Here is a 141,577-nt window from a genome sequence, read left to right on the forward strand (position 1 = left end):
GCAATCGATTTCTCGGGTCAATATCTAACCTCAGTCGAAGGTTCCAGACCTGTGCCTCCTATCCTTCATCCCTTAATCGTCCCTTAAAGGACGGGGCGCGTCAAAAGTGCCCCAAGGCTTCGTCTGATCGCCAAAATAATGGTCGCAATCGATTCCTCGGGTCAACGTCTAACCTCAGTCGAAGGTTCCAGACCTGTGCCTCCTATCCTTCATCCCTTAATCGTCCCTTAAAGGACGGGGCGCGTCAAAAGTGCCCCAAGGCTTCGTCTGATCGCTAAAATAATGGTCGCAATCGATTCCTCGGGTCAATATCCAACCTCAATCGAAGGTTCCAGACCTGTGCCTCCTATCCTTCATCCCTTAATCGTCCCTTAAAAGACGTGGCGCGTCAAAAGTGCCTCAAGGCTTCGTCTGATCGCCAAAATAATGGTCGCAATCGATTCCTCGGGTCAATATCTAACCTCAGTCGAAGGTTCCAGACCTGTGCCTCCTATCCTTCATCCCTTAATCGTCCCTTAAAGGAGGGGGCGCGTCAGAAGTGCCCCAAGGCTTCGTCTGATCGCCAAAATAATGGTCGCAATCGATTCCTCGGGTCAATATCTAACCTCAGTCGAAGGTTCCAGACCTGTGCCTCCTATCCTTCATCCCTTAATCGTCCCTTAAAGGACGGGGCGCGTCAAAAGTGCCCCAAGGCTTCGTCTGATCGCCAAAATAATGGTCGCAATCGATTCCTGGGGTCAATATCTAACCTCAGTCGAAGGTTCCAGACCTGTGCCTCCTATCCTTCATCCCTTAATCGTCCCTTAAAGGACGGGGCGCGTCAAAAGTGCCCCAATGCTTCGTCTGATCGCCAAAATAATGGTCGCAATCGATTCCTCGGGTCAATATCTAACCTCAGTCGAAGGTTCAAGACCTGTGCCTCCTATCCTTCATCCCCTAATCGTCCCTTAAAGGACGGGGCGCGTCAAAAGTGCCCCAAGGCTTCGTCTGATCGCCAAAATAATGGTCGCAATCGATTCCTCGGGTCAATATCTAACCTCAGTCGAAGGTTCCAGACCTGTGCCTCCTATCCTTCATCCCTTAATCGTCCCTTAAAGGACGGGGCGCGTCAAAAGTGCCCCAAGGCTTCGTCTGATCGCCAAAATAATGGTCGCAATCGATTCATCGGGTCAATATCTAACCTCAGTCGAAGGTTCCAGGCCTGTGCCTCCTATCCTTCATCCCTTAATCGTCCCTTAAAGGACGGGGCGCGTCAAAAGTGCCCCAAGGCTTCGTCTGATCGCCAAAATAATGGTCGCACTCGATTCCTCGGGTCAATATCTAACCTCAGTCGAAGGTTCCAGACCTGTGCCTCCTATCCTTCATCCCTTAATCGTCCCTTAAAGGACGGGGCGCTTCAAAAAAGCCTCAAGGCTTCGTCTGATCGCCAAAATAATGGTCGCAATCGACTCCTCGGGTCAATATCTAACCTCAGTCGAAGGTTCCAGACCTGTGCCTCCTATCCTTCATCCCTTAATCGTCCCTTAAAGGACGGGGCGCGTCAAAAGTGCCCCAAGGCTTCGTCTGATCGCCAAAATAATAATCGCAATCGATTCCTCGGGTCAATATCTAACCTCAGTCGAAGGTTCCAGACCTGTGCCTCCTATCCTTCATCCCTTAATCGTCCCTTAAAGGACCGGGCGCGTCAAAAGTGCCCCAAGGCTTCGTCTGATCGCCAAAATCAGACGTCCGCGACCAATATTTTGGCGATCAGACGAAGTCTTGGGGCACTTTTGACGCGCACCGTCCTTTAAGGGACGTTTAAGGGATGAAGGATAGGAGGCACAGGTCTGGAACCTTCGACTGAGGTTAGATATTGACCCGCGGAATCGATTGCGACCATTATTTTGGCGATCAGACGAAGCCTTGGGGCACTTTTGACGCGCCCCGTCCTTTAAGGGACGATTAAGGGATGAAGGATAGGAGGCACAGGTCTGGAACCTTCGACTGAGGTTAGATATTGACCCGAGGAATCGATTGCGACCATTATTTTGGCGATCAGACGAAGCCTTGGGGCACTTTTGACGCGCCCCGTCCTTTAAGGGACGATTAAGGGATGAAGGATAGGAGGCACAGGTCTGCAACCTTCGACTGAGGTTAGATATTGACCCGAGGAATCGATTGCGACCATTATTTTGGCGATCAGACGAAGCCTTGGGGCACTTTTGACGCGCCCCGTCCTTTAAGGGACGATTAAGGGATGAAGGATAGGAGGCACAGGTCTGGAACCTTCGACTGAGGTTAGATATTGACCCGAGGAATCGATTGCGACCATTATTTTGGCGATCAGACGAAGCCTTGGGGCACTTTTGACGCGCCCCGTCCTTTAAGGGACGATTAAGGGATGAAGGATAGGAGGCACAGGTCTGGAACCTTCGACTGAGGTTAGATATTGACCCGAGGAATCGATTGCGACCATTATTTTGGCGATCAGACGAAGCCTTAGGGCACTTTTGACGCGCCCCGTCCTTTAAGGGACGATTAAGGGATGAAGGATAGGAGGCACAGGTCTGGAACCTTCGACTGAGGTTAGATATTGACCCGAGGAATCGATTGCGAACGTTATTTTGGCGATCAGACGAAGCCTTGGGGCACTTTTGACGCGCCCCGTCCTTTAAGGGACGATTAAGGGATGAAGGATAGGAGGCACAGGTCTGGAACCTTCGGCTGAGGTTAGATATTGACCCGAGGAATCGATTGCGACCATTATTTTGGCGATCAGACGAAGCCTTGAGGCACTTTTGACGCGCCCCGTCCTTTAAGGGTTGATTAAGGGATGAAGGATAGGAGGCACAGGTCTGGAACCTTCGACTGAGGTTAGATATTGACCCGAGGAATCGATTGCGACCATTATTTTGGCGATCAGACGAAGCCTTGGGGCACTTTTGACGCGCCCCGTCCTTTAAGGGACGATTAAGGGATGAAAGATAGGAGGCACAGGTCTGCAACCTTCGACTGAGGTTAGATATTGACCCGAAGAATCGATTGCGATTATTATTTTGGCGATCAGACGAAGCCTTCTGGCACTTTTGACACGCCCCGTCCTTTAAGGGACGATTAAGGGATGAAGGATAGGAGGCACAGGTCTGCAACCTTCGACTGAGGTTAGATATTGACCCGAGGAATCGATTGCGACCATTATTTTGGCGATCAGACGAAGCCTTGGGGCACTTTTGACGCGCCCCGTCCTTTAAGGGACGATTAAGGGATGAAGGATAGGAGGCACAGGTCTGCAACCTTCGACGGAGGTTAGATATTGACCTGAGGAATCGATTGCGAACGTTTTTTTTGGCGATCAGACGAAGCCTTGGGGCACTTTTGACGCGCCCCGTCCTTTAAGGGACGATTAAGGGATGAAGGATAGGAAACACAGGTCTGGAACCTTCGACTGAGGTTAGATATTGACCCGAGGAATCGATTGCGACCATTATTTTGGCGATCAGACGAAGCCTTGGGGCACTTTTGACGCGCCCCGTCCTTTAAGGGACGATTAAGGGATGAAGGATAGGAGGCACTGGTCTGGAACCTTCGACTGAGGTTAGATATTGACCCGAGGAATCGATTGCGACCATTATTTTGGCGATCAGATGAAGCCTTGAGGCACTTTTGACGCGCCCCGTCCTTTAAGGGACGATTAAGGGATGAAGGATAGGAGGCACAGGTCTGGAACCTTCGGCTGAGGTTAGATCTTGACCCGAGAAATCGATTGCGACCATTATTTTGGCGATCAGACGAAGCCTTGGGGCACTTTTGACGCGCCCCGTCCTTTAAGGGACGATTAAGGGATGAAGGATAGGAGGCACAGATCTGGAGCCTTCGACTGAGGTTAGATATTGACCCGATGAATCGATTGCGACCATTATTTTGGCGATCAGACGAAGCCTTGTGGCACTTTTGACGCGCCTCGTCCTTTTTAGGGACAATTAAGGGATGAAGGATAGGAGGCACAGGTCTGGAATCTTCGACTGAGGTTAGATATTGACCCGAAGAATCTATTGCGACCATTATTTTGGCGATCAGACGATGCCTTGGGGCGCTTTTGACGCGCCCAATCATTTAAGGGACGATTAAGGGATGAAGGATAGGAGGCACAGGTCTGGAACCTTCGACTGAGGTTAGATATTGACCCGAGGAATCGATTGCGAACGTTATTTTGGCGATCAGACGAAGCCTTGGGGCACTTTTGACGCGCCCCGTCCTTTAAGGGACGATTAAGGGATGAAGGATAGGAGGCACAGGTCTGGAACCTTCGACTGAGGTTAGATATTGACCGGAGGAATCGATTGCGACCATTATTTTGGCGATCAGACGAAGCCTTGGGGCAATTTTGACGCGCCCCGTCCTTTAAGAGACGATTAAGGGATGAAGGATAGGAGGCACAGGTCTGGAACCGTCGACTGAGGTTAGATATTGACCCGAAGAATCGATTGCGACCATTATTTTGCCGATCAGACGAAGCCTTGGGGCACTTTTGATGCGCCCCGTCCTTTAAGGGACGATTAAGGGATGAAGGATAGGAGGCACAGGTCTGGAACCTTCGACTGAGGTTAGATATTGACCCGAGGAATCGATTGCGACCATTATTTTGGCGATCAGACGAAGCCTTGGGGCACTTTTGACGCGCCCCGTCCTTTAAGGGACGATTAAGGGATGAAGGATAGGAGGCACAGGTCTGCAACCTTCGACTGAGGTTAGATATTGACCCGAGGAATCGATTGCGACCATTATTGTGGCGATCAGACGAAGCCTTGGGGCACTTTTGACGCGCCCCGTCCTTTAAGGGACGATTAAGGGATGAAGGATAGGAGGCACAGGTCTGGAACCTTCGACTGAGGTTAGATATTGACCCGAGGAATCGATTGCGACCATTATTTTGGCGATCAGACGAAGCCTTGGGGCACTTTTGACGCGCCCCGTCCTTTAAGGGACGTTTAAGGGATGAAGGATAGGAGGCACAGGTCTGGAATCTTCGACTGAGGTTAGATATTGACCCGAAGAATCTATTGCGACCATTATTTTGGCGATCAGACGATGCCTTGGGGCACTTTTGACGCGCCCCGTCCTTTAAGGGACGATTAAGGGATGAAGGATAGGAGGCACAGGTCTGGAACCTTCGACTGAGGTTAGATATTGACCCGAAGAATCGATTGCGATTATTATTTTGGCGATCAGACGAAGCCTTCTGGCACTTTTGACACGCCCCGTCCTTTAAGGGACGATTAAGGGATGAAGGAAGATTAGGCACAGGTCTGCAACCTTCGACTGAGGTTAGATATTGACCCGAGGAATCGATTGCGACCATTATTTTGGCGATCAGACGAAGCCTTGGGGCACTTTTGACGCGCCCCGTCCTTTAAGGGACGATTAAGGGATGAAGGATAGGAGGCACAGGTCTGCAACCTTCGACGGAGGTTAGATATTGACCTGAGGAATCGATTGCGAACGTTATTTTGGCGATCAGACGAAGCCTTGGGGCACTTTTGACGCGCCCCGTCCTTTAAGGGACGATTAAGGGATGAAGGATAGGAAACACAGGTCTGGAACCTTCGACTGAGGTTAGATATTGACCCGAGGAATCGATTGCGACCATTATTTTGGCGATCAGACGAAGCCTTGGGGCACTTTTGACGCGCCCCGTCCTTTAAGGGACGATTAAGGGATGAAGGATAGGAGGCACAGGTCTGGAACCTTCGACTGAGGTTAGATATTGACCCGAGGAATCGATTGCGACCATTATTTTGGCGATCAGATGAAGCCTTGAGGCTTTTTTGACGCGCCCCGTCCTTTAAGGGACGATTAAGGGATGAAGGATAGGAGGCACAGGTCTGGAACCTTCGGCTGAGGTTAGATCTTGACCCGAGAAATCGATTGCGACCATTATTTTGGCGATCAGACGAAGCCTTGGGGCACTTTTGACGCGCCCCGTCCTTTAAGGGACGATTAAGGGATGAAGGATAGGAGGCACAGATCTGGAGCCTTCGACTGAGGTTAGATATTGACCCGATGAATCGATTGCGACCATTATTTTGGCGATCAGACGAAGCCTTGTGGCACTTTTGACGCGCCTCGTCCTTTTTAGGGACAATTAAGGGATGAAGGATAGGAGGCACAGGTCTGGAATCTTCGACTGAGGTTAGATATTGACCCGAAGAATCTATTGCGACCATTATTTTGGCGATCAGACGATGCCTTGGGGCGCTTTTGACGCGCCCCGTCCTTTAAGGGACGATTAAGGGATGAAGGATAGGAGGCACAGGTCTGGAACCTTCGACTGAGGTTAGATATTGACCCGAAGAATCGATTGCGATTATTATTTTGGCGATCAGACGAAGCCTTCTGGCACTTTTGACACGCCCCGTCCTTTAAGGGACGATTAAGGGATGAAGGATAGGAGGCACAGGTCTGGAACCTTCGACTAAGGTTAGATATTGACCCGCGGAATCGATTGCGACCATTATTTTGGCGATCAGACGAAGCCTTGGGGCACTTTTGACGCGCCCCGTCCTTTAAGGGACGATTAAGGGATGAAGGATAGGAGGCACAGGTCTGGAACCTTCGACTGAGGTTAGATATTGACCCGAGGAATCGATTGCGACCATTATTTTGGCGATCAGACGAAGCCTTGGGGCACTTTTGACGCGCCCAATCATTTAAGGGACGATTAAGGGATGAAAGATAGGAGGGACAGGTCTGGAACCTTCGACTGAGGTTAGATATTGACCCGAGGAATCGATTGCAACCATTATTTTGGCGATCAGACGAAGCCTTGAGGCACTTTTGACGCGCCCCGTCCTTTAAGGGACGATTAAGGGATGAAGGATAGGAGGCACAGGTCTGGAACCTTCGACTGAGGTTAGATATTGACCCGAGGAATCGATTGCGACCATTATTTTGGCGATCAGACGAAGCCTTGGGGCACTTTTGACGCGCCCCGTCCTTTAAGGGACGATTAAGGGATGAAGGATAGGAGGCACAGGTCTGCAACCTTCGACTGAGGTTAGATATTGACCCGAGGAATCGATTGCGACCATTATTTTGGCGATCAGACGAAGCCTTGGGGCACTTTTGACGCGCCCCGTCCTTTAAGGGACGATTAAGGGATGAAGGATAGGAGGCACAGGTCTGGAACCTTCGACTGAGGTTAGATATTGACCCGAGGAATCGATTGCGACCATTATTTTGGCGATCAGACGAAGCCTTGGGGCACTTTTGACGCGCCCCGTCCTTTAAGGGACGATTAAGGGATGAAGGATAGGAGGCACAGGTCTGGAACCTTCGACTGAGGTTAGATATTGACCCGAGGAATCGATTGCGACCATTATTTTGGCGATCAGACGAAGCCTTAGGGCACTTTTGACGCGCCCCGTCCTTTAAGGGACGATTAAGGGATGAAGGATAGGAGGCACAGGTCTGGAACCTTCGACTGAGGTTAGATATTGACCCGAGGAATCGATTGCGAACGTTATTTTGGCGATCAGACGAAGCCTTGGGGCACTTTTGACGCGCCCCGTCCTTTAAGGGACGATTAAGGGATGAAGGATAGGAGGCACAGGTCTGGAACCTTCGGCTGAGGTTAGATATTGACCCGAGGAATCGATTGCGACCATTATTTTGGCGATCAGACGAAGCCTTGAGGCACTTTTGACGCGCCCCGTCCTTTAAGGGTTGATTAAGGGATGAAGGATAGGAGGCACAGGTCTGGAACCTTCGACTGAGGTTAGATATTGACCCGAGGAATCGATTGCGACCATTATTTTGGCGATCAGACGAAGCCTTGGGGCACTTTTGACGCGCCCCGTCCTTTAAGGGACGATTAAGGGATGAAAGATAGGAGGCACAGGTCTGCAACCTTCGACTGAGGTTAGATATTGACCCGAAGAATCGATTGCGATTATTATTTTGGCGATCAGACGAAGCCTTCTGGCACTTTTGACACGCCCCGTCCTTTAAGGGACGATTAAGGGATGAAGGATAGGAGGCACAGGTCTGCAACCTTCGACTGAGGTTAGATATTGACCCGAGGAATCGATTGCGACCATTATTTTGGCGATCAGACGAAGCCTTGGGGCACTTTTGACGCGCCCCGTCCTTTAAGGGACGATTAAGGGATGAAGGATAGGAGGCACAGGTCTGCAACCTTCGACGGAGGTTAGATATTGACCTGAGGAATCGATTGCGAACGTTTTTTTTGGCGATCAGACGAAGCCTTGGGGCACTTTTGACGCGCCCCGTCCTTTAAGGGACGATTAAGGGATGAAGGATAGGAAACACAGGTCTGGAACCTTCGACTGAGGTTAGATATTGACCCGAGGAATCGATTGCGACCATTATTTTGGCGATCAGACGAAGCCTTGGGGCACTTTTGACGCGCCCCGTCCTTTAAGGGACGATTAAGGGATGAAGGATAGGAGGCACTGGTCTGGAACCTTCGACTGAGGTTAGATATTGACCCGAGGAATCGATTGCGACCATTATTTTGGCGATCAGATGAAGCCTTGAGGCACTTTTGACGCGCCCCGTCCTTTAAGGGACGATTAAGGGATGAAGGATAGGAGGCACAGGTCTGGAACCTTCGGCTGAGGTTAGATCTTGACCCGAGAAATCGATTGCGACCATTATTTTGGCGATCAGACAAAGCCTTGGGGCACTTTTGACGCGCCCCGTCCTTTAAGGGACGATTAAGGGATGAAGGATAGGAGGCACAGATCTGGAGCCTTCGACTGAGGTTAGATATTGACCCGATGAATCGATTGCGACCATTATTTTGGCGATCAGACGAAGCCTTGTGGCACTTTTGACGCGCCTCGTCCTTTTTAGGGACAATTAAGGGATGAAGGATAGGAGGCACAGGTCTGGAATCTTCGACTGAGGTTAGATATTGACCCGAAGAATCTATTGCGACCATTATTTTGGCGATCAGACGATGCCTTGGGGCGCTTTTGACGCGCCCAATCATTTAAGGGACGATTAAGGGATGAAGGATAGGAGGCACAGGTCTGGAACCTTCGACTGAGGTTAGATATTGACCCGAAGAATCGATTGTGATTATTATTTTGGCGATCAGACGAAGCCTTCTGGCACTTTTGACACGCCCCGTCCTTTAAGGGACGATTAAGGGATGAAGGATAGGAGGCACAGGTCTGGAACCTTCGACTGAGGTTAGATATTGACCCGCGGAATCGATTGCGACCATTATTTTGGCGATCAGACGAAGCCTTGGGGCACTTTTGACGCGCCCCGTCCTTTAAGGGACGATTAAGGGATGAAGGATAGGAGGCACAGGTCTGGAACCTTCGACTGAGGTTAGATATTGACCCGAGGAATCGATTGCGACCATTATTTTGGCGATCAGACGAAGCCTTGGGGCACTTTTGACGCGCCCAATCATTTAAGGGACGATTAAGGGATGAAAGATAGGAGGCACAGGTCTGGAACCTTCGACTGAGGTTAGATATTGACCCGAGGAATCGATTGCGACCATTATTTTGGCGATCAGACGAAGCCTTGAGGCACTTTTGACGCGCCCCGTCCTTTAAGGGTTGATTAAGGGATGAAGGATAGGAGGCACAGGTCTGGAACCTTCGACTGAGGTTAGATATTCACCCGAGGAATCGATTGCGACCATTATTTTGGCGATCAGACGAAGCCTTGGGGCACTTTTGACGCGCCCCGTCCTTTAAGGGACGATTAAGGGATGAAAGATAGGAGGCACAGGTCTGCAACCTTCGACTGAGGTTAGATATTGACCCGAGGAATCGATTGCGACCATTTTTTTGGCGATCAGACGAAGCCTTGGGGCACTTTTGACGCGCCCCGTCCTTTAAGGGACGATTAAGGGATGAAGGATAGGAGGCACAGGTCTGCAACCTTCGACTGAGGTTAGATATTGACCCGAGGAATCGATTGCGACCATTATTTTGGCGATCAGACGAAGCCTTGGGGCACTTTTGACGCGCCCCGTCCTTTAAGGGACGATTAAGGGATGAAGGATAGGAGGCACAGGTCTGGAACCTTCGACTGAGGTTAGATATTGACCCGAGGAATCGATTGCGAACATTATTTTGGCGATCAGACGAAGCCTTAGGGCACTTTTGACGCGCCCCGTCCTTTAAGGAACGATTAAGGGATGAAGGATAGGAGGCACAGGTCTGGAAGCTTCGACTGAGGTTAGATATTGACCCGAGGAATCGATTGCGACCATTATTTTGGCGATCAGACGAAGCCTTGGGGCACTTTTGACGCGCCCCGTCCTTTAAGGGACGATTAAGGGATGAAGGAAGGGAGCTAGGGCAAAATAAATGTCATATTCGTGTTCCCCGTCCCCAAATTGACCTGATGGCGGTTTTTGAAGCGATTCTGAATCCGACGCTGTATTCGTTGCTGTTGCTGACGCTAACTTCACGGACATGCGAGACCTGTACATTTGCTGACGTATATTTGCGATACGAACATTGGCGGTACGTAGGTACTTTTGTCCGCAACCCCCTCGACCCTCCGCAACCCATGCAAGACCGATCGGTCTCGAGATTGACATAATGATTTGTTGTAAAAGATCGTACGAGTTACGACAAAAGATCGTAAGCAAAATGTAATGCTCGTATGAAAGAAGATCGTAGGAAAATGATCGAAAGATGAAAATCGTATGTCGCAAATAATCGAACGACTGAAAATCGTAAGCAAGGTATCGTAAAGCAAAAGATAGTATGGAAAATATCGTAGGAAAATGATCGTAAGATAAATGTCGTATGTTGTAAAAGAACGCACCTCTACGACAAAAGATAGTACCTAACGCAAAGTTCGTTAAGTAAATAATCGTATTAAATGACATTGGAGGTAACTATGATTGTAGGATAAAGCTGGGATAAAGAGCGTTAGTCGCAAAATATTTTACGAAAAACTGCCACGTGCGTGTGCTGATGTGGCCTGTGGGGTGCCCCTCACATTTCACATGTTACCTACCTACCAATAATATCCTACTTTTTTAGTGAGTTATTCATAATACCTAAGACTTTTCAAGGTAGCACTCAATTTTTATTCTCATAGCTTCTGGAAGCACTGTAACTTTCAAGTGTGAAATGTCATCACTGCGAACAGTTACGAGACAATACTGCTACACAGTACATATATTTATTTTCATTATCGCTAATGCATGACGTCCCTTCCGATTGGAACGTGGGTTTAATTGTGTACGTTTCAAATACATGGAAACGGCTGCACATACATTTATTTATTCGGCACAATACCTACACCGCGTTGCTTTTAAAGGAAAAGGGCCACCTTTAACATGGGGATTGAAACTGAGATAGCCATCTTGTAGCCCGTGTCCGAAAACCAGTCTGTCTACCTCCTTACGGCCGATTTCGGCCTCCATTCGTAGTTATCGGCAATTTTAAAAGAAAATACGCCAGGAATGCGTCCTTATCCCAGGAATGCGTTCTTATCCGACAATACAGCCACCCGCGGCGAGGCTTTGGTTTTTTACCAATCAGCTCCAACCAGCTCAGCTTTAACCAATCAGCTTATTTGACACAATCCGACGAGTCTGTCTTCTGAACGCTGATTGGCTTGAGTGTGACGTCATCGCTATGCCATCATACAGTAGGTGCCGTAGAGAGTATCAACATAGTACCAATATGTTAAATAGTTTTAAATACTTTTTAGCGAATTGTGCAATTCTGGCACCAGTTTTAAAAAGAAAATGAAAAATAATAATGTCAAAATGAAAAACAACGATATCTTCATATTTCACGAAGGTGGCCCTTTTCCTTTAAGTGCCTATTGACTGCCATCTAAGCTCTGACACAACATCAATGTATGGTCGAGCTTACGACGGTCACTTACCACACGAACACAGAAATTGATAAGCTTTGTATGCGCTGGAGTTGGGTTGCACCATGTGAATACCCCATTTTAACTGTAGGTACGATCTTTAACTCATACGATCATTTGGTGTACGATCATTTACCTTGACTTTGCGAATACGATCTTTTGTCCATACGAACATTATTCTGTACGATCTTTATCCCATACTATCTTTTGACTTGCTATCGTTTTCGCTGACGATCTTTTCGTCTTACGAAAAGATTTCGTCTTACGTGCCTACGAGCTTTTGTCCATACGATCATTATGCCGTACGATCTTTATCCCATACGACTTTTTGGCATACGATCAATTTCCTTGACGATCTTTAGCGAATACGATCTTTTGTCCATACGAGCATTATGTCATACGATCTTCATCCATTACGATGTTTTGCATACGATCACCTTCCTACGATCTTCTGCTTTACGGTATTTTGTCCGGTTACCGACATAATTGAGTATGGGCGCTAGGTGGCGCTAGGCATCTCACCCAGCTGCGTAGGTGGCGCCAGATCCGCAACGCCTCTCGGTATTTGCGACGGGAGCCATCTTTTGCGCAATTATCCCAAGGTGACAGACAACGTTCGTGACAGATGGTGGTTATGCATGTGCTGGTGCCTTCTGTTGTTCTATCAATTCCGTGGAGACATGCAGACTGCAGAGTATAGCAGCTGCCAGCTGGCCACCAGCTACATGATCGGGAAATCGGCTGGTGACCGCGCAGACAGTCCGATTTTCGCTGGTGACGGGGGCGGGTCAACTCCAGCGTAACTCGCATTGGACACCCAGTGTCACAGACCGGCCTCCTCAGGTATCACCAGGACATAGTCGGTGGTGGCCGGATTCCTCAGACGGGTGGCACCAGGCCAGCCAGTTAGAGCGAGCACCAAACGACCTCACAAAGTCCGGCCTGGGCGCTGGCTAGAGCGCCAACACACGGAGAGGGTGGATGACTGTTTATTGCTGTATTGTCCTTGCATAGTGGTTGGAAGACCGGTGGCACGGGCCGGCCGCCGGGTGGAAGACAAACACTTCCTAGGCCCAGGCGGCCGGGCCGGGACGGTCTGCGGTACGGGGCTGTAGGAGACGGACCTGCCCCGGCCGCTCCGCCCCGCCGGCCTGGCGGGCCGACAGCCGACGGTCGGGAGATCGGCACCGCAGCGCGGTACACGCCGCACAGTGCGGTACACGGTGTACACGCGGTACACGCCGCACATCGCGGTACACGCCGCACAGTGCGGTACACGGCGTACACGCGGTACACGGCATACATGCGGTACAAGCCGCACAGTGCGGTACCCGCTACACAGCGCGGTACACACCGCACAAACACTGGGCAATGTGCTATAGACAGACAACAGTGCCGACACGGCGCCGCTAATCTGTACGGTTATCTGGACGAGTCGTTTGCCGTTCGACGAGCATCACCTGGTCGTAATACACAGACACTGCGCGCAGTAAGAGGGATGCCACACTGGCGCTGATAACGTCCGAGACTGGTGCGGCACCGGTAGCACTGGGGCTACCCTCGGCCCCGGCAGTCCCGGCCTAAAGGCAGTGAGAGGTGCGGCTGCCCCAGGCAGCGCAGAGCATAGGCGGCGCCCCAACAAACCACATATGGACCCGGGTGAGCTGGCCCGCACAGTTGAGCAATTAAACCTGACTCATTGCATTGAATGGTAGTTAAACGGTGGTTGACACTAGTGGTCGCTCGACGCGACCTCGCACGGGAATGGGATAAATCACGGGAAATCTATCGTCACCTGATCTAGAAAAACGCAGTTGAACTGTTATTGCTTATGGACGCCATGCTTTATACTGACTTCATGCTTCATAATAATATTCTTACATTAAACTACCGATATCACGTCCCGTCAGTGCAACCAATCTACCATAAAATCTGAAGCACGGTTGATATCAATCACCATGTAAATAATGACTAAAACGGAACGAATAAACGATTTCATCCTGCCCACTACACGCACAGTAACACGAGCAGCTGAGGTGCAGGGACACAGCGGTCTCCTGGACCTAACATGGTGCGACGGGCGGCCGGCCGGCAGCGCTAGCGGTGCTTCTTGGCTCGCCGCTGGTCGGCAGTGGCCGCGTCCGCCTTCTGCTTCCCTGTAACACGGAACGGAACTGGTGAGGAGACCGAGCGGCAGGGTCCCGGACAGGCAACACACCGGTGGAAACTGCTGCAGCAACTAGTACAGCAGCACTGAGCTCAACCGACTCAAATAGCACGCGAAAATAATACCATCAGTGTTCACTAAATGTTCCGTTAAAATCAAAACTCAAAGAAATCATCACACCAGCAATTGGAATGCTCTATGCTAGCCGCACCACCGCGCCCGCTGGTGCGGCTAACATGCAATCTTGTACAATATAATAACTGGAGGACAATGCTCTACCCCGGCCCTTAGCCGACGATGAATGGTGACCCACCAACTGATAGGAACTCCCTTAAACACCGCACCACTAACAGAGTGCCTCTAATTCTAACATATCCGGCGGCGGTATTACAGCGCTCGTCGCTCAGTCTCTCACCCCACGGTTCGTCGGAAGGTCATCTCGGGCTCAAAAGAAACGATATATACCATTCGAAAGCTGACGGTGAGCTGAATCCAAAAATGTAATTTTTATCAAAAGAGATCGATGGCCTTTTTGGAAAATTGCGTTTTTGTAAAAACTTTATAATCTTTTATTCAACGGGCTGTCCCGGACATTCTTAAAAACATAAACAGGTATTTTTGAGTTCCAGTGAAAGCTGAACGCCAAAAGAACAATATTTAGCGAAGCAATATTTTCAAACATTAATATGCGTCTCCCACAGCCGACAATAAGGCGCAATCACACAGCTAAGTGTCACGATGGACCAAAGTCAGCCACACAGAAGCGTGAAATGACCCTTATCGACTCGCAGACCCGGCGCTATCGGCCCGCCTGACCGGCCACGGAAAGAACGTCCGGCTCTCGTTCTACTAAACAAATGTCACATTTGTCAGTTTAACTGTCCACATCGCTATTAAAGTTATTCAGGATACCTGTGAAGAAAATTCATTGTTCTGTCATCTTTACATCATGCATTAATTTGCATTTGTTCATGTCTACTTTGCTCAAATGAGCTTGGTATCATGCCCATATAAGGAAAATGGGCCGCGCTGAAATGTCAGAGGTTGCACCGGCCTCAGCTCGGGTGGAGTGGGGGTAGCGCCCGGTGGGGCAGGGTAACCTTTGACCGGTCGCACGGCCGAGCAGCTGTCACCAGTACAGCCTCTGACAGTGAAACCCGCTCACTTCCCCTGCGCGGGCACTGAGCGCAGCTGGATGGAACAAAATATGTATAAGAAAAATGTAAATTAAAGCATGTTGTAAATCAAACAGAACAATGAATTTTCTTCACAGGTATCCTGAATAACTTTGATAGCGATGTGGACAGTTAAAGTGACAAATACGACATTTGTTTAGTAGAACGAGAGCCGAACGTTCTTTCCATGGCCGGTCAGGCGGGCCGAGAGCGCCGGGTCTGTGAGTCGATAAGGGTCATTTCACGCTTGTGTGTGGCTGACTTTGGTCCATCGTGACACTTAGCTGTGTGATTGCGCCTTATTGTCGGCTGTGGGAGACGCATATTAATGGTTGGAAATATTGCTTCGCTAAATATTGTTCTTTTGGCGTTCATCTTTCACTGGAACTCAAAAATACATGTTTATGTTTTCAAGAATGTCCGGGACAGCCCGTTGAATAAAAGATTATAAAGTTTTTACAAAAAACGCAATTTTCAAAAAAGGCCATCGATCGATTTTGATAAAAATTACATTTTAGGATTCAGCTCACCGTCAGCTTTCGAATGGTATATATCGTTTCTTTTGAGCCTGAGATGACCTTCCGACGAACCGTGACCCCAGACGAGAGGCTCTAATAACTATAGCTATACCCACGCGGTATTACAGCACACGTCGCGCAGTCTCTCACCCCAGATGAGGGGGTCTAATAACTATAGCTATACCCACGCGTCTGCGGTGGTACAGCGCTCGTCGCGCAGTCTCTCACCCCAGACGAGGTGGTCCAGCTTCTTGCCGAGGAGGTAGAGGCCGATGGCGAAGGCGAGGTTGGCAGCCATGAAGGCGATCCTCAGAGGCCACGAGAGCACCTTCATCACCCCGTACACCCAGAGCTCGGCCACCAGAGCCAGGTACATGGTCCTGTAACAGACCACAGTCACACCCCATCAATTCGCACACCCATGACCCAGAGCTCGGCCACCAGAGCCAGGTACATGGTCCTGTAACAGACCACACCCCATCAATTCGCACACCCATGACCCAGAGCTCGGCCACCAGAGCCAGGTACATGGTCCTGTAACAGACCACACCCCATCAATTCGCACACCCATGACCCAGAGCTCGGCCACCAGAGCCAGGTACATGGTCCTGCAACAGACCACACCCCATCAATTCGCACACCCATGACCCAGAGCTCGGCCACCAGAGCCAGGTACATGGTCCTGCAACAGACCACACCCCATCAATTCGCACACCCATGACCCAGAGCTCGGCCACCAGAGCCAGGTACATGGTCCTGTAACAGACCACACCCCATCAATTCGCACACCCATGACCCAGAGCTCGGCCACCAGAGCCAGGTACATGGTCCTGTAACAGACCACACCCCATCAATTCGCACACCCATGACCCAGAGCTCGGCCACCAGAGCCAGGTACATGGTCCTGTAACAGACCACACCCCATCAATTCGCACACCCATGACCCAGAGCTCGGCCACCAGAGCCAGGTACATGGTCCTGTAACAGACCACACCCCATCAATTCGCACACCCATGACCCAGAGCTCGGCCACCAGAGCCAGGTACATGGTCCTGTAACAGACCACACCCCATCAATTCGCACACCCATGACCCAGAGCTCGGCCACCAGAGCCAGGTACATGGTCCTGTAACAGACCACACCCCATCAATTCGCACACCCATGACCCAGAGCTCGGCCACCAGAGCCAGGTACATGGTCCTGTAACAGACCACACCCCATCAATTCGCACACCCATGACCCAGAGCTCGGCCACCAGAGCCAGGTACATGGTCCTGTAACAGACCACACCCCATCAATTCGCACACCCATGACCCAGAGCTCGGCCACCAGAGCCAGGTACATGGTCCTGTAACAGACCACACCCCATCAATTCGCACACCCATGACCCAGAGCTCGGCCACCAGAGCCAGGTACATGGTCCTGTAACAGACCACACCCCATCAATTCGCACACCCATGACCCAGAGCTCGGCCACCAGAGCCAGGTACATGGTCCTGTAACAGACCACACCCCATCAATTCGCACACCCATGACCCAGAGCTCGGCCACCAGAGCCAGGTACATGGTCCTGTAACAGACCACACCCCATCAATTCGCACACCCATGACCCAGAGCTCGGCCACCAGAGCCAGGTACATGGTCCTGCAACAGACCACACCCCATCAATTCGCACACCCATGACCCAGAGCTCGGCCACCAGAGCCAGGTACATGGTCCTGTAACAGACCACACCCCATCAATTCGCACACCCATGACCCAGAGCTCGGCCACCAGAGCCAGGTACATGGTCCTGTAACAGACCACACCCCATCAATTCGCACACCCATGACCCAGAGCTCGGCCACCAGAGCCAGGTACATGGTCCTGTAACAGACCACACCCCATCAATTCGCACACCCATGACCCAGAGCTCGGCCACCAGAGCCAGGTACATGGTCCTGTAACAGACCACACCCCATCAATTCGCACACCCATGACCCAGAGCTCGGCCACCAGAGCCAGGTACATGGTCCTGTAACAGACCACACCCCATCAATTCGCACACCCATGACCCAGAGCTCGGCCACCAGAGCCAGGTACATGGTCCTGTAACAGACCACACCCCATCAATTCGCACACCCATGACCCAGAGCTCGGCCACCAGAGCCAGGTACATGGTCCTGTAACAGACCACACCCCATCAATTCGCACACCCATGACCCAGAGCTCGGCCACCAGAGCCAGGTACATGGTCCTGTAACAGACCACACCCCATCAATTCGCACACCCATGACCCAGAGCTCGGCCACCAGAGCCAGGTACATGGTCCTGTAACAGACCACACCCCATCAATTCGCACACCCATGACCCAGAGCTCGGCCACCAGAGCCAGGTACATGGTCCTGTAACAGACCACACCCCATCAATTCGCACACCCATGACCCAGAGCTCGGCCACCAGAGCCAGGTACATGGTCCTGTAACAAACCACGGAGCCACAGATCTAGCGCGTCGAACACAAACACCGCACAGGTCCCGACCAGGCACCGCGCCGGTGGACAGCAACAAATGCAAATCATCAATGTACAACGTTACCTACCACAACAATATCTGAGCCCATTGGATGCCTAAAGTCAGGGCGGATTTGTTTCACATGAACTAGGCTACATGTGCATGAAAGGAGTGACACAAGAGACAGACCTGTGCTAATAATCAGCCAAAAGCCAGGCGTATCCTGCTCGGTCAAATCGCAACGACTTCACAACGAAATGATGAGCTGAATAACACATTTCATCAGTACTGTTAGTTGTTACTTTGCTTTATCATATGACACCAAGCTTGGCTATCAACAATGGAAAGTCGGAGACGCATACCTATCGAGATGAGGCATCATGTCAAGAGGCAAAAACACAAAACAAAAACAAAAACAGACAAACAGAACCGTGAGTGAGATGCCCTAAATCGGAACCGAAATACGCGAGGCGGCGACGGTTTTATCAAGCGCACCCTTTTTTGTTGTTGAGATAGGCTTTCGATAGCCGCTCCACCGAACCCCCTTCCCGGGACTGAGGACAGTGGCACGCTACAAAGGTCGCGAACAAGTTTAATGTTTATCGATTGACAAGACCTTGAACAGTCGATCCTCCATCGGGGACGTGAACATCAACACAAGGCGCGTCAACTTATGATCGAGGCAGAAACACCACACGTGGCATATCGTTGGCGATCATCTTTGCCCCTACTGACCATAACACTGAACGCGACTGCAGTTCGGGTGATCGGCACATTTGGCGGAGTTTTTCCCGCCAACCGCCCTGCCTAGTGACACGCGGCGACCGGAGAGTCATCTCCCGCAGCCGGGCGATCGACCCCTGTCACTGGGCGACCTTCGGCCCCACCTTCGCTCCCACAGGCGCCAGTCAGCAGACAGAGTCATAAAAAGCGCTGCTGAGGAGGCGTATCTACAGAGGCCACATCAGTGCTACTTTCCTGAGCGAGAGTCAGCGATCCGAGAAGCCTTAGCTAATCCAAGCCGAAGTACATGCTCCGACAACTATCCCTGAACAGATTCGGGACTCAAGGAAAATACTGTTTATATTGAGTGAGCCAAACGTATCATTCGATAGATATTCTTTTTTTTTTGCTTAATAATCTTAATAAGACAAAACATTAGTTTTCGATCGGAGCTTTCGAATCGGGTTCACTTTAAATAATCAGTGTAAACCAAAAGCGAGGATTAAAGGACAACAATTATTTCAAAGTGTCACCTATCGACAGTAAACTAGGGTTCGTACCTAAGGGCAATTTAGCTCCACAAACATCAGACGCCAGGAGTTTCGCTTCGAAACCGGGCAGGTGCCAGCAGTCTGTCAGGATCAACCGCGAGACTAAGTTACATACAGTGGCCTGCCTGTGGCCGAGTAGGGCTTTTCCCAGCAGAAAGGCAGAAAGACAGACTCACCAGACTGTGGTAGTCTCTCTGTGACCAGGGGGGGGGACGGAGAGCGAGTCTGTAGACACTCAGCAGACTGCAGTAGTCTGTCTGTGACCGGGCGGGAGACGGGGAGGGAGTCTGTAGACACTCAGCAGACTACAGTAGTCTGTCTGTGACCGGGCGGGAGACTGGGAGGGAGTCTGTGGACACTCAGCAGACTGCAGTAGTCTGTCTGTGACCGGGCGGGAGACGGGGGCAGGGACTGCAGACGGACACTCACCAGGCCAGGTAGGCACCCAGGAAGAGCACCAGAAGCGCGAGCGACACGTGGTGACTGCTGAAGTGGTGCGGCACCAGCACCAGCTCGAGCAGCGCCAGCAGCACGGGCGCCGTGTGCACGCCGTGGTTCAGCGCCGACGGGTAGAAGAGGTCCATCACCTCCGGGAACACCAGCTCCCGGCTGATGGCGTACATGCCCCAGAACAGGATACACACCACCTGCCGGCGCCGGCGGCGGCCCCGCTCAGTGCCGCTCAGGGAGGGAAACTCATACACAGGAAGTCATTGTCAGCTGCATTGAAATCTTTGTCTCCGCAAATCTTAGGCCGCATTTCCTCGAAACCAGAACTATGTTTGAGCGTAAATCAATCCAATTACTTATTCGACAGAGACATTCGTCCGCCAATCACAGCAATTTAAAAGCGGCATCACCTGGGCTATTTCCCTACCCACGAAAGCCGGGATGGGGGGGGGGGGAGGGTCTGCCGAGGGCTAGTCCAATGGACCAGCGGGCTAGTCCAATGGACCAGCCCCCAACACCTCACAGTGGGAAGTATATGAGTCCAGTGGGATAAGAGTACAGGCCTGGGATAGGACCATGTGAGGGAGTCTCAGAATCTCCCAGTGACATTCACACCATATGGGACAAGTGTGGCAGTATGTTGGAAGATTCAGAGACAAAAGCGTGCATCTCGATGGAGATTTGCTTCTGAGAAATATACATAGGAGTGGACTCAACAAAAATTTGTAGACAAAGAAATGTCGATAAGCATAAATGTGCGAAAATCATCATTACGAATAAATGCAATGAGTTAGCATAATGTAAAGAAATGTGGGACACAAACAAATTGTCAATGAGCAAAAACAAAGGATTAATATTTGCTGGCAAAAATGATGGGTCTGGCTACAAAACAGATGGATGATGGATATTACCAGTGCTTTACGCGATACCTAATTTTCGGACCTGCGATAACGATAAAACAATAAGAAAGGTTTGCGATAACGATAAACGATAAACGATAAAAATATTAAATTTAACAGCGATAGCAAAAAACGATAACGATTATTGTTTTTAACATCGATAACGAAACGATAAACGATAAAACGATAACGATAATTGTTTTTTAACAGCGATAACAAAAGCGATAGGAAATACAGCTTAAATAAGTGTACTTTAAGTGTACAAAGACGGAAACCTGAGCCAAGTTGGCGTAGTTTTTTATGCCGAGTTTGACTTTCTGGAGCAAGTTCATTTATATAATTGTTCACTTCCCCAGATATGCGGGAGTGGACCCCCCCCCCGTGACTGACCTCAGCCTGGTCCGCCGCGCAAATTTATACCACCCGTCGGCCGTCTGACAGATCTGTTCACTTAGCAGATAGCAACAGGTTGCAAACACATGTCACATACTGTCGCGCGGCGTACACTGTCGATCGTCTTCCATTTTTCCATCATCCCGTTTTACATTTTATCGTTTATCGCTCATAATTTTTGTAACTTACGATAAGTGGATGAGCGATAATTTTGAAAATTTAGCGATAAAAGATGACGATACCGATTTACTTAACAGCGATATTCGATAATTATCGTTTACCGTTTATCGCTCATCCTATCGCATGCGGAAACCACTGGATATTACATAATTAAGTTACTATCAATTATACAAATAATGAGACTAAAGAGAACCTTAACCCGCGCCCTGGTGGGGTCTGTTTATAACGCGACCTGGTGGGGTGGGGGTGGGGGGCTATTTTTTGCCCCCCCCCCCTCGTATCTCCGAAACTACTGGACGGATCCGCTAAATTCAAACGGCGTTCGAAAGGCCTGTCAAATTTGTCGAAGGAAACCAAATTTCATTGACCTCGGAGTCACCGATGACGTCACAGGTCATGTCAAAGATGAAATGTTTCACCGTTCACGGGTCTGGGAATGCGCTATAACACCGAGGAAAACGCATTTTGTCGAGAAGCAGCGATAGGGCGTCAGTCAGTTGCCTAGTACATATGTTGCTATTAGAGGTCACTGACAATACCAGGTCAGGTCACAGGCCAGGTCACCAAGGGTCACAGGTCAGGTCACATGAACCCAACTTTAGGTACTAAGGTTGTGCGATGCATGTTTTATGGCCAATTTTTTATTTCCAACTCAATGGTGTTGGTTATAAGACTATCAGGTACGTCTTAGGTCACTTTCTGGTGAAGGTCAGGTCAAGGTCAGGTCAAAAAAGGTCAAATTTTGAAGTTGATAGTTTTGCATAAAAGGGGTATTGATTCGATGCAGCTCGTCACGGGGAGTCTAATGGTGGTCTGTGTTTTGCGCTAGGGGTGTAGAATTGCTAAAAATTGAGTTTGAAAATTTGACGCCATCAATTTTGAACAGTTTTTCCGCTATAACTTCGCCAAAAAAGAGGTATCAATCTCAAATTTGGTATGTGGATAGAAGGCGGTAAGGACTATCACATATATTCCGGTTTTTGCGAAATTCAAAAAACTTTTTGGATTTTTAGGCTATTATATTCAAAAAATCTATTTTTTGATTTTTGGGGGTCAAAATCCGAAAAATTCAAAAATCCGAGATAGCAGTTTTGTAGCCCTGTCAATTCTACAGCTTTTATGTCTTTATCATTTTTCTGTATTTGCAAAGCCATAGGCCTGACAGCTCTTCCCGCGAAACCCTTTTTTGGGTCGAAAACGGCAGAACATGACGTCACTCGACACTCTGACGTCATTTCCGGCCAACCTATCATAGCCTTTGGAAAATTTTTAGTCACAATGTGTAAAATTGATGTCCGGGAGGGTACTGAAAGTTTGGTGACGATCGGCACAGCGGTTCTGGAGATAACTATGTCGAAAAGTCTGGAGGGGGGGAATAGCCCCCCCCCCCCCACCAGGGCGCGGGTTAAGAAGCATTAAACATTCTCTGACTGTTCATAACTCCACTAAAGAGGTACTGGTAGCCACCTATCACTGACCATGGCAATAGGCAGGGAGAGCGCAGTGAAGAACACATCCCTGAGCCTCTGCAGCCGAGAGGTGGCGCTATACACCACAGTGCTGGTACCAAACACATCATTGATGGCCGCAAGGATGTTGTACACCAGCTGCACTGTCTGAAACAAAAACACATTTATATGCCACAAAACACTGCTCATCACATGATTGATGATTTATCACATGATTTATCAGTCTCTCATGGCCCCTGGGTACTGAGAATCTGCAGTATGCAGCTTATTTGCATTTAATAAAGATTTAAAGAAAGGACAGCTAAAAGACAGCAAAATAACGAAAAACAGCATATTAAAGTAACATAATTGCAAACAAATAAATTATTCCAACAACAGTTTCTTTATAAGTCATACTAAGTCCTAAGATACTAGATACTCTGTTTGATCATATGTCAACATTAACAACAGGCTCATTCAATAGGTACATTCTAATTTCATCCAGCCCCACTTCTTACCAGTCCCCAAACAGTGAGGAATTTCCATCGTCCTCCCCATTGCGGCCGCACACTGAAAAGCTCCTTTACGACTGGATGATCTTGCACCAGTTTGGCATTCTCCAGCAGGTGATATGTTTCATAATAGGTGCAGCCTCCAAATACGGCAATGCCGACCAAGTGAAGCAGGAGGCCCATAATTATCTGTTTTATCTTGAAAGTGGCTGTGAAATATGCGCGTATAGTTGCATCATATTCACATTCAGATTCACATTCAGATTCGTTCCAAATATCCATCATTTTCGACATTCAGATTCGTCCCGAATATCGATCATTTTCATCGATATTCGCGGCGCGCATGCGCACTGCGAATATCGATGACCTTGAATGCACATGCAGATTCGCTCCGAATGTTGATCAGTTTCATCGACATTCAGATTCAGGGGGGGGGGGGTATCAATTCCCGCGGCATAGGCGGCGGAACGGGGAGGGCACTGGGAGTTGCATTCAAGTTCATCGATATTCGCAGTGCGCATGCGCGCCGCGAATATCGATGAAAATTATCGACATTTGGGGCGAATCTGAATGTGCATTCAAGGTCATCGATATTCGCAGTGCGCATGCGTGCCGCCAATCTGAATGTCGATGAAACTGATCGATATTCGGAACGAATGTGAATGTGCATTCAAGGTCATCGATATTCGCAGTGCGCATGCGCGCCGCGAATATCGATGAAAATGATCGATATTCGGGACGAATCTGAATGTCGATGAAAATGATCGATATTCAGAACGAATCTGAACGTGAATCTGAATGTGAATATGATGCAACTATACGCGCATCTGTGAAATGGAAGTCTGGGAGGGTCATACTGAGATCTTTTTGAGGATGGAGATGCTAGTACTGAGCATTGTGTTACATATGATGATGAAGATGATTAGCCAGATGCTCATTATTTAGGATCAAACTGAGATCCACAAATATATTGTAAGGTGTTTGAAAACAAAACATCTGCAGGGCAGTGGAGTCAGAGTGGAAACACAGCCCCACCTCACCATCTAACCCCAATTCAAATTCCTAAACTGAAACTGAAACTGAAACGCAAATAAAATAGGGTACACCTCACATGCTAGGCATAGAGCAAGACAAACATATTTCCTTGCCTCTATTTCAGTTACGACCTAAATAACGATCTATTCACTGCCTGTGGATAGAAATGTCTCATATGGTTACCAGCTACGACCGCCGGGGATCAACCATTTGATGTGAGCTCACGTGAATGCAAGGCCTTATCCTGTGTGAATCTTGGTGTGAATGGTCAAAATTGGACGCCGGTGAAAACAGGGCGCCGGAGGGCATATTAGTCACGTGACATTTGGAACTTCTCCCGCTCCAAGGGCCTTCTATATGCCAAACGTCACGTGTAAATTTCACGAACCTTGATCAAATCGCCCCAGGCGCCCTGTTTTCACCGTCGTCCTCAAAATTTTCGTCAAAATGTTGGGGGAATGTGGTTTTGGTTGTTATTATGGGAAAACAATATGGTAGTAATTCTTATTCTAGGATGACCATACCGGTTAGCGTTGCCTAGCAACTCGATTAGTATCAAGTCTAGCAGCCTGTAAAAAGCTCTCAATTGATTTGCTCTGGGATTGCGATCAGTGAGATTGTTTGTCAGTAGAGCGCCAAAGAACGGGCTACACTTCGTGAGGGAAAAGTAAGGCATTTCCTTCATAAGGTGAAAAAGGTATTTATTATTTCTAACTCTTTTTTCATAAATAAAGTCATTTTATAGGGGATTAATCTCTTCAGACAAGACTGCTGAGTCCTTTTGTTTGAACTTAAAATACCTTATATCATAAAAATGCTCCAACATATTTTATTCTCGCCAAATTTTGCTCTTCTTTGAAGAATTACCTTTTTTGCAGAGGCAAAATCCTGCCTTTCTGCTCCCTGTTTACGACTTTGACTGTCACGGCCAGGGGGCTGTCATCCCGAGCTTTCCTATGTGCCGGGCGCCCGACTGTTTAACATTTTTCGTGACGTCACCGGGGCGTACACTTGTCAGCTGGCCTTCCCCGCAAGTTTGGCCCTGAATACGATTTTGAGGGTCACGGTTGTAAACAAGTTCCTTTCCGGAAACGTTCCGGAAACGCTGGAAACGTTGTGATCCTTTTACTTTCCGGAAATTGCTTCATTACTACTTTGCGTCTAAAATCACTTAAACCCTCGCCGGCACAGGGAGTTGAGTTGATGCAATCCCCCTAAGGTTTTTCGCGAATAACTCGCGTAAAAAGCGGCTGATCGTGACGAAACTTTCAGTACCTTCGCATTGATCAATTGTACACCTACCCTGAAAATTTCATGACCCTGACCCAAATGACCTTTGACCTGTGACCTACTTTCCGAGACCATGTTTGGCCGGAATCGCGATTCGGCGTATGTCGGCTCGCATTAGCCGCGCGTTTGCAAGCTTTTCGTGGTTTCAAATGTTCAAACATGTGATTTGATGTTGCTCTTATGCATTAGGGTGGATGTCAAGGTCACCAAGGTCAGGTCAGGTCATTGACCTTTGGTGACCTCGGTTCACTTTTTCAAGTTTTACATGTTTCTAGGCTAATTTTTGGAGCTGATTTCGAATTTAGTAACCATTTGAACATTTACGAAGTAGTTTTGGTGCCTTCGTAACATGTTACGAAGCTGTCAGAGGCGCGAGGGGGGGGGGGGGTCGTACCAGCCCCCCTGCCGTCGAATGACGCAAAATGGCCTGTGCCGGCGAGGGTTAAGCAAAGGCTACTTAACGCTTTCCTAATTGTAAAGTGTTGCATTGTCTGCATGGTGAGGAGAACGCTTACCGCTCAGAAGGGCGGTGTGTTGTGAGGAGGGCGCCGACAGGTCAGGAGGGCGATGTACGATGAACGGCGACGCTGACTGGTCGGCAGGGCGATGCATGGTGATGAGGGCGCTATGCGTTGCAAAAGGCGCAGGCTGGTCAGGAGGGCGCTGAACGCGAAGATGTCGCCGACAGGCGTGAGGCGAGGGCGCTGACAGGTCAGGATGGCACTGCACGGTGATAAGAGCTGCGACAGATCTGGAGAACGCTGTCCGTGAAGAGGGCGCCGACAAGGCAGCAGGGCGCTGTATGGTGGGGAGAGCGCCGACAGGTCAGGAGGGCGCCCATGGTGAGGAGGATGCTGTACGATGAGAAGGGCACTATACGAGTGAAGAGGGCGCTGACAGGTCAGGAGGACACTGTATAAAGAGGAGGGCGCGGACAAGGTGAGGAAGGCAATGTACGGTCAGGAGGGCGCCGACAGGTCAGAAGGGCCGTCTACGGTGAAAAGGACACCGACTTGTCAGGAGGGCGCTGAACGTAGCAGGAGCCGGTCTGGAGGGCTTTGTATGGTTAGGAGGCCGCTATACAGTGAGGACTGCGACAGGTCAGGAGGGCACTGTACGGTGAAGAGGGCGCTATAATACGATAGGCGCTGCCAGGTCAGGAGGGCGCTGACAAGTGTGGAGGGCGAGACAGATCAGGAGGATGCTGTGTGATAATGTCCATGAGGGCGCTAACTGGTCTGCCCGGAGGGCGCCGAATGTGAAGAGGGTGCCGACAGGCCAGGAGAGCGCTGAAGGGCGAGAAGGGTGCCGACAGATCAGAAGCGCGCCGAGCAGACAGAAGGGCGCTGAAGGTGAGCCGAGGGCGCTAGATGGTCAGGTGATTGGGAGTGGATATCCGGCATTTCAGGATTGTGGGTGCATCTTCACCCACAAAGAGATATAAAATTGTAAATCTGGGCGCCAGTACCGCATGATGACGTCGCAATGGCTTACCGTCGAGGGCGACTAGAGTGCTGGACACTGAAAAGGCGCCATCGGCGCACAGAATGATCGTGGAAGGCGCTGCATCCAGGGCGCCTTCGGCGCCTGGATGGCGTCTTTCCAGAGGGCGCCTGCTAGATTTGGGAGGGGCTAAAGCCCTAGTGTGCCCCTCCCCCTTGGCTGCGCCCCTGAGTCCTTTGTCTAGCGATTTTCGAAGCATGTATCGCGTCCGTAGGGGCCTTGGGAGCTGCCGGTGACCACAGGGGCCTTATAAGGACCCTGATGACTCGGGAGGGTACCCGTAGGCCGTATACGGCTTACGGGTCCCGAGTCATGTGGGCCATATCACCACAGGGCACCGCATCTTTTTCGAGATAAATGACCGTTCTTAAGCGTGTCGCATTTTCCTGAGCATGATCTGGCGTTTACAGCCTGACGGCCCCTCTCCTGTCCGGCTGACAGCTTACTGACAAGCCACCTGGCGATCGCCAACTCAACCCTAATTACGACGTTGTCCGATAGGTGGCGGGTCATACAATCCCAGTCAGGACAAGGGATTCTCATTATTATTTTGCTATCATATTTTCCCCCCTTTTAAAGTCATTTAAAAGCGCTATTGCACAAGTAATTTTTCGATTAGCAGCGATTCCAGCGGCCGCATCAGGGTCCGGATGGAGCCAGGGAGCGTATGCTCCGGTGACGTCACCGTAGTGTTGCAGATTTGTAACATTAGCGAGCCCGGACGATCTTACCTAACTTATACGGCCTTGGTCACGGCCAAGTCACGGCCTTGGTGTGTTGCAGTTGTGGCACAATATACAGTCATAATAAAAATATGGACGCCGGTGAAAACAGGGCGCCGGAGGGCATATTAGTCACGTGACATTTGGAACTTCTCCCGCTCTATAGGCCTTCTATATGCCAAACGTCACGTGTAAATTTAACGAACCTTGATCAAATCGCCCCAGGCGCCCTGTTTTCACCGTCGTCCAAAAATATTGTATCCTATTGTGAGTTGTAAGGACTGCTGTGTGCCACACAAAGTATATTGTATATAGTTAAAACCAGGGCTGCGGAGTCGATGGATTTTCGGCGACTCCGACTCCGACTCCGACTCCGGCTTTCAAAAACCAGCTCCGACTCCGACTCCGGGCAGAATTGTCGACTCCGACCGACTCCAACTCCCGACTCCGACTCCGCAGACCTAGCAGGGCTGCGGAGTCGACAGATTTTCGGTGACTCCGACTCCGACTCCGGCTCGGGTTTCTAAAATCGACTCCGACTCCGACTCCGACTCCGGTCACAACTGTCGACTCCGACCGACTCCGACTCCGACTCCGACTCCGCAGCCCTGGTTAAAACCTCATATTAGTATACGCTCCTGCCATAAGCGAATTCAGCTCAGAGAAAAATTCTTCCAAGGTCAAACTAGAATTTAAATTGAAACAATGATGCTGATGCAAAAACTAGGTAAGTTAATTATTTCACTACTTGTCTTGTAGTCTAGTATGTGTTGTTGAGTGTCAGGTAATTGATTTGTTATTATTACAATGGGGTTCCGATTATGTTTTGTGGCCTGTGGGAAGTTGGGACCAGTAAATGCCAAGATAAAGTCTTAATTCAAGGATAATTTTTCACAATATTACATTATTTGGCATCCTGAATCTAAAAATGCTACTTACATGTCTCGAAAATAAAAATAACATAATTAAACCTGACCTAACCTTATCGGTATTAGTATATATTAGGTCCGAATGGACAATTGTGACGCTGTTGATACAAATATGTAACAGCAAAAAATTTAGGTTTTAGGTTAGGTTAGGTTGTAGGTTTGTAGGTTTTAGGTTTTAGGTTGTAGGTTTGTAGGTTAGGTTAGGTTAGGTTGTAGGTTTGTAGGTTGTAGGTTGGTAGGTTGTAGGTAAATAGGTAAGGTTAGGTCAGGTTTGATTATGTTTTTTCTTTTATTTCCAAGACACATAAGTATCATTTTTGGATTCAGAGTGCTGTTCACGGGCACCTGCGGTAGCTGCGGTAGCTGCGGCTCGGCGGTCAGCCGGGTAATGACGTCACAGAAAGTGGGGATGGGGCAGGTGGTGTGACGTCATACGGCTGCGGTCGGCTTCGGTCGCCTGCGTCTCCTGCGGTCGAAACGATCCGACCGCAGCGGCCGCAGGAACCATTTGTCATACAAAGTGGCGCGGCAGTTGCGCATTCGTGTTACTTGGGCGCAAAATTGACACAGCCGCCGCAGACGAACGCGTGATGACGTATACACAAGTGGGCGGGACTTTCAGCCTGCGATCTACCGCAGCTACCGCAGTCACCGCAGGTGCCCGTGAACAGCACTCAGGATGTCAAATAATGTAAGAATATGAAAACTTTATCTTTTAACAGTCACTCGGACTCAATGTATACTTTTACCACCTTATCTACCTACTTACCTACAACCTACCAACCTACAACCTGCAAACCTACAACCTAACAACCGTCAACCTACCAACCTAAAACCTACTAACCTACAAACTAACCTAATTACAACCTAAAATTTCCGCTGTTTCGTGTTCATATCAACAGCGCCTCAATTGTAGATCGGACCTTATCTTGACAAATACCGTTGGGACCTGTCTGCTGTTGTCTCTGGTTGACTTGGTATGGACCTGGTCATGGTGTCTCTGATACATATTTTTAATTTAAAGGGACCCTCCCACCTTAACATTAGTTTTGAGTTGAGATAGCCAAGTTTGCGGCCAGGCTCAGAAACCACCATTTATCCTGGTCGCAACCCCCGCAGCTTTATGGTGTTCAAGAAATTTCTTCCCTTTACTTGCAGGGTGGGACCAGCGTGGTCCCTATCTCTTAACCATTACGGGAATCTGATGACATCATCAGGCTTTCGAACGTCCGTTAAATGTTTGACTAAAACGTTTTGTAGCACGCGGTGGTATATGCTGCGTTGCGCGCAACAAATGCCGCACTTTTAAATAAAGTCGCTAGGAACAGCGGAGATCCCAAAAAGTAAACAAAAGTAAAAGTCTAATATCTTGAAAACCGGTGAATATTTTTCGGTGAAATTTGGTAGATATTCGTTTTCGCTCTTTCTGAACCGAGCGACATCACTTTCATGCCAATTCATAAACTTTTTTGAAGGTGGGAGGGTCCCTTTAATGCTATTGCTATGGGTATTTGCTTATTTTTCAAGATACTCTTATTTTTCAAGATACTCAGCTGCATTGTTTTAACCTGCATCTGGTAGGGCTATTGGTGGACACTGCCACCTGTTGCCAGACTGGAAAAAATACACGTTATGCTGAATATGTCTGGCGTAGCGACGGGATTGCACCAAAAATTTCAGCCCACTTCCGGCGTAACTTCGCATGCGCCGAATTCAGCGCATGGTGTGGGACAAATTTTTCGGCGCAGGGCGGTCACATATTTTTTTGGCGAAAGACGGTCAGCGAATATATCCGGTACGCTGGTCAATCTAGCAGCAGATTCGCCCCGCGGGCGGCTCTGGAGAGGTTTCGGGACAAGACGTACCCACCCCGGTCGTCACGTGCTCGAACTGGTGAGCCGCCCTGAGTCTACTCAGTGGAGGAGCGGCCAGTGCCACCCAGGTAAGGCCTCAACCCTCGGCGTGGAGATAGGTATGGAAGACCTTGTTGAACATCGCCAAGCGTCGTTAAGCAATACTGCAGTGGGTTCCTGCCCACTGCGGTATCAAGGGGGAATGAGAGCGCGGACGACCTGGCGAAACTGGCGGCCGGCCTGCCCTCAAACCCTTGTTGAACATCGCCGAGCGTCGTTAAGCAATACTGCAGTGGGTTCCTGCCCACTGCGGTATCAAGGGGGAATGAGAGCGCGGACGACCTGGCGAAACTGGCGGCCGGCCTGCCCTCAAACGCCCGCTCGCTGATCAGGGCGGTGTTTCACGGGACGCTGCTACCACGCTGCTATTAAGTTGCGCGAGCTGACGTCACACTTGTGGTAGTGTTGGAGCATTGGGCCTGTTGATGTTTCCATGGAAACCCAATTTGACACGTGTAAAAGCAGCGTGCTGCTATCACCGGTGAAACAGGGCCCAGGGCGGTTCATTGTCTCGCATCAATGGCACAACAACTGGTCCATGTCACTATTCAAGCCACTCCTTGGGAGCACGCGGCCGCTCCCTATCCCTGGAGAGGACCGATAGGCCGGCGTTTCGGTGCACCAAATGAGGGCGGGCCACTGGGGTCCCTCGCTCCAGTACGTGCACCGAATCGGCTGTCTCCACTCATCAGTGTACCTGAGCAGTGAGCAGTGCCCAGACAAGCGGTGCCCAGCGGCGCTCTACACCGTGAGCGGAGAAGAGGCGGACGTGCCGGAGCACGTGCTGCTCCGCTGCCCGGCCCTCGCTGGCTCCCGCCAGCCTGGAACACACTGCTTTGCCGATTTTTGTGGCCCCGGAACTTACGGCTTCGGCTTTGTTTCACGGCATGAAGCTAGGGTGCGCTAAGAGTATTGAGGTATTGGGTTTCCAAATAAAAAACTTATTCAGCTGCATCGAATCAATACCTATTTTATGCAAAACTATCAACTTTGAAATTTGACCTTTTTTGACCTTTTTTGACCTGACCTCCACCAGAAAGTGACCCAAACCGTACCTCATGGTCTTATAACCAACACCATCGAGTTGGAAATGAAAAATTGGCCATAAAACATGCATCGCACAACCCAAGTAAAGTTGGGTTCATGTGCTGACCCTTGGTGACCTGACCTGTGACCTGGCCTGGTATTATCAGTGACCTTTAATAGCAACATATGTACTAGGCAACTGACGCCCTATCGCTGATTCTCGACAAAATGCGTTTTACTCGGTGATAGCGCATTCCCTAAAAGACCTGTGAACGGTGAAACATTTTATCTTTGACCTGACCTGTGACGTCATCGGTGACCCCGAGGTCAATAAAATTTGGTGTCACTTGACAAATTTGACAGGGCTATCGAACGCCGTTTGAATTTTACGGATCCGTCCAATAGTTTCGGAGATACGGGGGGCAAAAGATGCCCCCCCCCACCGCGTGGAAGATGGCCGAGAGGCCCACCGCCTGCCGGGTTAATTCAATGAATCATTTACTAAGCAGTGCTTATGGCACAAACCATGACATACAATTCAATCAGCAAAGAAGTACAATTCAAACTGGCTGTGGTAGATTCCCAAGTGACCTGACTTGGTGATGTAAGAGGCCTGAACCTTGTGTTTGTTGCTATTTTGCTAAAATTTTAATGAAATCTTAGGTTGCATTTCTAGCAAAATAACTGGTACCACGTTAATCTAAAACCTCAGTTCTTTGAATGGTTCGGAATTTTTAGCAAGAGGATCAATGCTAGGGCATAATATTACAATGCTTGAGGTAAACTGTCATGACAATGCTATGATTGCTGACCAATAGAATGCTTGAGGTACTGTCATGACATTGCTATGATTGCTGACCAATGCTGTTCTTTTGTTGCAGCTCAACCTGCGCTAAGGCAGACAGTGAGAATGTCCAGTTCACTGGCTGACTATGCCCAGTACAAGACCCTGAATGTAACTCAGCCATCAGAGTATGTTGTTCACGTGGAAATGAATCGTCCAGAAAAGCTCAATGCCCTCAACAAGGAAATGTGGAAGTAAGTGTTCAGTATGGTGATGCAATCAAAATGAAGATAATTAATTAACTTTGTGAATGATGATGAGACCTTTTCAGCCTTGCAATGAAACGACTTGAAAATGACTTGAAGAACTTTTAATTACTTTACTCAGATGCTAGTTAAGTTGACAAATGTAAGCATTCTCAGCTAAGCCTGCATTCACTGGGTCTATCAGACTGATCCACCACATGCTACATAGTTATAAGCATACCCACCACAGCAGGGCTGCAGTGCAGGGCGATGCTAAAAAGCCATGCTGTGTTCAGTAGTCAGTACCATTTTCTGGCATACGATACCCGCTCACGAGTGTTCTCTCGCGGCACCCCAGCACCCAGTCCCGGTGACAGATGTGGCCCCCAGCTGACGGCTGTGCCGCGCCGCCCTGTCGCAGGGACCTGGGCGTGTGCTTCCAGCAGCTGCACGAGGACCCGGCGTGCCGCGCCGTGGTGCTCAGCGGCGCCGGCCGCCTCTTCTGCGCCGGTATCGACCTGGCCGACCTGGCAGCGCTCGGCGGCCTGGCCATGGGCGACGGCGACGCCGCCAGGAAGGCGTTCCAGATGCACCCCATCATCAAACGCTTCCAGGACTGGATCACCGACCTGGAACGGGTGGGTGGTGGGCGCGGGCAGCGGGACGTCTCCCGGCAGCTCACCGGAGGGTGGCTGCTTTGTGACGACAATTATTGTTGATGCGATAACCGAGTCCGTTGGTAATGTCGCAAGAGTCCAGATGCTCATGAAATATAACTAATTATATACCACAACCATGCAGAACGCATTTTCTTTAAAAAGCATTTGTTTATTGCCATTTTGCTGTTTTTTAGTCGTTTTCGACGATGTTGAAAGGTGCCGTTCTCCTTCATATCCACTGCGTGCATTACGCTGTCTGTACCCACCGTCGTGTCCCCACTCTCGCTGTACCTCCCGCTGTACCTCCTGCTGTACCCCACGCTTTACCTCCTGGTGTACCTCCCGCTGTATGTACCTCCCGCTGTACCTCCCGCTGTACCTCCCGCGGTACCTCCCGCTGTACCTCCCGCGGTACCTCCCGCTGTACCTCCCGCGGTACCTCCCGCGGTACCTCACGCTTTACCTCCCGCTGTACTTCACCGTACCTTTCGCTATACTTACCGCTGTATGCACCTCCCGCTGTACCTCCCGCATTACCCTGCTGTACCTCCCGCTGTACCTTACCTCATCCCCGCTGTACCACACCGTACCTCCTGCTGTTCGTCACCGTACCTGCAGCTGTACCTCCCGCTGTACCTCCCGCGGTATCTCCCGCTGTACCTCACTGTACCTCCCGCTGTACCTCCCGCTGTACCTCACCGTACCTTCCACCGTACCTCCCGCTGTACCTTACCGCACCTCCCGCTGCACCTGACCGTACCTCCCGCTGTACCTCCCGCTGTACCTCCCGCTATACTTCCCGCTGTATGCACCTCCCGCTATACCTCCCGCTGTACCTGACCGCTCGTCCCGCCGGTCAGTGCCGTAAGCCGGTGGTGGCCGCCATCCACGGCGGCTGCGTGGGCGGCGGCGTGGACCTGGTGACGGCCGCCGACATCCGACTCTGCTCCCAGGACGCCTTCTTCCAGGTCAAGGAGGTCGACATCGGTGAGTGGGGGCCAGAGCGGCGGCTGAGGGCCGCAGAGGGTTGTACACTGTACATACAGTGCGAGTGAAGGGCTGCTGGATGCTGAGTGCGACCGATCCGGCGGCTGGCAGTGTACTGGTAAAGTCGCATGTGGGTTACTGGGCTGTTGCTAACTGTATTTTACGATGTTATGCATTTTGTTTTTCATGTTTTTCATTGGACTCGACGCCAAAAATAGCCATTATTTGTATATGGAATGGTTTGTCATGAAGTCAATACATACATACATGTGTAACAATGTCTTGGCTGTCTTATCTCACCTGCGACATCCAGTCTGACTGGAGCCCAGGTGATCAGTATCCCCCACTATTCTATTCCAAGCATTGTCTAGCCGGCAACCCTTTGATCTGTCTCACCTGTAGCCTCCTGGTCTGTTTCATTTGTGACCTTTTGGTCCGTCAATGGATGAGATAACACTGGATTGGTGTCTCGTGAAAATTAACACAGGAATCTGCGAAATTAGGATCAGGCCTGCCATCTAGCGAGAGAGTTATCGTTAGTTAGTGGTAAGCTAGATAGACATTGGGATCAGGTCTGCCATCTAGCGAGAGAATTATCGTTAGGTAGTGGTAACCTAGATGGCAAGCCTGAGCTCAATGTCGCCAACAACTGCTAAGACACCAATCCAGTATTATCTCATCCATGGTCCGTCTGAGCTACGACCGTTTGCACACATTATGCAGATTGGTCTGGCTTATGACCTTTCGTTCTATCCGACCAATAGACCCCTGGTTTGCCTTAGCTTTGTCTTGGTCTGACCTCTAATCCTGTATTCCCAGGTCTGACCTCTGCCTCCCGCGCTCCCAGGTCTGACCTCTGCCTCCCCGTGCTCCCAGGTCTGTCTGACCTCTGCCTCCCCGCGCTCCCAGGTCTGACCTCTGCCTCCCCGTGCTCCCAGGTCTGTCTGACCTCTGCCTCCCCGCGCTCCCAGGTCTGTCTGACCTCTGCCTCCCCGCGCTCCCAGGTCTGACCTCTGCCTCCCCGTGCTCCCAGGTCTGTCTGACCTCTGCCTCCCCGCGCTCCCAGGTCTGACCTCTGCCTCCCCGTGCTCCCAGGTCTGACCTCTGCTTCCCCGCGCTCCCAGGTCTGTCTGACCTCTGCCTCCCCGCGCTCCCAGGTCTGGCGGCCGACGTGGGCACCCTGCAGCGACTACCGAAGGTGATCGGCAGCCGCAGTCTGGTGAACGAGCTGTGTCTGACGGCGCGCCGGCTCGGCTCCCAAGAGGCGCTGCAGTGCGGCCTGGTTAGCCGGGTGCTCAGCGACCGGCACAGGTCAGTACAGGGTGCTCCCAGCGACCGACACAGATCAGTACAGGGTGCTCCCAGCGACCGGCACAGGTCAGTGCTCAGTGACCGGCACAGGTCAGTACAGGGTGCTCCCAGCGACCGGCACAGGTCAGTACAGGGTGCTCAGCGACCGGCACAGGTCAGTACAGGGTGCTCCCAGCGACCGGCACAGGTCAGTACAGGGTGCTCCCAGCGACCGACACAGGTCAGTACAGGGTGCTCAGCGACCGGCACAGGTCAGTACAGGGTGCTCCCAGCGACCGGCACAGGTCAGTACAGGGTGCTCCCAGCGACCGACACAGGTCAGAACAGGGTGCTCAGCGACCGGCACAAGTCAGTTATACAGTGCTCAGTGGCAGTTCAGGTCAGTTCAGGTCTCAGCGACCGGCACAGGTCTGTGCAGGGTGACCAGCGACTGGCACAGGTCAGTGCTCAGCGACCGGCACAGGTCAGTATTCAGCGCGCCCCGCTCCGCCTCTGGCGACACGGGTCTCTCGGACCCAGTCCAAAGACCAGCGGATTCTGCACGATACAACCAGTGATGTTCGTGACCCAAAGAACTTATCCCAATCTGGTACCATACAATAATCGGTAGTCAGGTTTGTCGTTACAAAATGCATTTTTTTTCGTAAAGGCTATCAACCTCGGACGGGGAATGGGTTTTGGAGGGTGATAACCGTGCTGTTCGTTACCACCGAGCGGTTGGAGTGGTTTCTGCGCAGGCCGGCTGAAGCCCAGGCCGAAGACGAGTGGTCTTGCGCCCAATGGCATAGGGCATTTGTCTACTGTTTGCTCATAATTCACGGAGTTGGTTTTCGCTTTTTGCTGATGGACACTTGGGTCTGTTGAGCGTAGTTTTGCATTAGCTGTTCCCGGCGTGGCAGCTGGTGAGGGCGTATTCGGTATCAGGACCTGACGCTCGCGGATCTTTCACTTATGGCGATGTGTTTTATTGGTACGTTAAATTCCATTTTGAAGGCTTTGTGGGGACGTCTTTCGCTGACTGAAGGGTAGCACCGTAGATTAGAGAGAGAGAGAGAGAGAAAAATGAATAAAAACACCCATTTTTGACGGGTGTGCTGACATGGCGTGTCCAAGCGCCCGGCCTGCCATCTAGCGTTCGGTAAGTAATACCGAAACAACACTCTCCTTATCATAACGGGTAGTGGGGCGTGATGCAAGCGCAGTGATTTTTTTTTTTACAGGTTTGATTGGAAAGATGGACTGATATAAGTGTATGTTACATACAATGATCAGCTGCTGTCTACCCGTATAAAAACTGCATTTAGCATTTGTAGTGATTTATCAGGGAGCAAGAAGGAATGCGACGAAGTTATAAATGTTATTGAGCTGATCGGTAATGTTGCAATCTTGCCGATAATCTTGTGTCTGACATACCGCAGTCTGACACCGACTGCCCTCCCCCAGTCTGACACCGACTGCCCTCTCTCAGTCTGACGCTGACTGCCCTCCCTCAGTCTGACACCGACTGCCCTCCCCCAGTCTGACACCGACTGCCCTCTCTCAGTCTGACGCTGACTGCCCTCCCTTACGAGTGACCATCAGTTCGGTTTTAAGGATGGACACTCCACTGATATGGCTGTTTTTGCTTTCAAAGAAATTGTTGATCATTATCTTCGAAACAGTAGTCCTGTTTTTGTTTGTTTTCTTGATGCTCGAAAGGCTTTTGACCGGGTTAACCATTGGACCTTGTTTGATAAACTCTTGCGTCGAGGTGTTGATGCCACTATTGTGCAACTATTAGCTTCGTGGTATGGTTCGCAAACATTCCGTGTGATGTGGGGCACCTGTTTGTCGGAAGGCTTTCATGTGTCCAATGGCGTCAGGCAAGGTGGTATCTTGTCCCCATATCTTTTCAACGTGTACATTGATGAGCTGTCTAAAAAATTAGACAGTAGTGGTGCTGGTTGTCATTATTTGGGCAGTGTTAATCACCTTTGTTATGCAGATGACATGGTACTGCTATCGCCAACGCCTCAAGGACTGCAAAAATTGCTTGACATTTGTGCTAGATATGCCGATGCACATGATATTGTTTTCAATGTAAAAAAGACGGTATGCATGGCTATTCTGCCCAATTTGTTTAAAAATATGTCTTTACCAGATATAGTCTTGAATGGTACTGTGCTCACTTATGTGAATAGGTATAAATATCTTGGCTTTGAAGTGAGCAATGTCCCAACAAAATCTGATGATCTGGAGGTGCAGCACCAGTATCGTCTTCTGTGTTGTCGAGCCAATTCGCTGATCAGAAAGTTCTCTCTCTGTACTTATCAAGTGAAGAAGTATTTGTATTCCATGTATTGCTCGAATGTTTCTGGTGTTCATCTTTGGCATTCTCATCGTGCTGCTGTTCTGCGTAAATTCGTAGTTTGTTTCAATAACGCTGCTAGAATGTTCTTTGGTTATGACCGCTTTAGTAGTGCCTCATCTATGTATGTGAATGAGCGCATTGATAACTTCTGGGCTATGTACCGGAAAGCTGTTTTCGGCTTCATGACTCGTATCGGACAATCTCGCAATGGCATCATCGCATCCCTATTTCATGGGGATCTTCGCGTTTTGTCGTCAATTCGACAGACCTGGTCCACTGCACTGTTTGCATATAGCTGATTGTATTTAGCATATAGCCGATCACTGATCAGTGATCTTTTACTTACATGTGCCTGTTTTTTTTTTTTTTTTATTGGACCTCGAGTCTGCAAATATAGAAATCTCTCTCTCTCTCTCTCTCTCAGTCTGACACCGACTGCCCTCCCCCAGTCTGACACCGACTGCCCTCTCTCAGTCTGACGCTGACTGCCCTCCCTCAGTCTGACAGTGTCTACCCTCCCTCAGTCTGACACTGACTGCTCTCCCTCAGTCTGACACTGACAGTGACTGCCATCCCTCAGTCTGACACTGTCTGCCCTCGCTCTGTCTGACACTGACTGCCCTCCCTCAGTCTGACAGTGTCTGCCCTCCCTCAGTCTGACACCACTAACACTGACTGCCCTCCCTCAGTCTGACACCACTGACACTGACTGCGATCCCTCAGTCTGACGGCGGCGGCGCTCAGTCTGGCCGCCACCATCGCCTCCAAGTCGCCGGTGGCGGTGCAGTCGACCAAGCTGAACCTGACCTACTCGCGCGACCACTCTGTCCAGGAGGGATTGGACCACATGGTGGCCTGGAACGGCGTCATGCTCCAGTCGGAGGACATTATGAAGGCCGCCACCGCCGCCATGGACCGCAAGGCGCCGCCGCCCGACTTCGCCAAACTGTAGACCGGCCGGTGGGGTGTCAGTCGGGTTGTTAGGGTTTATAATGAGAGATTTATGTCCATTGGGCGTTGAACCGCTTTTGGCGATGAAAGCCAGATTTAGGGGCCTTTTGCGGCAGGGCTATTTTTCTGTCTGGACTTGATTTACATCGCACGCTGCTGAGGTGATCAACTAGCTTCCGGCTTCCTAGACAAAAAAAAAGATTTATACCTCAGCACTGCCTAGTTGGGAAGTGCATTTACGATGCAATAGTAGAACGGGGAGATCCGTGCTGGGAATGGCCATTATGTCGAGACCGCTGAACTCATCAATGCAATGCTGGTGCTGTGTGGAGTAGCTCGCGCCGGGCTGCCCGTCCCGCCGTCTCCGCTGGACGGGCCGACCAACCCCGGCTGTTTTCGGGGCGTCCGGGGCCGTCTGTCTCTGCCGTGTAGTGACCGCCGCCTCCGCCGAGGTGCTCCAACTGACCTGTAACCCTGCGCTGGAGCGCGCGCCATGTGTTAACCGGTGCGTTCTGGCCAGAGGGGCTGTCTGGGATAGCCTCAGGGGCTTCTGCGCGATCGTCAGTCAACTACCTATGAGTAGCTGGATGAATACAAAGGAATTGTTCAACTAGCGTATTTCAAAGTGAAAACGTGAAACGGCAAGCGGTACGCTATCATAGCCAGGGGTGAATGCGCCGACGTCGAGGCGATTTGTTTCAGCGCCGCCATATTTCGTGCATTACTGGTTTTTCCCGGGCCGGAAATCTGGAGCCCCGGCTTTCGCATTGAGCCGCCCTTGTCTGGGGGCATGTGTCAAGTCCTTGATCGGCTCGCTGCAATTAAAAGTAGCAATGAAGCTATCGCCATGGTGCTGAGTGAGACCTATTCATGCATCGCTTCGCTGCATCGTTGCATCATCACTGCCATCGTGCCTTGTTGACCATAGTCGGCGCCTTAATGCAGTGAACGTTCCCAAAATCTCTGCTGACAGGGGAGGCGCAGTTACGACACGTTCCGGCCGAAAATGGGATGTAGTGGTGTGGCGTTGCAAAATAAATAAATGAAAACTTAAGACTGTCTTTTAGACCAGGAGAAAATTACATCTGATTAAGAATTATACAGTCAGTCTTGAAACTACCGCACATGTGCGGTAGATCCATCAAGCCCGACCGAGGAAGGGTTGTTGAATTTGAGAGTCACTGAACCAACTGACATCATCATCCATCCCCAGGTCAATTTGTTCGGTAACTCGAATTTAGCAGCCTTTTTCAGATGTTGATCAAGACAGCCCATATTCAGCCCAGATTCAGCCCAGATTCGGGACACATCCGATCAAGCTGAAACTCGCACACAATGTAGGTCCTGACATGCCCAATCCACAGTCCGAGACATTCGGCGGCACTCCGAGCCGTTTGACCTACAGAGGTCAGCAAAGGTCACGTGGCCCAAATTTACACAGCAGATTGTGGCCCACCCAGTAGAGCTAGAGCGCTAAAAATGGCACCAATCGACTCGCCAGCATCAAATCTTACTTTCCCAACACCCATTTGACTTCTCAAGGTCATGCGATGACCTAAGGTCATTTGTGGGCTATGTCGAAAATACAGTTGCACAGCAGTTTTCGAGTAGAGGAATTGACCGAATTCCAAATCAAAGCAGATCATCGGGTAGGCCATAGGCCGTAGTAACTTTCCTTGAAAACCGCTTCTCGATATGTGACCCTGCTTGACCTCGGCAGGGCAAAATGTACAAATAAACGACACTCCATATGTCGCAGCCCGGATTCAGCCCAGATTCGGGACACCTCCGATCAAGCTGAAACTCGCACACAATGTAGGCCATGACATGCCCAATCCACAGTCCGAGTCATTCAGCGGCACTCCCAGCCGTTTGACCTACAGAGGTCAGCAAAGGTCACGTGGCCCAAATTTGCACAGCAGATTGTGGCCCACCCAGTAGAGCTAGAGCGCTAAAAATGGCACCAATCGACTCGCCAGCATCTAATCTTACTTTCCCAACACCCATTTGACCTCTCAAGGTCATGCGATGACCTAAGGTCATTTGTGGGCTATGTCGAAAATACACTTGCACAGCAGTTTTCGAGTAGAGGAATTGACCGAATTCGTAATCAAAGCACATCATGTCGATTGGTGCCATGTCATGGCCCATAGGCCGTAGTAACTTTCCTTAAAAACCGCGTCTCGATATGTGACCCCGTTTGACCTCGGCAGGGCAAAATGTACAAATAAACGACACTCCATACGTCGCAGCCCGGATTCAGCCCAGATTCGGGACACCTCCGATCAAGCTGAAACTCGCACACAATGTAGGTCCTGACATGCCCAATCCACAGTTCGAGTCATTCGGCGGCACTCCCAGCCGTTTGACCTACAGAGGTCAGCAAAGGTCACGTGGCCCAAATTTGCACACCAGATTGTGGCCCACCCAGTAGAGCTAGAGCGCTAAAAATGGCACTAATCAACTCGCCAGCATCTAATCTTACTTTCCCTAAACCCATTTGACCTCTCAAGGTCATGCGAGGTCATATTTTCGACATGCCCACAAATGACCTTAGGTCATCACATGACCTTGAGAGGTCAAATGGGTGTTGGGAAAGTAAGATTAGATGCTGGCGAGTCGATTGGTGCCATTTTTAGCGCTCTAACTCTACTGGGTGGGCCACAATCTGCTGTGCAAATTTGGGCCACGTGACCTTTGCTGACCTCTGCAGGTTAAACGGCTCGGAGTGCCGCCGAATGAATCAGACTGTGGATTGGGCATGTCAGGACCTACATTGTGTGCGAGTTTCAGCTTGATCGGAGGTGTCCCGAATCTGGGCTGAATCCGGGCTGCGACGTATGGAGTGTCGTTTATTTGTACATTTTGCCCTGCCGAGGTCAAACGGGGTCACATATCGAGAAGCGGTTTTCAAGGAAAGTTACTATGGCCTATGGGCTACCCGATGATGTGCTTTGATTTGGAATTCGGTCAATCTCTCTACTCGAAAACTGCTGTGTAAGTGTATTTTCGACATAGCCCACAAATGACCTTAGGTCATCGCATGACCTTGAGAGGTCAAATGGGTGTTGGGAAAGTAAGATTAGATGCTGGCGAGTCGATTGGTGCCTTTTTTAGCGCTCTAGCTCTACTGGGTGGGCCACAATCTGCTGTGCAAATTTGGGCCACGTGACCTTTGCTGACCTCTGTAGGTCAAACGACTTGGAGTACCGCCAAATGACTCGGACTGTGGATTGGACATGTCAGGACCTACATTGTGTGCGAGTTTCAGCTTGATCAGAGGTGTCCCGAATCTGGGCTGAATCCGGGCTGCGACGTATGGAGTGTCGTTTATTTGTACATTTTGCCCTGCCGAGGTCAAACGGGGTCACATATCGAGAAGCGGTTTTTAAGGAAAGTTACTGCGGCCTATGGGCTACCCGATGATCTGCTTTGATTTGGAATTCGGTCAATTCCTCTACTCGAAAACTGCTGTGTAACTGTATTTTCGACATAGCCCACAAATGACCTTAGGTCATCGCATGACCTCGAGAGGTCAAATGGGTGTTGGGAAAGTAAGATTAGATGCTGGCGAGTCGATTGGTGCCATTTTTAGCGCTCTAGCTCTACTGGGTGGGCCACAATCTGCTGTGCAAATTTGGGCCACGTGACCTTTGCTGACCTCTGTAGGTCAAACGGCTGGGAGTGCCGACGAATGACTCGGACTGTGGATTGGGTATGTCAGGACCTACATTGTGTGCGAGTTTCAGCTTGATCGGAGGTGTCCCGAATCTGGGCTGAATCCGGGCTGAATCCGGGCTGAATATGGGCTGTCTTGACGGACATTTTTTTTTTCAGTTGGGCTTTATGGATTCATCGCACCGATGCACTTCTCTTTCAAGACTGACTATACAAGCTACCTATATAAAATTTTAGGGTGGTCGTTGGATTGTTTTCATAATTGTAATTGAATTGAAAAGTCTCATCAACAAAAATTTACGAGAAAGGCACTTTATCTCTTATGGATCAGGTCACCGGACCTATATCAGGCCAAAGGTAAAATTTGCCCGGCTTTGACAATTGTGAGACGATACAACGGTAGGCGGTAGGGGTAGTTGACACAACTGTAGACATCTCATATCCATAGAGAAGACTATCTGGGCTCTGGCCTCTGTGAAACAACGCAGTTACAACATGCGCAGCCGTAAATGCATATTTCAAACGGATTTTAAATTTAGAATCTGAATATGGCACAGATCTGCTGGTATATGGTAATGCATGGGCGCGAAATGACCCTAGTAGTCGGCGCGCCCTAAAGCTCCAATAAACAAACAACTGCTGGTGATGCTCAGCAGCTCAACTCATCTACTTTCCTCATGTATTTCGCGTTGTGTCGCATTGCCGTTCCGCCGTCAGTGGACTGAACGGCTGAGACTGGGATCACTGACAGGTAGGCTGTGCCGCACTACTCCGGAGCCCGGCGGAACAGCCTACCTACCCAGAGCGGGTTCATCATGCGCTGGAGACGGGCGGACGGCTCAGCGCCGGGCGGCGTGCGCCTTCGTTGGGGACTTGGGGAGGCGGGAGACATTGCCGCACTGCTGTCGGTGCCCATGATGCGCGCTGGAGACACTGCCAAGTCGCGGCAGAGTTCCGTGTCCCGCCGAGGTCTAACCCAGACAATTGTGGTGCAATGTGGGCAAGGGCGGATCTAGGGGGTCGTTTTGGGGGGGGTCACCAGTCGGCCGACATACCAGGTCTGGTGAATGAATTCTGACGACCGGGGGGGGGGGGGGGGTAGGGAGCGAGTATGTCGAGATCAAAAAATGACATTTGATCTTCGTCGTTTATAAGATGAAGTTTTATCGTAAGTCACTCGGCTCAGTAGTTTTAGTTAGTGAAACCCACCTATATAGGAGCGTCGCCACGGATTTTTTACTGGGGGGGGGGGGGGAGGCGGGTCGACCGACTTAAAAACCCAGAAGTAGATATAGTTACCTCACTTTTAGCCTAATGCATTAGTAAATAGTAGCATACAGTCACGATCTCTCTTATTGACCTGTGTATGAATCGGCGGCGCGAAGCGCCGCAAAAATTTGCAAAAAAAAGTTGTCAAAACACAGCTCTAAAACACAAATATTACAACCTTTTTAGCATGCTAGTACAAGCCGGAGTTCCTTCACAGTACACATATGAATTCCGATTCAATTTGACACGGTTGGTGTTATTACAGTCACTGTTATTTCTCTCTTATTGATTGGTGTATAAATCGGCGGCGCGAAGCGCCGAGAAAATTTGCAAAAGAATGTGTCGAAACACAGCTCCAAAACACAAATTTTACCACCCTTTTAGCATTGCAGTACAAGCCGGAGTTCCTTTACAGCACACATATGAATTCTGATTCAATTTGACACGGTTGGTTTATGTAATTACAGTCAAGATTTCGTATTGACCTGTACGTATGTACATAAATCGGCGGCGCGAAGCGCCGCGAAAAATTTGCAAAAACATTTGTCAAAACACAGAGGGGGCCTCCTCTCTACAGAGGACCACCGATCTCTACTGCGGGCCTCCTCTTTTCACAGGGCCTCTTAACTACAGAAGCTACAGGGCCTCCTCTCTACAGAGGGCTTCCTCTCTACTGAGGGTCTCTCCCTTTAAGAGGGCCTCCTTTACAGAGGGCCTCCTCTCTTCAAAGAGCCAGAGGACCTCATCTCTGCAAAGGGCCTCCTCTCTTCAGAGGGCCTCTTCTCTACAGAGGGCCTCCTTTCTTCAGAGGGCCTCTTCTCTACAGCGGGTCTCCACTCTTCAGAGGGCCTTCTGCATTCAGGCGGTCTCCTTTCCACAGAGGGCCTCCTCTCTACACAGGGCCTCCTCTCTACATAGAGCCTTCTCTCTACAGCAGGTCTCCTCTCTACAGAGGGCCTCCTCTTTAAAGGGGTCTCCTCTCTACAGGGGGCCTCCTCTCTACTGAGGGCCTCCTTTCTACAGAGGACCTCCTCTACAGAGGGCCTCCTACCTACTGAGGAGTCAGAGGGGCCCTAGCGGTCAGACACAGACACTAGCGGTTATTCACTGGAGGCCCCAGGAAGTAAGAAGGGCCCTAGCTGTCAGGCTGGTCAGAGGGCCCTGAATGTCCTGACGTGATTTTTGGGATTCCCGTGAATTTCTTTCGCCTCAGACGTGATTTTGACCTGCCAGGGCCCAGGGGCACTAAAAATAAAACAAACAAAATAAAAAATGAAAATAGGACATCACCAAAATTAAGTGACCGAAATCCGTTGAGTTTTTAATTTTGCGTATAGGTAGGGGCACCACGAATTAAATTCATGACCATCCCCTTGGAGTTTTCCTGGATCATCCCCTGGTGCTCGCACGGTTGAGACAAAAACGAGTAAGATTCTGGTCTTCAATACGCCTTTTCACGCAACACGATCCAGAAAAACAAAGGTATTAGCTCAGAAGTGTTTGACAGGTGATTTTGAGCATGCAAGACGGCGTCTATAGCGCATTTAGGTCTTCGGCTTTTGGGGGGGGTCAAATGACCCTCTCAGACCTTTTGGGGGGGGTCATGACCCCGTGGACCCCCCCCAGGATCCGCCAGTGAATGTGGGCGAGACTTCCTGGAAAGGAATCCAGGTAAATGATTGAGGAATGCCCCTACTGGTAGAACGCTTGAAAAATACAAAAATGAATTTTATCAATGTTCAATAAAGTATGTTCATATCTGATGCTATGTATGATATATATGAAATATGTATGATCATAGATAACTTGAATGCTGTTATCATCTTTCTTATCTTAATGCTGATTCATGTTATCTATGGTATGATATGTGATGTATGTGTGATACCGTCTTATCCCGCACCGTAGACAGTGTTTACAATTGCTTCACGTGCAAAGAGAGAAAATTATTAGCTGTCGTTTAAGCCCTGTTCATGAACCCCGGCGGTCGCTGCGGTCGCTGCGGCCAGCCGGGTTGTTACGTCACAAAAAGGGGCGGGGCTCATGTAGTATGACGAATGTATGACGTCACCTTGCTGCGGCCGCTGCGATCTCTGCGGCCGCAATCCAGCGACCGCCGAGCCGCAAGAAAGTAATTGCACTGAACTTGACGCCCTGTTCATGAACCCTGCGGCCGCTGCGGCCGGCCGCAGGCTCTAAGCTCCGCCCATTTTTGAAACGTCATCACCCACTCGACCGCAATCAGCGTTCCATGAACACGTCTACTGCCGAAATAGTTTCCGATAATTGCGCGCTTGAGACGATTACTAATCAATAGTTTTCACGCGCTTCTTTTCTGTGTATTCCATTCCTGTGATGAAAAGGGCGTTTCTCAAGTTTGTGTTTCTGTATTTTTGTAAGTGGGTCACATAAATGATTTGGTATTGTTTTCATTAAATCGTAGCACAAATAACTTAAGTCTAAAATTAAATCTCATATTAAAGCATTAATCTAAATTTTAGGTATCATGGCATGCAACACCGGACGGAATGAATTTGTTTATAACATCGTCTCCATGGCAACACAGCCTACACTTTGACTTTAGTGCGCCAAGTTCAGTGCAATTACTTTCTTGCGGCTCGGCGGTCGCTGGATTGCGGTCGCAGAGATCGCAGCGGCCGCAGCAAGGTGACGTCATACATTCGTCATACTACATGAGCCCCGCCCCTTTTTGTGACGTAACAACCCGGCTGGCCGCAGCGACCGCAGCGGCCGCAGCGACCGCCGGGGTTCATGAACAGGGCCAGAAGTCGAAGTGTAGGCTGTGTTGCCATGGAGACGATGTTGTAAACAAATTCATTCCGTCCGGTGTTGCACGCCATGATACCTAAAAATAAGATTAATGCTTTAATATGAGATTTAATTTTAGACTTAAGTTATTTGTGCTACGATTTAATGAAAAGAATACCAAATCATTTATGTGACCCACTTACAAAAATACAGAAACACCAGACGGCCTTGAGAAGCGCCCTTTTCATCACAGGAATGGAATACACAGATAGGTAAAAGAAGCGCGTGGAAACTATTGATTAGTAATCGTCTCAAGTGCGCAATTATCGGAAACTATTTCGGCAGCAGACGTGTTCATGGAACGCTGATTGCGGCCGAGTGAGTGATGACGTTTCAAAAATGGGCGGAGCTTAGAGCCTGCGGCCGGCCGCAGCGGCCGCAGGGTTCATGAACAGGGCCCTGATTTGTTAAAACGTCTAGACCAAGGTCTAGACCATTAACAATCTGAAACGGGGCCCTGTTCATGAACCCCGGCGGTCGCTGCGGCCGCTGCGGTCGCTGCGGCCAGCCGGGTTGTTACGTCACAAAAAGGGGCGGGGTTCATGTAGTATGACGAATGTATGACGTCACCTTGCTGCGGCCGCTGCGATCTCTGCGGCCGCAATCCAGCGACCGCCAAGCCGCAAGAAAGTTATTGCACTGAACTTGGCGCACTGAAGTCAAAGTGTAGGCTGTGTTGCCATGGAGACGATGTTGTAAACAAATTCATTCCGTCCGGTGTTGCATGCCATGATACCTAAAAATTAGATTAATGCTTTAATATGAGATTTAATTTTAGACTTAAGTTATTTGTGCTACGATTTAAAGGAAAAGTGCCACCTTCTTGAAATATGAAGATATCGTTGGTTTTTATTTTGACATTATTATTTTCCATTTTCTTTTCAAAACCGGTGCCAGAAGTGCATAATTCGCTAAAAAGTATTTCAAACTATTTAACATATTGGTACTATGTTTATACTCTCTACCGCAGCTACTGTATGATGTCATAGCAATGACGTCACACTCAAGCCAATCAGCCTTGAGGAGGATAGACTCGTCGGACTGTAGCGGTTGTAAACAACTTGTCGCCCCGTGTGTCTGCCCGTGGCGCTAGTTATCTGTCGAAGGTAAGGGTGAAAGATGGATATAATGGCCATGGAACGCTATTTTAGGATTATTGGTGAATAGCAAGAATATAGTTTTGGTGGTTTGAAATTGTTTGTCCTCAGTGATTCGCTTGATTCTCATTATGCGGCATAAGCGGCTGTTTGGTTACATTGCATTTTTTATGATTGTGTAATTATTATGATTATGTTCCTCCAAAGTAGGCATCACATATCAATCTCAAAGGCAGATCATCTTCTTTTCATGCCTATAATTTTCTTCAAGAATATTAATAAAAAATATTCCATTTACCCCTGCCTATCATATATCCCATGGAGCTGCCGGTGGAAGTAGGCATGCAATGTGACCTAGCATTGGCGATGTGGTTAATTAGCTTTAAAGTACTATGGAATGCTAAAGGTCATCATTTAGAATGGTTTTCAAAACATTCCACTAGGAAATATTCATTGAAACCTGAAAATTACTTACAAAATGTAAATGTATAGCCACGTCTCAAGAGCATTCAGCCGTCTTCTCAGTAAATATATAATGAAACATAATCTTACCTGACCTAGCCTTACCTACAACCTACAACGTACGGCATTGGTAAAGCTGGCATCACTGTCAGCGTATATTAGTTTGGTAGGTTGTGGGTAGGTAGGTTGCAGGTCAGTAGGTAAGGTTAGGTTACAGTTAGGTTAGATTGTTTTTAAGATTCCTTTTATCTACACATTTACCGGTTAGCGCTGACGGTGACACCAGCTTTACCGATACCCAACCTACCACCTACAACCTACAACCTAAAACCTACATTCAATGGTGGCGGGTGGTGATAATTGTTATACCTATATGATAATACTGGAGATAAATACCATACAGATTAGCTGGTATCCATGACACACTTTCTTAAGAAGAAGGTCTTCTATTAAATCATGTCTATTTTATAGGAATGAAATGATTTTTGTTGTAGTCACATTCCCTACTCTGACCATCATGTCTGATTATTTCCAGTTACCACTGACAATGCCCAAAACAAGAACAACAAAGGCCCAAAGGTGGCTGTTTGGTAGTGCGCAAAGCTCCTGGTAAGTGGCATCAAAGGATAGGATGTTGTTGTTGTTATGGGTTAGGGCGCGTAGCAACTTGGCTCTTGCGTCCAACATCAAAGGATAGGATGTGCTTTGTTATTTCCAGGCACGTAGCCAGGATTTTGCTCAGGGGGGGGGGGTCACAGGTTGTGGCCTAGTGTTGTACCCCCTCCAAAAAAGGAAAATTTCTCTGATTAGGCCCACTATTTTGGGGGTGTGTCACAGCTGTTTTTATTTTTAAAAAAAATCGCCATCACCGAGGGGGGAAGGGGCACGAGGGCATGGCTCCCGTGCCCCTCCCCCCTCCTTGGTTACGTCCTTGGTTATTTCTGAGAGTTTGGATATCACAAAGCTTTAGATATAAATTAGAATGTAATAAGAAGCTTACAGCATTGCACCTTTCCAGACACTGATAATTCATTTGCCTTTATTGTTTCAAAAGTCAATTTTCAACACAAAAAAGTTGAAATTATTAACTCAAATAATTGCAAATATATACTTTGGTAATTTGCCTTTCGCATCACTATCAACAAAATAATCAAGGGTGACTAAATATGAAATGTTCCTGCATGATCTTCATCGTGAACAATTGTCAAGGTATGATGTTTGCGTGTTGAAATGTTATTAAGAACTTATGTCATAAAAACACAACTTGTAAAATTGTGTCTTTCCATATTATTCTGCAAGTAAGCCTTGGAAGGAAGAGACACTATTCCGTCCTACAGAAGCCATTTAGAAATGTGTGACATGTTCAGCACTTTGAGTCAGTCGGTGCCCGGACCTCAGTCGGCTGTATGACCGTCTCCTCGTCCTCTTTTGTCGGCTCCGCCCCGTGCTGTTCTATAAGGGTGTCTGACCCGCTGCCGCTATCCCCACTGTGAGGTCTGACCCGCCGCGCGCTGTCACCACTGTCGGCCCTCTGTGTGCGCGGCAGGTGGTGGTGGACGTCTCTGCCCTGACGCGCGGCGTGCGTCTGCTCAGTGTGGAGGTGCCGCTGACAGCGGTGCCGGCCGGACCGGCTGCCTCTCCGGCGGCCGACATTGAGCGCGGCACGTGTCCGCCGCCGTTCGGGCCGCTGCAGCTGCTGCAGTCGGCGGCGCAGCTGTCCGTCTCCGTGTCGCTGGCCGTGCCGCTGGACCTGCTGCCGCGGCCGGCGCCGGCGCGCTGCGCCTACGGCCGCCTGCTGGCCGTCGTCTCGCAGCGCGGCCTGCAGCGCAGCGGCGTGCTGCAGCTCATCCAGCAGCTCAACGAGCCGCCCAGCCCGGCGGCGGCCGAGGGCGCCGCGCCGCGCCGGCCCGGCGACGTCAGCACACCTGGCATCAGCGGCTTCTGCCTGGCCGACCGTCAGCTGCACCTGCTGTTCGCCGAGGGGCGCGCCGACGCCGAGCTGGAACAGACGGCGGCCGGGCCGCGCGCTCTGCCGCGCCGCGACGCTCGACTCTGCCACCACTCGGGCCGATTGCTCTTGATCGTCAATACATACATACATACATACATACTGTTTAGGGAGCGCCTGTACCCGCGCCAGCCGGCCGCGTTCCGCGTGCTCGAGGACCGCCCGCTACGCGCCCAGCTGCTCGACACCCGCCTCTACACGTTACAGAAACAGGAGCCGGCGCGCGCCGTCCGCGCCATCAGAGAGTGCTTCCGCACGCAGTGGCTGTCGGAAAATGAACCTGCTTCCGAACGAGGCCGGCCTGCAACAACTGCTGGCCGGCTGTTGGCCGAAAAAAAAACGCCTTCAACCGGATGTCAGTTGTCAAATCAACGCGTATTAATGCATTCACTAGGATGGGCTTACGTAAAGCTGTAGAATTGCAAATATATAATGGCACTGTTTTTGATCCGTTCGGTATGCATTGGTATCATATGATCTCTCATTCACAGACGATCAGCTGCGAAGACCCAGATCCGTAGTAGAGGGCTCATCGAGTCCGGGTCCAGCTCCCCGTACTTCCTCCACTTTGGAAACACCGCAGCGAAGATCACAGTTATACATAATATTTAGTTTTCATTCACTTCATAACCGAAGGTTGTTTGATAGGTGATATGCTGCTTGAGTTGCACCCCGGTATATCAATACGAAGCTTCCGTCCCTGCCACATACCAGTGAAGGAGGCGGCGGCGGCGGCGGCCGGGGCCGGGCTGCCCTGCTCACCGACACAGTCTGTGAAATGCCCCAACAACCTTTAAAATTCAACAGGCTTCATAAATGTTTTTTTGCACCATATTTTCTCGCGTATATGAAAGCTCTAAAATGTACAATATTCCTTTCAGCCACAAGCGATATAAAAGCTCTACAAAACGTCATGTCTCTGTGTGCAAGAAAGACACATATATTGTGTATAATCGAGCGTACATGATCTGCAGCGCTGCGGAGGGCTGCTCGGTTGCCGCTTTTTACCAGTCGGCTCTAGGTCGGACATATGGGTAAACAAAATGGAATAGTAATATTAAACAATGCTACCTGCTGATGCTACTGGGCCTCTCATTGGTGAAGAACTGGCAGCCAGCCAGCGTGTTTTTGTGAGAACTGTTTTAACAGCAGCAACCGAACGGCTCTCGGGCCAGCGACCAGTGAGCGTAGACAGCACAGCGCTCCGTTAGGCATCGGCGGGCAAGCACGCATTAGCTGTGGACGGACCGGCCGCCCGAACATATTTGTCGGTATCGAAAGTATCGTGAACCAAATGACTGCTAGCGAAAAAAGGACTGCCTCTCGTATCCATGAAAACATGTGTTCTACAAAAGTACATAATTGCTTAGTTGTCGCCAGTCACTCATTGCACCATGGCGTCAGTGTGGGGCCGCGCCCCGAATCATCTCAATCGCCAGGCAAAGCATCTCAATCGACAGGCACATGGTAGTCCAGCTACGAATCCGAGCCGCGGCATCCCGTCTATGTATCTACATTACACCACAATCGAACACTGTCGGGCCACCCGAGACAGCAGTCTCCAATGTAACATCAAAACCCGCCACTCGTCTAATATCAGAAAAATGAGCATTGAGTACCTACCGAATATCGACTACAGAAGATTACAATGGGGTGCAGATCTAGCAAGAGTGTCGCGGTTCGTCTCGGCACGGCTTACAGGCCGCCGAGCCCGCGCAGGTGACCGCCAGCTCCACCTGTTCCACCTCCGGCGCGGAAGCTCGATCACAAGACTGACCTCAGTCGGCGCTCTGTGCTCGGCACAGGGCGACCGGGTCAGGAGCGGGCCGCTGCCGCCAGGGCCGCGGCCACCAGCCACGCGGCAGCGCCCGCGCACCGGCCGCCACCACCCGCTCAGCCCAGATGCGCGCCACGGCGTCATTGGGGCTTCCCTGAGCAGGATCGAACCAGAGCTGCATGCACGGCTCCGTATCCGCCGTGAACTTCCACGAGTGATCCCACACCTGAAAAAGGCGCACGGTTTGCGTCACAGCTCGGCTCACTTTCACAGTCCACGCACCGGCAGCAATTAAGGGCTACTTAGATAGTGTGCTAATAGAGCGCAATCACTTAGCTTAATCCATATAGTCAACCATGAATTGTTAATTACGAGCGAGCGAGCGAAGCGAAGTCTTTTCAATATCACGGAAAAAGCTCAGTATGAGCGGCCCGACCCGGCCCGGCCTGTAACGCTTTTGAGAGGCTTATATCTCAGCAACCGCTGGACCGATTGGCCTGCGGTCTTTTTTTTGTTGGCTAGCCCTATTCCCTCTACCCCGTAATTGACTACTCTTGATACATTACAGGGACCGTCGTGGCACGTGCCACGTGAAAAGTCAAGGGTGTTATTTGTCAAAAGTTGCAAAAGAAGTGATTTTGAGAGGCTCATCTCAGCAGCCGCTTGGGCGGTCTTGCGGTAAATTTTGTAGGGTAGCTGCACCCCTTCAACCAAAGGTCGGATGCTCTTGATCTATGTGAGTGACCCCCACTGCACGTGCAAAATGCAAAAAGAAGAGGTGCCGAATTTGTTCCCATTTCAATAACTCTGTAATTACTGGGGCGATTTAGCTGAAACTTGGCATACAGGTAGGCAGTAGGCACCCACCAGGCAATGCATTCCCATATGTTGCGGTTAGGGTGCTACTGCTTAGTGTATTATGTGTAAAATAAAGGACGCTTGAATCTTACCTGAGTGATGTCCATTTCTTGATCACTTTCATCTGTGGGTGACCGAGCAGCGACAGCAACCCAAGGCGTATACGGAATCTGTAAAAAATCAGCACACCGTTACCACATGTTTTAATAAAACTTACCTATAGGGAGGTAGCATAAAATACAGATCAAAACAATAACATACAAACATACAGATATTCGGTTAGGTTGAAATGGCTAAAAAATATAAAAAATAAGGGCAAGGTACTAGGGCTGTAAAGCTGTAAGGGCTCGGTACTAGTAATAATTTTTGGCTAAAAATATCACAAATAAAGACTCTGCACTAAAGCTGTAATGTCTGGTACTAGGAATAACTTTAGAGTGAAGTGTTACAAAAACAATATTCAAAGTCTTTTGATAACTTTGCAGGCATTTTCATCACTTTTAAAAAATAACTTACATTCTGATCCGGCACAGCACTGTTCTTTAGACGCAAACGTTTTTGACTGTGCTTATCATGGTGCGCACTTCTTGTTAAGTTTAAGTGGTCATGTGGTCTTGGCTCATTGGTCATGCCACACACCCTCATCCACTTTTCTCTGTACTTCTTTTTTAAGCGGGAACCTAAAAGTAAAAAAGGGTCAACACATGCTTAGTCCATGCAACACATACTCTGTGTATTAAGCTGAATAGCTCCACTGAGCCCAGTTTCACCAAGTGCGGTAAACTTAATTTTGGGGTAGTTTTTGTAGTTAAGTAGTGGGGTAGTTTGGTAGTTTACCCCAAATTGAGTTTACCGCACTTGGTGAAACTGGGCTCTGGTGAGTTTCCTTTTCTTGTCAGCACATAAGTGAAAGAAAACTGTGTAGACAAGAGATGAACCAAACCCCCATGGAAAGGTAGGTGTTACCACAACCAGGAAATGGGATTTGAAGGGCTGGATAAATGTGTCTGAGTTCTGCCTTTCAGCCAGACTGGAAAACATCCATACACTACGCCGGATGCCCGTGAGCCCCTCATGCGCCAAAATTTGAAGCAAGCAATTTTGAGCTGAAATTCCAGTGCATGATTTCCACTGAAAGTTGGGTGCCTGTTTGCACCAAAATTAAGCCACTTTTACATAAAGCACATGTGCATATCTACCGACCAAGGCTATATCAACCAGACAGATCGTTCCGGGGCCTCGGAGTCAGACGCTCTTCCCTTTCTGAGCGTCTGAATTAGTTAATGTTCCCATGAAAACCCAATACCACAATTTGTGTGGCACACTGTAGAATCTTAAGGTGAAACAAGGCCCAGGCCGGAAGTTCCGACTCTCTTCAGACCTGCCAGCGCCCGCAGGGCAAGTCTGCTGCTAGATTGACCACAGCGTGTCAAAAAATTCGGTGACAGCCATTTGCATAAACATTATGCGCCATGCGGTCACCCTGCGCCTAAAAATTCAGCTGCCACCATGCGCTGAATTTGACGCATGCAAAATTATGCTGGATGTGCGATGAAATTTTCGGGGCAACGCCGCAATCACGCCACTTCGCATGACATATTCGGCATAACTTGCGTTTTTTTATCCAGTCTGGCATTTCAGTTGTGAAAGCCTGAACAGTTCAAAAGGGTTTGCTAATCCAGGGGAGAGTTCTGTGAAAACAAAAGTAATAGAAGAGCCATTGCAATAAATAAGAATTTAGGTACCTACCTAGGTACCTAGGTACTTACTTGTGCACAGTCACACGCATATCAGTCCCGACCCGACGTAGGTCGTTTGCTCCGCGGATCACGCACTTCTTCATCGTTATTATAGGTATTTGTTCGAACAAAAATGCCCTGATTTCGGATCAGAGCCACGGTATAAAATATGGTATACTGCCTTGCGTAAGATAAAAATGCATTTTAGCAATTGGCTACCAAACGAGATGTCATCTGTTCAGGGCATAGCATAGGTTTACTTTCATAGACCTCATGAAAGTAGCTCATGAAACTCATCACCAATCAGCGCGACGGATTTCAAGATTCGATTGCGGATGTTCATCCGCCGGCCGATTGCCAGAACAGACAACGAAAAATAACGCAACTGCTCGTGGTCTGCTCGCTAGTACAGGGATCCGTGCCTGATCAGTACTGCTGCAAGCTGATTGGTTAAAAACCAAAGCCTCGCCGCGGGTGGCTGTATTGTCGGATAAGAACGCATTCCTGGGATAAGAACGCATTCCTGGCATATTTTCTTTTAAAATTGCCGATAACTACGAATGGAGGCCGAAATCGGCCGTAAGGAGGTAGACGGAGAGGTTTTCGGACACGGGCTACAAGATGGCTATCTCAGTTTCAATCCCCATGTTAAAGGTGGCCCTTTTCCTTTAATGAAAAGAATACCAAATCATTTATGTGACCCACTTACAAAAATACAGAAACACCAGACGGCCTTGAGAAACGCCCTTTTCATCACAGGAATGGAATACACAGATAAAAGAAGCGCGTGGAAACTATTGATTAGTAATCGTCTCAAACGCGCAATTATCGGAAACTATTTCGGCAGCAGACGTGTTCATGGAACGCTGATTGTGGTCAAGTGGGTGATGACGTTTCAAAAATGGGCGGAGCTTAGAGCCTTCGGCCGGCCGCAGCGGCCGCAGGGTTCATGAACAGGGCCCGTCTAGTAGACATTTCGTCTAGTCTGAATTATGTCATATTTTTTATATAAAATGTATTTTTTTTACCTTTAAGCTCCCGAAAGATATCGGCGGTACGGGATAAAATTATTAAACCGTTCGTAGGTAGAAAAATCTTTTAAACGTCTCGCCTATCGGCTCGCCGTTTAAAAGATTTGTTCTACCTACTCGCGGTTTAATATATAATATCGATTACCTACCTATACCGCTATTATGGCCGTCTCGGGAGTTATGTGAAGGTAAACAAACTAGCATATTTTGCCGGGGAGGACCACACCAGCCAAAGAATCAGCCTCATTTGGTAAACTGGACATATTCATGCCAACAGTAGGTACATATTTTGTGTGTCACGTCGTTCGGTCCTTCAATGTGCATATATTAAGCTCACTTTGATATGATTGTCATGTTTTAAGTCCGTTAATCGTTTTGGACGATTGAAGGCGATAATCGAATAAGTTGTGTTAAAGACCAGCGTGTTATCCTTTGTGTGTTATGGTAGCCTACACAAATTTTGGACCGGTGAATGTGCACTTGAGGTATTCGGCAGGCACGAGCGGTGATTCGGCATTTTGTTGGTTCGTGGTTCAGCGATTGAGCGGTTCAGTAGTTCAGTGGTTCGGTGATTCGATGTTTCGTTGGTTTGGTTCGTAGTTCAGCAATTCAGCGGTTCAGTAATTCAGTGGTTCGCTGGTTTAGTGGTTTGGTATTTCGGCTGTTCAGTGGCTCGGTGATTGGTAGTTCGGTTGGTTCAGTGGTTTGGTATTTCGGCTGTTCAGTGGCTCGGTGATTCAGAGGTTCGGTGGTTCGTTGCTCGCCGAGCCGATACCGCCGTGTTGGATCTGGGAGCGGCCCGTCCAGCGCGACGCTCGCGGCCGGCCCCGGCGCGGCGCTGGCGCGCTATTTCTGGCGCGCCTCTGGCACGGGGCGGGCCGCCGTCGACCCTGAGGGCCCGGAGCAGCGGCCGGAGTCCGGAGGGGGCTGGCAGCCGGCCGGGTGCTGTCCCACACGGCCCGGCCGGCCGCGCCAACCCCCCCCCCCCCCCCGGCTGCCAGACGAAATGGGGCTGGCCGGAGTATACGTGATGGATTGAAATGAATTTCACCTCATCGAGTGGGACCGACGACATGGACTTCGTCGGACGCCCCAGCCCGTTCCGCGCCATTATGCTAAATAATTGATTGTGTAAAATGCTTGCAAACAGCAAAAGTACCTTCCTATAAGTAGTTAATCACGACCTGGAATATGCACATCGTTACTTTGCACTCTCGGGTATTACCACCAGTAAAACGCCTTTTGGGCGAAGAACGAGCGAGCGAGATAGTGAGCCCTGCACGTGCAGAAGGGCGAGAGGGTACTTTCAACGGGCTTGTGCAAAGCACCCTTCTAACCGGTCGCTAGCGGTGTACCAAATTTGAACGCAATCGGCCCAGCCGTTCCTGAGATCTGGAAGCGGCATTCTGCACGTGCGCACGTGCAAACGGGGTCCAAAATGACTTTTGCACGGCACCCTACTAACCGGTCCCCAACCGTGTACCAAATTTGAGCGCAATCGGCCCAGCCGTTCTCAAGATCTGGAAACGCCCCCTGCACGTGGGCACGTGCAGTAGCACCCTAACCGCAACACATGGGAATGCATTGCCTGGTGGGTGCCTACTTGTATGCCAAGTTTCAGCGAAATCGCCCCAGTAATTACCGAGTTACTGAAATGGGAACAAATTTGGCACCTCTTATTGTTGTATTTTGCACGTGCAGTGGGGGTCACTCACATAGATGAAGAGTATCCGACCTTTCGTAGAAGGGATGCAGCTACCCTATAAAAATGACCGCAAGACAATCGCTCAAGCCGCTGCTGAGATATGGGCCTCTCAAAATCATTACTTTTGCAAAACTGCTTGAACACCCTTGACTTTTCACGTGGCACGTGCCACAGCGGTCACTGAGATGTATCAAAAGTAGCCAATTACGCGGTAGAAGGGATGGGGCTACCCAGCAAAAAAGACCGCAGGCCATTCAGTCCAGCGGTTGCTGAGATATAAGCCTCTCAAAAGCGTTACAGGCCGGGCCGGGCCGGGCCGGGCCGGGCCGCTCATACTGAGATTTTTCCGTTATATTGAAAAGACTTCGCTTCGCTCGCTGCGCTCGCTCGCTCGCAACAACCTATCGCCTAGTAATGTCCAATCTACGTTTGGCAAGAGTCGTTGTAGGCGTTGTTGTTTTTGTTACTTTCATTTTAGCCCTATAATAATATTGCATTTAAATTTGAATGCATTTTTAGGATTCCGGACTGTATGTGTACCACTGAACTCTAATATATACTGGAAGGAGCATTGGTGACTTGTTTTTGTCTATCGATTTCCGCCATGTTGTGTATACCAGAAATATAAATTGCATGTACGGTAGCAGAGGTGCAGTTAAGTGAGAGGTACACTACTCAAAAGTGCTGCTGCTTCATGCTTGCAGTTTAATTGCAGTGATCAACTTTTCAAGACTTTGGTATACACAACATGGCGGAAATCGTTAGACATTCTGGCCCATATACGGCCAAGGCGAGTGCCTCCCCCTGATGTGTACCTAATGTGTATCCATGGTGTGCCTATATTTCGGGATGATGCAAAATGCCATAACTCGTGCCAACAATCAAAACGTCCGAAATATGAGTGTTATTTATTCCTAAGACTAAAGACGCGTTGCATTTTGCTTTAAAGTTATTTATATTTTTATTTTCTTGATTAAATTCAATATTTTTTTTTCCGCAACATCATAAACATTTTTTAAATGTATCCAATAGGAATGATAAAATGACTTAAATTAAAGCAGCGTCAACCAAAATCAGAAAACCTAACAATGGTAGAAAACGTGTAGTGTGTAACGTTTAATTCCTTTTTATTGATTCGCTGGCCCCTCCGCCTTCCCGCGCTGTTCGTTCTGTCTGGATTGCCCGCTTGGTCTAGTAGAGCCCCAGCCTGCGCCGCCGCCCGTCTAGCAGAGCCCCAGTCTGCGCCGCTGCCCGTCAGCCTGCGCCGCTGCCCGTCTAGTAGAGCCCCAGCCTGCGCCGCTGCTCGGCAGCCTGCGCCGCTGCTCGTCTAGTAGAGCCCCAGCCTGCGCCGCTGCTCGTCGATGTCCTGCTGCCGGCGGCGCCGGTTGGCCCGCGCGATGATGTCTCTGATGTCGTCGAGCTCGGCGCTGTGACCGACGCCGCTGCCGTCGGCGGCGAGCGGGAAGCGCGGGTCGAGCAGGTCTCGGCCGGTGGCCGGCTGCGCCCAGTGCGGGTGCGCGCCGGAGCCGGCGGGGGTCACGCCCGGCACCGGGCGACTGTCGTGGTCACCTGCCGACCAGCGGCACACAGAGTGGTCACACGGGCGGGCGGCGGTTACACGGACGAGCGGCGAGTACTCGAGGACGCTTTGGGGGCTAAACTAACTAGTGGCAGCGCCACCTGTATGTCTCCACTGCACTACTGACGAGGTACAGAGATATTCTAAACATATAGCTATAGACTAGACAGTACGTTAAGTTCTATCGACATTAATAACGTGCATCTGTGCATGTGTAACAAACACTGTCCTCTACCACATAAACAAGGTCACTGTCCCGGGCGTGCCTTGGTTTTGGAGCACGTTTATTGTTCAAGCCGTTTTGTATGCCTACATAGTACCTATGCACATTGCACACAATGGTAAACCACAACAATATTTTCTGAGTTTTCACACTGCCTAACCTGCATCTATAGTCAGCCGGTAACAGTTTAAAGTTAAAGTTAGGGTACATTATCACTAAAATGACATTAGGCATATTTTCAACGTTTGTATTCTGCATAAAAGATGTTGGGCATGCCAAGACTGAATCAGAGATTAATGCATTGCATGCGTATCAAGTGGCAGGTTCCATGCTTAGAATAAAGGGTAGTCACTTCTTATTTCCCTGGTTTCCCGCTTGCCGATGATGATGCCGCTTAGGTGCTTACCGTTCCATGGCGATCAGCTCCCTCCTTCGCTGTCGGCTTTCGTAACGTTGAATGCACGATATTCGTGTTCAGCAGGCTTAGAGCGACGGCGATCATGAATGTACATAAGTGGAATGTAACGCTGCGCTCTGGTTCAGCTATGATTCAACTTACATTTACGAAGATTCTTTTGATTTGTGTCTCGCATTGTTGAATGTATGCAGGTTACGAATGTTGTACTCCGCAATCTGCGTAGTAATTGCCGCAGTGACACGGCTTGTTTTAGCTGTACCGTTATCCAGGACTGTGTGTTGTCGGGTACCTCGATCACTTGGACACCACACCGTGTATTTATTGGTAAAACACCATAGCCACAGCGCTGTCAGCGTCAGTCCTGTCGTCGTTCGGTGCAGTCAGCTCGGCCAGCTCAGCTCAGCTCAGCTCAGCGCCGGCGCAGCTCGTCAGTCGTCCGCCTATACTCATCCGCCGACCGAGCGGCGGGCCGCGGCCCTCCTCCCTGCTCGGCGCCGGGTCGCGGGGACCCGCAGCGCCGCGGGCGCCGCCGCCGCCCCCAGGCGGGTCAGCCGCCAGACGGCGGCGCCCGCGACCACCTCGCGCGCGCGCGCACGCGCTCGCGCCGCTCAGAAGCGCGCCATGCGCCGGTCGGCGTCGGCCTTGAAGTCGCGGTGGCGCCGGCGCGCCCGGTCGATGATGTCGCGCACGTCGTCGGGCAGCGTGACGCCGTCGAGCGGGTCGGGCGCCGTGAATGGCTCCTCCTTGTCCTTCTTGAAGAAGGGGTCGCTGAAGGGGTCCTTGCCGGCGCCGAGCGGCGACGGCGGCTCGGCGGCGGCGGCGGCGCTCGGTGGCGTGCGCAGTCGGCTGCGCGGCGCCGCCGGCAGCGTCGGCTCGCCGCGCACCGGCGTCGTGTCGCCGTGGTCACCTGGGGTCACAGGCCGGCGTTAGTGGTTAGTGGACGGACCGCCCCCCCCCCCCCGTGCGTCCCGGCATACAGGCCACAGGCTGAAACAGGCCGGAGCCACAGGATAGATGTTATGTGGAGCTTCACAGGTGAAACTTAAAATATACGAGCATTTAATTGTTACTTACAAATGTGTCACGTAAATGGGATCTAAGGTCATGTCATTGCTTTAGCTAACATACCTTGTAAAGTGGTTTCATTTTCACGAGGAAGCGAGAGCATAACACAGCTGGACATACGGTAGGCGATTCAATCACATCTCGTCTATCGCCGACTGCAAGAGCACTGGCAGGTCCGTCGGATCAAAACAGTAGCGGCGGAACACCTTCAATTAACCCTCGCAGGACCTATTGGTTTTCTACATACGCGCCGGCCGAGGGGGGGGGGGGCGGGTACGACCCCCCCTCGCCGTTTCGCCCCTGGTGGAGCTAGCGCGTCGCGGAAAAAACGAGCGTGTGCGCCGTTACGAGACGCAGAGATTGGTACCCGATTTTAAGGTCCTAGGTCAACCGGTGACCTCTGAGGTTAGGTCAAGTGTCCCAAGGTACGGTTCAGTTTTTGTTGAATAACTTCGCCAAAAACGACCGCAGAGCCGCGATTTTGGCAGCATCGTGTTCGCCTTGCTCAGGCGCGTCGAATGATATACTTTTTGTTCGGGTCAGGTCAACTTGGGGTGTTGACCTCAGGTCAAGGTCAGGTCAGCACCCCCAGGTCACGAAGTTGGTCGAAAGAGGTCATGTCGCATATCATTCGATTCGGCAGGTCTTCCTGAGTCCATTGGTGGCTTCCGCGACTCGCTAGCTCAATTTGATCAAGAGTTATTGACGAAAAACTAATTTGACCTTGATGACGTCATAAATGACGTCACGCAAAGTCAACATTGAAAAAGTGACGCATCTAACCTTGCAAGGAATGCATCAAATCACGATTCTGTGTGCTTGAGATAGTTGGAGATCGTTCCCGGCGCCAGAATAGCAGTTTTCATTTTTCCCCATTGACTTTTGTGAGGTCACGAAAATGACCTGACCTCATATGACCTTTAGGAAAAATCCGAGATATACAAATTGTGAGACTCATAATGGATACTAGATCCTGCAAGTTTCATTTCCCTGTGACATCTCCTCTGGCAGTGAGGGCGTTGCGAAGTTGCGACATCTGAAGACCGTGCAGAGGTTCACTTATGACGTCATAGGTCAGTGACCTGACCTGACCCAAAAATGCGGTTGGTGTCAAAAGATCCAGCTTGAATCAAAGGTCAGGTATGCCAAGTTTCAGCTCTCTATCGCCAGCGTGTTCGGAGCTATCGCGAAAAAACCCTATGGGGGGGGGGGGGCGGCACCCGCCCCCCCCCCCTCGGCCGGCGAGGGTTAAGGGGGGGGAGGCACTGCCGACTTTTGGTCCCATTCTTTCCATGCAACGGCCATAGGGCTAATGTTAAAATGCTAAAATCAAAGGGGGCACGGTGCCCCGGTGCCCTCCCCGTTCCGCCGCCTATGGATCAAAACAACTTAGGTAGCAGTCAGTTCGCAAGCTTTTGAAAGTAAAAGGTGAAACACGCTTAAGCAGAAGCTCAAAATCATTCAGATAATTACGACCTAATGTAAATGAATAGGCATAAACCTTAAACGTTGGTATTTTGCTCAGGTGATGGCGAAACGGTGGAGAAGGGGACTACCCGTCCTGTTGTCGGCCGGGGCGTTATGTAGAAAACCGACAGGTGTCGTTGAATAAACATAATTAAGCCTTCCATAAATTTTGGTAGGCGCTGAGGTTTAAAGAGGAAGCGATGAAGCGGGGATCTTGCGCGCTCCATGTGATAAAGGGTCTATGGATAAAGCAACGCAAAACGAATTAGCAATTAATCAGCCCTGCCTCTCACCGTCATACTACCGGCATGATTCGCCTCCAATTCAACTGCCAATCGCCACATTGAGGCAGTTTCTACAAGGTGGTCATTTTGGTGGTGGTGCTACTGTTGCTGCTAATACGAGTAGGTACCTAATTATGTTAGCAAACAAAAGCGCGTCCCAGTGGACCTTTTTCTTCATAATTGAAGCAAACCACTGAAACGTCTATTTCTTTATACAGCATTTAGGTGCATGGAAATACATCCAGACTTACGAGCAATCTAACTGTTTGGTCTATTTGAGTGCATAGACAGTGAAAAGGTCTGGGCCGTTTCGGCTTGGCTGTCACTCCGCTATGCTCACAATTAACAAACGGCTTTGTGTCTACCGTAGAAAGTCCTACGTGCATACCGTTTACAAACAGGTATACACTTAACACTAGCGTCCAGTTAAGTACAGGATGATGTTCCATTCCGCACAAGCTATAAGTTGCCTAAAATACTTATTTGTACCGACTCTCCCGCAGTTAAGCACGTCTTTGTCGAACAGGGACAGAATGTGTCGCTCAGTCCGTGTGATGCGGCACAGCCTACCATTCCAGGCATCTGGCTGCCCGTGATAAGTGGAAAGTCATTCTGTGGCCTACTGCACTTCCCTGATTCCATCCAACCATACTGAGGAGGCCCGACAATCCCAGCCGCCAGAAGTGAGCCAACTATCGTTCTTCTCCCCATTGAAGAAGTGCACCATAGGCCATAGCCGCCAACAATATCATTTAATCAAGCTCCTATCTCTCGCACACGTCTACTTATAAAAACGCCAGGCTGGTGAGCATCCCCTCTTTGTAAATTGTAAGCGCCTAAGCAGGGTCAAAGCACAAAGACAGGGCCACTCTCACTTCCTACGCAGCTAAGTATGTAGATTCAGGAAAGAACTGACTCTAGGTATTCGTCTCGAAGCCAGGGACATGGCTAATTTGTACGTTCGGGTCCACCTACAGGCAAGGTAATACCAAAAACGCATTGCAGGTAGGTATAGTTGCGTCTATATCCAATGTCTATGCATCATAGAGGTGCAACTATATCCAGGTCTAACCATCGCAGAGGCAGGACTATGGCAAGGTCTAATGATCGTAGCTATAGAGGCGACTGTCCAGGGAACAAGGTCTAAGCATCGTATAACGGCGCGACTATCTTCAGGTCTACCCATCTCCGACTATCTTCTGTCGACACACCCGTGGCGCTGCTGCGGAGTCGCTCTAGCAGCCAGTCGGCACCACACGCTGCGGCTAGGTGTCGGGACAGCGCTGGTCACCGCCGCTACGGGGAGGGGCGCAGGCGGGTCCGGTCCGGTCGAGAGGCGGGTGGCTCGGACTCTGACCCAGCCTGCAGCCGGAGGGCTCCTCAGATAGCTGCCCAGTCAACCCCACGCGTCGACGGACGCTACCTCTACATGGTCTGTCCCCGGCTCTACTGAAGGCAGGTGCTACCGGCGCTACCGGCGCTAGCGATGCTACCGGTGCTAGCGGTGCTAGCGGTGCTCTAGGTTGAGTGCTAGCGTGCTCTGCTCTGTCTTGGACGGCCTTACGGCAGCGGTCGGTCGCTCGGTCGGTCGGTCGGCGGCGGCGGTCGGGTCTAGTTGAGGGCCGAGTACTGGGGCACGGCCGGCGCCATCTTCAGCTGGTAGACGGGCCGCGTCTCCACCACATTGACCAGTGCCTGGCGCACCTCGACGCTGCGCTTGGAGGTGGACACTTCGGCGCTGTACTCAGGCGCCACGTGGATGGCCTCGCTGGAGAGGGGCGGCGTGACTCCGCGCAGCGCCCGCGACTCGGCTGCGGGGGTCGGGTCAGCCGGGAGCGGTCAGCGGAGGTCAGTGGAGGTCAGTGGAGGTCAGTGGAGGTCAGCGGAGGTCAGTGGAGGTCAGTGGAGGTCAGCGGAGGTCAGTGGAGGTCAGCCGGCAGCGGTCAGCCGATGGAGGTCAGCCGGCAGCGGTCAGCCGATGGAGGTCAGCCGGCAGCGGTCAGCGGAGGGGAACCAGCAGCGGTCAGGGAGGTCAGGCCGGGTCTCCGCACAGCTTACAGCAGGACTAGGGAGAGGGTTTGAGGAACGTGTACGTTAGATGCATATGTTACAGTGCGTCCGCGAAATCCGTGAGTTTGCGAAGTTACTAGTTAATCCGCGAAATCCCTAGGGACTCCGCGAACTCACATAAACTCTCGTGAATCCGCGGAATCACTGCCGTGGCTCCACGGATTCACTAGAGTTTCCAGTGCGTCCGTGAAGTCGCTGAAGAGTCACGGGGATCTGCGAACTTCCTAGGTAATCCGCGGAATAGCGATTCTTTTTCAGTGAATCCGCGGAATACCGACTCCTTTTTCAGAGAATGTCCAAAAAACGTTATTTAGTTCTTATGCCGATTATTCGTAGAGGCTCAAAGACAATTGGAATCATGTTGCCGATATGGTGGTACTGTTGTGCGTTGGCCGCCGCTTTGCCAAATTCAGCGGCGCTGCGCGCCGCCGATCTTACGCTATCTGTGAAAAACCTTGGGGGGGGGGGGGTCGTATCGACCCCCCTGCCAGGGCGAGGGTTAAACTTTACTAATAACGCTAAGCACGTCACCAAACATAGAGGCCGTCAAAAAGTAGGCCATTTGGAGGCCCCCTCGATAGAGAAAAGGCCCCCTGACAAGCGGAATACGGAGGAGGGTGTCCCTTTGAGCCCGGGCACCCTCCCCTGGAAAATCCTGGGTGCGCCCCTGTTGGCCGGCATGGCAATATCAGTCTATCGGAATAAAAACTTCGGGACATTTGGTATGTTTTATGTTACATTGCTACGTAGGTACCCTGCTAGCTTTATAATTTTATATTTTCTCCTAAATAATATTTTCTTAGATTATAAAAAACTTATGCGTCGCACACTTCCACTTCAAACGTGGGTTTGCTGTAAATAGTTAAGTAACTACCTGATTGGACCTCAAGCTCACAATTGCGAATGGTAGTTAACCCGCGCACTGACCGGAGGGGGACGTATATTATATCCGCCCCCTGAAAATTTTTCGTAAATAAGGAAAAAAGCCGGGGCGCGTAGCATCGCGAAATTTTGCATGACTATTCCCGCATCAATTTTATTGATGCGGGAATTGTTCAACTTTGCACATTGTGTGCAAATTTGAACCTCCTACCTTTCAAGGTCAAGTCAACAGGTCGCTTCGAATAAACCTGACCTCAAATCACTTTTTCAACTCTGTCACCGTGTCAGAGCTACAGTAGATGACGGAGTCCTTTGACAGTTGCAGGATATAATTAGGTCATTGGTAGCTACAATTTGCTTATCTCGGAATTTCGATATCGATGACCTAAGGTCAGGTCAATTTCTTGACCTCCTCATTATGACCTCCTCATACGATCAACCTTGACTACCTTGAGTCACCAAAGCTAGAATTGTAGCCAGATTGTGCACAGATGTTGACTGGTGTGTTCTGGTGAGAGCATGCTGCCTCTATGTTAATACACATAATCAACATAGTATAGGGCTGGCCCAGCTGTTTGGCGGCCCCTGATCAAACTAGAGCTTCGCCGAAAAATCAAGTGTGTTGCCTATGACGAGAGAAAGCCGAATATATCCAATTTCAAAGTCCAAGGTCATTACTTGACTTTCCAAGTCAGGTCAATGACCCAAGAAGTTGGGAAAATCGGGACCTCTTTAGAACTTCGTACAGTGAGGGTGTTATTTCGGGATGTTAATCACGAGTTTCATGTTAGTTTTGATCACAGACGATAGCTTCATGCAATATATGCCAGGTCGGGTTAGGTTAGGTCAGGTCAACCAATAGGCGTCCTGCCTGCTATTCAAAGTAGGTGTTGCCTACCATAGAGATCTTATATACATATATATCTATGTATGTATCTTATATATCTATGTTGCCTACCACTGACAGCTTCGTAAGATGTTACGAAGGCACCACAAATACTTTGTAAATGTTCAAATGGCTGTTAAATTCGAAATCAGCTCCAAAAACTGCTCTAGAAACAAGTAAAACTAAAAAGTGAACCAAGGTCATCAAAGGTCATTGACCTTGACCTGACTTTAACGTGACCTTGTCATCCGCCATACTGCATTGCAACAGCACCATTACAACATATGTTTGAACGTTTAAAACCACAAAAAGACTGGAACCGCGCGGATAATCTGAGCTGGCATACGCCGAATCGCGATTCTGGCCAAACATGGTCTCGAAAAATATGTAGGTCACGGGTCAAAAAGTCAGCTGGGTCATGGAATTTTAGGTTAGGTGTAAAATTGATGAGCTCGAGGATACGGAAAGTTTCGTCGCGATCAGCTGCTTGTTTCACGAGAAATTTGCGACAAACCATGGGGGGTCATCCGACCGAAGGTACCGTGCGTATGTTCACCGTGTCGGGACGACAGACGCACCCACCTCGAATAGTGTTAGCTAATAGTGACAGCTGAAATCCGCTGCAATCATTTTAACTCGTATATGACTGAAAAGAATCGGCATTTCGCGGATTCACTGAAAAAGAATCGCTAGTCCGCGGATTAACTAGGAAGTTCGCAGATCCCCGCGACTCTTCAGTGACTTCACGGACGCACTGAAAACTCTAGTAAATCCGCGGAGCTACGGCAGTGATTTCGCGGATTCACGAGAGTTTACGTGACTCCGCGGAGTCCCTAGGATCAACCAGTGACTTTGCGAACTCACGGATTTCGCGGACACACTGTAACACATACAATTAGAGCGGCATTAGTTAAACCTGAAGCGTCTGTTTCTCTTCGTTACTTCTCTGCAAAGGATTTAACAGAATCTTTTGACTGTCAGGAAATCACATGTGTGAGCCTATTTAAGTGCACCAAGTACCTACCGCTCGCATCAATCGCATGCACGTCCGTGCGTTCATATAAGCAAAAGCTATTGTATTTGAATAGGCTCTTGCACTTGCATGAGATTTCCCGACCACCGAAAGCCTGTTCACCCATAAAAGGTGATGTCGCCAGAGACGAGGTGCATCCGAAACGTCCAAGTTTCGACTAATAGAACATTTGTCTATTTTCTACACCTTTTTAAAAAGCAATAATATTCAGGCATCATGTCAGAATTTTGTGGGATAACGTGATTTCTCAAAGCACATATTTGTATGTCATTCAGATGGGATGAGATATAGAGTCCATTTAACTAAAGTCGCATAGCTCGTTTCCATCACCAGTCATCAACTCCCTGCCTAAATGGTTTCCGTGTTTTCTCTTCAGTCACAGCCAAACGCCAGATAAGCTGGAATGCCGCTGGATTCGACAGCATCGTAACTCAATATTCCGGATGTTTTCCTTCCACACGGTTTTGGAATCCGAACAAAGCAAGCACCTAACTGCGCACATGGCCTGCCTATAGAACTTTGGTGCAGACTGGTTGAAATTCTGCATCCAAGCTCGATTACCGGGTCGCATGAGTACATCATTCTCCATTTGGTAAATGCGACAGCCTCTTCCATACTTACTACAGGTAGTTAAAGTATAGCTACCGCTAAACCTTTAATAAATATTGGGATTATGTTGGCAGTAAAAAGCAATAGGGAGAGAAAAAAACATACGATTACATACACATAGGTATTCAAAACTGCAAAACAAACGACAAAAACGATGAATGCAGGATTTAAAACGAACATTATGCTCGTATGCATGCTCGTTTTCTAGCCCAGTCGTCTGTTTCACGTCAGCTTGACTGACGTCTCTTAAAATGCCGGTGTTGTGATTGCGCTGTCCAAACGGTGTGCGCGGGACAGCCGGCGGTGGGTGCTCCGTACCGTCCGCGCCGTTCGCGATCATATCCCGCCGCGCGGGCCGGCCGGAGCGGCGGCGGCGGAGCGGCGGCAGCCCCGTCAGTGGGCCCCGTCCCTCGGAGCCGTGCCAGCCACCCGGCGCCGTGTTAGGCGGGCTCCGTCCGACAGCTAAAAATACCCGCCCGCCGCCCACCGGCCGGCCGGCCCGCTGGCGCCGACACCTCTGAGTGGGGAGCTGACCAACTGCCTGTGAGTGGGGAGCTGACCAACTGACACCTTGCAGTTGGAGAGCTGACCAACTGACACCTCCCAGTTGGAGAGCTGGCCAACTGACACCTCCCAGTTGGAGAGCTGGCCAACTGACACCTCCCAGTTGGAGAGCTGGCCAACTGACACCTCCCAGTTAGAGCTGGCCAACTGACACCTCCCAGTTAGAGCTGACCAGTGACCAACTGACACCTTGCAGTTGGAGAAATGACCAAATGACACCTCCCAGTTGGAGAGCTGACCAACTGACAACTCCAGTTGGAGAGCTGACCAACTGATACCTCCCAGTTAGAGCTGACCAACTGACACCTTGCAGTTGGAGAAATGACCAAATGATACTCCTATTGGAGGACTGACCAACTGACACCTCCCAGTTGGAGAAATGACCAAATGACACCTCCCAGTTGGAAGTAACCAACAGATCCCCATGAGTTGCTCAGTCCCAAGTCGAGATCCTTCGTCCTGTCCGTTTGCTGCCGTGACGGGCTGCGGTAACGGACACTGCAGACTGCATTTGGAGACGGGCAGCTCCATGGCCTGTGAGTGGGGACAGCGGTGACGGTCTGCTGCACGACTTGTGGTGACGGTCTGCTGAGTACTGTGGAGACGGTCTGCTGAGTACTGTGGTGACGGTCTGCTGAGTATGTACTGTGGAGGTCTGCTGAGTACTGTGGTGACGGTCTGCTGCACGGCCTGTGGTGACGGCACGGCCGACGGACCGTCATGGCGGCAGCTTGAGCCAGCGGCAGGCACACCGGTGACGTCCCGCCAACTGCCGGCGTCAGTGCCAAGGCCGACTGCGTTTGGCATCGAGAGACGACAGTGGAGCCAGCCGAGCGCCGGGCTGGAGCCAGCCGAGGGTTAATGGAACCAAACCAACACCGAGAGATGTCAGTTCAGCCAGCCGAGGGCCTGGCTGGAGCCAGAGAGGGCCTGACTGGAGCCAGCCGAGGGCTAATGGAACCAGTCGAGGGTTAGTAGAACCAGCATCGAGCTATAACAGAGCCAACTGTCTTCTGCTGTCTTCAGTCAACCGTTAATACCTGACTGGAGCCACTGAGAACCGGACTTTAGCCAGTCGAGAGCCGGACTGGAGTCAGCTGCGTATCTCTTAAGAAACAGAGCTGCTGGAGTCAGCTGCGTATCTCTTAAGAAACAGAGCTGCGTATCTCACTGGAACCAGCGGCGATCTCACCGGAGTCAGCCGAGCGTTTCACTGGGGAAACCTGCGCATCTCACTGGATCTAACCGAGTGTCTCCCTGGATGTAGCCGAGCGTCTCACATTATCTACATATAGCCGAGCATCTAATTAGATTCCGTCGAGCATCTCACTTGGTCCAGAAGAGTGGCTTATACGATCCAGCCTAGTGCCTCACTGAAGGCAAGTGTTTAACGAAAGACATCAGAGTGTCTCACTGTGGGAAGCCGACTGTCTCATTAGAGGAAATCGTGGATCTGACCAGCGGAAATGTACCGTCTAATTAAAGGAATTCCTGAGTCTCACTGAAGACATAATTGCAAATGAAGGGCTTGTGTAGTACATTGTACAGGTATGCCGTTTACGCTAGCAACAAATGTGTCTATGGCTGACATTTCGGTGATTTAAATTTGAATAAAATTAAAAGACAGACAAAAGCGCTATGTTATAGATAGGTACGCAAGCAAGCCGCCAAATGTAAAACATCTCATAATGTTTTACTTCATTGTGAAATGTTATTGCCATAGCAAAATCGTAGCGTTTGGCCGATATTGTTAATTCGCTGCGGCAGTTCTGTTATGGGTGATGATGCTGCTCTGTTGTTATCACAGCGTGACGAGCACACAGCGACACCTCGGGTCGGCCGGCGTCCTACCTTTGAGGCCCTTCATGTAGTTGAGCCAGAAGCCGGCATTGCGCTCCAGCGGCCGTCCGATGGTGTACAGGTCGAGGTCACGCTTCCAGTGCACCATGGCTGCACTCCTGTGGGGAGGGGCCAGTCCGGTCAGTGGAGGGCTAGGTTAGAAGGTAATACGGGGCAAATATCAGATACCTAATAGGTAGCCAAAATAGTTCATTAGCTGAAACCACTAATGTTCCGTACAGCTGGAGTCCGAAACCATTTTTTGTGTGCTAAAAATGAAAGGTAGGCAGGCAGGTAGGCGAAAAATAGGCTGAAAGGTAGGCGAAATAAACATCACAAAAGACGCGTGAAATGGCATTGACGTCACCATTTTGTAAACGCGGTTCTTCCCTCGCCGTTTATGTTTACATAAACACCCACTTCTACAGTGTCCTGTTATGAAGCCATCTCACGGGGCAATTCTAAACTGTTTACATATGGCCGCTGACAGGCAACAGCCGCGGCCATAATTTTAACTCTGTTAAATATATGTGCAATATGCATTCCATGTGTATCCTGAACGATAACGGATAACGGGGATATTCTCACGTACCTAATTCTTTATCATGTCGCGCCAGTTAACCTCATCTGATGAGAACACACACGATCGTCCTTACTGTTACATCAGTACCTCACGAGCGAATATTCAAACATTCACAATTCTTAAACCATATCCTTGAGCTATTTGTAGATTATCGATGCATATAAATAAAGCCCCTATTAATTTTCTAACATCCTATATTCCGTAAATATAGTATAATGAGCAACAATTCCATGTTATCGAAGTCTAATTAGTCTTATTATGAAAATCCTGTGCCATTATTTTTTTTTCTCGACATGAAAAATTCGTACGACACTGGTCGACTTAGGTAGTTTCGACATTTTTGAGCGGCGCCCGGCGTTGCAGTCTCATTCCAAATAATTACGCACGAATCTTATGCCGGATACCTAATTGACAATAATATCGGATACGGGCTTCATCGTCGGCTTGTTGCGACCAACACTGAAATGGCCAACACATGACGACTGAAATTCGATCGTGGTAGGATCTTGTTTCAATTGGTTCTGGATGATAATGCCGATTATTTGTATAAGTTTGGTAGCGCACAGAACCTTGTTGAATCATTTGGCACTGCTATTGGAGGCCAACCTGGTTTTGGAAAAGACATAAGGGCAAGAGAAGACACATGCGACACCGTTAGTTAGATCCTGTGCTTCGGAAAGTATTGAAACATAAGCGAAAGCATAAATGAAAATGCTACAATCGGTAAACGCTATATAATGCATTGGCTACCTACAATAAAACAATAAAGGTGTAGACTTCCACTGGCGTCCAACTGGCGTCTAACTGAGCAGACGTCCAAGTTGGTGTCTAACTTGGCGTTTATAACCGTTGGACAGAGACTTCCAAGCTAAACGCGTCTTAAGTTAGCTGTCGCAAGAAAGACGCAGCCGCCGTCCAGCTAGACGCGTCTAAGACGTGAAAAATATACTTAGACGCGAATATATATTACTGAACGGCTCTGGGAAAGAAAAATGGAAACCGAGGTCTTTAAAAAATTGTAGGCACGAGGCGTAGCCGAGTGCCGGAGATTTTTTGAAGACCGAGGTTTCCATTTTTCTTCCCAGAGCAAGTTCAGTAAGATATTTCCCATACGTCGTTTAATATCTATTCAGAAACTCACAATTTAATTATTGAAATCACCTTTTTTAAGATTTTTATAAAAAAATCACCAGAACTGTAGGTCATCAACCCGTGCCGGAAAACAGTGCAGGAAAGATCACGTGCAAATGTTTCCCGCACGGCTAGGATAATGCTAAAGGGATATCTCGGCGTATGGGAAATGGAAGACTCCACCCTAAATAAATTACAAATAGGCAGACCAATACAAATACGAACACAACGCAATGCACATGAAGCAATAAATTTAGCCGCCTCGGCATGTGTTCGAGACTCGCCCGATGTGTAAAATGTGTTAGCCGAGTCTTCTCTTCGCGGCCTTTACTCATCAACACCAGTTCTTCTCCGGGCATATATTTGCCACACCCGACTCATCACAGTGCCGAATCAACACATGATCAACACAACGAACTCCTCAGCGTCGACCGCCACGTATCAGCTGGTCAGCTGACCCCTGACCTTGAACTGACCCAGAAACCCAGACGGTACGAAACTGTATCGTCGACCTTGGTACGGTTGTACTCAGGCGGCCTACCTAATCGTCCCAACACTTGGTACGCCGTACGATTGTACCCAAGGACATCTTTTGTACCAAAAGCTATAAACCGCTGCCAATACAAAAGTCTGTTCGCTTCCAAATTACCACTTAGGCGGAAACGCATCGCAACCTTACACTCCCCCTCTCTTAACGCTACTTCCAACGGAAACATCATAAGGTCATCATTGGGGTACACACACAACTCTGCGACCTCAGGGCTCAGAAACTCAACCCAACACTGGGACCTCCCAAACTCAACGCATGATCAACACAAGATCAAAATACAACCCAACTTCGCAACGCTCCGTACTCGTAGAAGTCTCTTAAGTACCCTGGACACCCACTGTTCGATCACTGAAAAACAGTCCTCGGGGCGCCACTGCCACCCCACTGGAACGCAAACTCGTTCAGTCTCGTCACTCAGTATCACAGATCACTGCACTGAGCTCACCATCGATACTGTCCTACTCAGTGTAGTCTCTTAGATATCTCGGCCGCCGTACGGCTCGACCACTAGCGGTGCGGTACTCACGTCCGCCAGCACCGATCGACCGCTCATCTGCCTGCGGTGGCTGCTCCTCCTCCGGCGCAGTTCGTCCCCGCACCGTCCGTGGCGGCTGCTCCGCCGCTCGCTCCGGTGCCGCCCGTGGCGGCTGCTCCGCCGCCCGCTCCGGCGCCGCCCGTGGCGGCTGCTCCGCTCCAGCGACGCCTTCCGGCGCCCGCTCCAGCGCTGTCGGCTGTGGCCGCTCGGCCATCTGCACCTCCGACTGCTGATGCTCGGCCTCCCGCCCGGGCACCGTCGGCGGCGACCGCTGCCGCCTCTGCTGCTCTGGTGGTGCAGATTGCTGCTGCCCGTCAGCCGGTGACCACGTCCCCGCCGGTCGCGTCGTTTCCGTCGACCGGATCTCCGCCAACGGCTGCTGAGTCGCCATCGGCTGCTCAGACTGCCGTTCTGCTGGCGGCCTCGCCTCGGACGACCCGTCCTCCGGCGGCCGCGCACTCCACAGCTGCACTGCTGGCCCTCGCGAGCCAACAGGCTCTCTGTCGTCTTCTGTGGCATCTTCTGTACCATCCTCTGTACTCTCTTCGACTTCATCTTGGATTTCTCGGGTTCTCCAGTGTTCCTGTCTTTTCAGGTGGGCGCCATGGATGAGGCGCTTCTTCTTCCCTTTCTGGATGATGTAGTCAGGCGTCTTCACCTGGATTACTTCATACGGGCCGTCGAACTTCTGTTCCAGTTTGCCTCCCACGCCGACTGGTCTCCTAAAGTTTCGACACCAGACCGTGTCGCCGACCTTGAAGCTGCTCTCTGGCTCGTCGGTTCTTGCAGCTTGCTCTGTTTGAATCTTCTCAGCCGCTTGCTGATGTACTTCTGTAACTCGTTTCTTCAGCGTCTCGTAGTACTTATTGTAGGAACGATTCCGCAGGTCCACAGAATCGAACTCGGCGGCTGCCACCGTCCTCATCTGAGCTCCATGCGCCATCTGGAATGGCGTGAATCCTGTTGTCGAGTGCACGCTGGAGTTGTAGGCTGCCGCGACCTGTGACAGCAGCTTCGGCCAGTCTGCGTCCTTTGCGAAATGGGACAACATCTCGCAGATGGTTCTGTTAAACCTCTCGGTGACTCCGTTACAGCACGGCCTGTAAACAGAAGTCCTGAGCTTCTTCACCTGGAGCGTCTTGCAGAGCTGACGTATCAGCGAACTCTCGAAATTGCGTCCTTGGTCTGTAAGCAGACTCTCCATTACTCCGTAGCGACAGATGACAGCCAGCAGGCAGTCTGCTACTTGCTCTGCGGTTTGCTGCTTCAGAGGAAACAACTCGACCATCTTGGTGAAGATGTCCGTCATCACGAGGACATACCGATGACCGTCTTCAGTCCTTGGTAACTCGAGGATGTCTGCCGCCCACTGAGCAAACGGCTTGCCTTGGACAGGCACTGCTCCTCTTCCCTCTCGACTGCGGGTTGTCTTGCTCTTGTGCACCAAACAGGATGTGCAGGATTTGCAGTAGTTCTTCACCGTTTTCCGCATGTTGTACCAGAAATAGCTCTCAGCCACTCGATTCGCTGTTCGCTCTACTCCTAAATGTCCAGCTGACGGGACATCATGTGCCAGCTGCAGTACTCGTTGTTGGAGATCTTGTGGTAGCAGGATCTGTGACTTCTCGAATCCTTTCGACTTCCTGATGATGATACCGTTCTTCACAGTGACATCAGGTAGTCTCCGGTAGAATTCGAGTTCCTTCTGCTGATCTTCACTCAGTGTGCTGGTGTCCACCTTCTTCTCCTGCAGCAGGGACTTCAGACTCCTTAGAACTGGATCAGCTGACGTTGCCTTACGCAACTCCTCCTCCCCTCCTTCCAGATGGGTAGCAACAGGTGCGTCTTCAGCTGCATCTGCTCCATCTTGAACTTCGGCTTCTACATCTGCTCCATCTTCAGCTTCAGCGTCTTCGGTTTCTGCGTCCAGTCTTCTTACCGGAACTGGGCCCTCTTGCTGCTCAGCTCTTGGCACGAAAACTGGTGCCTCTGGACTCAGCTCGCTCTTGCTCTCTGGTGTCCTCTGGTCTGCTGCGTCTTCTTCGTGGAGTCTGGATAGTGCATCCACGTGTGGGATCGACCTCCCAGTGACATGTTCCACCTGGAAATCATACTCTTGCAGGATTTCCATCCACCTGAACAGCCTCCCTACTGGTGGCTTGGAACGCATCAGGAACCGGATCGCTTCATGGTCCGTCTTCAGCACGAATGGCTTTCCAATCAGGAAGTGACGGAACTTGCTGACCGCCTTGACCACAGCTCCCAGTTCCTTCTCGGTGGCACTCCAGTTCTTCTCTGCCGACTTCCACTTGCCAGATCCGAAGGCGACAACTCCGTGCTCTTGCCGAAGTTCTGCACCCCATCCAACATTACTTGCATCTGTTGTCAGTGTGTAGGTCTCCTCCACATTCGGTGACCTCAGAACCGGATACTTTTGTAGGTCTGCTTTCAGCCTCTCGAAGTTTTCTTCGCACTCTGGTGTCCACTTGAACTGGACGTCCTTCTTCAGAAGATCAGACATAGCTGCAGTCTTCTGGCTGAACTCTGGAATGAACTGTTGGTAGTATCCAACGAAACCCAGGAATCGTCGGACGTCTCGAGTGCTGGTTGGCGTTGGCCAGGTCCTCACGGCTTCCACCTTCTCACTTGAAGGACTCAGCCCGTGCTTGCTGAGATGGTGACCCAGGCAGTCAACTTCTTCAACTGCGACTTGACACTTTCCAGGATTCAACTTGAGTCCGCTTTTCTCCATCACATCCAGGAGTCTTTTCAGGTCTTGGACATGCTGTTCCATTGTCTGCGAGAACAGGAGCACGTCGTCGAGATAGATGATGACACTCTCCCATGTGAAGTCTTGTAGCAGGTCTTCCATGATGCGTTGGAAGGTTCCAGGACTGGTCTTCAGACCGAAGGGCTGGCGGGTCCACTGATGGAGCCCAAACTCCGTCACGAAGGCAGTCACTTCCTTTGAGCCATCCTCCACCGGGATAGCCCAGTAGGCCGCTCGTTGGTCCAGGATGGTGAAGACCTTCGCTTCTGCAGCAACCTCCAGCAGGTCTTCCACCCGTGGAAGAGGGTACGAGTCGTGCTTGATCTTCTGGTTGACTGTTCGGTAATCAACACACAGACGCCAGCTTCCAGGCTGCTTCTTCTTCACCATGACTACTGGTGAAGCCCATGGAGACTTTGAAGGTTCGATGAGTCCCTTCTTCTCAAGACTCTCCAGCTGCCTCTTCAGTTCAGTTCTCAGATGCACCGGGGTGCGGTAGGCTTTCTGCTTCACAGGTACAGCACTGCCTGTGTCTATGGTGAGCTGATGTGGCCCACGGTAGTCTCCCACCTCATCCTCGGCTTGAGCGAAGACAGCTTGATGCTCTTGCAGAAGCTGTTCCACCTCTTCTCGGTATGGCTCTTCTAAATGAGACACATCAGGGAGCTTCAGCTTCAGTCTCTTGACTTCTGCTTCCATCTTGGTCAAACCTCCATCTGCTGCCATACCAGTCACACATTGGTCAGGGTCTTCGTTCTTCACCTCAGCCAGGACGTTAATCAGACGAATCTTCACTGTGACACGGCGTGACACCTTTCTATCCTGACCATCAACTTGAACAGGCACCCTCTGGGCACCTATCTGCAGTTCACCCTTTTCACAGTCCACAACTGCCTTGATTGCATGTAGAACATCCATCCCCAGAATCACAGAGTCAGTGATGTCATCTGACACTGCAAACACCTGCCCTTCCACAGTCTCATCTCCAACCACCAGGTGAACACTTGCACAGCCAAGACTCGGAACAACTGTTCCATTGGCAGCAACAAAACTCTGATCATTATACTCTTCAACTTGCAATTGTAGCTCCGCTGCCAACTCCGCACTCATGATGCTACACGCACTACCAGTGTCCACCACAGCTTCGACATTCTTACCATTGAGCTTGATGACGGTGCAGATCTCCATGGGAGGGGCCTTCTTTGATGACTCGACTCGTCTCACATGCTGGTTTCCATCACTCCTTCCTGGATTCTCACTTGAACTTGGGTGGTACTTCGGATGACCCATCTGACTCATCTGACTGGCTGACTGGGTCTCCCTGCTGGGCTTCTGACTCGGGCTTGGACACTGACGCTTCATGTGACCTCTGCCTCCACACTGAAAGCACACAACATCTTGTCTTCCAGTTCCAGCAAACTGCCTTTTAGTCTCAAATTGATTCTGACTCGGACACTGAGCTGCCTTATGCCCCCTTTTCTGGCACAAAAAACACTGAAGCAGCCTGATGGGCCTGGCAGAGTCCTCACCTGTTCCAAGGCTGTTCTTGAGCTGCTCAGTTGTCTTGATTCTTTCGATGCGCCTGATCAACGCTTCCACAGTGGTTGCCTCAGAATCTAAAACTCTCAGCCTCCACTTTGACGGCACGACACGGGGCAGCTGTTCACTCACCATCTGATTTCTGGTTTCCAGATTTAAATCAGGCATAGCTGCACTTATAAGTGTTCTCAGTCTGTTGGCCACATCTCTAGGGTCATCATCTTCCGTCATTTTCACTTCATAAAACTCGTGTAGATAAGCACGACGTTTCTCAGAGGGAATCAAGCGTTCAGTAATTTTTGCACACATCAAATCTACACTATTTAAGCTGGAATCATCATCCAGTTCACACGCGAGCCATTCGTGGGCCTCCCCCACCAGTGCTGGCAGCATAGCTATTTGTTTCTCCTCTGCCCATCCATTTGCTTTTGCAATTCGCTTGAAACTCCGAATGAATGTCTCTGGATCTTCATCCGCCTTCAACGCACGTGGTCGAAGCAGGGGTCCCTCCGCCATAATTGTCGCACTATGCAGGTCTTGATTTTCAACCTTAACCTTTATCCTCTTGGACATCAGGCATTGGTTTCGATAATCCCACTTCTGGTTGTTAGCCGAGTCTTCTCTTCGCGGCCTTTACTCATCAACACCAGTTCTTCTCCGGGCATATATTTGCCACACCCGACTCATCACAGTGCCGAATCAACACATGATCAACACAACGAACTCCTCAGCGTCGACCGCCACGTATCAGCTGGTCAGCTGACCCCTGACCTTGAACTGACCCAGAAACCCAGACGGTACGAAACTGTATCGTCGACCTTGGTACGGTTGTACTCAGGCGGCCTACCTAATCGTCCCAACACTTGGTACGCCGTACGATTGTACCCAAGGACATCTTTTGTACCAAAAGCTATAAACCGCTGCCAATACAAAAGTCTGTTCGCTTCCAAATTACCACTTAGGCGGAAACGCATCGCAACCTTACAAATGCAAGGTAAAATGTACGCAACTCATCCTGTCCATTAAACGAACTATGCATGAGCCTTTTTTGTTATTTCGAACGGGGCACACGTGCTCGTACCTATCATGACTACAAGTATGCTTATTAAATAATGGGAGACACATTAAATGTGCGGACGGACTCATGAAGGTAAAAGGTCGCGGAACTTCGCGAAATGCACCGCACATCAACTTATATGTGTAACAAGTCACGGAGCACCTCAAAGGATCTTGGAGTTCCTCCTGTTTTGTGGTAATAAGAGGAATTCCTGCGAAGGTTATCGGATGCCGAGTAAAATTTTACTTAAAAAAGGCGAGTTGAAGCAATATCTTGCGTCCATTGTTTCCAACTCGAGCCGTCTGTCATATCCTCCTAATACCCGCCGGAGATAGTGAGTCCTTCAGCAGTTGCTCCTGAAGGGTCGCCAGTCTCCTTCAGTCCTACAGGGCCTCTTCTGGACACTGGGTATGATGTTGAGTAGTAATAGACAAATATATATATTGAGACGGGTTACACAGCACATTGGGTGGACGCGTTTCGTCTAAATGACTTTTTCGACACCCTCTCGGAAATTGTTTTAATTTCCGAGAGGGTGTCGAAAAAGTCATTTAGACGAAACGCGTCCACCCAATGTGCTGTGTAACCCGTCTCAATATATATAGGTACTGGGTATGATATACTCATGACATTTCTCAGCAGAGCAATGTTGTTTTATATCCTGTGATGGTAGGTAAGCCGGTGGAAGCGTCGTCACTCGTCTTCCAGCACAACTTTTTTCCATCTGGGACCTGCTTCGTCCATTATATATCTGTTGTGTGCAATAAAAGAGTATCCGTCTATTATGAAGCTGCCGTATCAAACAACTTTCTCCACAGTTCAATAGGAACTCCTGGTAGCTGAGAACGCCTGCTGCTGTAACAAAACCTCTTTTCTCTTTGCAGCAAAAATTCCGTGCCCAGTGAATACCCGATCTGTTCAACAGATTCTGGTGTATTCGTCACAACTGACCACTGGCTCTAGAGATCAGAGGATTGGTTTGCAGCTTCCACATTGTTAGCGATCACATTTGCGACGGCTTTCATTCACAGTCTTGCGATCGTTCCGGCTGCAATACATGAGGCCTGTCCGTTGTGTATCACGAAGGCAGCCATCATCTGCCTGTGTGTCCGTCAGCCGTCCGTCCGACCGTCCGTCAGTCCGTCCGTCCGTCCGTCCGTCAGTCCGTCCGTCCGTCCGTCAGTCCGTCCGTCCGTCAGTCCGTCAGCTGTCCGTCCGCCAGTCCGTCAGCTGTCCGTCCGTCCGCCAGTCCGCGAATGACGAATTTTCAGACATACAGGTGTTGTGTCAGATATGCAGATAAAGGTTGTAACCCCGCATGATTCGCACAACATTTCGTTATTAGGTATAATACTCTGACCTGTCGGTGCCCCCTTGTGACCTCTGAACTGTTGCGGCTCTTGTGGTGCTCGGCTGGAGGCCTTCTGGTGCCCAGTGTGATGTCCCTCTGACCTGTGCCGCCCCTTCCGCTGCTGGCTCTCTGACCTGTGCTGCTCCCCTCACCTCCCTTTGCCTCTGACCTGTACTGCTCCGGCCGCCTCTTGTTGCTCGGACCTGTACTGCTCCCTGCGGTTGCCTCTGACCTGAGCTGCTCCCCTCTCCTCCTGTTGACTCTGACCTGTAGTCTGTACTGCTCGCCTTCCTTTGCCTCTGACCTGTACTGCCCCCTGCGGTTGCCTCTGACCTGCACTGCTCCCTGCGGTTGCCTCTGACCTGTGGGGTGTGGCGGCCGGTCGGCTGTCGGCGCAGGAGCGGAGCAGCGGCCGGGCGGCGACGACCTCAGACGCACCACTGGCGGCCACCGGCACCGAGCACCGTCACCGGAGCAGGCCGACCGAAATACCTCTGCCAGAGGCGCCGGCGCCGGCCGCCAGCCCCAGCGCCGGCGGCCAGCCCCGCGCACCCACCGCCGGCAGCTGCAGCTCACGGCGCAAAACACCGCTCATCCATACCGGCGCCGGAGGGTTTAATCCACCTTTTGGAAATGCCTGCTTTCGGTCATATCTAAGGGCAAGGGGTCTGGCGTTGGTGCCCGTGCATATCGTATCCTGAGGAATGTGAATATCCGCAGAGTGTCCGCATCGTCTCCAGGCCTCTGCTGCCGTTCCTGCACGAAATATCCGGGGCTGTGAGCGATAAGTAGCGGGATATGACAAAATAATGGGTGCAAAAAACTGATGTGTCATTGGTATTTACCATAAAGCGCTTATCCCTGCCCTGGGATGGGCGCAGAGTGAGAAGCCTTTTGAGACGTCTTGCCTCGTGTCAAATTGTCCACTGATCACCTATCGATTCTTTTAGTTTTTTAGTTATTCGGTACTTAAGGCCAGTTGTTAGATAGGTTTGACGATTTGTTAAACCTATCTAACAATCTACCTACTCGTACCTATAATAGGCGTGCAGTGGAAGTGCCGGCGGCGGCCCTTGCCGGGGGGCCGGTGCGCGGTGGAAGGGTCCGTCCCTGTCGCCGTCGCCAGGTTCCGGCGCCAGTGGGCCGGACAGTGAGCGAGCACCCCGCCTGTGCACGACGCACCGACACCTGCCAACGCTGCGCTCCCGGTTGGCAGGCCACCGGACAGACTAATCACCGGCCCCATGTCACCGCGTCACAGCCGGACACGGGCCGCGGCGCCGCTCGTTACTCCAGCCACGGCCCAGCCAGCGCCGTCGGGGCTGAACGGGAAACGGGGAAACATGGCAATTACTCGTAAAAGGAGAGCACTTTTGTGCTTTACAGTTTGAACGGGATTTAGTGCGAGAAAATAAGTGTCTTACTCTTATTACCAGTACGAGGTCTAGAATTGATAGAACTATAAAACTGCTTTACCTATCTCCATAGGTGGCGGAACGGGGAGGGCACCGGGGCACCGTGCCCCACTTTGATTTTGGCATTTTAACATTAGCCCTATGGGCTAATGTTAATGGAAAGAATCAGTGCTTTATGCGATAACTAATTTTCGGACCTGCGATAACGATAAAACGATAAGAAAGGTTTGCGATAACGATAAACGATAAACGATAATCAAAATTAACGGCGATAGCGATAAAACGATAACGATAATTGTTTTTTTAACAACGATAACGAAACGATAAAACGATAACGATAATTTTTTTTAACAGCGATAACAAAAGCGATAAGAAATACAGCTTAAATAAGTGTATTTATAAAGACGGAAACCTGAGCCAAGTTGGCGTAGTTTTTTATGCTGAGTTTGCCTTTCTGGAGCAAGTTCATTTATATAAGTCTTGTTCACTCCCCCAGATATGCGGGAGTGGACCCCCCCCCCCTGTGACTGACCTCTGCCCGGTCCGCAGCGCAAATTTATACCACCCGTCGGCGGTCTGACAGATCTGTACACTTAGCAGATAGCAACAGGTTGCGCACACATACTGTCGCGCGGCATACACTGTCGATCGTCTTCCATTTTTCCATCATCCCGTTTTAGATTTTATCGTTTATCGTTCATAATTTTTGTGACTTGCGATAAGTGGACGAGCGTTTTGAAAATTTAGCGATAAACGATAACGATAACCGATTTACTTAACACTTAACAGCGATAATTATCGTTTATCGTTTATCGCTCATCCTATCGCATGCGGAAACCACTGGAAAGAATGGGACCAAAAGTCGGAAGTGCACCCCCGCCCTTAATTGAACGTGTTCCGCCGCTACTGCCTATTTCGGATTTTTTGCATGTAATAGCGAAAAAATCCCGAGTTTTTCGAATTTCGAAAGAAACGGAATATATATATATGTATGTATATATATATATATATATATATATATATATATATATATATATATATATATATATATATATATATATATATATAATTAAATATGTTACAGGGAGTTTGAGAAATCCGTGAGTTTGCAAACTCCCTAGGGAGTTTGCAAACTCCCTGACCCATCAGTGAGTTTGCAAACTCAATAGGGAGTTTGCAAACTCACTGACCGGTCAGGGAGTTTGAGAAATTCCAGAGCGGTTGGGACAAATAAAAACAAGTGTGTAGCATGTGGGTGGCATACGTGCCGTCCATGATGTTAAAACAAAGGCGGCTAGTTGTAGGGCCTATTTAACCGTCGCACGCTGACAAAAAGCTTACAGATCATATGCACACCATAAATGCCTACTTAAGATTTAAAGCTGTTCAGTGATCTAGCCCAAACATGTACCACCGCTTCATTTAGTCATACACTGATTTAGTTCACGTCCCAATTATTGATCTGTTCCACACAAGTGTTCCACACGAGTGCCTATGCTTTAGCATAAATGACCAACTGAGCTGTTTCTACTTTGATATGTTGAGCCTGACTCTGGAAAAGCCACACTTGTGTGGAACGGATACAATTGGGCCGTGAACTGAATAAATGTATGACTAAATAAAGCGGTGGTACATGTTTGGGCTAGATCACTGAATAGCTTAAAATCAAACGTACAGTAGGTCTATTAAAAAAGTCCCCAGCACCAGTGGGCGCTGCCTTCGCTGAGCCGAACCCCCGTCTGCCCGTCCCATATCGCGCCGGGCTCAGGTCAGGTAGGGTCAGCGGGACCGCTCGGTCCGGCCCGCGGGCGGTGGACGGGCGGCCGGTAACGCTTTCCGCCAGCCAGCTGTAGAATCCAACAAACGGGACGGTCACCGCTCAGCGCAGCGAAACCGGTGTTAAAGAATGGCAGTAGATGTTCATGGCCACCAGGGTTGTGCTCGACTCAAAAAAAAAAATTGCCGACTCGACTCATCATTCAACTTCAGAAAGCCCTGACTCAACTCTGACTCAAACAAGGAGCAGATTTTTTTCCTTGACTCGACTCATGACTCAAGCGGCTCAATGAAAATATGAGTTGACTCAAACTTGACTCAAATTTTTTGTTGAGTCAAGTGTGTTGACTCAAAATTGACTCAGATAAAAAAGTTGTTGAGCGGGGGGAGGGGAAAAAAAATTCGGCAGCAGGGCCAGGCCTAAGTTGTTAAGCGGGGGAGAATGATAAGCTTGTATATATTGTTTCTAGAAAGATACCTAAGTCAGCTGACTCATGTTCCTAAATGTTTTTGACTCAACTCAATGTCAAAAGTTATTTTACTGACTCAACTCTGACTCAACTCAACACCTTAATATTTTTGTCTGACTCAACTCTGACTCAACTCAACAGCTCAACATTTTATCCGACTCGACTCAAACCTGACTCATTTGAGTCAGAGTTGAGTCAAATCTCTGACTCGACTCATGAGTCAAGCACAACCCTGATGGCCACAATGATTATGAGATAGTCATTGTTAGCCCGTGCCCCACAGGAATGCCTAGACTCTCACGCCCTGTTGGAGGGGAAATAGGGATTGGATTGAGCATCATTCTTATAGCTTAGCTTTGGGCATTTAAGTGGTATTCGAAGTAGCGTCAAAAGTAGCAAAAAGAAGAAAAAATACTTCAGCCAATTTTAGATCGGGTCAGAGCAAAAGGTCATGTCACCAGAGTTTATCGATGTTAAAATTTTGCTTGGACAGGGTGCGTTGTGCGCACCGGTGCATTGGGTTTCCAATTTCCATGGAAACATCAACAGACTCGGAAGCTCGTAACGCTAGCGTGGAGCCGAATTCATATCAACCGCCGCAACAATGCATGGCAGCGCAGCGCAGCGTGCTGCAGCGCGGGGCCGTGAAACACCGCCCAGGGCTATCCATGTGTCAGGGCAATCCAACCCACGTGATGGGCTCGGCCCCAGCGGAGCATGAGGCCCAGGACTCCCGCCCAGGCCCCCTGTCTCCCCCTAATTCCTGTCATCCTTCCACTCTGAAATCGACCGAAAGAGCCTAACCTAACACAACAAGCAGCTCGTTTACCGCTATGTCTGAATAATATTGTCAGATTTAATTAACCCGCGCCGGGCCGTGGGGGGGGGGTGTTTGAACACCCCCCCTGCAGTTTTTCGCAGATATCTCAAAAAACGGCGGCGCTCCGCGCCGCCGTTTTTGGCACACCTGTTTGTGCATCTTTTCCGCACATGTTGTGAAAATTTCAGACCCAGGTCACCCTAGGTCAGGTCACCAGGTCACGCCAAGTGACCTCACCTCAGAAAAAATAAGAATGCTCGTCATAGCTACACCGATTGATCGATTGCCTTGAAACTTTCAGCGATTGATTAGAGCAACAATATCTATAAAATGTATATCCCGGAATTTTGATATCGGTGACCTAAGGTCAGGTCAATTTTGCGGCCTCTCCATTATAAGTCAATGGGAGAAAAATGAAAAGCGTCTGTTTTGCACGAACGCTATTCTAGACACTCTCAAACATGGAGATATAGGTAAGATTGACACACTGAACCGGAAAATGGCAACTGTGACCCCTCGTTATGTCCCCGAGGTTATCTCAGGTCACGAACAGAATCTAACAGTTTTTCGCTGATAACTTCTGATAGAGGCGTGCTAGAGCGCTGAAAACGCCTTAGATGTGTTCGGCTCGACGTTGCGGATCGACTGATATGCAACATGACCTTTTCCGGTCAGGTCATGACCTTGACCTGAGGTCAAATTTTCAAATTGACCTTTCAAGGTCAACTTATAGTTCATTCGACGCGTCTCGACGAGAGGAACACGATGCTGGCAAAAGTAATGTCATGGCTCTTTTGAGTCAAAAGTTATTGCCGAAAAAACGTTTTTCGTAAAAACGGCTATTTTTGGAGTTTTTGCCCTCTGGAGGCTAAACCGTTGACCTGAGGTCAAATCTGAGGACATTACTCAGAAAGGTCTGTAAAAGGGCTATCGAATACGATTTTCTGCGGCGCTGTAGCTCTATCGGTTCCCGAGATAGCCGTTGTCAGTTTCCAAAATGTTGAAATAGTCAACATTTTGCGTTTGGTGACCTCTGGTGACCTGACCTTTGAGCTGACCCAAAAAATGACCGAAGTGTTTTCGTCCTTATTTTGGACGTTCTTTCGATTGCCGCTTACCGTGTGTCGCTACGTGGCCCAGGAGCCGAGTTAGAAGGGGGGGGGGGTGTTCAGACCCCCCCCCCCGGCCCGGCGCGGAATCTCAGAGCACCGGCCCGGCGCGGGTTAAGGTCGACGGCTTAGCACGTAAATAACAGCAACTGCCACCATCGGTATTATGAGAAAACCAATTGCTTTTCCACAAACACTAAAAGTTTTAAGCTAAACTTGCATGAAATTAATTTTACCAGCCTCGTGTTCCTCTTATCAAAACGCTTCGAATGAATCAAAAGTTGATCTATGAAGGTCATTTGAAGAATTTGGCCTATGTTCAAAGACATGACCTGACCAGAAATGGTCATGATGCATAGCAGGATATTAGCTCCGTATCGTGGAACTTTACAAACACTTTAGATGATTTCATAACTTAAGCATGTCTATCAAAAATATTTATTACATGGCTCATGTGTAAGCTGGGTGTGTGATCATGCTTACTAGTATGTTGAACGCAACTGATAATGTTCTGTTGGCCACAATTTCTATATTTAATTTATCCTCCCGGATTTCATTTTCTTATTAATGACACCTTGACGATGTCGAGAGAAAAAAATGCTTAGGAGATTTAACAGCCTGAGATAAATTCAGTATAAGGAAGGGTCAAGGGTGCTAGATTCCTTCCGTCCTCGCTATCCTCAGGAAAAACCAATCCGCATCGCCTCTAGTCTTCATGCTTCCCTCTCTGGACTGGAGGTCACCCCACCAGCCAAACTGTAGTTGATGTCGGTTCCATTCCAGGACACATAATCCTCTTCGGGTGACCGTTGGTGAGACGGCTGGACCGCCCCGACAGGGCAATCGTCCCACGGGAACAGTCACGCTTCCGCAGATCACTGTCGCTGGCTCGCACAACCAAATTACTACACCAGAGCATAGTTATGTCATAGCTCTGCAAGGGCCTCCTCAGACCGAAAAAGATGGCTCCCAACAAAACAAACAACTTTCTCATTCAGTATTGTATCTCATTAGGCACCACATGTTTTCAGAGTGTTTATTATGCGTTCCGTCCAAAAAAAAAAAAAAAAAAAATACCGCAGTTTCAACTTTCTCCCATTGACTTTAGCGATCTCAAAATTGACCCGACCTCATAGGCGGCGGAACGGGGGGGGGGGGCACCGGGGCACCGGGCCCCCTTGAATTCTGCAAGGGGGGCACCAATAGCAAGGTGCCCCCTTAAATTTGATGTATTTGTACCAGGGGCGGATTCGGGAAAACTCCAAGGGGAGGGTCATGAATCGAAGTGGTGCCCCTGCCTATACTCAAAATTTAAAACCTCAACGGATTTCGGCCACTTAATTTTGGTGGTGCCCTATTTTCAGTTTTTTATTTTCTTTATTTTTGGTTAGTCATGTGATGACTGGTGCCGCTGCTAGGCCGCTGGTGCCCCTGGAAAGACTGTGGTACCTACCTACGCTGCCCCCTGACAAGCCTACGGTGGGCCCTGACATGACTTAGGTGCCCATGGGCCTTGACAGGCCCGTGGTGCCCCTGACAGGCCTGTGGTGTCCTTGCTAGGCCTGTGATATCCCTGGGCCTTGGCAGGTCTGTGGTGCCCCTGGCGAGCCTGTGATTCCCCTATTAGAACGCAGGTGCCCTTGACAGGTTTGTGGTGCCCCTGACAATCCTAAAGTGCCAACGACAGGCTTGTGGTGCCCTTGACAGGCCCATGGTGCCCTTGCGAGGCCGGTGGTTCCCACGCGAAGCCGATAGTGCCCCTGGCAGGCCTCTGGTACCCCTGGCAGGTCTGTGGTGCCTCTGGAAGACCTGAAGTTCTTTTGCTAGGCCGTCGGGCCGATGGTGCTCCTGACAGGCCTGTGGTGCCACTGACAGGCCCGTGGTGCCCCTGCTAGGCCTGTGGTACCCCTGGCGGGCCTGTGGTGCCCCTGTCGGCTGTCAGGCCTGTGGTGCTCCTGGCAGGCATGTGGTGACCCCAGGCCCTAAGTCATGACGACCTCCCCCCTGGGATTCGCCACTGATTAGTACCGCGATGGCTTCTTGGGAATTTGATACGTGTAGGATAGATGGAATTTATCCAACGACAATAAGGAAGAGTCAAACACATAGGTAGGTAGTTAACCACGTATACGGGGGTGAACTGCCATTTTCGTTGAGTAAAAAAAAAAAATAAAAAATAAAAAAATAATCGTGTCAGGGCTGTGACGAAAAATAAGTGGCCTAAATCCGATGAGAAAACAGGATTTGGGGTACCCTAGGTTTGGCTCCTTGAGCTGGTGCCCCCCCCCAATTGTCTCAAATCGTTCCGCCGCCTATGCCCGACCTTTCTGTCAGCAATGTCAAACTTGCAAAGTAAACGTTTCAAATACATATACTGCTGCCCATTGAAATCGCTGAAGGTTCTAAAGCGATCGGTTAGTCGATGTATTTAGATATGAGAGCACAGGAACTTTCCTTGAGGTAAGGTCACTTGACGTGACCTGGTGTTATGACCTTGAATTGAAAGACTTGGGCGGGAAAAAATGGGTCATTTGAAATCTTAAAATGTTAGATTTTAACAATAATTGCAAACACTATCCCGGCCAAATAGTGAGTGAAAAGGGAGCAATTCCCCAACCCCATGTTTAGCTCCTATAATTGAGCTAACTGCTAGAGCCTCGCGGAAAAAAACGAGCGCTTGCGTCGTTACGTGACGCAGCGACTGTTATCCCATTTTAAAATATCAGTGACCTCTTAGGGCAGGTCAAGGGCCCCAAGGCATTGGATCGGTTTTTGGTGAATAACTTCGCAAAAAATGGTCGCATTATCGTCATTTCGATACAATCGTGTTTTCTGTTCTCAGACGCGTCGATTTATATGCTTTTTTGCTTAGGTGAAACAATTTAGGATGTTTAGGTCAATGTGAGATTATGTTTTTCGTACTCCCATCTCACGCTCTCAGTCCCAGCGGATAAAAACAACACCTTTAGGTCAATGTCATGTTAGGGCAACACAGGTCACGAAGCTGTTGAAAGGAGGACATGTTACACATTTGATTCGGCAAGTCTTGCAGAGTCCATCGATGGCTGTCCCGACTGGCTAGCTCATTTTGATCGGGAGTTATTGACGAAGCACTCCTATTGACGAGCACTCCGTCACGCAAGGTGAACAATGCAAAAGTGAAGCATTAAACCTTGCCAAGAATGTATGAAGTCACGATTTCATGTGCTTGAGGTATAGTTTTAGGTCATTTCCGACGCCAAATTAACAGTTTCCATATTTTCCCATTATGCTTATATGACACATAAGTGCATTACGGATTTGCATCATTTTATAACCGACAGCCGTGCAGTCTGCAGAGGTTTACGTCAGAGGTTGACGTCATAGTTAAGTGACCTGACATGAAAACGTGGTTGATTTCAAATGATCCGGCTTGAATCAAATGTAAAGCATATGAAATGTCAGCCTTCTATCATCAGTGTGCTTTGAGCTACCGCAAAAAAAAAAAAACATGGTGGCAGCATCCACCCGTTCTTCTCGGCCGGCGAGGGTTAAACCTCGCTTCGAATTAGGTATTGCAGATAATGATGCGACCGAAAACAAAGCATCTATCTGTGTCTAGAACGACCGCTGACTTGTTGGACAAGATCCCCAATCTTAATTTGCTAGATGGGAATAAAATACTCGGCATATGATACATATATACCCCTCGATTTGCCCTCGCGCTAAGTCAATTCTAATCATCACTGTCGCTTTTTTATCCGAGATGATGTCGCCGCTAAACGGGTTGTTTTGTTTGCTTGCTTGCGTTGAATGGTTATTACGGATTATTGAAGGATTATGATATAATAGGAATGGGGCAAGGGAGGATATGCACTGCAGTGCAGGTGTTTAATTTACATCACAAAGCCATCATTTCCGGCATCGTGCATAGTCACTATCTTCCCCTCCTCTGCACTGCGGCATCTCTGCGCCCCACACACGGCGTCCTCACTCCACGGCCGGCCGCCGCCAACTGACCCACTCGCCGGGCGCCGCGACCTGACCCGTGTCACTGCCGCGGCCTGCGCAATAGAGTCGGGGCTGGAATCCGGGGGTTCGGCCGGCCGGCCGCCTCTGGAGCGGGGGACTTTTTTAGTAGACCTACTGTACGGTGGGCATATGATCTGAAAGCTTTTTGTCAGCGTGCGACGGTTAAATAGGCCCTACAACTAGCCGCCTTTGTTTTAACATCATGGACGGCACGTATGCCACCCACATGCTACACACTTGTTTTCATTTGTCCCAACCGCTCTGGAATTTCTCAAACTCACTGATGGGTCAGGGAGTTTGCAAACTCCCTAGGGAGTTTGCAAACTCACGGATTTCTCAAACTCCCTGTAACATATATATGATAGTAACCACCACGTCTTCTATCCACATGCCAAATTTCAGATCGATACCTAGGTACCTCTTTTTTTGCAAAGTTATAGCGAAAAAAACTGTTCCAAAATGATGACGTCAAATTTTCAACTCAATTTGTAGCAATTTTAGATCACGTACCCCAAAACAAAGACCACCGCTAAACTCCCCGTGACGAGATGCATCGAATCGATACCCATTTTACGCAAAAATATCAGCTTTGAAATTTTACCTTATTTGACCTGACCTTGACCTGACCTTCACCAGAAAGTGACCTAAACCGTACTTCATGGTATTTTAGCCCATGTTTTAACCAACACCATTCAGTTGGAAATGAAAAATTGACCATAAACATGCATCGCACAACCCAGGTAAAGTTGGGTTCATGTGCCTGACCTTGGTGACCTGACCTGGCATTATCAGTGATCTCTTAGAGTAACTAATGTACTAGGCAACTGACGCCCTATCGCTGATTTTCGACAAAATGCGTTTTATACTCGATGTTATAGCGCATTCCCTAAAAGACCCGTGAACGATGAAACATTTTATCTTTGACCTGACCTGCGACATCATCGGCGACCCTGAGGTCAATGAAATTGGTATTCTTTCGACAAATTTCACAGGGCCATCGAACGCCAGTTGAATTTTATGGATCTGTCCAGTTGTTTCGGAGATACGAGGGGGAATGCCCCCCTCCCCACCGCTCCCAAGAGGTCACCGGTTGATCCGAGACTATACTCCTGGATACCATAGATCTGAGGTGAGGTCACTTGCGTGACCTGAAATTCTCACTGATGAAAATATATATGATAAGGCATGCCAAAAACGGCGGCGACTAGCACGGTGACCTAAACCCTCACGGAGCCTCACCAAGCCTTCTGATTTCCGTAATATTAATTGGGACTCGAGGGCATGGGTAACATTTTTAGCATGCATCCCGACTTCATGCATCTCCAAGGCCAGTTTTTTAAAGGCATTAGAATGGGACTGGATGGGGCTTAAGTACCGTTAGAGGGGGGCAAGATACTGTATAGTTTGGTAGGTACGAAAAAGCGAAAAACCGATGAAGTGAGCGTGTATCCCAGTTCTCCAGCGGCGGAACCTCAGAGTTCGCTGTCGGTCGTTCGCTGCATCCTTTCTCCGAACACCACAGCACCGCCTCGCACACTTCGATCGACTATGGCGCCCCCTACGGATGCCGCCGTTTATTTCAAAGATATCCACTCTGAAACCAACACTGTCGTAGCACAGAAGGCAATACATCAGGACTCCGCTCCCTGGTAATCCCCGGCTGATCAGCCTAAAGCCAAACAACGCTTATCGAAAATAGTGCGATTACATTCCATATATGCAAACGGACTCCATCGTAGAGAACAACTGACAACAATCCACAACGGTAGGTACCATCAGTTACTTCAGTTGCAGACTCCCAAACGAACCATTCACAAACTTCTACACATTGAATCAGTACTTCGTCTCCCATATTCTGAAAACAGGAAAAGGTCCGCAAACTCGCTCTCATTTACACGTTGCTGACCTGTTTTCTACACACGGACAATCACAGCTTACCAGCCAGACTGGTTGTCTCGCTCCCAGATCTCCGCAGACGTCACTCACCATCCAGCCTGGTCATACGGAGCGCCTCACACACCACTCACACCAGTCACTCATGCCGGTCTCCAGCACCTCCTCTACACAGACAGATTAGCGCCGAGTCGTCTTACCGACGCCGCGCTTGCCAACGAACAGGTGCTTAGGCTTCATGTCCAGGATGACGCGATCGGCCTCGCCCTTCTTGGCCTCCCGAGCCAGCTTCTTCTGCGCGTTGCGGCCGATCTTGCGCATCTTGAGGCGCGTCTCCTCAGTGACACCCACCTCGTCGCGCGGAGTCTTGGACGACGAGCGGACGCGGCCCTCAGAGTCGGCGCGCGCCTTCTTGACGCGCGGCCTCGACAGCGAGCGAGACCGGTCGGCCTCGGCCGTGGCCACGAAGTGGGTGCCATCCACGTCCGACATGTCGACGCCGAGCTGCTCCATGTCGTCCCGCAGTCGACTCACGCTCCGCTCACGCTTGAACGCGCGGCCAGTACGGGGCATCGTCGCCGTCGTCTTGTTCTTCCGCAGTTTGCTGTCGATCTTCATGATCTTCTTCTTGTTGCGAATCTTCGTGGCCAGCTCATGGACCTCCTCGTAGTCGGAGTCGGTTTCCTCGTCGCTGTCGTAGACGCCGGCCTTCTCGCGCATTTCTTCTTCCTTCTCCAGCTCCTCCAGCCTGCTCAGGATGTCCGGGTCGACGAAGTCCGCGATGTTGTGACCCTGCCACACCTCCGGGATCTTGTCGTACTTGATGTCGTCGGGAAGATCGTAGTGTTTCTTCAGGTCGAGGGTGTACTCTTCGTCCATCTCCAGCTCTATGTCTCGCTCCAGCTTCCTCTTCTCCTTGCTGGCCAGACCCTGGCGCTTCTTGCGGGCTGCCTCGGGGATGCACGGCGGCCGCTCCTTGTCGTCACGCTTCACCGGCTCTGCCAGATGCAGGCGGTTGAGGATGTCGTTCACCTTTCTGGTCTTGATCTTCACCTCCACACGGTGAGCCAGCAGCCGCTCACACGCCTCCTTTTTCACATCCATGACTCCCTCCTCTGTGACTGTGGACATGGTCATGATGGGCACGCCCTCCTTCTTCAGTGGCTCCAAGGCAGCCTTCTTCTCATCAGACAGCTCATCAATGGTGATGACATCAGACTTGTTGCAGACCACCATCAGTGGTTTGTTGGCAAACAGGGGGCAGATGTTCTCAAAGAGCTGCACCTGCTGATCCAGGGTGTGCCCACACTGCTCTGATGGGTCCATCACATAGAGGACTGCAGCTCTCAGATGGGCCAGAGCTGTGATGGCCTGCATCTCAATGGTGTTCCTGTCCTCCAGTGGGTGGTCCAGGATACCAGGGGTGTCCACCACCTGCCACCTGAGGTACTTGTAGTCAGTGTGACCAACAAATAGCGACTTTGTGGTGAAAGCATATGGCTGCACTTCCACATCAGCCCGGGTGATCTTGTTGATGAAGCTGGACTTTCCAACATTAGGGAACCCACAGATGAGGATGGTCCTTGTGTTTGGATCAATGGAAGGGAGCCTCGACAAATGCTGCCTAACCTGCTCCAGGTACTGCAGGGATTGGTTCTGCCTCTTCATGATTGTTGCCATGCGGCCAAGTGCAGCCTTCTTTAATTGCTTGCAGCGGTACAGTGAATCACCGTACTTCATCAGTCGAACATAGTCCCTTGACACATTTCCAATCATGTGCATGGCCATGTTTATTTGACCCAAGGCCAGTTTGTAATGATCCTTGTCATATAGAACATTCATCAGATCAGCATAGAAAGGATGAATGTCTTCCAGCTTGGGGAAGTCTGTCAGAATTTGCTGAAGCTTGTCGTGGAAGCTTTGCTGTGTGAATCGGATCTTTCGCATGTAAAACTGGCGTATCCGTGATATTTTGTACCCTTTGTGGATCACAGTGGGTGTTTTCCTCTGCGTTTTTGACAGTATTATGTTGATGAAGTCCTTCGAAGAGGGAACAACCACGATTTTCTTGAAGTTGTACGACATCTTCACAAATGTCTGATGCTTGGTGGATTCAAATTGAAACGAGGTCACGAGGAACTTCCTAGTTTACGCGCCACTTCACTCGAATCAATTCAGTGTTGGCAAAATATAGGCCCACACAATCACTGTAGTAAAATCCAATCAACTAATAATTATAAAAGCCGAGCCAAACTGTGCACTAACTCTAATAAATTCCAAGGCTATAGAACTCCATAAATTCGCGTAGCACAAGCTTGGGCACAATTTCATTCCGCGCAGATTATGTCGCACCCGCGCCATTATCACATCAATAGACCGGAAGCAAAAATATAAAATCTTATCTTTTCAAAGGACAAAAGTCGAGAAAAAAATAAGATGAAGCAAAAAATCATTCTTATCTACTTTTTTACGCATTCGGAAACTACAAAACTTTAATCTTGTTGTCCAAAATACATTTTTCGCCTCATTGAATGCAGGGAAGATGAGAACAACAGAACATATAAGTCCTTTTGTACAGTAAAATATAAATTTCAAACACTTCTTGACATTCAATTTGTCTGAATTAAGACATAAACGAACTCATTTTTATAAATTGTCTGCCTAAATATTTTATTTCTTTGATAAACGGCAGCGCCGGCGTGTCTACCTTTCCCCTTACACCGCAAACATGGCGAGGGACCTGTCAACGAAAAAGAAGGTATTTATTGTTTTTTATAAGCTATAATGCATAAACCAAATAATACTGGTATCATCGCAAAAATGGCGTGGACCTGATGCAACGTAATGCGTGTTAAAATCACTGTTGCGTGTCGTTCAGGTCGCAGTATGAACAGTAAATGCATTTTGCGGTAAAAAAAGACAATCATTATTTGATGTGAACATATGCTGTTATTCACATTTTTCAGTTTGTGAAGAAGGGAGTGTTTGAGGCTGAGCTCAATGAGTTTCTGACTCGTGAGCTGGCTGAGGATGGATACAGCGGTGTGGAGGTCCGTGCGACCCCGGGCCGTCGGGAGATCATCATCCTGGCCACCAGGACCCAGAGCGTTCTTGGTGAGTGGAGCTGGTGGGGTTGTTGGTGCCCTTGTGTCATCCTGACACAACTTTCATAGTAAAGTATGGGTGAAAGTCTGTGACAAATCAATTATAAATGTTTTACTTGCTGATGTTCAGTAAATTGATTGCTATGCTTTATGCTGATCAAAGGATTAATAATGCAGTAAGCTTTCTCTCTTGCATGGTTTGATTTTATGTCAGTGATGCTTCTTTATAGCACGGTGTGTTTGACAAAGAATGTGGTTTTCCTGTGTACAGCAAGGATTTACCAGAATAGATACTAAGACAGTTATGTGAAGAGATTTAATTTATGGCATCTGCAAAAGATAGTCAGGGATCTATCAACAGGACATGCTGTCAAAATCCAAATACGGTAGAAACAGTGACATAAATTCTAAATGACATTTAGTTGGGTATCTGAATGTTCATTTAGTTGGCTATCTTTTTCAGTCAAAACCAAAAAAGTAAAACAGACAATGAAAATAGATTATGAAACATGTATCAATCCCATGTGTGATGGCATGCATTATTGTTCAGACAATAAACTAGCAGCTATGGTACCTTGAAAGTGAGACATATTCCAAGAATGACACACATTTTGAGCAAACATTTTCTTGTAGTTTGATTGAAGCTTCAGACATACCACCAAATAAGCTTGGTAGCAATACATTTGTTTGTTTTTCTCTTGTTGAAACTTTTCATGATCACCTAGGTGGGAACTTAGTTGCTTTCTCTGGTGTCATCAGTGTGTCCTTATGTGTGTTATTACTATATATGTTCAGGTGAATTTAATTCATTGTAAATCAAGCTGTCACCCTTAAACACTTCCTGGTTTTCATTTTAAACCATCTGTGATATCTTGCAAGCTTAGCCATAGTATTGGCTTCAAGTTGTAGTGTAAACAGCTTTTAAGAAGTTCATGGCTAACATCTTCTAATGTTCACATACAAACCGCTTTGGATGGATGTCTGGCATTTCTAGCTTATGTTTGCAGAACATGATATTGCAACAAGATGCCATAACTAAACCTTTTTTCACCTTGATCTGAATTAGGTAGGTACTTAAAAAAGCAACAGTGGCAACAACACAGACTAAAATGTTTGAGTGCATCAATTATTACTGAGATATATATGAAAAAGGTATCTGGTCTGTATTATTGAAACATATCCCCATGTGTACTGCTGTTTTCAGGGCAAAAATTAAGGAAAGACTGTAGTACAGCTCAAATCAGATGTGCTGTTGGATTCCTGACCAATTTATCTGACTACTAGCTAAATTGGTAAAACTGTTTAAAGATAATGCCATATGCATTAATATGACAAGTTAGCTCTAACCTTTTTAATTCTGGTATGCCCATGTGTGCATCACTAGCAGTGAAGTTCAAAGTTGACATGAAAAAAATATCTGATACTTATGATTCTTATGATAAACCATTTAGAAAAATCAATATGACAAAAAGCTAACACCAATTAAAGCTGTTTATGGTAAGTTTTCATCAAGGTTAGTCTGGTAAATTGACAGTTTTCTGACTGTTGTAAGCAAGTTCCTGCTGAGACAATTCCTTAGCCATTAATCAATGAATCAGTTAATCATGCATTCTCATTGCAATCAGAAGGGTGTTATGGAATGTTGACACAGTGCTGTTGTTTGTTTTCAGGCGAGAAGGGCCGCCGGATCCGCGAGCTGACCTCGGTGGTGCAGAAGCGGTTCGGCTTCCCGGACGGCTCTCTGGAGCTGTACGCCGAGAAGGTGGCCACGCGCGGCCTCTGCGCCATCGCCCAGGCAGAGTCGCTCCACTACAAGCTCATGGGCGGCCTGGCCGTGCGGCGTGCCTGCTACGGCGTGCTGCGCTTCATCATGGAGTCTGGCGCCAAGGGCTGCGAGGTGGTGGTCTCCGGCAAGCTGCGCGGACAGCGCGCCAAGTCGATGAAGTTCGGCGAGGGCCTGATGATCCACTCGGGTAACCCGGTCAACGACTACGTGGACAAGGCCTGCCGCCACGTCCTGCTCCGGCAAGGTGAGCCGCTGGGAGGTCCGCCGGCTGCGGCCCCCGCCGGCCCCGTGACCGCAGGCCGGGCTCTGCCGGGCCGGGACCCACTCCACCGTCCCCCTGCCGCAGAGTGGGCAATGACTAAGCACACTAGTGCCTATATTGCTATTGGGCGCTTCCAGATTACGACGTGATTACATTGTATTCAACTAATGGGCACTGTCAGCTCTAAAAAAAAGAAATTCTATCAAGAACGCTTTGCGATTCTGTTTTGGCTTGCTTTATTAGTTGCGTGTTGAACAATATCCTCAAAATAATTATGTTGTGGAGAAACGTAGCATGCTTCTTTAAAAAGGTCTTGCTTTATTTTTTTCTTCTAAAAATTGTTGGATTTAATGTTTTGAAATAGTTAATCAAGGGAAACATATTTACCAACAGCGAGACATTTTTTTTTTTTTGCCAACGAAGACTGCCTCCGATTTTATCCTCCATCAGATCCTTAGAGTTAATGGGCTATGAACCGCATTACCTAACGTCTGTCGCAGTTGTAACGAGTAACGACCACCGGGGAATGGACTGCCGGGAACCGGTGCCGTGTCAGCCAGCGGAGGGCAGAAGGGGCTTTGCGCTTCGTGATGTGCCTTATCCCGCGCGGGGGGGGGGGGTGTTTGGACCCCCTGCCCTTTTTGCAGACATCTAAAACGGCACAACTGTTCTGTGCTCGTTCATCCTTTCTGCACATGTGAAAATTTCAGGCCTAGGTATCTACACCAGGTCACGTTAAGTGACCTCACTTCAGAAAAAGTTAGGAATGCTTATCATAGCTACACCGGCTGAGCGATGGCCGTGAAACTGTTAGCGATTGATAAAAGATAAGAGTAACAGTATGCTGAAGATATATCTCCGAGAATCTTGATATTGGTGATCCAAGGTCACGTCAATATTGCGCCGTCTCCGTTATAAGTCGATGGTAAAAAATTCAAAGGCGCCTTTTGGACGAACGTCATTCTAAACACCCTTCTAACCCAGGCAAACAGGCTTTATTGGCATAGGTACTGAACCAGAAAATTGCACCCGTGACCCCTCCTTATGTCCCTGAGGTCATCTCGGGTCATGGAAGGTCCCCAACAGTTTGTTTTTTGCAATAACATTTGATAGCTTAAATTGTTCAGGACGACGTTACGAATCGATTGATACGCAACATTACCTTTTCCGGTCAGGTCATTACATTGACCCTAGGTCAAATTTACAAAATAACCTCTAAGGATCAACTTAGTTAATGATGATAAGATCACGATGCTTGCAAAATGAAACTCCTGCCTTTCTTCAGTCAAAAGTTGTTACTGAAAAACACTTTTTTCGCGGGGTTTGGTGTTTGTATATTTGTTCATGAACAGTTCGTGAACAACGTTTGTTTGCTTGTTGTGCTTATTTGATAGTTAACGAATTCCTTCATTCAAGGTCACATGTTCACGAACAGTGCTCTGTTCACGAACAGTTCATGAACGTTCATTAACACGCTATCATTTTTGATACCTTTCGCGGTATTATTCTCATACAGTGACACACACTGTTGCCGGCATGTTTTATCCCGCGCCCTGATGGGGTCTGCCGAGCAACGCGGTCTGATGGGGGGGGGGGGGGCATTTTGGCCCCCTAGGATCTCGAGAACCACGCAACATAGCGACAAGCGGCAAACGGCGTTGGATAGCCCCAACGGGGAACTACCTTGTGACCGAATTTCGTTGACCTAGGTCAAACCGATGACGTCATAGGTCAGGTCAAAGGTCGAATTTTCACCGTTTACAGGCATTTCAGGAAATGCGTTGTTAAATCGAGTAAAATGCATTTCATTGAAAATTATCGATGGGGAAATGTTCGCCAAACACATATTCTGCTATTTGAGGTCACTGATACCAGGTCAGGTCACAGAGGTCAGGTCGCTGAGGGCCACAAATTAAAAATATCATGTGATGCATGTTTTATGGTCCATTTTATATGCCAAATGCGATTATGTGGGACAGGCAGCCCTTGGGGTCAGTTCAGAATATGTTTTGCTGAAGGAAAAAAAGAGGTATCGATCAGGTATCGATCTGAAACTTTGTATGTATATCGAAGAGCGAAGGGACTATCACATATATTCCGTTTTTTCGAAATTCGATTTTTTTGGGAAAATTTTTGAGTTTTTCTAAAAAAAAATTATTTTTATTTCGGAGGGTTAAAATCCCAAAATTTCCAAAATCCGAGATAGCAGTTTTGTAGTGCCGTCTTTTCTCTACACAGCCACATAAAGAACTTTAAAATTGCTTGTTAACTGTAGAATTGGTGAGCGTTTCAAGATGTCATGTTTTTTGCTCATTTTTACTCGAACATGACCTCAGTTTGACCTCAATAACTCCTGACCCGAGGTGACCTGTGACTTGAAATTTTGTGTGAAGGTGTCAAATTGATGCTCGGTAAGGTACCCAAAATTTGGCGGCGCTGCGCACCGCCGTTTTCTTGCTATTTAAGAAAAACCACAGGGGGGGGGGGGCAAAATGGCCCCCCCATCAGGGCGCGGGTTAAGTGTGAAAATGCGCCAATACTAATCTCAAGCACATGGCCTCATGATTTGCAATGATCCTTGCAACGCTGAGGCTTGAATTGAATTGAGCATTTCAGACCTTGCATGACGTCATATAAGATGTCCAATAAGGTTGTTGATTGCAGTCCGAGCTTTTCGCTGATAACTCCCGAACAAATTGAGCTGGCGAGTTGGTTGAACCATCAATTGACTCAGAAAGAACTGTCACACCGAATGGTATGCAGTGTGACTAAGTAGTTTTGTGACCCGAATAGCTTTGACCTGGACACCTGACCTGAGTCACTGGTTGGCTCAGACTTTAAAATTGAATACCAGTTAGTAATGTATCTCGTAACGACGTTACGATATACACGCTCCCTAATTCTGCGAGGTTCTAGCTCAATTAGGAGCGAAACGGTTAGGTAGGTGATCTTATCCAACCCCTTTTCAACATGTTAGCGAACAGCTCATGGATGTTCGTGAGCTGTTCGCTGTACGTTCACTAAAATTCGGCCGATGACGTCACTTGTTCGTGAACAGTTTGTTTATGTTTGCTCATTTGAAAAATGAAACACCAAGCCTTGGATTTTTTTTTCTTGAAAACGGCTATTTTTAGAGTTTTTGTCCCCTTACGGCTAAACCGTTGATATGAGGTGAAATCTGAGGACATGCTAGCGAAAGGGCGTCAAAAGATCGATCGAATGCGCTTTTCAGTGGCGCTGTAGCTCTATTGGTTACCGAGTTACACGCCGGTTTGTCGAAAAACGTTGAAATGGGTTAGATTGTATCTTTGCTGACCTCTGGTGACCTGACCTGTGACCAGAGACCTGTTTCACTAACAAAGTTTGTAATTACAAAAAAACTTGAGTTTACAAGAAATAATTACCAACATTTGAGATCTGGATTTGACGAAACCTCCGTGTATGAATTTTGAGTTGACAATTTACAAACTTGACAAGAAAAAGTTTGTAAAAAACATTGAAGTCACAAACTTTCTGTTTCACGAAGACCAAAAACACGAAATAAAACATTGTAATTACAAACCCAAAGCTCCAGTGGTCCTGACGTTCGGAATTTCGTTACTTTTTGTGCAATAATGCAAAACATTATTGCACAACGTTCGATCATTTCGAACAAACATGCCATGCTGAATCGTTCTATGCTTATTTTTACTTACAACATTCCCTATGAAGCAAGATATTCAATAGGGTTGTGTGGGGTAATTTGAACATATTTTTTACGTCTTCTCCGTTGTACCAAATTCCAGCTCAACCCTGGATGAAGAAAAACTGCTTCAGTAGCGCAAGTGTCACTTGCTTTCACCATGCAAGCCTCATTTTTGGACGAGCCGAGCATACCTTGAATAGCATAGCCTCACTTCTCCACCAAGTCACGGTGTGTTCAAATTGCCCCACCGTGGGGTAATTTGAACATACTGCCTTTACCTGTCATAAAAACGATAGTCTCGCCAGTACCGATGTTGTTTGACCCATAAGCAAATAGGCAGAACAATTCTAAACATACCTTCACTTGAAAAATCAACACAACAACAAAAATAACAATTGCAGAGTATCAATATCTGCACGCTGCACACCGGTCAGTTGACAGAATTCGCCTCTCTTCAATTAACAGAACGCCTATCATTTTTGTTCGATAAAAACTCCCAACCTTATTGCATCTGTTATAGTGGTGCCAATCGAAACCTGGACATTTAGAGTTCTGATTTTGTCCAATGTCCAATTCGGAATTGGTTGGACAAAGGTAGCAGAGTGGACAACATTGGACGATGGCTTGCTACACTTCAGCGCTTTTTATAAAGTAATCGTGCATAGCATTGATTGGCGAATGGAAAGCTTGTTAAGCTCTCAATATAATGAACACTTTTCGGCTGGTAAAATTACATTATAAGGAATTTAAATGACAGTTTTGGGTGTTGATTAATGCGTAATTTTCGGACATATTTGGACAAATGGATGACTTGTAACATTTTTGAACGGAAATTAACGAAAATGCCGGATACCTATTAGACGGATATTAGACGCAAATTTTATAAAACTGGCATCACTAATCTGCTACTGCTTTGGGTCGAAAATATTGGCAAAAAAAAATCTGGGAGCGTTGTTTTTTTCGGAGCTATCCCTGTCTTCACTGAAATTCTTACACTATGTTCAAATTACCCCACGCTAAAATTATTTTGCCATATTTAAAAACAGGTTTCAAAAGCAAATTTCTTGGATTGAAGGCACTGATTAGGTCATTGTACAACAAAAGCCGTTGCGTATTAGGCGCTAGCAATGCAAGATTTTGCGCTGCAATGAAGTTGCAATGACGTGTTTTTAGGCGTTTTTACTTGCGAAATTGATTTTTTTTACAGTGTGCGTCAACATCTTCATTCCCTGAAACTTTAAACCCCGTTCATATGATAGCCCTTTTTGTTCGATAATTTCCCTCATTGGTCTTATTGTCATGCCACTTATGGATTTTCCGTAATTTTGTGTTTTTCACACTATGTTCAAATTGCCCCACATGTTCAAATTACCCCACCCTACCCTATTTAGATATCGCCATGTTTTGTCATTCGCGCGCCATAATTGCGTTCAACATTTTGCTGCCGTCAAATGTTTTGCGTGCTAATTTCTTTCAATAGTAAGATATTGAAAACAATCGCTGGAAATATCAGTGTCTGTCAGCGTTCTCGCGTAGTGGTGTGTTCGACACTGTACCGCGCTTCGTTGGGTTTGCTGACCGCTGTTTTGCTCCGTTGCAGGCGTGCTCGGTATCAAGGTGAAGATTATGCTGCCGTGGGACCAGACGGGCAAGATCGGCCCCAAGAAGCCGCTGCCCGACCACGTGACGATCGTGGAGCCCAAGGAGGAGGAGCTGCCCAAGGAGCCCTACTCGGAGACCAAGGAGAAGCCCGTCGAGCCGGTGCCCGTGCCGCCGCCGCAGGCCTAGACACTCCCTACCAATACACGACCGACGCTGTGTCAATCCGCCCGAGTGTTGAACGGAGGGGCGGACGAGATACGGGGTTGGGTTGGGACAGCGGAGACGGAAGGGGTTGGGAGCGGGGCGGAGCAAGCTAACGGAGCGGGCGGCGTGGGAAATGTGGCACTGAGGGGGGGGGGGGGGCAGGGCACGGGGAGCAGTCACTGAGCAGAGCAGTCACTCACTGTTTCGACCTGCGTGGTTGAGATCGATGCGGGTCGTGACAGCAGGCTGCACGGTGAGAATGGGACGGAGCATCAAGTGCGGAGACGCGCCAGTACATATTGGAGGAGGAGGGGGCAGCGGCACGGCGAGCCGCGGCGGACCGGGTCAGAGTGGGGCGGTACGGAACCGCGGGGCTGAGACGGAGACAGTGTGATAGAAGCGGGCGGAGTGGGGCGGTACGGAACCGCGGGGCTGAGACGGAGACAGTGTGATAGAAGCGGGCGGAGTGGGGCGGTACGGAACTGCGGGGCTGAGACGGAGACAGTGTGATAGAAGCGGGCGGAGTGGGGCGGTACGGAACTGCGGGGCTGAGACGGAGACAGTGTGATAGAAGCGGGCGGAGTGGGGCGGTACGGGACTGCGGGGCTGGGACGGAGACAGTGTGATAGAAGCGGGCGGAGTGGACACTTGCCCGGGTGTTGTTCGGTCGCAGTTGCTGTTTCTTGGCTCCTCATTGGTCAGATTCACGTAGTTTATACATTTGATCAATGAGAGGCCAAGAAACGCCAGCAATAGCTTCCTGTTCCTAATATGGGAAAAATAGATAACGTGCTGATAAAAAACGGCGACCGAACTCTGACTGACTCGGGACTGGGTGGAGTGGAAACTCGGTTACAAGATGGCAGCGGTCCGAGCCGAGAGGGTACACAGTAGAGCCGGGGACAGGACCGGGCGGAGCGAATAGTGGACCACCTGGATGGGGAAGGGATGGGCCCAACACACGGCCGGGCCCACAAGTCGCGGGGTGGTGGGAAACCGAGCACGGTATGGGGGCGTGACAGCCGAGCTGAGTGGCAAGTCTAAAGCGAGTCATCGTGATGCCAGAGTGCTCTAGTAGGACGAGAGTTCAATATGAAATTTAGTCATGCGACGCTCTTGCAAATTGGCAACGACGGAAAGATGCTTAATTGCGACTTGTCTCTTGTAGAGCTGGTCTCGGCAGTGGTGAAGTGCTCAAGCTCCTTCGATTTTTTTTCCGCCAACTGATAATTCTGAATCCCATATCGGGATTTTGTCCCGCATCCATCCGTCGCTCATGAGTGAGTCAAGTCGGCTGGCCACCGGTGGATGACGCCGCGGTGACGCGGATCTCCGACTAATGAAGATCGCCCCCAAAACTCGGATCTCTGAACTAGCTTCGAAGGTTGAATAAGCCATACAATACACGCTCATCGTTAGGTTCATCTGAGACGCGATAACTGGAACTCACTTCCACTCGCACGGACGCGTCTGATTTAGTGAAGCTCTTGCACAACATACGAGGCGAAAGGCATGCTTTATGTGTTGGTGAACAATGTATTTGTTATATTGGCCCACTTACTTGGCCATCAAATGAATCAACAGGAGCTTGGCTGCATCCAACCAGGCACGCAAAATGTCTGGTATGAAAAGCCCGCAGGCGACCATACTTACACTGAAAGGCGTCCGCTTTCTACACGACATGCAGCAAAACGATTACGGTCTGTACGGCATGTGACAATTGACAGGATCCACGAGCTCAGGGGTGGTTACATCCACAGTGGCTCCTGGACGACCCTGTCGCGGTACTTGGCGTACCGCTCGTCCGAGTACTCGCCGTCGCTCTGGTCGTCGCCGTCCGACGCGGACTGATCCTCGGCATTCACCGTGCTCCAGTGCGCCGTCGGTCCGGCGAACCGCGGCGACGGCGGCTCGATCGGCTTCCAGCTGATGAGTTTGCCGTCGGAGGGCACCTGGACGCCGCTGCCGACCGGCCGGCCCGTCCGCCGCGCCACCTGCAGTCGGGCCTTCTTCCTCCTGGCGGCGGCGCCGTCCTCCTTGTGGCGCCGTTTGGGCGGCCGCGGCCGCGGCTCGTACTGCCGGCGCTCCTCCTCTGTGGCGGCGTCGTCGCGGTTGCGGCGGCAGGTGGGACAGCGCGGCGCCGGCGCACCCACGGCCCGCTCCAGCGCCGCCTCCAGCTCCGGGTGGCCCTTGCAGCGCAGGTGCAGCGTGGCCACGCACGGCAGCGGCACACCAAGCGAGCCGCGCACGTAGTCAAACACCTTTCGCGAGCACATGGTGCGCAGCTCGATGGCCCGCCACAGGTCCTTCTCGGACCACTTTTTCACGGCGCGGTTATCCTCGCCGCAGATGATGCCGATCTGGGCGGTGCTGAACACGCGCTCCATGCCCGCCTCGAGCCGCTCTAGGTGGCGCAGACGGGTGGCGGCCACCATGGCGAGCTCCTTGTGCGAGCCGCGGCCGGGGCGGAGCCGCGGCAGCTGGCCCGGCTCGGCCTGGGTCTCGGGCGCGGGGCGCAGCGGCTCGATACCGGCGCGCAGCAGGGCCGCCTGCAGGTGCAGGTTCTGCACGCGCAGCTCGTGGATGACGCGCAGCGCCTGCGGCATGCTGGCCGGCGGCAGCACGGTCTGGCGCGCCGCGGGCCGGTCGTCCTGCACCTTGTCGGCCAGGCTGGCCGGCCGGGACTGGCGCAGCACCAGCAGGCGGCGGCCGCGGCTGCCGGCCGGCACGCAGTCGGCCGACTGGTCGGGCTCCGGCGGCGGCAGCAGCTCCAGGTACTCGGCGGCGGCACGGTGCACCAGGCGCGACTGGAACAGCAGGTGCCGCATCCGCGGTATGCACCGCATCCCCTCTGCGGGCACACCAGACAATCGGAGTACAAATATCAGCTCGTGCAACTGTACACCTAATTATAGACGGGAAAACGTTAAAAGGCAGGGGCCAAACGTGATTCCAACTGAAGCAATGGGCGGACAGGAGCAAATACAGCAACAAATGTACGGCAAATAAGGCAAAATTATGGAAGCTGCAACCACGACGTACGGATGAATATATGAAGAGAAGGAGACGCTGTAAAGCACACATTATTTTTGTTAAAAATACTCTCGATTTATGAAGTACTGCGAACCTGACCACCACATAACCTACCATGACACGGAACACATGAATATGCCTTTTGTTCAGGAATGAACCAAATATCGAACTATTTATCGTCATTGCCTGGTGCGCAGCTTATGGCCTTCGAACCACTTACTCTTAGTGATTGTCGGCATCATTGAAGACGCCAGTTGTCCCTCGCCCGCGGTGGCCTCGCCGAACAGCACCTCGTCCGGGTCGGCCCCGTCTTTGACCTGGCCCGGGTCGACCTTGCCGGGCTCCGCGACCGTCACCGTCCGTGCCGAGCCGCCCGGTCTGTGGTCGACCGAGCGGGGTCCGGCTTTCCGCACCGCCGCCGACCCGTGGGTTCTGACAACGCCGCGGGCACGGGATTCGCTCGAGTTGGCCTCTCTCGCTCTCCGTCGACCCGGTCCAGTCTCGTCGTCAGTGTCGCTGTCGGAACTGGCGGCGGCAGCAAATTGCTCGCGTCGGCGGGTGTACTTATGCGTCCTCTGGGGCTGACAGCGCTCACCATTCACTGCTGGCTCCGATGCTGACGTTGGGTCGTTGTCAAACGTTTCCGACCCCGGTCCCTCGCCGTCTGACTCTTGCTGAAGATGCTCCAGATTCTCCCGCCGCGGCTGCCGCTGGTCCATGGCCGCCTCCGCTTCCTGCTCGGCTTCCTCCGCACTCTCCTGCTCGTCCTCCGCAGTCTCCTGCTCGACCTCCCCCGCCTGCTCGGCTTCCACCACATCATTGGCGTCCTCTGGCGCCTCCTGCTCGGCCTCTGCCGCCTCCTGCTCGGCGTCCTCTGCCGGCTCGTCTTTGGCCTCGGCGAGGCCCTGTCTCTGCTGAGAGCCCGCCGGCGAGGGCGTCTCGCTGTCGGCCGGCGTCTCGGAGCTCCTCGGCCGGCTGGGCGGCCCCGCCACCGGCCGGCGCCGGCGCGCTGCCGCCGCCCGCTCCGCCTCCAGCAGCAGCCGCTCGGCCACCGCCTCCTCCAGCTTGTCGCGCCGTGCATTGGCAGTCTTAGACTTCGGTCCGGGTTTTCGTTTAGGATTGACTCTTGTTGGCAGTGGGGATGGGGCAGTGGCTTTCTTTTTCAGTTTCACCTTTTTGGGTTTAGGGCGCTTCTTTGGGCGTAACTGCCGAGGGCTGTCTTCGTCTGGGAACCACTCAGGGTCTGGGTTGGATAAAGGTGGTCTCTTGTAGACCATTCGCTTAGCAGGTCCTTCATCACAGAGCAATATCCTGGCAAGAATGCTGCCTGACTTGCTAGCTCGTCTGGAGGTGGACGGCCGCCTGTGGGATACCCTCCCTTCCATTGGGCCGACAGTTCTGCCTTGTGCCAGGCACACTAACTCACAGTGACAACTGGACACTGTGAGCTGTTCCAGTCACCTGCAAATAATACATGAATGAAATATACCATGTGCAGGACTGCAACCACAGGGAGCATCTATTAAAACTTTTGACTAAAAATTAGGGATAGAAATCTCATTATTTCCAAAATAAATGAATGACAAACCTTTTAAAATTGGTAGACACAAATAAAGGTTCCAGACTTACAGAGTCATCCCAACATTTATGAGAATGTATGATCTTTATTTGAACTACTAAATTACATGAGCAACTGTGTGGTGAATACACTGCCCCATTAAAATTCAGCCTTAGTTTCTTTCAACCTAAGGGGGGGGGGATGCAGCCAGCAATTTGGTTTCGCTCAAGTCTGTTTTGCCCAGGCAACTCTGACATGCCAGATTTGGGCCGGTGAAAAAGGAATGCCAGCGGAACAAGGGGGTTGGGTTGATATGGCTCTACTCCAGCTAGCCACTCTTTGCCATTAGCGCTCCAGAGTTGGTATGGCTTCAGACTGCCAAGTCCGCCTCCCTGCCACAGCATTGCTACTGCCAGGTCCAACTGTCTCTTGGCTGCTCTGGCTTACTGTAGCTGAAGTACAGTTGAGCTATCACACGGCTGAAGCAATGCGGCATAAGTCCAGCTGCAGTGCGGGCAAACTCTGGGATCGTGTGACAGCTCCCGTAGAGCTCCAGACCCTGCCCGTACTTCAGCCAGAGTAAAGTACTGAAGCTAGCCAAAGTAAAACCAGCTATGGCCAATACTAATTTTGCTGGCTGGTCGGGGAGGGGGGGGGGGGGGGTCACTTTAAGGCAATTGACGCAACAGTCCTCTTGTAGCATATCTGTAAGAATCTTGTCGTAGTACCACTTGCCAGAGTCCAAAAATGATTCAAATTAATATTATTTCCAAAAAAAGAAAGCTACGACTTTTTATCAGGATAATAAAATGCAAAATAATTGATAATAAATCAAAATTAACAGTTTTTTGTTGAAAAATTGAAACGTCTTTGGGGGGTACTGGAAACATTTATGGCTCCCCTCCTATCGTGCGCGAGCGACAACCGATCCCATGTTTATCACGGTATATTGATATACAGAACTGTATTTCAGTTTGTGGAATTGGAACTGGATTCCGCACAATTCACGTAGTCAAACCAATGCTATAAACGAATTATATACCATCATGAAACGAATCAAGCTTACAAATATGAATTTTGATCAAGGAAGCCTTCGTGCTTTGTTCGTACTGACCGTTGGTCATCCACAGATATTATGACATATAATAAATTATGGTGGATATTTTTGATTTTTTATCATACAAACAATCATCAAAATAGCAAACGATCACAATCGTCTATTTTTTAAATAGTAAACACTTTCAGTATGTCAGGGAAAAGTTGTTAAAAGGGTTAAAAGGATTATATTATTCGCTACGTCATTTACCGTGGCAACGAATAGACCTTTGATAGGAAAAGCGCTAAATGTTACTTAATGTGGCGCACAGTTAACCTTTCAAAAAACCTTTTTTATTTCGCTGTCAAGCGTTGTCAAGCGCTTGAGCAGGCCCATGTCGTCCCCTATCTCCGCGTGTGTCCACTAACACGAATGACGTCACGCATGTGGGCGGAGCTATGGGCGGAGCCTAACGCACGCGCGTATATATCTTTCCCGAGCGAAAAAAACAAACATTCCAGTTTTTTGGCGCTTTTGTTTCAATTGTGGTGGTTCTGTTCGAAGGCCCATACAGATGATGTTTGCGCAAAATTTCTAACGGAAAATCACTGACTATTTAGTGTCGACAGCTGCATATTAACTTTTTGAACACGCCTCCATCACTGCTTGTTTATAGGCTGTCTGTGGTATTGGGCTGCGTTGCTGTAAATACCCTGTGTTGCTGGATGATTGTGATAATATTTTGATGATTAACCTTTTTATTCACTGGTAGAGATTTCTGAAAATCCCAGGGGGTGCTACAAACCCCTAATTATCCACCCCTGTTTTTTATTTTAAGTTCCATCCAGTACCAGTATGAGTGTTTATGGCTTGGAAGGTAGGTGAAACCAGACATGGGCACGGATCCCAGACGACCAGACGCGAAAATCAAGATGGCCACTAGATTAGTGGACTTTAAGCATGGAATTATGGTGGAAAACATGGCTAATAGATGCCTCTCAACGAACCAACTATTTTGCATTCCCTCAGAGTTCACAGTTTTGAGAAATTCCCTCAAGATCCATCTCGGATCCATGGCCACGAATCATGGATCCGAAATGGATCTTGAGGGATTTTCTCAGAACTGTTAACCCTGAAGGAATGCAAAATAGTTGGTTCATTGAGAGGCTTCTATGAGCCATGTTTTCCACCATAATTTCATGCTTGAAGACCGTCAATCTAATGGCCATCTCGATTTCCGTGATTGGTTGTCTGGGATCCGTGCACATGTCTGGGTGAAACATTTCATTATTGTAATTTTAATCTTTTGAGACCTGAATTTCAACATTCTCTTGAGAGCCTGAGAGCATCCATGCCAAGGTTTCTGAGTCTGTTTCATGATAAAGAGACAATATTTATATTGGAGTCAACTTGTGGGTCAAGTCAGCAGAACTTGATAAATGAGTATGACATCACCTCTACACCTGTCGCATCCTGTATTGTAGTGATGGCAGGTTCAATGCTGAGTCTCAGAATAATAGCCAGCGAGCGTATACTGTTGTTTTGTATTTCTATGCCCGATCAGCCCTAATGTGTAATGTCTTGCATTTCTAAATATTGAACTGTAATGAATGAGACGCTGTAATGAGGTACTGTAATGAAAAGACTGCCTCAGACTGCAAGGTTCTATTTAACCAAATATGACTGCATGTCTGCTACAGAATGAAACACTGACAAACACTGACACTGACATCAGGCACCGACAAAGTGAATGCACAAGAACGATAAGGACTTCTGGACTTCAGAGCAAGAGACACACCCTACGCTCAGGAACGCCGCTGTCACCACATATAGCATACAGCACCCGGTCGTGCCCATCATTAGCCTACAAGCCCCACCTACGAAACCAAGCGCTATATCGTGGGAACCGCACAGGGGTCTCTGTTCACTAGCCGGCGGCCAGGGCACGAGCCGCTGCACCTGGTGGGAAGTCACCCCAGCCAGACCACATTGTCGCACATGCTGCTCCGACAGACAAGTCGCACGCACGAAAGTTCAGTGGCATCGTCTGCTGTGACGTCAGCATTGCGACGCGGAGCCGGCTCTAGCATGGGATGCTATGGGAAAACTGGTGTTTTATTCAGGTCACAATAAATCATGCTATTGATGACTTTATGGGGTGGGTGATGCATAAGTATGATATAAAACACAAACATTTCGTATTTTCACGTTATTTTTAACGGGTAACAGCTACTAAAACATTTCAAAAACGAACTTTGATGTACTTTCTGGTTTAGGACCAAGAAAGAAAATAGTATATTCCAAAATCTAGTGTCGCAATGGTGACGCCAACCTCGACTAACCTGTATGCTTATGGCCTTGACGTCACGCTCCTCGCGCCCAGTGAGAGTCTACTAGTGGCAGAACTAGTGACCCGGACCGCGGTTGGTCTCGATCCGAGTCTGCAGGCTGTGTGGCGCTGCAGCTCGCCGCTGGCCCTCCGCTCGCTGGTAGGGGTGGTCAGCGCGGTCTGCCTTGGGAGGTCGCCCAGCGCTGACTCGGGCGCGGCCTCGGAGGGGACAGCTGGTCCGACGCTCCGGACGCAGCACCGGGATGGTGGTGGCGTAGCGCGCCTTTCCCAGGTGGCGTTGGGCGTACAGCTGGCTCTGCCGAGCTGTGGGCGTCGCGCCTTTCCTCCAGTCGGCGACGAAAGCGTTCAATGCCTTCTGCCCAGGGCTGCGGAGTCGATGGATTTTCGGCGACTCCGACTCCGACTCCGACTCCGGCTTTCAAAAACCAGCTCCGACTCCGACTCCGACTCCGGGCAGAATTGTCGAGTCCAACCGACTCCAACTCCCGACTCCGACTCCGCAGACCTAGCAGCGCTGCGGAGTCGACAGATTTTCGGTGACTCCGACTCCGACTCCGGCTCGGGTTTCTAAAATCGACTCCGACTCCGACTCCGACTCCAGTCACAACTGTCGACTCCGACCGACTCCGACTCCGACTCCGACTCCGCAGCCTGTTTCTGCCAAGACGGTCCCTGGTCCGGGTGCGCAGCGGTGTCCTCCAGGACCGCTGCAGAGACCGCCTCGGAGAAGGCTGCCAGTGACTGGCGCACCTCTTCAAGTGGGTCGGGAGCCGTTACTCTAGACGAGCTGGCCAGTGCCACTAGCGGGCGACTGGTGAAATCGTCGCCGCTGTCTGATGCTCCTCCACCATCGGCGGGCTCTGGGGACGGGGCAGCGTCTTCTGCGACGGTGGTTGGGCGCAGCGCTGGTTCCGGACCGGGAGTCCTCAGGTCCGCAAACCAGTCGGGAGACATATCTTGTCGACCTGAAACAAAACCAGTGGTTGTAGCTTGTTAATGTAGACATTGCAAGAAACAATAGTTTATCGAAATGGTTCATTTTTGACCGTGCCCTGATTTGATAAAAAAAAAAAAAATAGTACCTGCGTCACCGTGTGTTGGTTTGACAAGATGTACATGGTAAAATAACATGGTGTTTATTATTTTTATCGAGTCATGTTGTGCCAGGTCAGGCTAGGGAGACTGAAAGGTCACATTGTATGTCATTCGATTGGGATATGTTATCAATTTTTTTAAATACACTGGAGATGCCTTTCGCGATAGGTGGGTGACGACACTTTTAACTTAACAAATGACGCCATATTTTAGCGATACTCCAGCCTCGAAGCGTATCGGTGACCTGCAATTTCGTGTTTTAGTAATCTAGGGTTTATATGGATGACAATGATATCCCTGTTAAGACGGAAATCGGGGTTTCAATATGACTCTTTTGCTTACAGTGATGAGATCACGTAACTGGCCAGTTGCCAGACCTCGAACTGACCTCACGAACACAGAAATCAATTTATGCGATCTATTGAGATTACGATTCGCTGTGCCAGGCAATTGACTCACCTGTCGCCACGAAGTACATCAGCTTCCTGTCCTCGACGCTCGCAGTGTCTGCAGTTGCAGAGTCATCGGCCGTGCCGCTGTCGAGGGCCTTGACGGCGTCAAGGTGCTTACACCTGCCGCCCCCGACATACCCCGGACAGGTGCACATGTCCAGGGTGCTGTCCACGGTGTACAGGGTGCTGCCGTCTGTGGACAGCACGCTGTAGATGCCCGGGTTCTCCTGCAGGAATACAAAACGACGATACGCACCAATCAGTCATTGTCCTTTCGTTAGGCAGAGGCAGAGCTGTTTGTGGCGAAAACTCTGTTTGATTTGAATGACTAGCGCAGAATGTAAGGGTGTTGATTTAAGTACCTACTGGTAGAAAAAACGCCGAGACTGTGAACTGTCACTTGTCCGAGTGAATAAGAAAATTGTGTGTGTGTGAGTGTAGAGCTGGCAAAACAGCATCATTTTCATAACCTGTTAAGCGATGGTATTCAATTCCACTTTTGCAGTAGCAGTAAAGCTGTCGTGAGACCGCAGCAGCGCGAGACGGAACATGTGAGACCATAACGTAGTCCATCCACGACGATATCTCACCCCGTCGGGAGTGATGCGGTCCCGTGGGACGCTCACAGCGCTGCTTCGGGAGCCTCCCTGACGGGCAGCCGGTGGTCGCCGTCCACTGGCGAAGCTTACGAGCTTTCGCTCGTAGAAGTCGCTCAGTCTGAGGCTGACTACGTCGTGGAGCTGGAGGACGTCCTAGAGCCGAGTCCTGGGAAAGACACAAAATCACCCTCGCCGTTACGGACTTTTTGCCACCCTCGACGGTGCATACAGGAGGTAGAGAATCCATGACGGGTGTGAATTGATGATAAATAACTCAAGTTTATTGAAAAATGACTGAGTAATATGACTTGAGTGAAAAAGACTTTCAATAAACTTGGTTATGTATCGTCAATTCACATGCAGGACTTGTGACTTGGTACGACCCCCTCCCCCTCACGCATACATTACACACACACACACGCGCACGCGCACGCACACGCACACGCACATGCACACGCGCACGCGCGCACGCGCACACGCGCACACGCGCACACGCACACACACACACACACACACACACACACACACACACACACACACACACACACAGCGCAAAATGACCTCGCAGTTGACGCGCCCTAAAACCCCAAACAACAAATCACAAACGCATGCACGCACGTACAGCATAGCACATCCATATACCCTTCATGACACAGAAGTGATGCACCCCCCCCCCCCTTCCCCGGTGAAGACTAGCAATCGATCGGCAGATAGCAAGGTAAAGGCGACAGACGGGACAGGGCAGTCAGCAAACGAGATAAGTAGGTAAATGATTGATAAGTTTAAGTTTGTTTCATACGCTAGCATTGAGCCGAATCAACTATTTTCGAGAGAGGGGAAGGTGATAACTGATAGTGGATAGATGCCTTACTTAATTTGCGCTAGAATGTCTTAAGATTTACCGGTGGAGGACGTTGTCCTTGAGAACCCTCATGGCAGCCTCCACGGTATTATTTGTGTTGTGGCCCCGTGTCGGGAGGCCAGCCCTGAAGCACAGGGCCCACTCCTGCCGCCGATCAAACAGCGCCTGCTGGTAGGCGATGAACCGCGGGTAGAGGGCACCCCACCGACCCTGCAGCGTCTCCATGGCCTCCGCGAGGCCACGCTCCGATGGTGCGTACTGCGTACACCATCTGCTTGGCCAGCCTCATGAGCTCTTGTCGATGCTGTGAACACAGATCAATCTGTTCAGGCAGGCAATTGAATAGCCAGACATTCATGGTGATGGGAGAGGTCGGATTCTGCTTGGCGAAACACAGATAACTTCAAAAACAGATAATCCAGAATTGTGGACCGAAACCGAGCCATGTTAACGGTTCAGGATCCTAACAAAATGTTTTAGCGTCCCCAAAATCCTGCAAGAAGTGCCGCCTACGGCCTCGGCATCGCATCTCTGGTCTAACATGTGATCCGTAAGTGACCATTGCATTGAACAATAAGTGAGCATTTACCTGCTTATCGTTCTTGTGCATTCACTTTGTCAGTGCCTGATGACTGATGTCAGTGTCAGTGTTTGTCAGTGTTTCATTCTGTAGCAGACATGCAGTCATATTTGGTTAAATAGAACCTTGCAGTCTGAGGCAGTCTTTTCATTACAGTACCTACCTCATTACAGCATCTCATTCATTACAGTTCAATATTTAGAAATGCAAGACATTACACATTAGGGCCGATCGGGCATAGAAATACAAAACAACAGTATATGCTCGCTGGCTGTTATTCTGAGACTCAGCATTGAACCTGCCATCACTACAATACAGGAGGCGACAGGTGTAGAGGTGATGTCATACTCATTTATCAAGTTCTGCTGACTTGACCCACAAGTTACCTTACCTTACCTACCTTACCTACACTTATCGGGATTTAGAAAGGCACTACGCCTGAAGGTCCCGATCTCGTCGAGTAGGTTCTGGATACACTAGGTTAAATCTTGGGTTGGCACTGAGTAATGGATGGTCTGCCAGTGCTGGTCGAGTCGGGATTTGAACTGGGTTAGGGTCTCAGCGAGGACCACATGACGAGGAAGGGCGTTCCAGTCATTGATGGCTCGTACGCAGAGTGCGTTCCTCCGCACACGAGACGCTGCTTGAGGTTTCGCCAGCTTCCAGCCGTGCCCTCGAGTTGTAGTCATTGAGCTCCTCGCCAAAAAGTCATCAGGGTTCAGGTCGACTCCCGCGTGTAGCAGCTGGCAGATCGTCAGCATGTCTCCGCGCCGTCTTCTGTAGTAGAGCGAAGGTAACTTGAGTTTCTGGAGACGCTGAGGATATGGCAGGTTCCTGATACCTGACACCAGCTTGGTTGCTCGTCTCTGGATGCGTTCTAACAGCCTCTGATCGTGTCTGTTGAACGGTCCCCATGAAACGTTGCCATACTCGAGGAGTGGACGTACAAGAGACTTGTAAAGCAGCGTCAGAGTCTGTTCATCAAGGTGAGCGAACAACCTCCGAATCACGGCCAGGACCTGGGTGGCCTTGGAAGCTGCAGATGCTGCCTGTTTTCTAAACTTGAGGGATGAGTCGATAAAGACACCCAGATCTTTCTCTTCACTGGCAGATTCGAGACGGTTACCTCTGATTGTGTAGTGGTGCTCCTGGTTACTTGGGCCGATGTGCAAACTCTTGCATTTTGCTTCGTTGAATGGCAGTTGCCATCTATCGGACCATTCAACTACTGAGTTGATATCCTGTTGGAGGTCCTGAATCTGGGATGGCTTAGATACACTGCGATAAACTTTTGTATCATCAGCGAATATCTTGATTGATGAGGTCACCACATCTGGAATGTCGTTGATGTACACCAGGAATAACAGTGGGCCAAGGACAGAGCCCTGCGGCACCCCACTAGTGACCGGTGACCACTGGGAGTGGCAGCCCCCCACCAAAACCTGTTGTTTGCGTCCCGAAAGTTGACTCCATTATAAATATTGTCTCTTTATCATGAAACAGACTCAGAAACCTTGGCATGAATGCTCTCAGGCTCTCAAGAGAATGTTGAAATTCAGGTCTCAAAAGATTAAAATTACAATAATGAAATGTTTCACCTACCTTCCAAGTCATAAACACTCATACTGGTACTGGATGGAACTTAAAATAAAAAACAGGGGTGGATAATTAGGGGTTTGTAGCACCCCCTGGGATTTTCAGAATTCTCTACCGCTGAATAAAAAGGTTAATCATCAAAATATTATCACAATCACCCAGCAACACACGGTATATACAGCAACACAGCCCAATACCACAGACAGCCTATAAACAAGCAGTGATGGAGGCGTGTTCAAAAAGTTAATATGCAGCTGTCGACACTAAATAGTCGGTGATTTTCCGTTAGAAATTTTGCGCAAACACCATCTGTATGCGATGCGATGCGATGGTTATCGGAGGTTTAGCCTTTGTATCGGCACCTCCTTGAGTTCTTAAACTTTAACTTTTACTTTGATCGATGGGTTGCATTGTTATGGTTGGTTTGTGTGGCTAGGATTCTCACTAGGGGACAGGATTGGGTGTTGGGAGGATGAAGGTCAATCAGGATGGAGAAATTTGTTTTATTTCCAGCAGTCTTCTTTTCTTCCACAGCTTAAGCAATACTTCTTTCTTTTCTTCGATATCTTCCTCCTCAAACAGAAACATCCCTAAAATATCCTTTGCATAGGGTTTCTGAAGATGCATTGATTCTTTTCTTTCTTCTTCGTAAGCTGGGCAATTCAATATAAAGTGGGCGAGGTCTTCATTTTCTGCATTGCACATCATACATCTTGTGTCTTCTTTCTTGTATCTCTTGCGCTCATTTAAAGGAAGACAGTTAGCTCTTGCCTGGAAAAATATTGTTGATGCTTGCTGGTTGTCAATAAACGTTACTTCCTTCATCTCCTTTTTCCAGACAATATACAGGGACAGAGTAGTTTTAGTTAACAATTCCTCCTTCCATTTCTTTCCATCCCATTTTTGCATGTGTGTTTTAAGGTCTTTTTTGCTTATCTGGTACAAATCCTTTACTTTGAGTCCGACTTCCTTAATAATGGAATAGGTTACCTTCATCCATTTGTTCTTGCCCTCGTCCATCATTTCTGTTAACACCTCTTTGAGTAGTTGATTTTTTCCTTGCAATATGCTTCTCATGTACTGAAGTCTTCCAGTTTTAATCCTTGTTGTCATCAGAGATGCTCCAATTTCTCCTCTCAATGCAGCATTTGGTGCATACTTTGGAGCCCCCAAGATCTGTCTGTAGACGCCATTTTCGATTACTTGCAGCTTCTTGGTCTCTTCCTCTGTGACTGTCATGACACTGGAGCCATACAGTATTGATGGCAGGGCTAAGGATTTCCAGTAGGTCTTACCAATCAGCAGTTTGTTGCATGATTTTGCAATTACTGAATAGGTCATGTTTGCCATTTTTTGTGCCTTTTCAATCATGATTCTTTTCTGCCCTCTGAACACATCCCTTGTATTAGTTACTTTCAGACCTAAGTATTTTATGTTTTCTTTTAGGTACTTCAATATCATCTATGCTTCTGTGCTGTTCTTTCAGATTGAATGTGATAATGTTGCTCTTATTCTTGTTTATGTCCAGTCCACACTCCTTGCTAATTGCTGTCAGTCTTCTGATGCTAGTCTCTGTTTCTTCAATAGAATGGTTCAGTAGGAGCCCGTCGTCAGCAAAGAATAGGATTGGCAGCGTAAATTTGCAGCTTCTGAACCCTGCTTCTGTTGCCTCCATTACTTTTGTGATGATATAAGTCATGAGCTTGAAGAAAGCAGTTGATCCTGTACACCCTTGCCGTATACCACTTGTTACTAATATCTCTAACTTTATGTTCTCATTTAGTTCAATCCAGGTTCTGTCTCCTTGGTATGTGGCTGCCACAGCATCAATCATTTTGGGGTGAATCTTGTATTTCATGAGCACCTCTACCATCCTAGCTCTATCGATGGAATCAAACGCCTTGCTGTAATCAATTGAAGTAACAATCAGAGGTGCCTTCATTTTAAAGCTTTCTTCCACACAGTACTGTAATAGGAAAAGGTTGTCCTCTATCCTTCCTCCTCTCGTAAACCCTGCTTGTGTCTCTAACTTTTGCTCTGTGCTTTCTAGATGATCTTCTAGTCGCTGTTTTAGAATTGACATGTAGATCTTATATGACATATTCGTTAAAGCAATTGGTCTCAAATCTTTGGCAGTTGGCTTAGACGTCTTTGGTATCATTTTCGTCCTTGATATCTTCCATTCTGATGGTGTGTCACTTCTCTCGAGGACCTCTTGGTAGCAGCCTGTCAGTATCTTCAAGCATTTTTCATTTTTTATCAAAGCTTTGTATAATTCTGGCTTGAGTTCATCTGGTCCTGCCGCTGACTTGTTCTTAAGCCTGCCTATACATTTGGTGACTTCTTCCTCAGTTATTTGTATATCTTCCATCTTCTTCATCCTCTTCCTACTGTTCATGGCCATATCCATATGTTCTCTCAGTGTGATTGGGAAACTATATCCTTTTATTTGTATCTGGTCCTGTTTCTCTTTCTCCAGATCTGCAGTATAGGTTAGCTTCGCCCTATCGTTCCACACTTCTTCTATCTTGTTTTCATGTCTTTGATAGATTTCCTTCCAGACACTTGCTAAGTTTTCCTTTTCTTCTTCTCCTTGTAGCATTTGTCCAGCTTCTGTGAATAGGCGAACTGGACTGTTATCCTTTTGCTTTCCTTTGAGTTTGTTGATATTCTCCCAAAGTGCCTTGCTTTTGTAGCTACCATAACGTATTTCGTCAGTCACTTTTTTTTCATGCTTTGCTATTTCTTCCTTGATGAGTAGCTTCGTCAGTCGTTTCTGCTCATAATATTTTTCATATAATCTGCTCTTTTCTTCTTCTGACTTTGCATTTCTCCTGAGTCTGTTGAAGGCTTTCCTTTGCTTGATTTGTTTCCGTATTTCTTCGGTCATCCATGGTTTTTCTTTGATTTTTTCATTCTTTCTGTCAGTTTTTCTTCTGTACCTTCTTGTAAGCAATTTCTCTGCCACATCCTTCATTATCACATTGAGATCTTCCATTAGGCATATGTTATCAGCTTCTATTCTATGTAGTACCTCTTGCACGAAGCCCGACAATGATTCTTGGTCTGTCTTAAAGAAGTATTCATCTTTCCATTTGGCTTTATTGAGACTCAGTGACTTTTCATCTTTGAAAAACACTGTGATCATGTTGTGATCTGATAGATCTAGTAGTTCTTGACTTTCATCAATTTTCATCTTAAGGATAGACTGATGCATCTTACTGTTGACCAGCACATAGTCAATAACACTTCTGTACTCTTTACTTCCCCATGTATACAAGCCTTCACATATGTCATCACCATTCAGTAAAATCTATTGTTTTTGTTTATCACATCAATGACAAATTTTCCGTTCCTATTCTCTTTTTGGCTTCCTAGGAACCCTACATGTCCATTAAAATCCCCCAACAACATTGTTGCCATGTCTGGACTTTCTTCTAGCTTCTCTTCAAGCTCTTGTTTGATTTTCTCGTTTCGTGTTTTGTCTTCTGGTTTTGTTTCAACTGACATGTAAACAAGTATTATCCTTACCTGTTTGTTCAATATACTTCCCCTCACTTCCAAAACATCTTCGTTCTCTGAAGGGGCTTTACTTAAAGCAACACCACTGTTTTGTTTATGCAAAAACATGAGTCCTCCTCCTTTCTTGTCTTTTTGTTTTCTCATGCTCTCTATCTTGATCAAGTTCTTGTCAATCTCAAGTTTATCATATCTCTGGTGGGTCTCAGTAATACATAAGATGTCACAACTGTAGGCTAACAATTCTTCTAGTTCTGCCAGCTTTTGCTTTGTTAATCCTTGTATGTTAATGAGATTCAATTTGTAAACCTTTCTACTTTCTTGGTTGTCGGTCTTAGACCCCTTGTTTGTTGCTTGTTTCCTGTACCTTCCATCCCTGCTTTCTTTCCTTCTTACTGTGTTACTTTGTTTCCCTTCCTTTCGACAACCCTCCCCCGAGAAATGACATGGGTTTCTCGCCCTTTCTTGAGCCACTCCTCTCTCAGTCTTCTCTGCTTCTCCCTTTCTTCGGGAGGTAGGTCCCTTGTAATGTAGGTATTTTCTATGCCTTTGCTCTTGAGATCAAACCTCCTTTTGTACAAAAGCTCCACGTGCTCCTTAGATCCCAGCTTCAGCAGGAGTATTCTTGGTTTCGTTTTCTGGTTCTGATTTCCATTTCTTTCATCTCCTTTCTCCGTTGTAGGTTTTTGCCTCAATCTGACAATCTTCTGGATTTCAAAGTCTCGCACTCCCAGAGCATCTGCTATTTCTTTGAACTTCACTATGTCTTCCTGTTTTTTGTCTTCTCCTTTCTCTGCTTTGCTCTCTGGGAGATTGTGTATCAGCACATTTGTCGCCCTTTCTTCTAACTCTTTGTTCTGTATCACTCTTTTGATACCTTCAGAGTTACCCTTGATGACTTCTTGTTGTTCTTTTATTTCTTCTACCACTTTTGTGACATCTGCATACGTCTTCCTGATCTCCGTCTTTCTCTCCGTTTCCCTGCTCTTCATTTCCTCTACACGCTGTATCATTGCTTCATTCTGCTCTTGCAATGTGGAAATATTGCGCCCTTGAAACTCTCCTATTTCTCTAATGGCTTGTTCATTTTCGATTGCTGACTTCCTTATTATTCTCGTTTGGTCTTTTAGCGCCTCTGCCAACTGATCGATCTTGGCTTCCAACTTGCTGTACTCAGTTTCTGAGTGTGGATACTTCCTGTTCTTTAACTCGTTTCTGCAGGCTTTGCACATCCATGCCAGTGTGTCAGGGTGTTCCTGGAGTGCTTTGTATGCTTCCGTATGTATCTCCTGACATGCTGCGTGGAACCAACGATGACAAAGGTCACATTCCACTCCCTCGTCTTCGTAGCCAACTGGAAGACCACATTTGTGCCCAGGCCCTCCCTTGCATATTGCCTCCTTACTCAGGTCAACTGATGATCTGTGTGCTGGTTCAAAAGCCTCAAAGACACTGTTGTCTAGTTTTCCAATGGCTTTCTCTGTTTCCATTTTCTAGCTTATTACTACTCGTCTTTCTTTGTCTTCTGCCCTGGCCATTTTTCCCTTCTCCGCCCTCTCTGCATCTCTCTTACCTTTCCCTTTGTCCGCGATCTGTCTTGTTGTAGGTGTTTTTCTGCTATTTGTCGGTGAGATTCCTGGCCCCATTTCGTGTTTATAGTTGTGTGTATAATCAAGATTCAAAGCTCTGTTCACAGCCCCGATTTTTCCTCAAGCCAAGCCCGCAAGCAACTTGCCTAGCAATTCGCATGCAGCATGCCCCGATTCACATCCACCTCACACCCACATCAGCTTGCAAGGCGCCTGCATGCACACAGACACGTGCTGTTATACACAGGGTTTTTTTTGACACCTTTACCTTGAATGATGGGTAGGCGTCTTCCTTCTCCCAGTTAACACATGCAATACAATCCTCATGTGCCGCGCCACAATTGCCTCAGTTTGCTGTGTTGACGAGAGCTTCTCTCGCTGTCAGGATGGAGATCCCGAGAGAAATGGACTGGTAAATGACGTTTCTCACAGATTATCGGTGAGATTATTTGCGGGATGGGAAGGAAAGGATTATGCTTACCAACCATTTACCGAAATGCAACCCACTCACTTCCTCCCAACCCACATCACGTGAAAATGCCAATTGTATGGGCCTTCGAACAGAACCACCACAATTGAAACAAAAGCGCCAAAAAACTGGAATGTTTGTTTTTTTCGCTCGGGAAAGATATATACGCAACGCACGCGGCAGTCCAAGCCGCCATATTTGAATTTATATTTTAATAGAATCTTGCCGATATTTTGGGTGAAGTCAATTTATATGGATAGCTTGGTGACAGTTTAGCTATACGAATAATAATTTATTATGGATGTGCGTATATTCAGCTTGGAATTGCAATTAAAGTTCCGCACCGCATAGATTCGAACTCGGGACCTTTGGAATACTGCGCGGGCACGCTAACCACTACACTACCGCGACCGCGCGGCGGCCGGCGGCAGGGAGGCTGCGGAGACATGGGGGGACATTTTACGCTTTTGTGAAAAAGCAAAAGATTTAGCGAAAAACACGTAAGAGATAACTTGCAGAAAATTGTTTGCTCTTTCAGATAAGATACTTAGGTTTGATATATCTTGTGCAGACTTCATTCTACAGTGCTTCGAAAATCGCTCATTTACATGGGGATTGAACGGGGCTTCGAGACTTGATTCCAAATGACGTCACGAGCTGACGTCACGAAAAGGTAGAATCGCCGGACGACCCTACCTGGTATATAGGGCCTTGCGCTTGAGCTTGGTTAAAGGGACCCTCCCACCTTCAAAAAAGTTAATGAATTGGCATGAAAGTGATGTCGCCAGGTTCAGAAAGAGCGAAAACGAATATCTACCAAATTTTATCGAAAAATATTCACCGGTTTTCAAGATATTAGACTTTTACTTTTGTTTACTTTTTGGGATCTCCGCTGTTCCTAGCGACTTTATTTGAAAGTGCGGCATTTGTTGCGCGCAAAGCAGCATATACCACCGCGTGCTACCAAACGTTTTAGTAAAATTAATGACGGACGTTCGAAAGCCTGATGACGTCATCAGATTCCCGTAATGGTTAAGAGGTAGGGACCACGCTGGTCCCACCAAGATTACTTTACACCCTGCAAGTAAAGGGAAGAAATTTCTTGAACACCATAAAGCTGCGGGGGTTGCGACCAGAGCGCTGTTCGGCAGCCGGCTATTTTGTGTGCAGGGTATGACGCATTCCGCGAGCCGACGTCACGGGCGATGACGTCGGCTCGCGCGCGAGCCGAGCGCCAACGACAAACTAACGGGAACCCTCGGACACCCTCGGGGCATAAACCGCGGAGTAGCATATTGAGCGAGCCTTATAAGGGAAATTCATATATTTTCGTTTCTCAAATGATCGTCAGGGTGTCTCTTACCTTTTTACATATCATTTAGGCTTACCTAACACCTCAGTTGCCAAATATCTACAATTTATTCAAACGAAGGTATTTTCAGTAAATATCAATGCTATAGACCGAAATCTTTTGAATAAAAACTCCAACCAACAGAAATAAAAATAACTTAATTTATTCCAACCATTTCCTCCAAATAAACAACATAAAAACTCACTTTTACACACATCATTCATAATAAAGCATACTAACACGCTGCTTTTGACAATTGCGGCGTCGAGTGGCGCGCTGCTAGCGCTCTTTTTCGATCGCAGAGACCCTGCACGCGCGCGAGCACACTACGTCACGTCCGGGGGGCACAGGTATATGAAAAATCGCAGTGACGTAACACTTTTCTCGCTTCTCATTGGTCAATAGCCCGTTGCCGGGGTAACGTGCACGTATGTGAGCGCGGGCAAGAGTACTAGCCGGCCGCCGATCAGGGCTCAGGATAAATGGTGGTTTCTGAGCCTGGCCGAAAACTTGGCTATCTCAACTCAAAACTAATGTTAAGGTGGGAGGGTCCCTTTAAGCGTTTGCAAGTGATGAGCGTGGCTATAGAACTCCGTGATGAAAATACCATTGCTCTTATTTTTATGTATCTGGGAGTTGGAGCTGACTGAAGTTGCTGGCTGTTCCAGTCTTTTCAACTAGTAATATTGCTTAGAAGCACAACAAACGCACTTTGCTTTGGTTTGGTGTCCGCAAGATAGATCGTGAAGGTTGAGGTTAAGGTGAGAACTGAGAACTGTGTTACTGTAGGTATATTGTTCATGATATGAATAAGCTCATTTTTGGTATGAATTAATTAGACACCTGCTTGAATCGTCAGGCAGGATACCATAATGTCAAGAAAGAGATGGAAGATAAGTACAAAATACAAACCCTGGCTCATAGAGACTTAAACGCAGTTCACACTTGCCCGTAAGGTCTGCCGGTGACGGGCCCGACACCGTCAAAACGGCCGAAACTGACGGAGCGACGGCCGTCAGGTCGACGGTCATGTGTGAACCGGCAGCGTTTGACGGCCGGCAACAGCTGACTGCGCCGGCGCCGGACCTGACGGCCGTCGCTTTGGAAAGTTCAGCAATGTTCAACTTTTGACGGTGACGGGCCCGTCGGTTTGAATATCTGCGTGTTGGAGGAAGAGGAAAAGTAACGTTCTCATGCAGCATGAAGCTTATATGCATTTTTAAGATCATTTATACCATTTTCCATGCATTTGTTGAGATGGAAGTATTTATTACGGCACGATATCTTGAGATTCGATCCCTGATTTAAATCAACGAAACGATGTGTCTTTCATTTAAATAAAATTGCAGCATTATTTGACATAAAAATGTAAATGCGTGGTAATTTATTTCTGTAATTCAAAGAATATTTTTAACCTCTCAGCCCCCATCCCCTTCCCCCATCTGCGTCAATCTTGAAATTGGTGCGCCATTTCTGTCACAGCATATGGCAGCCAATGGGAGCTACCAAATCTCAACTTTCGTCTGACGGGCTGCAGGCCGTCAGGTCGACGGTGACGGGCCCGACACCGACAGACTGACGGTCATGTGTGAACTGCGTTTTAAAGACATGCCATTGAGAGCCAGACTTGGATTGGAAAAATACACATTATGTTGAAAATGTCTGGCGACATGGTGGGATTGCACCAAATATTAATTAAGCATAGTCTGGCGTAACCTCGCGCCAAATTTCGTGTATGGTGGTCGACTGGTCGCCAATTTTTTTGCTGCATGGCAGCTGCAGAATTTTCAGCAAATGGCAGTCACCAAATTTTTCAGTACACCGGTTAATCTCGCAGCAGATTCGATTTGCCCTGCGGGCGGCTCTGGAGACTATTTGGGATGAGAATTCCTGCGCCCCGATCGTCGCTTGCTGCAACTTGCGAGCCACCCTGAGTCTACTTAGAGGAGGTGAGGTGAGGCCAGTGGCATATCCAAGGGGGGTCCTGGGGGTCCTAGGACCCCCTGGAACCTAGATGAAAAGTTTTTTTTTATAACAGGGGAAAAATTGAAAAGACTTCAAGGGCCCTTTTGACCACTTCCCATTTTATTCGCATAAAGAAAAAGCATTGTAGAACTCTTTTAGGGACCCTTTGAGGACTATTAGAGGACACCTTTAGGCCAATGAGGGACCTTGTGAAGTAAACAGAGGGCCCTCTCAGGCACACAGAGGGCCCTCTCAGGCACACAGGGGGCCCTCTCAGGCACACAAAGGCCCTCTGAGACACACAAAGGGCCCTCTCAGGGACACAGAGGGCCCTCTCAGGTACACAGAGGGTCCTCTGAGACACACAGAGGGCCTTTTCAGGCACACAGAGGGCCCTCTCAGGCACACAGAGGGCCCTCTCAGGCTCACAGAAGGCCCACTCAGGCTCACAGAGGGCCCTTTCAGGCACACAGAGTACACAGAGGGCCCTCTCAGGCACACAGAGGGCCCACCCGCCTCAGGTACACAGAGGGTCCTCTGAGACACACAGAGGGCCCTTTCAGGCACACAGAGGGCCCTCTCAGGTACACAGAGGGCCCTCTCAGGCTCACAGAGGGCCCTCTCAGGCACACAGAGGGCCCTTTCAGGCACACAGAGGGCACTCTCAAACACACAGAGGGCTCTCAGGTACTCAGGGGGCCCTCCCAGGCACACAAAGGGCCTGCTAAGATCAGCAGAGGGTCCCTTAAGACGAACAGAAGACCCTCTGTGGTACGAGGGTCGATTTCAGGCCACAAGGTATCCTATGAGGCCACCAGACGACCCTCTTTGATCAAAGATGGTCCCTGGAGGTCACCAGAACAAACTCTGAACCAGAACCAGAACTCTGAGGTGAACAAAGGGCCCTCTCAGCCACCTCAAAGAGGGCCCTCTGAGATCGAAGGGATCAAAGAGATCAAAGAGGGCCCTCTAAGGCGAATGGATGGCCTTCAAAGGCCACAAAGTGCCCTCTGAGGCCACTGGAGGGCCTTCTGAGGTGATATGAGGCTAGATCAGACCACCATGAGCCCTATGAGGTCATCAGGCCCTCTGAGATCAAAGAGGGTCTTTGGAAGTCATCGGAGGACCCCTTGAGGCCCCTTGAGACGAACAAAGGCCAGAGGGCCCACTTAGACACCACAAAGAAGTAAAAAGATCCCTCTGAGGTCAAAGCCAGCTCTCTGAGATGTAATAGGGCCATTTGAGGCCTCCGAGGGCCCTCTGATGCCACAGAGAGGCGCCCTCTGAATTCTGATGCCAAAATAGGGTCCTCTGAAGTCTGAAGTCACCAGAGGGCCCTCTGAGGCGAACAGAGGGCCCTCACATCCACCTCAAAGAGGGCCCTCTAAAATTAAACTGGCCCTCGGAGTCAGTGTCCCAAAATTGTATTTTGGCTTAGGTGTCAGAGGGGGAAATAGGTCACCCAAAAGGGGGATTAGAGTGGACAATTGTCAGTCGCAGGGCAGTTGGAGCCCTCTGAGAAGGCCACTTGAGCCTTACAACCGAGGGCCCTCTGAGGTGATATGAAGGCTATGTCAGGCCACTATGGGCTCTATGAGGTCATCAGGCACTCTGAGGAACAAGCCGGCCCTCGGAGGCGATCAGAGGGCCCTTTAGGACAATCTGAGGACTTTTTAGGCCAACTAGAGGCCTTATGAAGCCAACAAAGGGCCCTTTGGGACACAAACCCTTGGGCCCTTGGGGCCTCTCAGGCACCCGGAGGGCCATCTTTCCTAAGGCAAACAGGGGGTCACCTTAGATGATATGAGGGTTATTTTAGGCCACCAGGGGCCTCATGTATTAGACCAACATACGGCCATATGAAGTAAAAGAGGACCTTTTGAGGTAAAAAAGGGCCCCTGGAGAGAAAACAGAGGACCCTTTCACGTACCCAGAAGGCCCATGGAGGGCACTAGAGGGCCCTTTGAGGCCAGTGATGGTCTTCAGAGGCCATCAGAGGGTCCCGCTGAGGGTAGCAGAGGGTCCTTAACCCTCGCCCGCACATGGGGGGGGGGGTTGCCACCCCCCCAGGTAGTTTTTCTGCTCTGTACTCAACATGTTTAAAGCTAGAAGCCTGATTTTTCGTATAGCTGCTCCTCTATCCGTTCTTGATGTCCACTGAAAATTTCAAGTTTCTGCGGTTTTTGGTTTCGGAAATATGACCTTGTTTTTCAGGTCATGTCATGACCCAAATGCCCAATTATCAACATCTTGCGTTGGCTATGGGCCTTGTGAGCTTTTGACACCTTGATTTCGGCCTTTTTTGCCAGTCTTACCTCCCACCTATCATGGAACATGTTGTTCGACGATTCGACGACAGATGTCAAGGTCAGGGTCAAGGTCAACCTAGGTCATCTAAAATAATGGCATTATAGGCAAGCTGAATTTACTTTTCGTGAAGTTTTTTTGCTGCATTTTTGGTAAAAGCTTCTCAGATCATGATTTCATGTAATATGGACACCTAAACAATCGGTGCACACATCAGTATACACACAGACACACACAGACATACAAACACATATCATTGACCTTGACCTAACTTGACCTGGAATGACCTCAGCAGCAAAAACCTGGTCGAGTAGTGTGACAAAGATGTTCTAGCTTGCTTGGCACCAGAAAACGGCATCGTCATCGGTATATGCTAAGCAGCGCACTTGATATCCAACGATGACCGAAAACAGCAACATTTTTTAGTTTGACCTGACCTGTAAGGTCAATGACTGACCTGAAAACGTAAAACTGGGTATCATTGGATTCTTCTCTTCCCAAAGAAACTTTTTGATCTTTACTGCGAAGCTCTATCTCCAACAGGAACGAAATGGCGCGGGGGGGGGGGGTGGCAACCCCCCCATGTGCGTTCTAGGATGGGAAAATGGCATGCGCGGGCGAGGGTTAAGACGACCAGAGGCCCCCCATGAAAATGCAGGTGTCACAAGGCCCGGTTTGCATCAAAGGTCAGGTAGCTATGCCCAGTTTTGGCTCTGTTGCCGACGTGTTCCGAGCTGTCGCAAAAAAAAAAAACGATGTGGTGGCACCCACGCCCCCCTCGGCCGGCCAGGGTCCTTCTAACCAGGGATGCGGAGACGGGGAAATTTCAGACGGCTCCGTAAAAAAAAATCGGATCCGGCTCCGGCTCCGGGTGAAATGTCATGGCGGCTCCGGCTCCGGCTGCGGCTCCGAGTAAAATGATCCGGCTCCGGTGGCTCCGGCTCCGGCTCCAGTACTCTACTCAGTACATACATCCTCTATACAATTAAATACGGGTGGAAGAGAAGAGATGAAGGATTGGTTCACGCTGCTTCTGTATTTGCATAACAAGGCTATTTTGAATACCACATGTTTACTGCCTTGTGCTGTCAAACCGAACTAGGTCAATAGTTTTTTCCTCTTAAAAAAGCAGCCGGAGTCGCCGCCTTTTTTTGACAGCTCCGGCTCCAGCCCTTGCTCCGGGCTATATTGTTTCACGGCTCTGGCTCCGGGCAAAAATGCCGGCTCCGGCGGCTCCGGCTCCAGCTCCGGCTCCGCACCCCTGCTTCTAACTTGGCTTCTGAGCCACGTACCAACACGCCAAAGGCAGCGTTCGAAGGGACGCAAACAATAATGACGAAATTACTCTTGTCACTTTTTAGATCAGGCCAAAGGTCAGTTCACATAGTCCATCCAAGGTCAAATTTCGCCAATTTTGAGGTCCAATTTGGACAATTTTCAACAAAGCACCGCATGACTCGGAAATGAATAGAGCTACAGTGCCGGGGAAAAGCGTAGTTAATAGCTCTTTTAACACCCGTTTCGCCGTTTCCATCCTCAGGACATTCAAATCCTTCTCCATGCCGCAACCCCTGATCCGGGCTGGACCTGGACGGGCAACTTTATTCCATGCGGGCGGCTCCCATTGGAGCGCTGCACTGCAGCTCCTAAGAAAGCACACTCGTAACCGTGTGCAGTGAGCACTTTGGGGCTGGTCGGCCTGTCCTGTTGGACAGGCTCAGCCCCGGTGGCCGGTGAGTCACCAAGGTTCCCGCCCAGACCAATGTCTCCCTCAATTCCTATCATCCTTCCGGCCCTGAAATGGTCTCATCAGACCGAAAGGGCCTGGGCCCAACCCAACAAAACAAACAAAGCTCTTTTAACGCTCTTTCTGTAAACTGTGCTCAGATTTGACCTAGGCCTGTTAATTCTACACCTTTTATGTCTTAATGTTTCTACAGCTCTGTAGGCCTGACACCTCTTCCTGCAAAACCTTTTTTGGGTCGAAAATGGCAGAACATGTCGTCATTTTGACGTCATTTGCGGCTAACCTATCATAGCCTCTGGAAAAATTGGTAACAATGTGTAAAATGGATGCCCGGAGAGGTTCTGAAAGTTTGGTGGCGATATCTGCAGTCATTTAGGAGATAGCTACGGAAGAGGACAGGGGCCGTTTCGCCCCCCCCCCCTACGGGGTGTGGGTTAACGCCCTTTCAACTCAGGCTACAAGGGCCCTTTTGCCACTTAAGGGCCCTTTCATCCCAGTCAGTCAAGGGCCCTTTTGACTGCGGACTCCCCCCCTGAGAGAAATCCTAGATACGCCACTGGGTGAGGCCTTCCCAGGTGAGGCCGAAAGGCCTTCAACCTCGTTGAGGGGATTGGTATGGAAGCCAACTAACCGCTCCGACCGCTCTTCGGGAGCACGCTGCTGCTCCCCATCCCCGGAGAGGACCGAGAGGACGCCGTTTGGGAGCAATACTGCCGTGCAAAGGCAAAAAACATTATGTCGGGTCAGAGGCCATTACCTCAGGTCAGAGGTCACCCAAACATAATGGGTTTTGCCTTAATACGGCAGAATAGATGAAGGCGCGCTTCAATACCTGCACCTGATCGGCCGTCTCCCCTCCATGGTATGCCAGCAGTGCCCGGACAAGCGGTGCACCGGCCCCCGCGGCGCTCTGCACCAAGTGCCGATGGCGCACTGCGCGTGCGTGTGCGTGTGCGCGTGTGTGTAGAGTTATTTATGATTGAAATATCTCAATTCAATATTTCAATGCAACCCATCGTTGCGCTGAAATAAGACAGTACTTCCCCTTTTTGAATCTTTCAAGTCATTTACAGATTGGCATTGAAGTCGTAATTCATGTAATTTGATGCTGTTAGAAACTTGTTGCATGGTGATGAGCTCTGAATTCTGAGCTGGTAATAGGAGAATGCTGGATATTTTTTCATTCGTGTGGCAAATGTTTCTAGGAAACTGATATGTGCAAAAATAAGCCTATAGGTATGGAGATTTTGATTTGGTTTCACTTACTTTTTTATTTTCTAATCTGCTGCTGTTACTCTGGCAGTGGTTGCATGGGGCGGCGCCGATGGACCCCAGTCTGATACGGAGGTTGCAGCGGCTGCACGTGCTGCGGTCCGGCGGTCCGGAGCGGCGCCAGCGCGGACGCCGCAGCATGGAGGCGCTCGTGCGCGACCTCAGCCACGCGCTCGAGGAGAGCTCCTCGTCGTCCCATCGGCGGCGGCGCGGCTGGCGGCGCCGCTCACGCTCGGCCGGCACTCTGTCCGGCGCCCCGCGTGAGTGACCCATCTTCCCTGTGCGGCGCACTGCATGAGTGACCCATATGTCCTGTACGGCGCCCGTGTGAGATATTCTTTCATGTCTTCTGTCCGGAGCCCCGCGATACCTAGTGGCCCAGCTACCACAACTGGAGGAAGGTGTTTCTTTCCACTACTTTTTACATCGTTTGTAATTTTTTTTTTTGCTTGATTTTGTCTGAAACAAAACGAGCTATTGCCGATTCATTGTAGTCACTTTCATTTTCGGCAGATTGCGGTCCTGCAATTGTGGGCCGTGGGCACCATCCAAGGCGCATTTCGACATTCAAATTATATTAATTGTGAAAACCAGACAGCGAAGAAACTCACCCGTATTATCACCCCACTTGTTTAATCTTCCTCTCAGAGTCTAAACCGTCCGGCCAACATTGCCCGATCTATTTCGACTGCATTTCATCTATATTTATTTGCAGTCTGACCTTGTCACTGCTGCAGTCTGACCTTGTCACTGCTGCAGTCTGACCTTGTCACAGCTGCGGTCTGACCCTGACCCTGTCCGCCGCCCGTCTGGCCCTGCTGTGCAGTGTAACTAGCCCCGTTTGTACCGCCGTCGGCAGCGCGCGCCTACAGCGAGGACTCGGGCAGCTCGGTGGGCGAGGCCCACCTGTCCACCGAGCGGCAGATCTCCAGCGTCCAGGTGGTGAGTGGCCCGCGCCGGCTGGCGCCGGCGCTGGGCAGAGGATGGGGCCCCTGACCGAGACGTGCGTGTGAGCAGCGGCTGTGATCTGTCGGAGCTCCGGCACTGGGATGCTGCCCTGGACTGCCGCCATCTGTGAAATTATGCGAATAGTCATGCGCCTGTCCTTTGAGCCATAATCAGGGCAGAATTCAGAGGTGAATCGTTTAATGTCCTTTCATATGGAGGGATGCCCACTAATGGACGGCTGTGAGCCCCTGCTCCGTGATCGCTCGCCCGTGCCGACGGCGCCGTTCGGTGTTCGGGCTGAGTCTAACCGCTCTCTGGCTCTGTCTGCGGGCAGAGCGACTCGGATGAGATGGTGAGCACGGCGGGCATCCTGTCTCACAGCCGGCGCACCCAGCGCCACCGTCTGTCGGCCACCGCCTGCCTGGCGGGCCCGCTCGGCGAGTCCGACTCGGTCAACGAGAACTTCTCGCCGGCCCGGCTGCAGCGCAGGTCGGTGCGGTCCCTCTGTGTGTACAGAGACCGGTACGGGTGTCGGTCTGTATGTACTGAGGTCAGTGCAGTTCATCTCTGTGTACAGAGACCGGTACGGGTGTCGGTCTGTATGCACTCAGGTCAGTGCAGTTCCTCTGTGTGTACAAATTAGACTGGTACGGGTGTCGGTCTGTATGTACTGAGGTCGGTGCAGTCCCTCTGTGTGTACAAATTAGACCGGTACGGGTGTCGGTCTGTATGTACTGAGGTCAGTGCAGTTCATCTGTGTGTACAGAGACCGGTACGGGTGTCGGTCTGTACGTACTGTGGTCAGTGCAGTCCCTCTGTGTGTACAGAGACCGGTACGGGTGTCGGTCTGTACGTACTGTGGTCAGTGCAGTTCCTCTGTGTGTACAGAGACCGGTACGGGTGTCGGTCTGTACTTGCTGTGGTCAGTGCAGTTCCTCTGTGTGTGCAGAGACCGGTACGGGTGTCGGTCTGTATGTACTGAGGTCGGTGCAGTTCCTCTGTGTGTACAAATTAGACCGGTACGGGTGTCGGTCTGTATGTACTGAGGTCGGTGCAGTCCCTCTGTGTGTACAAATTAGACCGGTACGGGTGTCGGTCTGTATGTACTGAGGTCAGTGCAGTTCATCTCTGTGTACAGAGACCGGTACGGGTGTCGGTCTGTATGCACTGAGGTCAGTGCAGTTCCTCTGTGTGTACAAATTAGACCGGTACGGGTGTCGGTCTGTATGTACTGAGGTCGGTGCAGTTCCTCTGTGTGTACAAATTAGACCGGTACGGGTGTCGGTCTGTATGTACTGAGGTCGGTGCAGTCCCTCTGTGTGTACAAATTAGACCGGTACGGGTGTCGGTCTGTATGTACTGAGGTCAGTGCAGTTCATCTGTGTGTACAGAGACCGGTACGGGTGTCGGTCTGTATGTACTGAGGTCAGTGCAGTTCCTCTGTGTGTACAAATTAGACCGGTACGGGTGTCGGTCTGTACGTACTGAGGTCAGTGCAGTTCCTCTGTATGTTCGGAGACACGTGACTGGTGTCGGTCTGTATGTACTGAGGTCGGTGCAGTCCCTCTGTGTGTACAGAGACCGGTACGGGTGTCGGTCTGTACGTACTGAGGTCGGTGCAGTTCCTCTGTGTGTACAGATACCGGTACGGGTGTCGGTCTGTATGTACTGAGGTCAGTGCAGTTCCTCTGTGTGTACAGAGACCGGTACGGGTGTCGGTCTGTACGTACTGTGGTCAGTGCAGTCCCTCTGTGTGTACAGAGACCGGTACGGGTGTCGGTCTGTACGTACTGTGGTCAGTGCAGTCCCTCTGTGTGTACAGAGACCGGTACGGGTGTCGGTCTGTACGTACTGTGGTCAGTGCAGTCCCTCTGTGTGTACAGAGACCGGTACGGGTGTCGGTCTGTACGTACTGTGGTCAGTGCAGTTCCTCTGTGTGTACAGAGACCGGTACGGGTGTCGGTCTGTACGTACTGTGGTCAGTGCAGTTCCTCTGTGTGTGCAGAGACCGGTACGGGTGTCGGTCTGTACGTACTGTGGTCAGTGCAGTTCCTCTGTGTGTACAGAGACCGGTACGGGTGTCGGTCTGTACGTACTGAGGTCAGTGCAACTGCAGTCCCTCTGTGTGTACAGACTAGACCAGTGAGTGGTGTCTGTATGTAGGTACTGAGGTCAGTGCAGTCCCTCTGTGTGTACAGAGACCGGTACGGGTGTCGGTCTGTACGTACTGAGGTCAGTGCAACTGCAGTCCCTCTGTGTGTACAGACTAGACCGGTGAGTGGTGTCTGTATGTATGTACTGAGGTCGGTGCTGTCACTACGTGTGTACAGAGACCGGTACGTGGTGTCGGTCTGTACTAGTGGTGTCATTTTCCAAAAAATGTCTGACCGATACCGACCGAAATCAAAAATTGGGAAAAAATTTCCGACCGAATACCGACCGATAACATCCCAAGCCAAAATTTGACCGAAATTTGACCGAAATTCTATTTGCTATTACTCTACCCCAAAATTAAAATAATTGGTAAATTCTGATGGAAAATAATGGGAAATGGCATTTCAGTCCCAATTCAGTCAATTCCTAGCCACTGCAAAATACATTTTGTGGTAGAATTTACATTGCTAAGGGTAGACTAGGAACACATGGACCTCAGCATTTCACAGATTTGGTTAATTAGAATTGTCAAGAATCTGCTGTGGTCTATGTAAGGAAGAATACTCATTATGTTGCAAAAGCACGATCAATTAGTAAGTCCAATGGTTGGTAATAGGTATGTTCATGACAACATTCCCTAGGAGAAAAGGCAGAATCAAAACACCACAAAACACATCAACACTGCTTGGAAACTGGCCTTGAGTCTTGAGATGTGGTCTGAGATACTCTACGAAGAATTTGACACTGAAAATCCAGCTGAAAAGGCAGGTATTAGGTAGCTCTGAGCCTGAATTTCGTCCCAAAAATGAAATGAAAATTCATTAAACTGGCACTTTGTCTTATCTTTACAAGAAAACACAATATGCAGACAAAATTAATGCAAAGTGGCGCAAAATAATAGTAAAACCCAGTAGAACCCAAGTAGAACCAAGGATTGACTTATAAGATCCTCTCTTCCCTAACTAAAGGATGTAAGACGATGACGTAATATTTATTTATATGCCCTTTTGGTTGAATTATTGAAGTGAAACTAATTTTCTTGTAGTGAATTACACTTACAATGTTGATTTCATTAGACTTCAAATCAAAATCGTGTTGGACCATTTACATCAATAAAATCATTCACGAGGCAGCATGTAACAATCCAAAACCTTTTTTGCAGCAACTTAATCAGCTGGTTTAAAGTCGCTGTTATGGTGCATCTGTTTCAAAATCCCTTGTGTTTGGAGATGATGTGGAAGATTCCAGAAAGCGGACATGGCCCTCTAGTTTTTATCAAGATTCCTATGTTTTTATGTTGTGGTCATCTAGATTTCAAACATTTGGTTGGTACCTGCAATATTTAAGGAGAATGTGGAATAGTAGAACACCTGTGAAATGTTAATTGAAATGTGATCACTGCTAAGTGCTTAGTGCTAACTGTCCAGTCTTCAGAAACACATTTCAGTAATTCAAGTTCTTTTTGTCCTTGCATTTTTGCTCACTGTATAATGATTTTTGTATGCAATACTTCTTTGATTACAGGTGATATCTTAACAGTTAGACTGGAATTGAGTTTCGAAAATGTGTGTATTTGTGGGGCCAACTGAGTCAAAATCAGCCTGCTTGTAGTTGTGGTTGCACAATGGGTGGCTGCTGCCTGCTGGGTGGGATCAGGATGGGTACTTAAGTTGCCAAAATGTGGCATCTCTTGTAGCTTTTGGGGGAAATTTTGCAACTCTTTATCATTAACATCCCAATAAATTTCATTTTAACTAGGCAAAAATGGAATACTTTCTCTTTTTGAAAATGGTTTCACTGGCAGGGTGACCGAAAGTGTCCGATTTTTGGGGGGCCTGACCGACCGATTACCGAATCGGTCAGCATATCTTTTCGGTAACCGAAATTTTCGGTAACCGATTGACATCACTAGTCTGTACGTACTGAGGTCAGTGCAACTGCAGTCCCTCTGTGTGTACAGACTAGACCGGTGAGTGGTGTCTGTATGTAGGTACTGAGGTCAGTGATTGGGCCAGTGCTATGGAGAGGCGTGGAGTCGGTGACCGGTGTTTACTGGAGTCGGGGGACCCGTATATGCCGAGTTCAGCGTGTGTGAGAGGGGTTTATCAGTGCTGTGTGTACTGAGATCAGCAGCTGTCGGCTGTGGGTCCACCTGGTGAAGCTGTCCCGAAGAAGATCCCTCTGACTCCATCGGCGGTGGACAGGGACGCTCACTTTGACCCCATCGATGACACCCGCAGCCAAAACGCTGTGTCCAGCAGCTCGCGTGACCTTGGCCTGCCTTGTGGTCAGCACCACTGCCGTCTGCCGCCAGGAAGCGGAAGCTGAAGCGTATGGCGCTGGACAGCGAGATGTCGCAGCCGTCGACATCCTCGGTGGGCCTGCCGCCGGGCGCCGGCGCTGGCTCTGTCTCCGAGCTCAGCCGGAAGCGCTCCAAGATGCAGGACGGCTACAGCGACCCCAGACACGGGTGAGAGCGGCACGGCGGCTAGACTGTGTCACCGGGAAACCGGTAATCTTTCGGTGCCCGGTGCGCGTCTTGGAATGTTGGAATCTTAGAACAGAGTGTCAATTAACTTCAAGGTGTCGTGTTTGTCCATGTGTCCCAATAACTTACGTATTGTGAATGCTGAGTAGTGCCATTAATCAGACAAGTAGTACGATTCATGGGTCGTAATATTCTGTGATGTGTCGGTAACGTTGACCTGCATTTTCCAAATATTTTTCTTTCGTTTACCCTTCCTTAGTCCCCCTTTCTCCGTCTGACGGAGTGACCGCCCTCCCGTCTGACGGACCTGGCGTGGCTGTGTGAGGCTGGCTGACCGTGTCCCCATCCCCCATCTGACGGATCGGCCACCCTCTTCCCCGCCTGACGGACCGGCGGCCGTTTCAGGTCGCTGCGTCGGATGTGGAAGCGCAAGTGTGACCGTAAGGAGGGCGGCATGTTCCCGCCGCGCCGGCCACTGCAGGACCAGGAGGAGATGGAGTGCAGCGACCTCGACCGGCTGCACGGGTTGGTAACCGACAGACGGACCGGCTGCACGGGTGGGTAAAGGGCAGACCGACCGGCTGCACGGGTGGGTAACTGACAGACCGACCGGCTGCACGGGTGGGTAACCGACAGACCGACCGGCTGCACGGGTGGGTAACTGACAGACCGACCGGCTGCACGGGTGGGTAACCGACAGACCGACCGGCTGCACGGGTGGGTAACTGACAGACCGACCGGCTGCACGGGTGGGTAAAGGACAGACTCATGACAGGCTGCAAGGTGCACGGATGGGTGGGTAACTAACTGACAGGCTGCACGGGTGGGTAACGGACAGACTGCAGGGGTTGGTAACAGTCTGACTTGGGGCAGCTGTACGGGTGGGTATTGGTAATGAAATGCTTGCGAATGGACTCTTCAGCTTTCGAATTGGCTGCGTTGCAGTTGAAGTATCGGCAGTGTTCATTGCTATAGTTTTGGGGTTCTAATCTTGAGGTAGACTTCTGGATGCTTGGATGTACACTTTGTGTGACGGCAGAGACGCGGTGGGTGGTGTGGACTCCTGGCAGTCCACACCTGGATGGTGTGGACACGACAATCTGAAGAGTCCGGGCCGTCCCTGGGCTTCCCGTGCCACCCCGAACTTCCAGTACCATCCCAGACCACCCGCGGCTGCTGCCGCTGACCCTTTTGCCGCCCCTGGTCCCTTTCGCTGACTCTCTCCAGCCGTCTCCTTCCGTTGACTCTCTCTCCGCTCTCTCCTTGCACAGGGACATGCTGAGCAGCAGCAGCCTGAGCTCTGCCGGCGAGTCGGACGGCCTGGACGACCCGGGCGTCTACACCAACGACGAGGGGCGGGAGGGCGACGACGAACAGTCGGACTGGTACCACGAGCCGGCCGACGAGCCGCCCGAGCGGACCGCCCGGCCCGCCCGGCCCGCAGTCGCCGCCGCCGCCGCCGGCCGCTCCGGGCCCATCAAGGTGCGTGCGACTCGGGGAGGGCTCGGGAGGGATGTTCATAGGGGCAGTGTCAGTCGCCGGCGGCTGCCAGCGCGGTGGTGGTCAGGGTGGGTGTTAACGGTATGATGGACGCGGGTGTTTGATGTATGGGGAATATGCGCCCAGGCCATATTTGTTGGAAAACCAGGCCGCCCCGGCCGTCCGTATTTGTTGCTAGTCTGCAGTCTGCTCCGCCCGCTGCCGGTACCTGTGTACTATGTTTTCACTAAAAATTGAGACAAAGTTTAGTAGGCTGTATCTTCGGTAAAAATGTATCGATTTAAACAAACGAGGCATTGTTGTAATGCACATTGCATCTGCTGCAACCCGTACAGGGTTGGGCAGATAAATTGGGACAAATTTCAACTTCCTCTAAAACGAGTATTTTTTGAGTGATAAAGATAATTTTTGAACATAAATATAGGCTAATGAATATTTTTCCATGTTATGCAGGTTGCGTTGTAATTTTGAGTCGGCTGGTCACAGAACGTGGCCTTAAGCAAGCCACTACCAACTTAGTCCGCGCCCACATGCATGCCAATATTCTAATTATGCTCCATCAAATGGCTGAAAGTAGTGTGTATCGAACAGACATAAACGTTGGAGGAAGAGAAGATGTTGACTCATCCTTACATACTTATTGCATTGACACCGGCCGCTCCCCCGGTTTTCCAGGGGGGCTAAAAGGCAAAATTCAGTTAAATCAGAGGATCCTCTCGAAAACAGTGGCGCGAGCTTACAACGAAGGTAGCCGCGCCATGAGAAAGCGATATACCAGCACCTCAAACATGTACTCTTATGCATTGATGCATATCAACCTGTCAACATAGATGTTGAAGCAGCTGTGACGTTAAAAAAATTGTTTCCTCTTGAAGGGCTTGGAGAAGCGAGCAAGCACGTGCAGGTCATTTCTGACGATGGTGTCCCCCATAACCGAGCATATGAACAACTGCAAACACCATGTAACATCGCAACCAGCCCAGAAGACGTGATATTAGTTCCAAAAAAACATGCAGCAGACATCGGTGATGGCATTCCACTCGGTGACTTCTGACGGTCACGTGGGGCCCCCTTATTTTACGGAATCGGGAGGGGGTTCGCCATTAAAGGGTACCTAACCATTATTCCGGCAGTTCGAACCAACAAGATGGAAGAAGGCAACATCCTGCATGGGGTGATGCTCTTCGAGGAGTCAGCTCCCCGGCATACAGTAAATTAAATACAAAATCTCCTGAAACGGAGGATCCCGCAAACTGTACCCAAGGGAAAATGCCCCCTTCCTCATTAAACCTCAGCCCACACAAGTTCTGGTTGCTGGGGCGTTTTTGCGGGTGAGTCTAACGAACGTCCCCATGTGACTGTGACGAGCCTCAGCAGTGCCAGTCGGCTACAATTACGAGCCATTTCAGACGGGAGATCTCGCCGCGCGTGCAGTCAGTCCAGGCACCGACAAGGACTGATGCAGGTGGACCACGGTGACCATATTTAGTGATAAATGTGTAAAATTGGTGTGACAATATGTGATCCAAATTTGAAATGCCTATGTTTACAAATTTCTAAGCTACGGCGTTTTAAATGCAAATACGTATTTTGTCCCAATTTATCTGCCCAACCCTGTAGAGCGTCAACAGATTTGCCTGATTCCCGTAGGTCATTTTTTGGACATTTTCTTGGAAGTGTTTTCACAAGCTCTGGCACCAGTGGACCGGGAATTTGGCCAATTCATGGTGGTAGCGAGCAGCCAGTTGATATTTTGTATCAAATTTAAAGACACCAACATACGTTATAGCCTTCGGCAAATCACATTAGATACTCATTTGTTAAATTTCAGTCGTGGCAAATGGCTTATCGGGCCATGCTCCAATCATGCAATTTTTACATCGATCGGAGCCCCCAAGGCGCCCCTTGATAAGTGTGCTGGCGCGAGGTCGGACCAGAAGATCACCTTCTGGTTACATATGTTGTTCTGCATGAACCAGGAACCTCTAGTGCTAAGTAATAGTTTTGGCTCAGAAAGTATCGTATTTTAAAGGACCGGCCTGGAGGAATAAAGTCGAACTGATGATATGCTCTGAAATAAGACATGTACCACGGCATCCAGCGTTAGCTTGGATGCTAAATGGACGTTAGCTCTTGCACCATTGATAACATCACTACAGAACACTGTATTGTCTAGTTAATTGTCGCCCCTTGACAAAAACATGATTTTTCTTCCTTAAATAGATCAATATTTTTCTGCAATTTTTGGCTCTTTCTTGGCCATTGTATATTTACTTCTCTTGCCTTATGTTGTTCCCAGTCGCTTCGAGAAATCATTTACGCCGTTTGTAACTCAGCCTAGCCTCAGGTGTGATATATGTTCTTCGCTTAGGCACACAATACCTTACTGATCAACAGCATTGTGCCGTGAGGTGCCAAAAAGCCCCTCCACGTGCATTTTCGGGGCCCCGACCTTTCCTTAGGTCAATATCTTCACATTTGCACCACTTCAGATTTTCTGACTCCCACACCCACTAGAACTTTCGTCCCACCATACGGTAACTAATTTCGACATCTTAAGCTTTCATTAGGTATTTGTACGTGCCAGACTCTCCCATTGACGTACTATTTTGGGAAAGCCTGCCAATGGGCTTTCGGTGGTCCTTATTTAAAACAACCTCCAACGCGACTGTTTTCATTACACCCGTGAAATTTTATGCTCGGTATGATAACCACTACCAGTATAACGCCTTTTGGGGCGACTAACGGAGCGAGCGAGAGGGTGGGCCTTGCACGTGCGAAATTGCGAGGGGGTACCTCCAACTGACTTGTGCACGGCACCCTACTAACCGGTCTCTAGCGATGTGCCAAATTTGGGCACAATCGGCCCAGCCGTTCTCGAGATCTGGAAGCGGCACCCTGCACGTGCGCACGAACAAAATGGGTCCCAACTGACTTGTGCACGGCACCCTACTAACCGGTCCCTAACTGTGTACCAAATTTGAGCGCAATCGGTTGAGCCGTTCTCGAGATCTGGAAACGACCCCTGCACGTGCGCACGTGCAGCAGCACCCCAACTCTGGCACATGGATATGCAGTGCCTAGTGGGTGCCTACCTACATGCCAACTTTCAGCGCAATCGGCCGAGTAGTTACCGAGATATTGCAACAATTACAAAACTGACACCTCTTCGTTTTGCACGTGGCACGTGCATAAGGGGTCACCCATATGCATCAGGAATAGTCCAATACTTGGTAGAAGGAATGAAGCTACCCTACAAAAATTACCGCATGTAAATCGGTCAAGTGGTTGCTGAGATATAAGCCTCGCAAAAGCGTCCGCACGGCCGGCCAGCCGCTCATACTCAGAAATTTCCGTTAATCTAAGGAAAGACTCCGCTCGCTTCGCTCGCTCCGTAAAAAAGTCCCTTTTATCTCCATGCTAAGTTGCATCGTAATAGCATGGATGATATAACACTGGATTGGTGTCTCGTGGAAATTAACATTGGGATCCGCGACATTGGGATCAGGCCTGCCATCTAGCGAGAGAATTATCGTAAGTTAGGAGCAAGCCGAGTGAGCGCCATCTCTCAGCATTATGACACACGTGGGTGTGGTGTGTTAGTTGGCTCGAAGTGCATATTCCCACGAGTTGGAGGTAATCTAACTGGACCTGAGACGACAAAAAATGTCTCAAATGCTTGAAAGCCCAAAACGTCAAGCAGCCTTTAGGTAATAACGAAAATAAAATGCGTAAGACGGTGTGTATTGAAACGCCCAGTCCCATTGGCTTGTACGAGCTTTTATATGGCCATTTACTCACAATGGTAGAGCAGTTTGACAATATGTCATACATATTTGGTAGGCTTATTCCTTCTTCTCCGAATTTCGCCCGATTTTCTTCATCTTAGTTAATGTTACGGCACGTGTCACGTGCCAACTTAGGGGTGTCGAAATTGTTCCACATGAAGTAACTCCGCAATGGCTGGGCCCATTACGGTAAAATTTCGTCAATAGTTAGGCACCCAGTGGCCAATGCATTTCCATGTGTCACTATGGGGGTGCTACTGCACGTGCGCACGTGCGGGGTGCCGCTTCCATATCTCAAGAAGGGCTGGGCGGATAACACTCAAACTTGGTACACAAATGTCACATCGATGCTCGCACTGCATTGATCAGTGCTTACATTGGAGTCGTTAGGAAAACGATGAAATGAGATGCGTGGTGTTAATGCCTTTCTGTTCCAGCAGCTGATTGATCCGCAACAGGAGATCCTTGTTTGTGAAGGCTTCGTCTCCCTTTTCCACTCCTTGTTTAAAATAACATTAACAATGTACGAAGAAGATCACACATCAAAGTTGTTTTAGGCGGCTATCTTGGGCCAGGACTGCGGAGTTGTAGTCAGAGAAAGCGGTTCTGTTCCGACTCGGAATCGGTTGATTTTTGAAAGTTGTAGTCGGAGTATGAGTCGAACGTCACCGAAAAGTCATCGACTCCACAGACTTACGAGGGCTGCAGAGTCGGAGTCTGTGTGAATCGACAGTTCTGCCCGAAGGAGTCGGAGTCGATATTTGGATACCGGAATCGGAGTTGGAAACAAAGTCACTGAAATTTCATCGACTACGCAGCACTGGTTGGGTCCTTTTCATAGAGCGTCTTGAATGGCATATTGAGCGGCAATGACGTTAGCAATTCCGTGTAACTTTTTCATTAGACTTATAGATAGTACTTACGTTCGTTTTGTTCTTTGATCGGACAATTTGTTTGATTTAGGCCAAGTAAAGACTCATGTGGAAAATAGCGAAAACGACACGTGCTGGCGAAGTCTCCAATAACTCCCTGTTTCACGATTTAATGAGGAAATAACATGGAACTGCTTATCTTATTACTGACCCTGCACATAAATCTATTAATTTCTTCGCTTTTACTGACATATAAAGACATAACCTTTTGAAAAATTGCACAACAAGCCTGCTACTACACCACACTCCCGTGTGTCACAATGCTAATCAGCGGCGTTCACTCG

At 49.4% G+C, this 141,577-nt stretch overlaps 8 protein-coding genes and 2 long non-coding RNA genes across 19 annotated transcripts in view; 4 read left to right on the top strand and 6 right to left on the bottom strand.

Annotated features, from left to right (window-relative positions):
- Positions 1-12,843: 12,843 nt before the first annotated feature.
- On the bottom strand, positions 12,844-27,215 carry LOC122372534 (androgen-dependent TFPI-regulating protein-like). Its single transcript, XM_043349788.1, has 6 exons — positions 27,196-27,215; positions 23,383-23,585; positions 22,895-23,032; positions 19,924-20,141; positions 15,957-16,108; positions 12,844-14,024 (listed from the first exon to the last, which is right to left on the bottom strand). The coding sequence occupies exons 2-6, from the start codon at positions 23,557-23,559 to the stop codon at positions 13,966-13,968; spliced, it is 744 nt and encodes a 247-aa protein (XP_043205723.1). The 5' UTR covers positions 23,560-23,585; positions 27,196-27,215; the 3' UTR covers positions 12,844-13,965.
- A 910-nt stretch (positions 27,216-28,125) lies between these two features.
- LOC122372535 (delta(3,5)-Delta(2,4)-dienoyl-CoA isomerase, mitochondrial-like) lies at positions 28,126-39,691 on the top strand. Of its 5 annotated transcripts, none has more exons than XM_043349842.1 (7): positions 28,126-28,193; positions 28,575-28,653; positions 32,676-32,832; positions 33,245-33,461; positions 34,343-34,469; positions 35,627-35,780; positions 38,854-39,691. In XM_043349842.1, the coding sequence occupies exons 2-7, from the start codon at positions 28,632-28,634 to the stop codon at positions 39,080-39,082; spliced, it is 906 nt and encodes a 301-aa protein (XP_043205777.1). In that variant the 5' UTR covers positions 28,126-28,193; positions 28,575-28,631; the 3' UTR covers positions 39,083-39,691. The 5 variants fall into 5 exon arrangements, with proteins under 5 accessions (XP_043205777.1, XP_043205759.1, XP_043205750.1 ...); XM_043349824.1 differs by having other exon boundaries at positions 28,174-28,193; positions 28,556-28,653; XM_043349815.1 differs by having other exon boundaries at positions 28,182-28,200.
- A 3,616-nt stretch (positions 39,692-43,307) lies between these two features.
- Positions 43,308-50,869, top strand: LOC122372948. The gene is made up of 3 exons (XM_043350636.1): positions 43,308-43,331; positions 47,886-47,960; positions 49,960-50,869. Exons 1-3 carry the CDS (start codon positions 43,308-43,310, stop codon positions 50,836-50,838), a joined length of 978 nt encoding a protein of 325 aa, XP_043206571.1. The 3' UTR covers positions 50,839-50,869.
- A 463-nt stretch (positions 50,870-51,332) lies between these two features.
- On the bottom strand, positions 51,333-55,289 carry LOC122372551. The gene is made up of 4 exons (XR_006254888.1): positions 54,826-55,289; positions 53,573-53,736; positions 53,149-53,226; positions 51,333-52,424 (listed from the first exon to the last, which is right to left on the bottom strand). It is a non-coding gene; the product is annotated as an uncharacterized LOC122372551 (long non-coding RNA).
- Positions 55,290-58,425: 3,136 nt separating this feature from the next.
- Positions 58,426-80,481, bottom strand: LOC122372554. Of its 4 annotated transcripts, none has more exons than XR_006254890.1 (4): positions 80,329-80,481; positions 70,463-70,569; positions 58,791-59,100; positions 58,426-58,738 (listed from the first exon to the last, which is right to left on the bottom strand). XR_006254890.1 is itself a non-coding variant. In XM_043349870.1 (4 exons), exons 2-3 carry the CDS (start codon positions 70,557-70,559, stop codon positions 60,360-60,362), a joined length of 396 nt encoding a protein of 131 aa, XP_043205805.1. In that variant the 5' UTR covers positions 70,560-70,569; positions 80,329-80,481; the 3' UTR covers positions 60,050-60,272. The 4 variants fall into 4 exon arrangements, 3 of the variants coding, with proteins under 3 accessions (XP_043205815.1, XP_043205805.1, XP_043205797.1); XM_043349870.1 differs by lacking the exons at positions 58,426-58,738; positions 58,791-59,100 and adding exons at positions 60,050-60,272; positions 60,360-60,658; XM_043349880.1 differs by having other exon boundaries at positions 58,426-59,100.
- Positions 80,482-91,109: 10,628 nt separating this feature from the next.
- LOC122372564 (GTP-binding protein 4-like) lies at positions 91,110-93,961 on the bottom strand. Its single transcript, XM_043349902.1, has one exon. The coding sequence runs from the start codon at positions 93,543-93,545 to the stop codon at positions 91,641-91,643; it is 1,905 nt and encodes a 634-aa protein (XP_043205837.1). The 5' UTR covers positions 93,546-93,961; the 3' UTR covers positions 91,110-91,640.
- Positions 93,879-102,121, top strand: LOC122372565 (40S ribosomal protein S3-like). Its single transcript, XM_043349918.1, has 4 exons — positions 93,879-94,218; positions 94,427-94,574; positions 96,235-96,594; positions 101,898-102,121. The coding sequence occupies exons 1-4, from the start codon at positions 94,189-94,191 to the stop codon at positions 102,083-102,085; spliced, it is 726 nt and encodes a 241-aa protein (XP_043205853.1). The 5' UTR covers positions 93,879-94,188; the 3' UTR covers positions 102,086-102,121.
- A 1,498-nt stretch (positions 102,122-103,619) lies between these two features.
- Positions 103,620-106,957, bottom strand: LOC122372570 (treacle protein-like). The gene is made up of 3 exons (XM_043349931.1): positions 106,725-106,957; positions 105,357-106,597; positions 103,620-104,954 (listed from the first exon to the last, which is right to left on the bottom strand). Exons 2-3 carry the CDS (start codon positions 106,519-106,521, stop codon positions 103,852-103,854), a joined length of 2,268 nt encoding a protein of 755 aa, XP_043205866.1. The 5' UTR covers positions 106,522-106,597; positions 106,725-106,957; the 3' UTR covers positions 103,620-103,851.
- A 2,423-nt stretch (positions 106,958-109,380) lies between these two features.
- Positions 109,381-121,181, bottom strand: LOC122372575. 3 transcript variants are annotated; one of them, XR_006254892.1, is made up of 6 exons: positions 120,641-120,887; positions 113,678-113,755; positions 113,129-113,392; positions 112,218-112,392; positions 111,635-111,854; positions 109,381-111,045 (listed from the first exon to the last, which is right to left on the bottom strand). It is a non-coding gene; the product is annotated as an uncharacterized LOC122372575 (long non-coding RNA). The 3 variants fall into 3 exon arrangements; XR_006254894.1 differs by having other exon boundaries at positions 120,854-120,879; XR_006254893.1 differs by lacking the exon at positions 113,678-113,755 and having other exon boundaries at positions 120,641-121,181.
- A 1,523-nt stretch (positions 121,182-122,704) lies between these two features.
- The window catches only part of LOC122372582 (G patch domain-containing protein 2-like), a 28,260-nt gene continuing 9,387 nt past the window's right edge, over positions 122,705-141,577 (top strand). The window contains exons 1-7 of the mRNA XM_043349961.1: positions 122,705-122,953; positions 129,515-129,743; positions 130,343-130,425; positions 130,766-130,920; positions 134,900-135,055; positions 135,479-135,598; positions 136,345-136,555. Coding sequence (XP_043205896.1) covers positions 129,536-129,743; positions 130,343-130,425; positions 130,766-130,920; positions 134,900-135,055; positions 135,479-135,598; positions 136,345-136,555 — 933 coding nt within the window. The 5' untranslated portion in view covers positions 122,705-122,953; positions 129,515-129,535. The remainder of the gene's footprint in view (positions 122,954-129,514; positions 129,744-130,342; positions 130,426-130,765; positions 130,921-134,899; positions 135,056-135,478; positions 135,599-136,344; positions 136,556-141,577) is intronic.

This window comes from Amphibalanus amphitrite, unplaced genomic scaffold (genome assembly GCF_019059575.1).
Source record: "Amphibalanus amphitrite isolate SeventyFive unplaced genomic scaffold, NRLGWU_Aamphi_draft 000037F_arrow, whole genome shotgun sequence".
Lineage (NCBI taxonomy): Eukaryota > Metazoa > Arthropoda > Thecostraca > Balanomorpha > Balanidae > Amphibalanus > Amphibalanus amphitrite.

Excerpts from the sequence above, each read along its gene's own strand:
- LOC122372565 (XM_043349918.1), top strand. The coding sequence starts at position 94,189 with ATGGCGAGGGACCTGTCAACGAAAAAGAAG. Across the intron at positions 94,219-94,426 it reads ACCTGTCAACGAAAAAGAAG|TTTGTGAAGAAGGGAGTGTT; the intron begins GTATTTATTGTT and ends CACATTTTTCAG. Across the intron at positions 94,575-96,234 it reads CAGGACCCAGAGCGTTCTTG|GCGAGAAGGGCCGCCGGATC; the intron begins GTGAGTGGAGCT and ends GTTTGTTTTCAG.
- LOC122372570 (XM_043349931.1), bottom strand. The coding sequence starts at position 106,521 with ATGGAAGGGAGGGTATCCCACAGGCGGCCGTCCACCTCCAGACGAGCT. Across the intron at positions 104,955-105,356 it reads GATGCCGACAATCACTAAGA|AGGGGATGCGGTGCATACCG; the intron begins GTAAGTGGTTCG and ends GTGTGCCCGCAG.
- LOC122372564 (XM_043349902.1), bottom strand. The coding sequence starts at position 93,545 with ATGTCGTACAACTTCAAGAAAATCGTGGTTGTTCCCTCTTCGAAGGAC.
- LOC122372534 (XM_043349788.1), bottom strand. The coding sequence starts at position 23,559 with ATGGGCCTCCTGCTTCACTTGGTCGGCATTGCCGTATTTGGAGGCTGC. Across the intron at positions 23,033-23,382 it reads TCCTCACTGTTTGGGGACTG|ACAGTGCAGCTGGTGTACAA; the intron begins GTAAGAAGTGGG and ends TTTTTGTTTCAG. Across the intron at positions 20,142-22,894 it reads TCTCCCTGCCTATTGCCATG|GTGGTGTGTATCCTGTTCTG; the intron begins GTCAGTGATAGG and ends CGGCGCCGGCAG.
- LOC122372554 (XM_043349870.1), bottom strand. The coding sequence starts at position 70,559 with ATGGTGCACTGGAAGCGTGACCTCGACCTGTACACCATCGGACGGCCG. Across the intron at positions 60,659-70,462 it reads CTACATGAAGGGCCTCAAAG|GTGACCACGGCGACACGACG; the intron begins GTAGGACGCCGG and ends CTGTGACCCCAG.
- LOC122372535 (XM_043349842.1), top strand. The coding sequence starts at position 28,632 with ATGATGCTGATGCAAAAACTAG. Across the intron at positions 32,833-33,244 it reads CTCAACAAGGAAATGTGGAA|GGACCTGGGCGTGTGCTTCC; the intron begins GTAAGTGTTCAG and ends GCCCTGTCGCAG. Across the intron at positions 33,462-34,342 it reads GGATCACCGACCTGGAACGG|TGCCGTAAGCCGGTGGTGGC; the intron begins GTGGGTGGTGGG and ends CCCGCCGGTCAG.
- LOC122372948 (XM_043350636.1), top strand. The coding sequence starts at position 43,308 with ATGGCACAGATCTGCTGGTATATG. Across the intron at positions 43,332-47,885 it reads CACAGATCTGCTGGTATATG|ACTCGTCGGACTGTAGCGGT; the intron begins GTAATGCATGGG and ends TGAGGAGGATAG. Across the intron at positions 47,961-49,959 it reads GCGCTAGTTATCTGTCGAAG|GTGGTGGTGGACGTCTCTGC; the intron begins GTAAGGGTGAAA and ends TGTGCGCGGCAG.